Source organism: Pongo pygmaeus, chromosome 10 (assembly GCF_028885625.2).
Source record: "Pongo pygmaeus isolate AG05252 chromosome 10, NHGRI_mPonPyg2-v2.0_pri, whole genome shotgun sequence".
NCBI lineage: Eukaryota > Metazoa > Chordata > Mammalia > Primates > Hominidae > Pongo > Pongo pygmaeus.
Genome location: NC_072383.2, coordinates 32,565,110 through 32,709,288, shown reverse-complemented (window position 1 = coordinate 32,709,288; position 144,179 = coordinate 32,565,110). Strand labels below are relative to the sequence as shown.

The 144,179-nt window shown below is 42.6% G+C and overlaps 3 protein-coding genes and 2 pseudogenes across 11 annotated transcripts; 3 read left to right on the top strand and 2 right to left on the bottom strand.

Annotated features, from left to right (window-relative positions):
- The first annotated feature begins 544 nt into the window (after window positions 1-544).
- Window positions 545-1,659, top strand: LOC129009512 (histone H3.3A). Its single transcript, XM_054442532.2, has one exon. The coding sequence runs from the start codon at window positions 676-678 to the stop codon at window positions 1,084-1,086; it is 411 nt and encodes a 136-aa protein (XP_054298507.1). The 5' UTR covers window positions 545-675; the 3' UTR covers window positions 1,087-1,659.
- A 36,123-nt stretch (window positions 1,660-37,782) lies between these two features.
- LOC129009511 (putative dispanin subfamily A member 2d) lies at window positions 37,783-38,266 on the bottom strand (annotated as a pseudogene).
- A 26,378-nt stretch (window positions 38,267-64,644) lies between these two features.
- Window positions 64,645-125,792, top strand: AMN1 (antagonist of mitotic exit network 1 homolog). Of its 6 annotated transcripts, none has more exons than XM_054442523.1 (7): window positions 64,645-67,464; window positions 87,269-87,401; window positions 94,723-94,867; window positions 98,764-98,981; window positions 99,300-99,356; window positions 107,652-107,763; window positions 124,553-125,792. In XM_054442523.1, exons 1-7 carry the CDS (start codon window positions 67,427-67,429, stop codon window positions 124,624-124,626), a joined length of 777 nt encoding a protein of 258 aa, XP_054298498.1. In that variant the 5' UTR covers window positions 64,645-67,426; the 3' UTR covers window positions 124,627-125,792. The 6 variants fall into 6 exon arrangements, with proteins under 6 accessions (XP_054298498.1, XP_063528668.1, XP_054298500.1 ...); XM_063672598.1 differs by lacking the exon at window positions 124,553-125,792 and adding an exon at window positions 104,048-104,134; XM_054442525.2 differs by having other exon boundaries at window positions 67,334-67,444.
- Window positions 72,575-139,416, bottom strand: ETFBKMT (electron transfer flavoprotein subunit beta lysine methyltransferase). Of its 4 annotated transcripts, none has more exons than XM_054442530.2 (4): window positions 136,354-137,128; window positions 130,717-130,847; window positions 128,923-129,285; window positions 72,575-72,604 (listed from the first exon to the last, which is right to left on the bottom strand). In XM_054442530.2, the coding sequence occupies exons 1-3, from the start codon at window positions 136,665-136,667 to the stop codon at window positions 128,942-128,944; spliced, it is 789 nt and encodes a 262-aa protein (XP_054298505.1). In that variant the 5' UTR covers window positions 136,668-137,128; the 3' UTR covers window positions 72,575-72,604; window positions 128,923-128,941. The 4 variants fall into 4 exon arrangements, with proteins under 4 accessions (XP_054298505.1, XP_054298503.1, XP_054298502.1 ...); XM_054442528.2 differs by lacking the exon at window positions 72,575-72,604 and adding an exon at window positions 139,244-139,416 and having other exon boundaries at window positions 127,846-129,285; window positions 136,354-136,780; XM_054442527.2 differs by lacking the exon at window positions 72,575-72,604 and adding an exon at window positions 138,818-139,059 and having other exon boundaries at window positions 127,846-129,285; window positions 136,354-136,780.
- On the top strand, window positions 79,032-81,598 carry LOC129009510 (stathmin-like; annotated as a pseudogene).
- Window positions 139,417-144,179: the final 4,763 nt, after the last annotated feature.

The following is a 144,179-nucleotide window of genomic DNA, read 5'->3' as shown; positions in this document are numbered from 1 at the left end:
AAAAAAGGTAATTACTAAAAATAAATGAGAAATACATATACATGTAGAATTTGCATACTGTCAAGTAAATGATAAGGGTAGAAAGAGTGCAGAGAAAAAAAGGATGAAAACGAAGGTGGCTAAAGTATGCTTTGTGAAGGAGGTGGGATTGAAATGAGCCTTGAAAGGCTGGGCGCAGTGGCTCACACCTGTAATCCCAGCAATTTGGGAGGCTGCGGCGGGCGGATCACCTGAGGTCACGGGTTCGAGACCAGCCTGGCCAACAGGGTGAAACCCCGTCTCTACTAAAAATACAAAAATTAACCAGGTGTAGTGGCAGGCGCCTGTAATCCCAGCTACTCTGGAGGCTGAGGCAGGAGAATCGCTTAAACCTGGGAGGCGGAGGTTGTAGTGAACCGAGATCACGCCACTGCTCTCCAGCCTGGGCAACAGAGCGAGACTCCGTCTCAAAAAACAAAACAAAACAAAACAAAAACAAACAAAAAACAAAACACCGAAATGGGCTTTGAAGAATGGAAGGGATGAAGATATAAGACAGAGGAGAGCGCAGAGCGGTTTGGTCGTTCGTTGGACCAGTGTCGGTTTTTCGCTCGCGACTGAGGCTCTTCCTCGGGCAGCGGAAGCGGCGCGGAGGTCGGAGAAGTGGCCTGAAACTTCGGCGTTGGGTGAAAGAAAATGGCCCGAACCAAGCAGACCGCTCGTAAATCCACCGGTGGGAAAGCCCCCCGCAAACAGCTGGCCACGAAAGCCGCCAGGAAAAGCACCCCCTCTACCGGCGGGGTGAAGAAACCTCATCGCCACGGGCCCGGGACCGTGGCGCTTCGAGAGATTCGTCGTTATCAGAAGTCGACCGCGCTGCTCCTCCGGAAGCTGCCCTTCCAGAGGTTGGTGAGGGAGATCGCGCAGGATTTCAACACCGACCTGAGGTTTCAGAGCGCAGCCATCGGTGCGCTGCAGGAGGCTAGCGAAGCGTACCTGGTGGGTCTGTTCGAAGATACTAACCTGTGTGCCATCCACGCTAAGAGAGTCACCATCATGCCCAAAGACATCCAGTTGGCTCGCCGGATACGGGGAGAGAGAGCTTAAGTGAAGGCAGTTTTTATGGCGTTTTGTAGTAAATTCTGTAAAATACTTTGGTTTGTGACTTTTTTGTAAAAAATTGTTTATAATATGTTGCATTTGTACTTAAGTCAGTCCATTTTTCACTCAGGATGAATGCGAAAAGTGACTGTTCACAGACCTCAGTGATGTGAGCACTGTTGCTCAGGAATGACAAGTTGCTAATACGCAGAAGGGATGGGTGATATTTCTTGCTTCTCATGATGCATGTTTCTGTATGTTAATGACTTGTTGGGTAGCTATTAAGGTACTAGAATTGATAAATGTGTACAGGGTCCTTTTGCAATAAAACTGGTTATGACTTGATCCAAGTGTTTAACAATTGGAGCTGTTAAGTCTGACCATACATCACTGTGATAGAATGTAGGCTTTTTCAAGGGTGAAGATACAAACCTTAACCACAGTGTAACTTACAGTTTCCTTTAAAAAAAAAAAAAAAAAGTAAACCTGGCAGCTATGGAATACACTATGTGCATTTATAATAGCTATTTTATATATTGTAGTGTCAACATTTTCAAATTAAATGTTTTACATTCACAAGTGGTGGGGGAGTCTTGTCATTAAGGTGTGTGTAATTTAGAGTCCAGTTGGTTTTCTTCTGACTGCACTTGTTCTCATAGTAGTAAAATGCTATGCGCATTTATACCTTGCTTAAGTCCTCATTCTACCGCATGTTAACTAACCCTTTAGCTGATAATGCAAACACTAACTGGGGGATTTTATTTATAAGGGCTCTAGAAAAAAATATGAGTTATTCACACCAGCATCATCTGTTAACTAATATTCTGAACTAGTTAGTGCAGCTTTTCATTGTGTTGTGTGGTTGGTCTCATAACTAGGTTGAGTCTTTCTCCTCTGCTAAGAGGAAACAGTACCGAAGTTCTTTTTCTTGTGGCATTTGTATTATAAAAACTTGGTGTTGGGGAGGAACACAAAGCTCCAGCCCACTGAACCTCTGCCAGTTAAGATGGTGTTGGGTTAGGCTACATCTGGTTACTGTTTTGGGAAAATCATTTTTATAGAGATGGCCTTCCAAGTGGTTTTAAAATTTATCTTATTGAAGTTTTTAGGTTAATTATGTATGTTGACTAAATTTACAAATAAACTTGTTTATCCAAAAAAAAAAAAAAAAAAGAGAGGAAAAGAATCAGAAATATTGGAGAGTAGAAATGCAACAGAAGAGAATTGTAAAGTTTACGTTGGGGGAAAACAATTAGTTTGTCTCAAGTGTAGTATTTATGCAAAGGAGAAAACTTTAGGGATGTAGGGCCCACGTTGTAAAGAGCCTGGAATTAGGATTTAAGGAATTTTATACTCTATCCTGCAAAATTCAGAGACAAATTTGAGAACTGACTAGCATTTTAACTTGCAAAAAAAGACAAGTTAGTACAGAACTAGCACATCTAATTTTTTAAAAAGTATTGGAACTATAACATGGTGAAATCCCGTCTCTACTAAAAATACAAAAATTAGCTGGATGTGGTGGTGGGCGCCTGTAATCCCAGCTACTCTCAGGCTGAGGCAGGAGAATTGCTTGAACCCAGGAAGTGGAGGTTGCAGTGAGCCGAAATCGCACCATTGCACTCCAGCCTGGGTGTCAAGAGCAAGACTCTGTCTAAAAAAAAAAATCACAAAGTCAGGAGACAGCTCAGATTGTTATATATTAATCAACAATTCTGAGTGGATAACTTTGGGGTCAGTCTTGATAAAAAGAAAAACAATATGTTTCTGTCTTTTGCGTAAAAAATAACTTTATGGCTTATCTTGGAATTCAAGGCTTTCCAAATATTTCTGGTTTTCGTGGCTTATCTTAGAGTGCAAAGCTTTTAGGAATGTCAGCCTTTTCCAGACTATGGTACAGGATGGGCTTGATTAGTCGATACAGTGCGCAGGGCTAGACATGGTATTAGTTTTACAGACTAGAGTTCACACTAAACGTCCATAGGCTCCCATAGGGCCACCAGGTAGAGTTGTGCAGATTGTATAGGCTGTGCACTGCACAACTTTTTATGTTATGTGCACAGTGCCCTCTGGAGTTATAAAATGCAAAGTCGGCTGGACGCGGTGGCTCACGCCTGCAATCCCAGCACTTTGGGAGGCCGAGGCAGGCGGATCACAAGGTCAGGAGTTTGAGACCAGCCTGGCCAACATGGTGAAAACCCGTCTCTACTAAAAATACAAAAATTAGCTGGGCGTGGTGGCATGCACCTGTCATCCCAGCTACTCAGGAGGCTGAAGCAGGAGAATCATTTGAACCCAGAAGGTGGAGGTTGCAGTGAGCTGAGATCACGCCATTGCACTCCAGCCTGGGAGACAGAGCGAGACTCTGTCTCAGAAAAAAAAAAAAAAAAGCAAAGTCTACTTAGCCATACCTGGAAGCCTAGAGGCCAGGCAGGTAACGCAAATCAGTGAAACCTAGGGCCCATTGAAAGGATTCCAACAAATTTAAAAATAATGGTCAGAGCACTGTGGAGTTGTAGTAAAACAAATTTGTAGACTATGTTCAGCCTTGGAGCTCAAGTTTGGGACCTCTGCCATACAAGGTAGAGGCAGTCAATATTTTTGTCAGGGTGATGATGCAGAGATATGTAAAATAGATTACCATAGAGAAAAGAGGCTACAAAGAAATAAAGTCAGAAAAGTACTTCAAAAATCTGGGCTGAGGAAACAGGGGCGTGGCCGGGCCAGAGCTATGTGGATAGACATAGAAAGAAAAGAATTAATAGAATTTAGTGATCAGATTCAGGTTTGATTCTGAACCAAATCAATTCAGACTTGATTTCTCATAAGACAAAAAAAAGAAAGGGCGACCAGAGTAATGCAAGGTTTTGAACTTGGGTCCTTAGGACAATACCTGGAAGAAAAATATTTACCTTGGAAATAATTTCAGATTAAAAAATAATCTTTTGACCCGGCGTGGTGGCTCACGCCTGTAATCCCGACACTTTGGGAGGCTGAGGCAGGCAGATCACGAGGTCAGGAGATGGAGACCATCCTGGCTAACATGGTGAAACCCCGTCTCTACCAAAAATACAAAAAATTAGCCAGGCGTGGTGGTGGGCGCCTGTAGTCCCAGCTACTCGGGAGGCTGAGGCAGTAGAATGGCGTGAATTCGCGAGGCGGAGCTTGCAGTGAGCCGAGATCGCACCACTGCACTCCAGCCTGGTAGACAGAGTGAGACTCAGTCTCAAAAAAAAAAAAAAATCTTTTAGAATATGATAGTAAAAAATCATGTTTTGAAAGCTTATGTAATGCTGGCCGGGCACGGTGGCTCACGCATGTTGGGAGGCTGAGGCAGGCGGATCACTTAAGGTCAGGAGTTCGAGACCAGCCTGGCCAACATGGCGAAACCTCATCTCTACTAAAAATACAAAAATTAGCCAGGCTCGGTAGTGGGCGCCTGTAATCCTAGCTACTGGGGAGGCTGAGGCAGGAGAATCACTTGAACCCGGGAGGCAGAGGCTGCAGTGAGCAGAGATCGAGCCACTACACTCCAGCCTGGGCAATAAAGTGAGATGCCATCTTAAAAAAAAAAGAAAAAAGCGCCGGGAGCAGTAGCTCACCTCTGTAATTCCAGCACTTTGGGAGGCCAAGGTGGGCGGATCATGAGGTCAGGAGATCGATACCATCCTGGCTAACACAGTGAAACCCTGTCTCTACTAAAAATACAAAAAATTAGCCGGGTGTGGTGGCAGGCGCCTGCAGTCCCAGCTACTTGGGAGGCTGAGGCGGGAGAATGGTGTGAACCCGGGCAGCGGAGCTTGCAGTGAGCTGAGATTGTGCCACTACACTCCAGCCTGGGCGACAGAGTGAGACTCCGTTTCAAAAAAAAAAAGAAAAAAGAAAAGAGAAAAGCTTATGTATGCTATGGCACTGCTCATAATAAAAAATATGTGAGAAAAAAGCAGACAAGAGGAAGACAAAAGTTGGAAAAAAAACTATGCAAAAACATTAACAAAATGTTATCTCTGAGCAATGTGATTATAAGTTATAAAAATTTTCTTCCTTGTACTATGTTTCCAAAATTTCTACAATGAATGTGTTATATTTAAAAATAGAAAAAAATACTTTTAAAGATCCTAGAGGCTTCCCTTTTACGTAAGCCATAAATTCAACCTTCATTATTTTGTTTTTGTGGTAACCATTTGTGATAGTAAGTGCTAACAGGCTTGGCTTTTTGGTTTTGGAAAAATTGGTTCTTTTCTTGTGTACTAAATAGAAAGTCCTTGGAATCTCGAGGAGATAAAGATTTCATGTTACCTAGTGATATAGATTTGTTTTAGGCATTATTTTCTTATTCAAAAACTAACTTCAATTGTTTTAATGATTTTTAGAAAAGATGGTTTTCCTTTTTTTTTTTTTTTTTGAGATGGAGTCTCACTCTGTCACCCAGGCTGGAGTGCAGTGGCGTGATCTTGGCTCACTGCAACCTCCAGCCCCCGGGTTCAAGCAATTCTCTGCCTCAGCCTCCCAAGTAGCTGGGATTACAGGCACCTGCCACCATGCCCAGCTAATTTTTGTATTTTTAGTAGAGATGGAGTTTCACCATCTCTGCCAGGCTGGTCTTGAACTTCTGACCTCATGATCTACCCTCCTCGGCCTCCCAAAGTGCTGGGATTACAGGTGTGAGCCACTGCACCCGGCCTCTTTTTTTTGGAATTAGATATTAGCCCTTCTGAAGTTGTATTCATAGCTTAAAGCCTATCTGAGCTTTTGCCAATAACATAAAGATTTAAGCAAAAAGGAATGATAACAGTATTATTCTGTTTAAGGCCGGGCATGGTGGCTCACATCTGTAATCCCAGCACTTTGGGAGGCTGAGGTGGGTGGATCATCTGAGGTCAGGAGTTCGAGATCAGCCTGGCCAACATGGTGAAACCCCATCTCTACTAAAATATAAAAATTAGCTGGGTGTGGTGGTGCATGCCTGTAATCCCAGCTACTTGGGAGGCTGAGACATGAGAATCACTTGAACCCAGGAGGCAGAGGTTGCAGTGAGCCAAGATCGCGCCACTGCACTCCAGCTTGGGTAAGAGTGAGACTCCGTCTCAAAAAAAAAAAAAAAAAAGAAAAGAAAAAAGAAAAAATTCTGCTTATAGTAGTGTAAAGTTTTAAAAGGTGGCTTCACATAGGCCTGGCACAGTGGCTCATGCCTATAATCCCAGCACTTTGGGAGGCCAAGGCGAGTGGATCACCTGAGGTCAGGAGTTCGAGACCACGCTGACCAACATGGTGAAACCCTGCCTCTACTAAAAATACAAAATTAGCTGGGCATGATGGTGCATGCCTGTAATCCCAGATATTCGGGAGGCTGAGACAGAAGAATTGCTTGAACCGGGGAGATGGAGGTTGCAGTAAGCCAAGATCGTGCCATTGCACTCCAGCCTGGACAACAAGAGTGAAACTCCATCTAAAAAAAAAAAAATGGCTTCACATATATTTGATGCCAGGCTCATTTGACCTTTAAGAAGAAAAACAGGATGTAATTACAGCAGATTTTTTTTCAGCTCTATTTTGTGGAGAAGACATTAAAGCTCACAGAGGTAAAGTCTCTTGCTCAGTATCACAGTTATCAAATGGTAAAGCAAGAATTTAAATCAAGGTCTTTCAAGCAGTACAATTTTTCTTACAGATAATGAACTGAAAACCATGAGGACTGTCCTTGGCCCACAGGATTGGACCTCCTTGCTGTGCTGACAGCTAGATCTGTTCATCAACTCACCACCTTTGCCCAGCCCCACGACCTGGTCAAACCTCAGGCTATCACTGTGGTACAGCGGCTCCAGCACCCAGTAAAACCCAAAATACAACAAAGGAGAACAGAAGGTAGCTAACAACTCTAATTTCTTTAACACGCATTTGGTATTTTAAACTTTGCACCATGGTTTCCATACAAGTCCTTCTTCAAAAGAATACAAGAGTCAAAGTCTGAGATAAATAATGAAAATTATAGAAAATTTTACAAGTTTGATGTAATAGTTCACATTCCACCAGCACAATAATTTTTTCTGTGTGAAAATCTTACACTTATCATAAATGGTTAAATTACGGGAGCACAATTCCTGATAACCTGAAGCAGAACTTGAAGAATTACCTTCAGTTCCACATGGTTACAGCCTCAAAATTAGTTTTCCCTTCATACTTCTTTTATATTATCCCATTTGGCAGTTATGCTCACTTGCTGCAGGAATTTCTCATTGTTCTGTGATCAGGGTATTCATTTGTTTTAACTCATGCTATACAGTTCGTCATGCACACATGATTTTTACTCTGAATATAATTTTGGCTGGATACATTCTCACACTGTTCTTCACACATGCTTGGGTTTTTTGTATGTATCATTTTCTTCTGACAAGATGATTAACTTCTCATGTATACTGTTTGGGTATTTGTTTATACTTTTATGCTATTACCCATACTTCTTTGTTCAGTAAACCCTTCTTACTAGATAACTTGGATATACTAGCAAACAGCTCATTTATCACCCTACTAATCACTTTAAAAGCAACATTGCTTTCTATAAAGTTAATACTAATGTCACGTACAATAAATATTTATCAAATTAATGATTAAATGGATATCAGCTAAGAAAATAGGTATTATAGCCAACTTTGAGCAGGATGTTACAAAAAGTAGGAAATTCTTATTTTATATATGTATTTATATATAAATATATACATTAATGTAAACATATATTTATTTAAAGATATATATTTAAATATATATATTTTGGAGAGAGGGAATTTTGCTATGTTGCCCAGGCTGGTCTTGAACTCCTGGCCTCAAGCAATTCTTCCACCTCAGCCTCCCTAAGTGCTGGGATTTTAGGCGTGAGCCACTACATCCAGCCTAAAATATTTCTTGATGAGCAATACAAATGGCTTAAGTCTAGTTGTAACTTAGAATTTGAAATATTTTAAGATACCAAGCCTAAGTAATAAAGGGTAAACTTGAAGAACGAGATTTTACAAAAATGACCCTACATGGTAACTTCTCAGAGGAAGCAGTCTACCCTCCTGTTCAAAGCCAATCCCTCCTGTATTATCTATTTCTATATAACAAATTACCCAGACTTCACAGCTTAAAACAACAAACGTCTATTACCTCACACCATTTTGGATATGAGGAATCTGGGAGCAACATGGTGGAGTGGTTCTGGCTCAGAATGTCTCATGAGAGTTACAGCCAGATGTCAACCAGGGCTGCCATTGTCTGAAGGCTTAACTGAACTGGAGGATTCCCTTCCAAGCTCCCTCACACGGTTGTTGGCAAGAAGCCTTAGCTCCTCGCCATTATGTGCTTCTCCACAGATGGCAGCTGGCTTCCCCCAGAGCAAATGATCAGGGAACAGAGAGAAAGCAAGCGAAAGTCACCAAGACAGAAGCCACAGTATATTTTATAACCTAATCTCAGAAATGACATAATGCCATTTCTGCCATATTCAGTTAGTCACTCAGACCATTGTGGGAGGGGCTGACAAAAGGGCATGACTACCAGGAGGAAGGATCATTGGGGGCATCTTGGAGGCTGACTACCAAACTTCCCTTGTTTTCTTTATGATCTTCTCCCATCTCTTCAGGAACTTTGCTGCATCCATTACCCTCTTGCTCTTACAGTTTGACTAATTCCTCTTTACTAGTTCCCCTATCTTGGTTCTAGATACTCTGAAACTATATTCTGAGGTTTCACTCTATGCCTTCTTGTTTTCCTTGACTCTCTTTTGCCTTGACTAGTGTGACACCATTGTTCCCTGGCTTTTATCCACTGCTGACCTTCTTCCTTTAGCTCTCTATAAATGCTGGTATTTTTCACAATTTAGTCCTCATCTCTTTTTTCTTATTCTAAACACTCTCCCTTTCTTTTTCTATGTCATTGCCCCTAGCTGCCATTGGTATGCTGATGACTTCAAAATGCGAATTTGTTCTCTTTTTTTAGTTCCATTATTATATCCAACTCCTTGCTCAAGAGTCTGAAAGTCCCACAGGTTTCCCAACTGATAGCTGTGTTGGCTCTGTTTGAGGGGATTGATTACTTCTAGGGGCTTTTGATTAGGAATAGAAACATTTTTTAGTAACAGTATTCCAGGCCGGATGTGGTGGCTCATCCCTATAATCTTAACACTTTTGGAGGCTGAGGTGGGAGGATCACTTCGGGCCAGGAGTTCCAGACCAGTCTGGGCAACAGAGGGTGACTCCATCTCTACAAATAAATAAACGAACAAATATTTTAAAAAGTATTTAACTCCAAAATGAGTTGCGTCTGTTTGGTACAATCCCTAGGGCAAAGGCAAGATGGAATGTGGGAACAGCAAAAGTTTCCCTTTTTTTTCAGAGGACGCCACTGATATGTGCACCAAACCATTATTTATAGTTTTAGCTCATCATAAAAGCAGAAGGCTCACCCTAATTACCAGTTTATGCAGAAAACATAAAAGAGCTGCGCCCAGCCTCATAATCCACTTCTGTCTGCCAGCACCTTTTTCAGGTACTTCATGGTACCTATCCCAAGACTCAGAACGTTACCAAATCCACTCCTATTCAAATTGTTCAAGACCAACTCCTCCCTGGAATGCTCTAGATTTCAGACCTAAATTTCTCCTAAATCAATGTTATGAAACCAAGTTCTAAGAGCTGTGTCCCCCAGGGTGTCTCTAGCATAGACAGTCTACATCCTGCAGCTATTGTCCCCACATTTCTATGATGTAACTGTCCTGTGAGCAAGAGTTCATAATGCAGTACAACATTTGCATATAATGCAATAATTATGCACTAAATATTATAATTATGGAATAACATCATAAGGCCTAATCACAAGCTACATGCAGCAGTAGCCTGCTCATACACATACAATATCAGCAACCGTTTTCACTTGCAAGTCGATATTGAAACGGTAAAGTTTCCCTGTCCCCCTCGCAGAGCAAGCAATGGGGGTGTGGCTCACTTCTTCAGTGCCTCGCTGCTCAAACCTCTAGGGGAGCATACAGACAGGCAGGCTGCGGGGCTCCGACCCCACGGCAGTGTCTAGCGGTGAATGTTTATGGCTCCTGAAGCCCCAGTAGGCATGTTACAGGATGCTTTTAGTTTACCGCCTTGTGTTAACCAGCTGAATTAGACCCTCTACCTTGTTGCAAGGACAGAGAGTTTTCTGTATCCCGGGTTCTTGCCTTGGTGTACTAGAAGACTCGGATCACACGTGGACTTCGAAAATGAGTGCAAAGTTTTACTAAGCGAAAGCAGCTCTCAGCCGATGGGGGAGCCAGAAGGGAGATAGTCTTCCCCTGGAATTGGGCCACTGGGCAGCCCTGGCTCTCCTCCGACTGTCCTGGCCAAACTCCATCTCCTCCCGCCTGCCGGTGGCGTCCCACCAGTCGATGGCCTGCCAACATGCTGGTGCCTGCTGGTATGCTCTTCTCCTGGTGTGCTCCTTTCAACGACCAACCACTTGCATCTTCTTCCACCAACGTATTCCTCACAATGTCCAGCCACTGTGTCTGCCTGCTAGGGTCTCCGGTTTTTACAGGCCCAGGATGGGGGCGTGGCAGGCCAGGTGGTCTTGGGAAATGCAACATTTGGGCCGGAAATTCCTGTCCTCACCTAGGTCCGTGAGGGTGGAGCCCTAGGCAGGGACCACACCTTTCTCCACCCAGCACTTCCCTTCCTCCCTTTTGTATTGTTTAAAGGGACCACAATCTTCCCTTTCCAGCACTCCAGTATCAAAATGTACCCTTAATCAGGAACAAAACCTGATGTCAGGTGGATAGATGTTTCCTCTTATTCAAGCTATGAACCTTATTTTCACCAGTGAAATGATTGGCATTGAGATTGAGCACTCAGAACTTCTCCACTTGCTTGAATCTCTAGAGCCTCCATTCTCAGGCTGATGAAATCACTTCTGTACTTCAAACCCATCTAGTGGGAGAGGCTGCCTAGAAGCCAGTTAGTAGTGCCACAGTTCTAAAGTTTAAAACTGGTCAGGGACCACAAGAAGAAACACATTTCATCCAAGGAAACATCCCTCCCCTCCCCTGCCTTCCTCTCCCCTCCCCTCCTCTGCCCTACCCTGCCCTTCTTTTTTTCTTTCTTTCAACTATAGAGGTGAGGTCTCACTGTATTGCCCAGGTTGGTATCAAGCTCCTGGGCTCAAGCGATCCACCAGCCTCACCCAGTCAAAGTGCTGCGACTACAGATGTGTGCCACCACGCTCTGCTAGAAACGTGGGTTTCTAAGCGTTAAAATTTTTCGGCCTGGCACGGTGGCTCAGGCCTGTAATTCCAGCACTTTGGGAGGCCGAGGCAGGCGGATCACCTGAGGTCAGGAGTTTGAGACCAGCCTGGCCAACATGGTGAAACCCCGTCTCTACTAAAAATACAAAAATTAGCCGAGCGTGGTGGCAGGTGCCTGTAATCCCAGCTACTTGGGGAGGTTGAGACATGAGAATCGCTTGAACCCAGGAGGCGGAGATTGCAGTGAGCCGAGATCGCACCATTGCGCTCCAGCCTAGGGGACAAGAGCAAGACTTCGTCTCAAAAAAAAAAAAAAAAAATTCAGGGGACAGCCATGGTGGCTCACACCTGTAATCCCAGCACTTTGGGAAGCCAAGGCAGGCAGATCACTTGAGGTCAGGAGTTCAAGACCAGCTTGGCCAACATGGTGAGACCCCCCCCTGCCCATTTCTACTAAAAATACAAAATATTAGCCAGACATGGTGGCTTACACCTGTAATCCCAATTACTTGGGAGGCTGAGGCAGGAGAATAGCTTGAACCCAGGAGGTGGAGGTTGCAATGAGCTGAGATTGCATCACCGCAGTCCAGCCTGGGCAACAGAGCGAGACTCCATCTCAAATAAATAAATAAATAAATCTAAAAATAAATAAAATTAATTTTTAAACAGAAAGAAAAATTGAAATATTTGTACTGAGAAAAATGCCATGTCCAACAAACTTAATGCTAGTCCTAGATTGTTTAGGTAGCTTTATAAAGGCAGGGAGGAAGGAAGGGAAAGAAAGAGGGTAAAAAGAAAAAATACATAAAGGAGGCCTCCTTATCCAGAAATCAATGAGAAAGGTTGGAGGCTTTGGTTCTGGATACCCCAAAACTATCTTTTCAAGTTGATCAACATTCCTTCATCTCATAGTGCTACTTTATATATATTGAGATTGCAGAAATTTATGGCTGATATGTTTGTAGTTTGGTATGTTGAGAATGCTTTCATAATTAAGACATACATACATTTTTTGTAGCTGCATGTAATCTCGATGTTTGAATATTTGAATGATCGACTGAAAAGAAGACACAAACAATTTCAGATAATGTCTCTGGTACCAGGACAAACCAGGAACATTCTGATCCTAGAGTTGTTTAAACAAAGACTGGAGAGTACTGCCTTCTTTGGCGTACCAGAACCCACAGTAAGATGGTAAATTCCTGTGTAACCAGATGTGACCTTCAAGTCCAACACTATCAAATTATAAAGAAGAATTTCAGTAGCAGCTCGGATTACAACCTCACTCACTCCACTGAGCCACTCTGAGTATTGCATAACACTTATAGGATGCAGGTATTGGTAAGGCGATTCTAATCAATGTCCTAATGTGTTTTTTCAAAAGTATATTCTTGCAAACCTAATTTTAAGACACCATGACCCTGGCATGAATCGCAAGATCAAAAAAGCCTTCTGAGATTCTGCAAACATGGTATCTCTATCTCCTTGACGTTCTCCTGTAACATTCCAGACAGGCTGTTGAGATTGAGGCAGAGATAGAGTGGGCAGCCTGAAGAAAATTGTAAATGTTTGTAAAACCCTCTGAGGGGATTTGGTGAAGCAGATGGCCCAGACCAAATAAAAAGACTGCCAAGCTGTGTTGGAGGTTCACCTGAGTTTAGAGGGCATGGATTTATTGTGGCTATTGCATACTAGACCTCTTGAGTTTGTTTTCACATTTGCGCCTCATGACATCTAAATATGTAAATATGATATTCCTGATTATGCAGGATTTAAGTCACTAATACAAGCTGCCACCGCTAGTTAGGGTTTTGTGGTTGCAAACAACAGCAAATCACTTTTATCACAAGATAAAAGGGATTTCATTGGAAAAATATGTGGAAACAAGAGGGGCAAAACAAAGGGGGAGGTTAATGAACCAATATGTAAAAAACAAAACCAAAGCGTTTCACAGGCCTCAGTAGTAGAAATGAATAGATTGATTATTTAGGACATAGCTGCCTGTATATTGCTTAATATCTTTGGATCACTCCACACCAGAGTCCAATTCCAGAGAGAGGGGATGGTGGGGAGACACTGTCTGGGTTAGCTAGAGTCATGTTCTTAGTTGGGGAGCTGCCTCTAAGACTGGAATACAGCATGGTGCAGATTAAGATCGTTTTGCCAAAGAAAGGAGGCTGGATAATGGTGAGCAAAAATGAGCATATGTCCACTACAGATCAAATAGCAGAATCTATATTTGTCAGATGTGAAACCTAATGTTATATGTTCTTTAGCTAGGTCTGTTGTCGTCTGGATGATTATAGCACAAGTAAAACAGAAGAGTGAGAGATTTGAAGTCGTTAATGCCGGAAATAGTGGTGGATAATCACTATACTTCTGAGCTAGGGAAGAAAATGAGGCCAGAAGATAATTTGGAAACCAGGAGAACTGAGACAAGGTGGGTTTAAATCAAGTTTAGCCTAAAGCTACCTTCTCACATATTTAAGTTTGGCCTAAAGGTTTTTCTGTACATCATGAACTGTAAAAAGTGGAGGTGTAAAGCCCACACCCGTGCCAATCACTGAGTTTTGGCCAATCAAATGTAGCCAAATGTTCAAACTGTGTTCAAGTAAGGCAAATGCCAAGCTGTAACCAATCCAGTTGTTTCTGTACTTCACTTCTGTTTTCTGTTCGTCACTTTCATTTTGCTGTCCATAAATCTTCTTCCACCACGTAGCTACGCTGGATTCGCTATGAATCTGCTGTGATTCTGGGGATTGCCCTGTTCACAAATTGTTCATTGTTCAGCTAAACTCCTTTACATTTAACTCAGCTGAAGTTTTTTTCTTTTAACAGTGGTAAGAAATTTCTAGGAATCTTCTGAGATTTTTTTTTTTTGAGACAGAGTCTCCCTCTTTTTAAGACATTGTTTCACCATGTTGGCCAGGCTGGACTCGAACTCCTGACCTCAAGTGATTCGCCTGCCTCGACCTCCCAAAGTGCTGGGATTACAGGAGTGAGCCATTATGCCTGGCCGAATTTTCTGAGATTATGCCAGAAATTATTATTATATTTTTTGAGACGGAGTTTTGCCCTTTTGCCCAGGCTGGAGTGAAGTGGTGCGATCTCGGCTCACTGCAACCTCTGTGCCCAGGTTCAAGCAATTCTCCTGCCTCAGCTTCCCAAGTAGCTGGGACTACAGGTGCCCACCACCACACCTGGCTAATTTTTGTATTTTTAGTAGAGTTGGGGTTTCACTATGTTGGCCAGGCTGGTCTCAAACTCCTGACCTCAGGTGACCCACCCGCCTCGGCCTCCCAACGTGCTAGGATTACAGGCATGAGCCACCATGCCCGGCCTATTATGCCAGAAATTCTATGATGTAAACCAAGCAAGAGGCATGCCATGAGAAATTGAGGTGCTATGAAGGGTCATCAAAGAGCAAATAAAGTTCCAATTGTGTTTTAGTTTCATTTATTTATTTATTTAAAATAGAGCCAGGGCCGGGCGCGGTGGCTCATGCCTGTAATCCCAGCACTTTGGGAGGCTGAGGCAGGAGGATCACGAAGTCGGGAGATCAAGACCAGCCAGACCAACATGGTGAAACCCCGTCTCTACTAAAAATACAAAAAATTAGCTGGGTGTGGTAGCGGGCGCCTGTAGTCCCAGCTACTTGGGAGGTTGAGGCAGGAGAATGGCGTGAACCTGCGAGGCGGAGCTTGTAGTGAGCTGAGATCGCACCACTGCACTCCAGCCTGGACAACAGAGACAGACTCCGTCTCAAAAAAATAAATAAATAAATAAATAAAATAAAATAAAATAGAGCCAGGTACAGTGGCTCACCCCTATAATCCCAGCACTTTGGGAGGCTGAGGCTTGAGCCCAGGAGTTTGAGACCAGCCTGGGAAATATAGCGAGACCCTGTTTCTATAAAAAAATTTTTAAATTAAATTAGCCAGGCATGAGACATGCCTATAGTTCCAGCTACTCTAGAGGCTGAGATAGGATCACTTCTACCCAGGAGATTAAGGCTGCAGTGAGCTATGTTCATGCCACTGTACTCCAGTCTGGGCAACAGAGCAAGACCCTGTCTCAAATGAGTAGAATAGAATAGAATAAGCATACTGTCATTTATTTTTATTTTTTTGAAAATACAGATGGGAGCCGGGCATGGTGGCTCATGCCTGTAATCCCAACACTTTGGGAGGCCAAGGCAGGAAGGTCCCCTGAGGTCAGTAGTTCAAGACCAGCCTGGCCAACATGGTGACACACCATCTTTACTAAAAATACAAAAATTAGCTAGGAGTGGTGGTATACACCTGTAGTCCCAGCCCCTCAGGAGGCTGAGGCAAGAGAATCACTTGAGCTCAGGAGGCAAAGGTTGCAGTGAGCCAAGATCCCACCGCTGTACTCCAGCCTGGGTGACAGGGCAAGACTCTGTCTCCAAAAAAAAAAAAAAAACAGACAGGGTCTCACTAAGTTAGCCAGTTAGCCACGCAGGTCTCTAACTACTGGCCTTAAGCAATCCTCCTGCCTTAGTCTCTTAAAGTGCTAGGATTACAGGCATGAGCCACTATGCCCAGCCATTTTTATGAGATGGGGTCTGGCCTTGTTGCCCTGGCTGGAGTGCAGTGACGCAATCTAAGCTCATTGCAATGTCTGCTTCTTGGGCTCAAACCATCCTTCCATCTCAGCCTCCTGAATAGCTGGGACTACAGCTGTGCGCCACCATGCCCAGCTAATTTTTTTTGTATTTTTGGTAGAGATGGGGTTTTCCCATGTTGCCCAGGCTGGTCTCAAACTCCTGGCCTTAAGTGATCCTCTCGCTTTGGCCTCCCAAAGGCCAAGGATTACAGGCACACCTGGGATTACACTGTTCAACCACTGGCTCAAGAGAAGCAGAAAGTCTTCTCAATGGTTCAATATTCATTTTATGTTCAATGACAGGCCTTCTGCAAATTGAGACTCTGAGCTCTTTAGGGTAGTGACTGTAATTCTTCCTAGACACAGAAGGCCAACAAGGTGATTGTCATAACAGCACTGAGCAAAAGCCATTACATATTAGTAGCCAATGAGAAATAAGATTCAGGACCCTGTAGAGGAGAGCACTCTCAAATGCCAGCAAGCAGAGTGGTGGAAGGGGAGCTTGGGTGCATGCTCATCCATTACAGCCAGTGGGTGGCTCTGAAGTCTAAGTAAGATGAACACGCACTGCTGTACTGGTTGGCACCTAGGCAGTAAGTAACAATTCACTAGATAAAATTTTAGGTGGAACTACAGATTTGAAAAGTTCCGGGATGCAATATAATATCTATGGGAGCATTGCTATTAACATGAGAAGTCAGTATCTTGGAAACAAGTAGGGTCCCCTCCCCTGGAATATTGAAGAGATATGAAGACCGTATCTTCAAGTACCTGTGGGGAGACCTAATAAAATGAGTTCTGTGGCTTTCTGCCAGACCTGGTGCAGGGAATCCATGAACTGGTCAGGCCTCCTGCTCCACTTGGGGACCCATAGCTAGAAAATGTGCTTTAGGTTCTAATACAGTCAGAAGTACATTAATTATTTGGTTTACTGAAAACTCAGGCCAGGTGCAGTGGTTTATATCTGTAATCCCAACGCTTTGGGAAGCTGAGGCTGGAGGATTGCTTGAGCCCAGGAGTTGAAGACTAGCCTGGGCAACATAGAGACCCCCATCTCTATAAAAAATAAAAAATTAGCTGGGCATGGTGGTGTGCACCTGTAGTTCCAGCTCCTCGGGAAGCTGAGGTGGGAGGATCCCTTGATCCTAGGAGGTTGAGGCTGCAGTGAGCTATAATCACACCACTGCACTCCAACCTGGGTTGGAGACTCTGAAAAATAAAAATATAAAAAGAGAGAGAAAGAAAGAAAGAGGAAAGAAAGAAAGATAGGTTAAAAAAGAAAGAAAGAAAAAAAGAAAACTTAAGCAAGAGGGAGACAGGTCATTACCATAGCCTTTTTTTTTTTTTTTTAAATCTGGGACAGAGTCTCCCTCCGACTTCCAGGCTGGAGTGCAGTGGCGTGATCTCAGCTCACTGCAACCTTCGCCTCCTGGGTTCAAGCAATTCTCCTACCACAGACTCCCAAGTAGCTGGGATGTCTCACTCTGTCGCCCAGGCTGGAGTGCAATGGCACGATCTCGGCTCATTGCAACCTCCGCCTCCCGGGTTCAAGCAGTTCTCCTGCCTTAGCCTCCCAAGTAGCTGGGATGACAGGCATGCAACACCAAAGCTGGCTAATTTTTGTATTTTTAGTAGAGACAGGGTTTCTCCATGTTGGCCAGGCTGGTCTCGAACTCTTGACCTCAGGCGATCTGCCCACCTCAGCCTCCCAAAGTGCTGGGATTACAGGGTTGAGCCACCGTGCTGGCCCCTGCCATAACTATTTTAAAAAAAAACCCAAAAACAGCTACTCAAGATACTTGATAGCTTTTCGTTGAGCAAAGAAAAAATGAAAACTCTACTGATGATGGCCTTTATAAATAAGAATGTCTGACGATTATTTTATGAACTGACATTATTTTTTCTTCCCATCCCTTCTTCCCAAAGAACTGCCCTTTGTGACTCCAGGGAATGCCCTCCAACAAGAGTGCTAGCAGAAACCTAGAAGCAAACTGTCTTAGGTTCCGAAAGACAGCCTGACTGGTAAAAGAAATTGAAAACAGGTGTTTTCATTTGCTTTGTATTAAAAGAATTGAAAGGCCGGGCGCAATGGCTCATGCCTGTAATCCCAGCACTTTGGGAGGCTGAGGCGGGCAGATCACAAGGTCAGGAGATGGAGACCATCCTGGCTAACATGGTGATACCCTCTCTCTACTAAAAATACAAAAAATTAGCCAGGCGTGGTGGCGGGCACCTGTAATCACAGCTACTTGGGAGGCTGAGGCAGGAGAACTGCTTGAACCCGGGAGGCAGAGGTTGCAATGAGCTGAGATCGTGCCATTGCACTCCATCCTGGGCGACAAAGCGAGACTCCATCTCAAAAAATAAAAAAAAAAAAAAGAAACTATCTCAGAGGAAGTTTGCCATTTATGAGAAAAGTAGAGCATAGTTAAAATGAATCTTCTGAGTTATAGGGAAGAACGGTATCTCCATCCCTTATGTTTCCAGATACAGCAACTTCAGGTAGGTGAGTGGCTTTCTACCTCACTGCACATTGGTTTCCTGGGTGGCTTTGAACTGTGAGATTGGCTGAGAATCACTGAGTATCTCCCTGTTCCTCATTCACCCCTCCCCAGGGAAATAGGAGTCAGCAGTCAGACATGTGAGTTGGGAAGAACAGACTGAGCTCAGCCCTTCACCTTTCTAGACCTGTGTGTTACAGGGAGTGGATCTGCTTCCTATGACCCTGCCTTTGCTGAGAAGCCTGTGTTGTTCAGCTGTGCCAGCAACCAGGCGGGGATGTCTGGGGAAAGTGCGAGCCTGCCCACTTGGCCACATCTTCCAGTTGACTTTATTAAGGTGATATTTTGAGGCTCACCTATCTGACTCCTGTATTTCTCTCAATTGATTCTGAATTCAAGAGGAAGATACTCTGAATTCAAGAGGAAGAAAGAAAGATAAATATATTAGCCCACCAAGGAAGGAATTTTTGGCTGGTCTAAACTCTTGCCCAGACCCAGGGACCCTGGGGATATGACCTTAGATTTACCTTCTTGCCACTCTGCTCCCCAGAATGTATTGATACAAGATAAACTTGGAATGTTAGCAGGTCAGATTGCCCCTGGCTTAAAGAAGCATTCATTGTGAAACCCCTGATTGATGAGTTGCAGCTGCCCTGTTAGGCATGTGATTTAGCACTTTCTCCCAGAGGCTTTGCAACAAGCATGGACTACACATAGGTAGAGAATGGAAAGGGTGGCTGCCCAGAGGTCAAGTCTTCTGCACGTGCTTCAGCCTCACCTCTCGCAGCTGAGCATGCTGTGTGGTGGAGGGGCATGGAAGCTGCACCCAGCATTGCCAGACATCAGAAGGTTTCTGCTGTTTAGCCGTGTGCATTGTTTACCGTGTACCTTTTAAGGCTAAGTAAACTGTGACTTGTGAGTCTTTTTTTTAAAAATCAATTTTGATCTTAGGACCAACAGATATTGAGTAACACATGTAGCAAATAGTCCACTAAATTCCTACACCTGAGTCTTGCCCTTCAATAATTGGATTATTAAAGTTGTTTTCTCAATCACTTACTTGTAGTCAAGTCTGTAGGTTAGCTCGCCTGTCACTCATTCCAACTCTTATTTCAATTTTCCTTCCTTCTTTAGAGAAGGAGGAAAGCTAAAAACTTCCCTTCTCAGATTTCCTTGTAGCTAGGGGTGCTCCCATGACTCAATTCTGGCTAACAAAATGTAAGCTGAATTTTGCTGGTACTGCCTCTTCCATTTCTTTTTTCCTGCTTGGAACCCGTGAGGATGCCCGAGGCTCAGCAGTCATTGCTAAGCATGGTAGTGATCGGGACACTAGGGGTCAGTTTCCTTGCTGGCATTGTTGAGGCCATCACAATCAGCCTTGGGCTTCCCGTTCCCAGATTTCCTGCTATAGGAGACAGAGAGATCCCTTACTTGTTTAAGCAGTCAAGTGCAATTCTAACGGATATATTTATAAATTCAATTTCCACGTGTGGTAGGAAGAATAAAGGTCCCCTAAACATGTTTGTGTCCTATTCCTTGTGACCTGCAAATATGTTACCTTACATGGCAAGAGGGACTTTGCAGGTGTGACTAAATTAAGTCCTCAAGGTAGGAAGAGTATCCTTGATCCTCCAGGCAGTCTCAAGGTAATTGTAAAGGTCCTTACAACTGAAAGAGGGAGGACAAAGGGGTTGTCAGAGAAAGAGATATGACAACAGAAGTAGGGTCAGAGAAACGTATGTTGCTCGCTTTGAAGAAGGAGAAAAGGGGCTGTGAGCCAAGGAATGTGGGTAACCTGTAGAAGCTGGAAAAAGAAAGGAAACAGATTCTTCCCTAGAGCCTCGAGAAGGAATTCAGCTCTTCCAGTATCTTGGTTTTTAGCCTAGTGAGACCTGTGTCAGATTTCTAATCTACTGAACCATAAGATGATAAATTTGTATTGTGTTAAGTGACTAAATTTGTGGTAATTTGGTTACAGTAGGAAGAGAAAATTAATACATTATATTATGACCTTTTAATATAAAATTATGATAGGTCAAAAGAAATTAAAATTTTCAGTGCAAGATTCCTCTAGTTTTTAAAATCAAGACCAAGCAAAAAAAGATGTAACTCTTTTTTTTTTTTTTTTTGAGATGGAGTCTCACTCTGTTGCCCAGGCTGGAGTGCAGTGGTGCTATCTCAGCTCACTGCAAGCTCCACCTCCTGGGTTCACGCCATTCTCCTGCCTCAGCCTCCCGAGTAGCTGGGACTACAGGCGCCTACCACCATACCTGGCTAATTTTTTTTGTGTTTTTAGTAGAGACAGGGTTTCACTGTGTTAGCCAGGATGGTCTCAATCTCCTGACCTCATGATCCGCCCACTTTGGCCTCCCAAAGTGCTGGGATTATAGGCGTGAGCCACCGTGACCGGCCTTCCTTTTTAGAATTAAAAAAAATCCCCACAAACCTAGAAAAAGACTGATTTTTTTTTTTTTTTTTTTTTTTTTTTTTAGACAGAGTCTCACTCTGTCACCTAGGCTGGAGTACAGTGGTGTGATCTGGGCTCACTGCAACCTCCGCCTCCTGGGTTCAAGTGATTCTCCTGCTTCAGCCTCCCGAGTTGCTGGGACTACAGGCATGTACCACCATGCCCAGGTAATTTTAGTATTTTTGGTAGAGACGGGGTTTCACCATGTTGGCCAGGCTGGTTTTGAACTCCTGACCTCAGGTGATCCACCCGCCACAGCCTCCCAAAGTACTGGGATTACAGGCGTGAGCCACTGTGCCCAGCCGAGACTGAAATTTTTATAGCATGGTAACAACTAAACACCAATGCTGGTTTTAAACCTGTTATAATTGATCAGTGATAGCTCATTCAGCAAACACATCTAGGTAACAGAAAATGAACTTCTGTAACCTATGCTTTTATGACTGATTTTCCAAACTACTCCTGCCTCAGTAACCAATACTCCCCATAACAAACCCTTCCCATAAAGCCTGTATTTTTTTTTTTTTTTTTTTTTGAGACGGAGTCTCACTCTGTTGCCCAGGCTGGAGTGCAGTGGCGTGATCTCGGCTCACTGCATGCTCCACCTCCCGGGTCCACGCCATTCTCCTGCCTCAGCCTCCTGAGTAGCTGGGACTACAGGCGCCCGCCACCACACCCAGTTAATTTTTTTGTATTTTTAGTAGAGACGGGGTTTCACCGTGTTAGCCAGGATGGTATCGATCTCCTGACCTCGTGATCCTCCTGCCTCAACCTCCCAAAGTGCTGGGATTACATGCATGAGCCACCACACCCAGCCAAAGCCTGTATTTTCTTTGTTCAACAAGACTGATCAGCATAGCTTTGGGGTGGTGATCTCATCCTTTGATATACTGTATATTTTTCCTAAACAAAGGGAGACTTCATTTAACAAGGGTCAAGGCAAATACAGAATATCTGGTAGATAAAAGCAGAGTACCAAGTTTTGTACTATTCAATGAAGGGAGGTAGGAAAGTGGTATATGATAATTTGTTTTAATTATGTGAAGAAATAACGTTATGTATTGGTTTGAAACTCTTGATTTTTTCCTATGTTTTTATTTGAAAAACAAAAATGCTAAAAATGAATAAAATCCTTCATGATCTCACCATCTTCATATTTGAAATATTTTAAAAAGTAAAAGTCTTCCCCTTGTCTCCTTTCTAGCAATCCCATCCAACAGATGTAATTGCTATTAATAATTCTAGCCAGGCGTGGTGGCGCACACCTGTAGTCCCAGCTACTTAGGAGGCTGAGGCAGGAGAATTGCTTAAACCGAGAAGGCGGAGGCTGCAGGGAGCCGAGATTGCGCCACCGCACTCCAGCCTGGTCGACAGAGTGAGACCCTGTCTCAATAAAATAAAATAAAAAAGTGGTGTGTATCCTTTCAGATGTACACTTAGGCAAGGGGTGTTATAATAAATCTATTTTAACCAACTGCCATAGTTGCTGGGGCCTTTAGAACCTATTTTATGTAATTAGATATAGTTTAGTAACTTCAGCATGCTTGTGAGCTTCTTGAGAACAGCAGCCAGGATACATTAATCTCTGTATAACAGATAATATTAAATAATAGGTTTCCAGCAAATACTAACTAACTGAATTAAGAATTAGGAGTTTCTCTAATAAGATCCCACTTAATCTCTGGTATAAGAATATAATTTGTGGCCCTAATGAGATGTGGATTCAGATACTGGATCTAACTGTAGTAGCCTTTCTGGCATCTGAATGTTTAAAGTTCTGGGGACAGCCTTGCTCAGAGAATAGTCAGCTGGTGGTCTATCAAGTAGTCAAGAGAGTTTGGCCATTTCAGAGGAAAAAAATAAAGAAGTATAATAATTTTGTTCAAATACATTTTATCAATGTGAAATTAAGATTAAGAATTATTTTTGGCTGGGCACGGTGGCTCACGCCTGTAATCCCAGCACTTTGGGAGGCTGAGGCAGGTGGATCACGAGGTCAGGAGACTCAGATGATCCTGGCTAACACGGTGAAACCCCATCTCTACTAAAAATGCAAAAAATTAGCCGGGTGAGGTGGCGGGTGCCTGTAGTCCCAGCTACTCGGGAGGCTGAGGCAGGAGAACGGGGTGAACCTAGGAGGCAGAGCTTGCAGTGAGCTGAGATCACACCACTGCACTCCAGACTTGGCAACAGAGAGACTCCGTCTCAAAAAAAAAAAAATATTTTTACAGAAATTCTGCTATATTGTCAGTGTATTATTTGTTTTTATTTTTTTGAGACAGGGTCTCACTCTTGCCCAGGCTGGAGTGCAGTGGTGAGATCATGGTTCACTGCAGCCTTGACCTCCCAGGTTCACTCAATCCTCTCACCTCAGCCTCCTGAGTACCTGGAATCTCAAGTGTGCCACCATGCCCCGCTAATTTTAAAGTTTTTTGTAGAGATAGGATCTCGCCATGTTGTCCAGGGTTGTCTTGAACTCCTGGGCTAGAGCAATCCTCCCCTCTTGGCCTCCCAAAGTGTGGGATTACAAGCGTGAGCCACTGTACCCGGTCCATTATTTATTTTTAAATTAGATGTGACTTTCATAAGACTCAAAATTGAAAAAGATTAAAGATAAACCGTATAAGGTCTCCCTGTAACCACATCCCTTAAACCAGTATTGATCAGCATGTGTATCCACTTACAGAGATATTTTACAATATACAAGAAAACACACACACATACACAAATACACACACATTTTGCCCCCCCTCCTTTTTTTTTCAGATGGAGTCTCACTCTGTCGCCCAGGCTGGAGTGCAATGGTACGATCTCAGCTCACTGCAACCTCCGCCTCTCAGGTTCATGCCATTCTCCTGCCTCAGCCTCCCGAGTAGCTGGAACCACAGGCGCCCGCAACCATGCCTGACTAATTTTTTGTATTTTTAGTAGAGACGGGGTTTCACCGTGTCAGCCAGGATGGTCTCAATCTCCTGACTTCGTGATCCGTCCGTCTCGGCCTCCGAAAGTGCTGGGATTACAGGCGTGAGCCACTGCGCCCGGCCCATTTTGCCCCTTTTTACACAAGCAACATAAGCTATACACTTTTCTGCACCTTACTTGTTTCATGAAACAGTATATCTAGGACAATGGTCTCCTACCTTTTTGACACTATGGACTGGTTTTGTGGAAGACAACTTTTCCATGGATCAGGGCGGGGAGGGATGGTTTCAGGATGATTCAAGCACGTTACATTTATTGTGCACTTTATTTCTATCATTATTATATTGTAATATATAATGAAACAATTATACAACTCACCATAATGTGGAATCAGTGGGAGCCCTGAGCTTATTTTCTTGCAACAAGATGGTCCCATCTGGGGGTGATGGGAGACAGTGACAGATCATCAGGCATTAGATTCTCATAAGGACACTCAACCTAGATCCCTGAATGCTCAGGTCATGATAGGGTTCATGCTCCTATGAGAATCTAGTGCCACCGCTGATCTGACAGAAGGTGGAGCTCAGGCAGTAATGTGAGTGATGGGGAGCAGCTGTAAATACAGATGAAGCTCTGCTTGCTTGCTCACTGCTCACCACCTGCCATGGGGCCCACTTCCTGACAAGCCACAGACCAGTAGGATTGGGGACCCCTGGTCTAGGACTCTCCTTCCTCCCTCCCTTCCTTCTCTCTTTCTCTCTCTCTCACCTAGGACTGACTGACTTTTCTTTTCTTTTCTTTTCCTTTCTTTTCTTTTCTTTCTTGCTTGCTTGCTTGCTTGCTTGATTTTGCTGTCTCTCATCTAGGACTCTCATCTAGGACTCTTTCTTTTCTGTCTTTTTTTTTTTCTTCCTTCCTTCCTTCTCTCTCTCTCTTTCTTTCTTTTTCTCTCTTTCTCTCTCTTGTCTGGGACCCTCTCTCTCTCTCTATTTCTCTCCTTTTTTTTTTTTTTGGTTGAGATGGATTCTTGCTGTTGCTCAGCCTGGAGTGCAATGGTGTGATCTCGGCTCACTGCAACCTCCGCCTCCTGGGTTCAAGTGATTCTCCAGCCTCAGCCTCCCAAGTAGCCGGGATTACAGGCATACACCACCATGCCTGGCTAATTTTTTTTGTATTTTTAATAGAGACGGGGTTTCACCGTGTTGGCCAGGCTGGTCTCAAATTCCTGACCTCAAGTGATCTGCCCGCCTTGGACTCCCAAAGTGCTGGGATTACAGGTGTGAGCCACCACACCTGGCCTCTTTCTCTCCCTCCCCTCCCCTTTCTTTCAATTTTTAGCAGAGGTTGGGTTTTACCATGTTGGCCAGGCTGGTCTTAAATTTCTAGTCTCAGGTATTCTGCCTGACTCGGCCTCCCAAAGTGTTGCGATTACAGGCATGAACCACCACGCCTACTGGCCTAGGACACTTTCCATATCAGTAGACAAAGAACAGCTTCATTCTTTTTCATAGCTGCAGAGAATTCTTTTTTTTTTTTTGAGACGGAGTCTCCCTGTCCCCCAGGCTGGAGTGCAGTGGCGCAATCTCGGCTCACTGCAAGCTCCACCTCCCGGGTTCACGCCATTCTCCTGCCTCAGTCTCCTGAGTAGCTGGGACTACAGGCGCCCGCCACCCCGCCTGGCTAATTTTTTGTATTTTTAGTAGAGACGGGTTTTCACCGTGTTAGCCAGGATGGTCTCAATCTCCTGACCTCATGATCCGCCCGCCTCGGCCTCCCAAAGTGCTGGGATTACAGGCGTGGGCCACCGCACCCCTGGCTAGCTGCAGAGAATTCTTGAATGGATACAAAGATTGTTTTCTTAATTACAAAGAAGGTTTTAATAAATAACTTTGTACAAATGTCAATTTAGGCTTTCCTCTTCGTTTTGACTACTTTTCTATCATTTCCCTTCTTCATCAAACGTATGTTGACTTTTTATTTCTTTCTGTTTGAACTTTAAAATCAGCCTCTTTTTTAAAAAATCCTTAGGATTTGGGAGAGAAGTTATTATAAATTAATTTAGAAAGAATTGAAGTTTTATCATGTTGAGGCATCCTATATTATCAAGTTATGCCTTTTCATTTGTTCAAACCTTCTTTTTTTTTGAGACAGTCTGGCTCTTTTGCACAGACTGGAGTGCAGTGGCACAGTCTTGGCTTACTGCAACGTCTGCTTTCTGGTCTTAAGCCATCCTTCCACCTTAGCTTCTTGAGTAGCTGGGACTAAAGGCTCAAGCCACCTTAGCTTCTTGAGTAGCTGGGACTAAAGGCTCAAGCCAGTAACGCCCGGCTAATTTTTGTATTTTTTGTAGAGACAGGGTTTTACCATGTTGGCCAGGCTGGTCCCAAACTTCTGAGCTCAAGTGATTCACCCACGTTGGCCTCCCAAAGTGTTGAGATTACAGGTGTGAGCCACCACGCCTGGCTGCAAACCATCTTTTATTTCCTTTGGTAGCGAGTTTAAAGTTTTCTTCGTGTAGATTTTGCACATTTATTGTTAGATTATTCCCAGAAATTATTTTTCTGTTGCTATTGTAAATAGATGTTTTTAAACTGCTTATTGTTTGTATATATGAAAATGATTGATTTTGACTGTTAATGTCATGCTAGTCCACCTGAATTCTCTTATGATCTATAACATTTTGTGTTTTTCTCTCAGGTTTTTCCATGTATATAATCATATCATCTAGAAATAATTTATAAAATTACCACATCATTTCCCTGTAAAACCATTTTTTTCCTTTTCTGAAAAGTTTAATTCTGTTATAATAAACTTAAAACTTAACCATATTTTTGAGATATAATTCAAGCACAATAAATTTCACCATTTTAAAGTGTGTAGGTCAGTGATTTTTAGTATAGTCACAAGGTTGTACAACCATCACCACTAGTTTCAAAACATTTTTATCATCCCAAAGTGAAACTCATAGCCATTATTAGTCACTTCCCATCCTTCCTTCCCCCTAAGCTCTGGCAGCCACTAGTCTATTATTTTTGTCTCTGTGGATTTACGTGTTTTGGACATTTCCTATAAAAAGGGAAGCTTTTTGTATATAGCTTCTTTCAGTGAGCACAATGTTTTTGAGGTTCATCTATGTTTTAGCATCCTTCATACTTCATTCCTTTTTATGACTTAATAATACTCGATTTTATGGATATACCACATTTTGTTTATCCATTCATCAGTTGATGAACATTTCAGTTGTTTCCTTTTTTTGCTATCTTATATGAACATGTTTTCAATTCCCTAAGGTACGTACCAAGGAGTGAAATTGCTCATCATATTAGCAACTCTAGGTTTAACTTTTTTTTTTTTTTTTTTTTTTTGAGACAGAGTCTCCCTCTGTCACCCAGGCTGGAATGCAGTGGCGCGATCTCGGCTCACTGCAAGCTCCGCCTCCCAGGTTCTCGCCATTCGACTACAGGTGCCTGCCACCATGCCCGGCTAATTTGGTTTCTGTATTTTTAGTAGAGATGGGATTTCACCATGTGGCCTCGTGATCCACCTGCCTCAGCCTCCCGAGGTGCTGGGATTACAGGCGTGAGCCACAGTGCCCGGTCTCTAGGTTTACCTTTTAAAGGAACTCCCAAACTGTTTTTTACTACCATTTCATATTTCTACCAGCAATTTCCGTGGGTTCCTATTTCTCCTCAACCTCATCAACACCTGTAATTGTTTTAAAAAATTATTATACGGCTGGGCCCAGTGGCTCACACTTGTAATCCCAGCACTTTGGGAGGCTAAGGCGGGTAGATCACTTGAGGTTGGGAGTTTGAGACCAGATCTGCCAACATGGTGAAATCCTGTCTCTATTAAAAATTTAAAAAATAGCTGGGCGTCATAGCACATGCCTGTAGTTCCAGCTATTCAGGAGGCTGAGGCATAAGAATTGCTTGAACCCGGGAGGCGGAGGTTGCAGTGAGCTGAGATGGGATCACACCACTGCACTCCAGCCTGGGCGACAGAGTGAGACTCCATCTCAAAAAAAAAAAAAAAAAAAAAATTAAAAGTTAAAAAAAATTATAGTAGCCATCATAGTGGGTATGACTTACTATCTCCTAGTTTTGATTTGTAAGTCCCTAATGATTAGCGGCATTGAGCATCTTTTCATATGCTTATTGGTCATTTGTTTGTCTTCTTTGAAGAAATGCCTATTCAAATCCTTTGTCTTGGCCTGTGGGTGGCTCATGCCTGTGATCCTTGCACTTTAGGAGGCCAAGGCAGGCAGATCACTTGAGGTCAGGAGTTCAGACCAGCCTGGCCAATGTAGGTGGCATGATCTCAGTTCACTGCAACCTGCACCTCCTGGGTTCAAGCAATTCTCTTGCCTCAGCCTCCCGAGTAGCTGGGATTACAGGTGCCTGCCCCCACACCCAGCTAATTTTTTTTGTATTTTTAGTAGAGATGGGGTTTCACTATGTTGGCCAGGCTGGTCTCGAACTCCTGACCTCATGATCTGCCTGCCTCGGCCTCCCAAAGTGCTGGGATTACAGGGTGTTTAGTAGAAACCCTGTCTCTACTAAAAATAAAAAATAAAAACAAAAAATAAATTAGCTGGGCGTGGTGGCGGGCGCCTGTAATCCCAGCTACTCTGGAGGCTGAGACAGGAGAATCGCTTGAACCTAGGAGAGGGAGGTTGCAGTGAGTGGAGATTGCGCCACTGCACTCCAGCTTGGGGGACAGAGCAAGACTTCATCTCAAAAAAAAAAAAAATTTCTTCGTCAAATTTTTAGTTGGGTTGTCTTTTATTGTTGAGTTGTTAGAGTTCTTTATATATTCTAGATACAAGTTCTTTTTTTTTGAGACAGAGTCTCGCTCTGTCCCCCAGGCTGAAGTGCAGTGGCACGATCACGGCTCACTGCAAGCTCCGCCTCCCAGGTTCACACCATTCTCCTGCCTCAGCCTCCCGAGTAGCTGGGACTACAGGCATGCGCCACCACGCCCGGCTACTTTTTGTATTTTTAGTAGAGACGGGATTTCACGGTGTTAGCCAGGCTTGTCTCTATCTCCTGACCTCTTGATCCACCTGCCTCGGCCTCCCAAAGTGCTGGGATTACAGGTGTGAGTCACCGTGCCCGGCCAATGCAAGTTCTTTACCAGATATATGACTTGCAAATATTTTGTCCCTTTCTATAGGTTGTCTTTTCAGTTTCTGGATAATGTCCTTTGTAGCACTAAAGTGTTTAATTTTGGAGTAGATCAATTTTTCTATTTTTTTTCTTTTATAGTTTGTGTTTTTGGTGCCGTAACTAAAAAACCATTACCTAATCCAAGGTCACAGGGATTTACGTCTATGTTTTAGCTCTTATGTTTAGGTCCTGATCTATTTTGAGTTAATTTTTGTATATAGTGTATGGTACTCAGGTGCCAAATTCATTCTTTTGTATGTAGATATGTAGTTGTTCAGAACCATTTGTTGAAAGATTATTCTTTCCTCCATTGAACTGTCTTGGCAACCTTGCTGAAAATCAATTGATGCAAGAGCCTGGGTTTATTTCTGGACTCTCAATTCATTGTCCTCAACTACATGTCTATTCTTATGCCCATACTACAGTCTTGAATATTATAGCTTTAAACAAAGTTTTGAAATGGGGAGGTGTGAGTCTTTCCATTTTTAACTTTTTCAAGATTGTTTTGGTTATTCAGGGCCCCTTGCAATTCTATATGTATTTGGGGATCAGCTTTTACATTTCTGAAAAGATTAAAAAGGCAGTTGGAATTTTGATAGGGATTGTGTTGAATCTGCAGATTAAGAAGTACTGATATCTTAACAATATTAGATATTCCAATCCATGAAAATAGATGTTGTTTCAATTAGTCTTCTTTCTTTTTCTCTTTTTCTTGCTTCTCTTTTTCGTTTTGAGTAGGATCTTGCTCTGTCACCCAGGCTGGAGTACAGTGGTGCGATCATAGCTAACTACAAACTCAAACTCCTGATCCTCTTGCCTCAGCCTCCTGAGTCATTTCTTTCAATGATCTCTTTTTCAGTATGAGTCATCCATTTCTTTTTTTTGTTTCTTTTTTGTTTGTTTGTTTTGTTTTTTTGAGATGGAGTCTCACACTGTTGCCCGGGCTGGAGGGCAATGGCATGATCTCAGTTCACTGCAACCTGCACCTCCCGGGTTCAAGCAATTCTCTTGCCTCAGCCTCCCGAGTAGCTGGGATTACAGGTGCCTGCCCCCACACCCAGCTAATTTTTTTTGTATTTTTAGTAGAGATGGGGTTTCACTATGTTGGCCAGGCTGGTCTCGAACTCCTGACCTCATGATCTGCCTGCCTCGGCCTCCCAAAGTGCTGGGATTACAGGCGTGAGCCACCTTGCCTGGCTGTGTCATCCACTTCTTTTGTTTAATTTATTGCAAAGTATTTTATTATATTTGATGGTATTATAAATGGAATTATTTTCTTAATTTTATTTTTGGATTGTTCATTGTTACTTTATAGAAATACAACTGATTTTTGTATATTGATCTTGCATCCTTGCACCATTCTGAGCTTGTTTATTAGCCCTAATGGATTTTTTGTGGATTGTTTAGGGATTTTTATCTCATCTGCAAAAAAAGATAGTGGTCCTTCCTCTTTTCCAATCTAGATGCCTTTTATTTTATTTTTTTGCCTAATTGCCTTGGCTAGAACTTCCAGTTCAATTTTGAATGCAAGTGGTGACAGCAGGCATTGTTGTCTTGTTTCCAATAACTTTTAACTTCTAATTTTCCCCCAAATATAAAGATAACTATATTAGATAGAAAAATATTACTGATAATAGTAGTCATCATTATTTAAAATCTTTTGTTAATGGGAGTACTTCTAATATTTTCCTTTGAACATAAGCTGTCTTGAGGTTAAAATAGATTCATATTAAGGAAATGTCTTCTATTCTTATTCTTATTTTTTTATTTTTCAAATTTAATTTAAAAATTTTTTTTATTTCCTCATTCTTGCTGTCATCTTATATTCTTATTCTTTTATGATCATTTTTGATTGAAAAGTAGATGGGCCAGCGTGGTGACTCACATTTATAATCCCAGCATTTTGGGAGGCCGAGGCAGATGGATCACTTGAGGTCAGGAATTCGAGACCAGCCTGGCCAACATGGTGAAATCCCATCTCCATTAAAAATACAAAAATTAGCAAGGCATGGTGATGCACGCCTGTAATCCCAACTACTTGGGAGGCTGAGGCAGGAGAATCACTTGAACGCAAGAGGCGGAGGTTGCAGTGAGCTGAGCTGAGATCGCACCACTGCACTCTAGCCTGGGTGACAAAGTAAGACTCTGTCTAAAAAAATAAATAAATAAATGTTAAAAGGTTTTTTTTTTTTTTTTTGAGACAGAATCTCACTCTGTCGCTCAGGCTGGAGTGCAGTGGCGTGATCTCAGCTCACTGCAACCTCCACCTTCTGGGTTCACTTCATTCTCCTGCCTCAGCCTCCTGAGTAGCTGGGACTACAGGTGCCCACCACCACACCTGGCTAATTTTTCGTATTTTTAGTAGAGACAGGGTTTCACCGTGTTAGCCAGGATGGTCTCAATCTCCTGACCTCGTGATCGTGCCCACCTCGGGCTCCCAAAAGCTTTTAATCAAATTATTTTTCAGTCTGTTGAGTTGATTGTCCTTGGGTCTATTTATAAAATAGATTTCCTAGTAATTTATTATCCTTGTATTTCTGAAATAATCCCCATTTTTGTCCTTTCATTCTTTTAAGGTATTACAGGATTCTTTTTCCTAGTACCTAGTATTATTTCATCAATACGTATAAATGAGATTAGTGCTCAGGTTTTTTTCTATACACCTTGTTAGAGTTAGTGTCAAACTATTCTTGCTTCATAGAAGTATTTTAGATGGTTTCTTTCTTTTTTTATGTGTTAGAAAAGCTCACATAGCTTTGGAATTGTTTCCCTAAAGGTGGAATATAACCACCTATGAAAATATCTAGACCTGGTACTCCTTTTGTGGAATAGCTCTTTATACTTCTTTTATGGTAATTATTTGTTTATTTAGATTTTATGTTTTTTTTTTTAAGATCAGTTTTGGCAAATCATACTTTCTTTAAAAATAATCCATTTTATCTAGAATTTCCAAATTATTGCATCAAGTATATTTTAGCTGTTTTTCCTAGTTAACTTAGCTAAAAGCCTATCTTTTTTATTTTTCAAGTAACCAGCTCTTGGATTATATATTTAATTCTACTTTTTTTCTAATTAAGTAGTTTCTATTTTTATTTTTTCAATTTCTTTGCTTTCTTAGCTTTGTTTTGCTGATCTTTAACTTCATTCATTTTGATGCTTGCTTGCTTGCTTGCTTGCTTGCTTTCTTCCTTCCTTCCTTCCTTCCTTTCTGTCTTTCTCTTCTTTCTTTCTTTCTCTTCTTTCTTTCTTGATGGAGTCTCGCTCTGGAGTGCAGTGGCACTATCTTGGCTCACTGCAATCTCCATCTCCTGGATTCAAGTGATTTTCCTGCCTCAGACTTGTGAGTAACTGGGATTACAGGTGCCCGCCACCATGCCCAGCTGTTTTTTGTTTGTTTGTTTTTTGTTTTTTGTTTTTTGTTTTGAGACAGAGTCTCCTCTGTCGCCCAGGCTGGAGTGCAGTGGCACGATCTCGGCTCACTGCAAGCTCTGCCTCCCGCGTTCAAGCGATTCTCCTGCCTCAGCCTCCTGAGTAGCTGGGATTAGAGGCATGTGCCACCACGCCTGGCTAATTTTTGTATTTTTAGTAGAGGCGGGGTTTCACCGTGTTAGCCAGGATGGTCTCCATCTCCTTACTGCGTGATCCACCCACCTCAGCCTCCCAAAATGCCGGGATTACAGGCATGAGCCACCATGCCCGGCCCTCACCTATTTTTTTAGTAGAGACAAGATTTCACCATGTTGGCCAGGCTGATCTTGAGCTCCTGACCTCAAGTGATCCACCCACCTTGGCCTCCCAAAGTGCTGGGATTATAGGAGTGAGCCACTGCACCTGGCCTATTCTCTTATTAACTAATACAGTGAAGTTTTCCAGCTGCCTTATGATTTGTTCACCTGTGGATGTGACCTACTTTGAATATTTGTAGAGCCAGATTCTAAGATATGTTTGTGTCAACATGACTTGGAATATATGCAATTTATATCTGCTTAAAAGCCAAAATCATTTAAGTGTGCACTGGTAGCCAGTAACAGGGATGGTTAAACTTAGTGCTTCATGTAACTTCAGTCTGCTTTGACAAGGACAGCTAGGCCCTGAGCTTTATGCAAACTTTCTGCATTGTAACTTGTTTGCTGTCTCTCAGACACAAACCCCACTCCATATACCTTATCCACCAACTAAACTGTGCTGCCTTGTCCTTCCTTTTTTTTTTTTTTTGGACACAGTTCATTAAGTTCAAGACTTCCCCTAGCAAATTGAATACGACCCTTTTTCTTTTCTCTTTCCACAGCTGCCTTTGCCACAGTTTCTGCTCACACACCCCTTCCCTGAGATGTTTCTAGCTTAGGCTTTGAGTGTCTTCCTATTGTCATAGCCTCCTTTGATAAAGTCTTGCCTTGCTAAGGTCTAGACTTGCATTTTTGCTTTGGCACCACAAGAGATACTTTGATTCCTACAACTCCACTGATTTTTGGATAATTTTGCTGCTAGTGACTTTTGCTTATTAAATAGTATAAATATTTTACATATGCAGCAGGTTTTTGGACTCCCACAGTACAATCCCTAGCTACTTTAAACAAATCCGGATCAGTATACATGTCATTATGGCATATTATTAAAGTATTTATTTTTACATTTTTTGTTTTGTTTCTTCCTTTTTTTTTTTTTTTTTTGAGACAGAGTCTTGCTCTGTCACCTAAGCTGGAGTGTAGTGGTGCAATCATGGCTCACTGCAGCCTCAACTTCCCGGGCTCACGTGATTCTCCCACCTTAGCCTTCCCAGCAGCTGGTTCTACCTGCGCTCGCCACCACGCCAGGCTAATTTTTTTGTAGAGACAGGGTTTCGCCATGTTGCCCAGGTTGCTCTCAAACTCCTGGGTTCAAGCAATTTACCCGCCTCGGCTTCCCAAAATGCTGGAATTACAGGCATGCGCCACCATGCCCAGCCAAATTTTTTGCTTTGTTTCTTTTTTTTTTTTTTTCAGATGGAGTCTTGCTCTGTTGGCCAGGCTGGAGTGCAGTGGCACGATCTCGGCTCACTGCAAGCTCCTCCTCCCGGGTTCACGCCATTCTCCTGCCTCAGCTCCCGAGTAGCTGGGACTACAGGTGCCCATCACGACGCCCGGCTAATTTTTTTGTATTTTTTTAGTAGAGACGGAGTTTCAACATGTTAGCCAGGATGGTCTCAATCTCCTGACCTCGTGATCCACCCACCTCCGCCTCCCAAAGTGCTGGGATTACAGGTGTGAGCCACTGCGCCCGGCCTTGCTTTGTTTATTAATATTGTTATATATAAAGTTTCAGTGCCGCAAAAGAAATAGCACTCGAATATAAAATTTTCTTTTTAATTCTCAGCAAGGCAAGATACTTCTATAGAAGGGTGCGCCCTTACAGATGGAGCAATGGTGAGCACACACTTGGACAAGGGAGGGGAAGGGGTTCTTATCTCTGACGCACGTGGCCCCTGCTGCTGTGTCATTCCCCTATTGGCTAGGGTTAGACCGCCCAGGCTAAACTAATTCCGATTGGCTAATTTAAAGAGAGTGAAGAGTGTGATGGGGTGAGTGGTTTGGTGGGAAAAATGGTTATGACAGAGCAGGTAATGGGAATGAGTCAGGGTGGAGCAGGTAATGGGAATGAGTCAGGGTGGAGCAGGTAATGGGAATGAGTCAGGGTGGAGCAGGTAATCGGAATGAGTCAGGATGGAGCAAGGTGATTGAAATGAGTCAGGGTGGAGCAGGTGATTGAAATGAGTCAGGGTGGAGCAGGTGATTGAAATGAGTCAGGTTGGAGCAGGTGATCAAAATGAGTCAGGGTGGAGCAGGTAATCGAAAAAGGTTGCTTTATGAGGAAGTTTGAAAGTAGAAGGTAAATAATTGAACATACTGACATATTGATTCTTTGAAAAGAAATTTAGAATTCATATCTAACAGTATGACTTTTATTACTAAGTTCTGCATTTGTAATGAAGCTGCCCCTGCAAAATTATGACAGTAAAAGAAATTTGATGTAATTGACTCCATCCTGCTTCTTACTTCCCAGCTGTTCTTGGTCATACCTGGGCACAGACCAAGCTAATTTAGGGAGGAATGTAGTTGTCAATAGTCTAACTTTGGGCCATGTGTGGTGGCTCATGCCTGTAATCCCAGCACGTTGGGAGGCCGAGGCAGGCAGATCACTTGAGGTCAGGAGTTCAAGACCAGCCTGGCCAACATGGTGAAACCCCATCTCTACAAAAAATACAAAAAATGAGCCGGGTACAGTGGCACACGCCTATAGTCCCAGCGACTTGGGAGGCTGAGGCAGGAGAATCGCTTTAACTCAGGAGGCAGAGGTTGCAGTGAGCCAAGATTGCACCACTGCACTCCAGCTCAGGGGCAACAGAGTGAGACTCTGTCTCAAAAAATATATATATATAGTTTAGCTTTGAAGCAAAGATGATAATAATCCTTCCCTAAAATGAATTCAGTCCCTGTTCAGGGTCTGAAACTGCCTTTGTAAAACTAATGAAAGGCCATAAGATTAGGGTTATGGGAGGGGCCTGAGTTCTGCTAAAATGTAGGCATAGTTTCTACAATCCCTTATTGCTCAGGAGTCCTGTGGCCAGAGGTCACAAGATTTGTGACTTCTCCAATTGCTCCTATAGATAACACCACTACTGTAAAACCCGAGATTTTTTTTTTTTTTTTTTTGAGATTTTCGCAGACTGACTCCACCTGGACTCGTGACTCATGACTCAACTGGTCCTGTGGCTCCACCAGAAGTGGACTAAGTGCACAAGGACTGTTTTCCACTCCCCTGTGATTTCATCCCTGACCACTCAGCAGTACCCATTCCCTAGCTCCCTGCCCACCAAATTGTCCATTAAAAACCCTAACCTCTGAGCCTTCAAGGAAACTGACTTGAGGAGTAACACCATCTTCTGTGTGCCTGGCCTTGTGTCAAATTTTTCTCTACTGCAATGCTGAGGTCTCAGTAAATTGATTTGTGTCTGTGCAATGGGCTGGAAGAAGTCAACAGGTGATTACAGTAATTCTATATAATATTCTTTAAGATAAGTGTCGAAAAGAATTTCAGAAATTCATTGTTCATAACTTGTAATAAAGATATTTAAAATATGTTTGAACACTGCTTCAGCAGTATCATATGGAGTCTGATATGCAATATTTTTATTATCATTACTTTTCAGATAGTCTGCAATTTCATTTGGATTTTTCTCTTGGGCCCGAGAGCTATTTAAAACCAAGATATTTTATTTCCAAATATGTAGGGGCTTTGGTTTCCTCCTTATATTATTGTCTTCTAGTTTTATTGCCTTGGTACTAGATAAGGTTGTCTGTACTGTTTTATCCTTTTTTTCTCTCTCTCTCTCTTTTTTGAGACAGAGTCTCTCTCTGTCACCCAGACTGGAGTGCAGTGGCGCTATCTCGTCTCCCTGCAACCTCCACCTCCCAGGTTCAAACAATTCTCCTGCCTTAGCCTCCGGAGTAGCTGGGATCACAGGTGCCTTCTACTTTGCCCGGCTAATTTTTGTATTCTTAGTAAAGACGGGGTTTCACCATGTTGGCCAGGCTAGTCTCAAACTCCTGACCTCAGGCGATCCACCTGCCTCGGACTCCCAAAGTGCTGGGATTACAGGCTTGAGCTACTGTGCCCAGCTGTACTGTTTTATCTTTTTGAAATTTATTGAAGTTTCTTTTTTTATTTGAAATATAAAAATGTGTATTTTCTGTTTTCAGAAGCACAGAATTTGACATATATCTACCTTACTAATTTTAAGTTCACTATACCCTTGTTTGGCTTTTTGCATACTTTTGAGAAGAGTTAAAGTATCCCACCATTAATGTATTTCCCTCTACTTTTCTGTTGTAGACCTTGAAGGAAATTAAAATATTTTACCCCCAAATATATTTCTTTGACATATTTTGAAATGGCTGCCCCTTGGTCAGAAAACGGAAGTGGCCTAGCAAAGCTGTCCTTTGTGGGGAAAATTTGCATCTGTAGAGAATCTCCACTAATGCAGCCATGCCTCCCTTTTCTATTCCTTTCCCGATCCAGGAGAGATTGACAGTCTGGCACCTTTAAAAGCGTGGAAATAAACATTTAACATGTATTCCCTCTGAGGGAGGCTTCTCTATACAACAAGGCCACCCTTGCTAGCAAAGCCTCTTCCTTTCTTCCTCTCATAACCTGCCTTGCCACTAAAACCTGTTTTTGGACATACTCCGCATTGTTTTTGCAATTTCAAGGTGGCATATAAGCTTCTGTTACTTACTGGGAAATTGGGTCTGCATTGTTTCTGCAATTTCAAGGTGGTATATAAGTTTCTGTTACTTACTGGGAAATTGGGTCTGCATTCTGAAGGCTCCTGTGTATGCATGTTAAATAAATTTGCATGCTTTTTCTTCTATTCATCAATCTGCTTCATGTCAGTGATTTTTTAGCAAACCTTTAGGGGGTCAACAGCCCATGGCCTCCACCACCTTAACTTTTGCTTTAAGGGCTATGCTTATATCAATGCCATGTTATTTGTAAATAGATAGTCATAAGGGTTATTTTTGTGAATTTCAACCTTTAGCATATAAAGTGTCCGTGTCTCATTTAGCGCTTTTTCCCCCAAACTCAGTCATATTTGAATTTATTTATTTATTTTACCAGAAACATGTACACTTTATTGAATGCCATTGTAAAAAAGTGTGTGAGGATAAAGGGTTGATACAGGACTTGGCTCCGGAGGCAGGGTGAGGAATGGAAGGTGGAGTACGCGGGATACTGGTCACGGGCAGGTCTCCTGGCCTCAGTGATGTCTCCTGATCTATCGATGGGCTTGGAAGATCAATACTGGGATGACGATGAGCAGAATGGTCATGAGGATGCCCAAAATCAGGGCCCAGATGTTCAGGCACTTGGCGGTGGAGGCATAGGCCTGGGCCCCAGTCAGGTCGCCAACCATCTTCCTGTCCCTAGACTTCACGGAGTAGGCGAATGCTATGAAGCCCAGGCAGCAGGGGTTCCTGAAGAGGGTGTTGAACAGGGACCAGACGACATGGTGGGGCACGGAGGTCTCGCTGCGGTGGACGTCGGGGGAGCAGGGTTGTGGGGCACCCTCAGCACAGCCACCTTGTGCTCCTCCTTGAGTATCTCATACTTGGGGGTGCTGGCTGCTGTTGACAGGAGAGAAGAAGGTTTGGACAGTGTGGTTCATGGTGTCCAGCGAAGACCAGCCGTGGTCAGGTTACTGGGATGGTTCCCAGTGGACCCTCCCTTTCCCCAGTAGTTTCGTTTTCTCCGTATTTGAAATTAAGATAACAATTACTTTTGTTTGCATTAGCCTAGTACAGGTTTGCCCATTTATCTTTTTTCTTTTCATTTTCTGTCCTTCTGAATCCATTAGTTTTAGGTTTGTCTTTGTTTTTACGGTATTGAATTATTTTTGATTTGTGGTTCTATCTGACTTTTCCCCCTTTTACTAGATGAATTAAGCTCATTTACAATTATTACAATTGTTTAAAATTTTTGATATGAAAGACATGTTTGGTCACGACTATATCATGTTATTTCATGTTATAATTCATGGTTTCAAAGTTAAAAATATTTTCGTATGTGAGATGTTTTTGTTGTATGTCCATTTCTTCTGATAATTATGAATGTTTGTATTTTGTCAAATGTCTGATCTTCTTTTTTTTTTTTTCCTTTGAGATGGAGTCTCGCTCTGTCACCCAGGCTGGAGCGCAGTGTCACGATCTTGGCTCACTGCAACCTCCTCCTCCCAGGTTCAAGCGATTCTCCTGCCTCATGCTCCTGAGTAGCTGGGATTACAGGTGTGCACCACCATGCCCAGCTAATTTTTGTATTTGGTAGAGACGGGGTTTTACCGTGTTGGCCGGGATGGTCTCCATCTCCTGACCTTGTGATCTACCTGCTTCAGCCTCCCAAAGTGCTGGGATTATAGGCATGAGCCACTGCGCCCGGCCCTGATATTCTTTCTTTAACCACTATTATCAATGCCCTATTCTGATAATTGCTAATAATTAAATTAGTAGCTTTCTTCTTCCTTCCACCTCCTTTTTCTACTACTTCTCAATTTTTGTTAATTATATTATGTTTCTTAATGTTTATATTTGTTCTGTTTAATAACAACAATCCCACATTTGTTTTAGTTTTAAGCCAATTTACCAGCAGTGCTTATGCTATCTACCCAGTGCTTTCTAGTCATCTCTGGTTTGACAACATTTGTCCATTGGTGGATTCTTCATGTGAGTTAACAGAAACAATACCCTTAAGATGTTGTGTTTTCAAAACTGTTTGGCTTGTATGTATATAAACAAATATGTGTGTGTGTGTGTTTGTTTTGTCTTGTTTTGAGACAGGGTCTCACTGTGTCACCCAGGCCGGAGTGCAGTGGTGCAACCACGGCTCACCACAGCCTCAATCTCCTGCACTCAAGTGATCCTCCCACCTCAGCCTCCCAGGTAGCTGGAACTATAGGCATGCATCATCATGCCTGGCTAAATTTTTTTTAATTTTATTTTTAGTAGGGGCAAGGTGTCACCATGTTGCCCAGGCTGGTTTTGAACTCCTGGGATCAAGGAATCCTCCTGCCTCAGCCTCCCGAAGTGCTAGAATTAGAGATGTGAGTCACCACACCACCTACCTTTATATTTAAGCAACAGTTTGACTGCATACAAAATTCCTGGGTCACATCTCTTTGCTGGAGGATTTTATTGGTATGTATATATAATGTCTTCTAAGAACAAATGCTGTGGAGAAATCTGAAATTAACCTGTTTTTCTCATTATAAGTGATTTATTCTCTGGCTTTTAAATAATTATTTTTGAAATCTAATAATTTTATCAGGACATAGATTGCTCTTGACTACTTGGAATCTTTTTTAGTAATAATGCCATTTTACATTTTTAGACTCAAGTTTCCTTTTTCTCTGCAATTTTTTAAAAATTATATTTTAAATTTGTTTCCCTGTTTCCTTATTTTTTTTTTTCTTCTTTGCTTTCAAGATCTGTGGGTATATGCTTCTCACCAGTTCTGGGAAATTCACAGCCATTATCTGTTTACACATTGCCTCTACTCTTTTCTCACTATCTTTCTAATTGAAACTAAGTGTATGTTAAATCTTCTTGATGCAGAACTGCTGGGCTCCAGGCTAAACTTCACCCTCAAGCCTGGAACCTCAGTCCTAAGTGAAAGCAGCTGACCCCATTTTTCCACCCAAATGATTGCTTTTTTGGCCCACCCCACCCCCTGTCCTATGCCTATAAATACCAGACCAGCTAGCAGAACAAAAGGAGGAAAAAGAGCAACCCCAGCAGCTGATGCAAGTGGTAGGGGATACAAGCTGCTGAGCATCAGGAACACATGCAGCTGAGCATCGGAAACTACAGATAGACATGGCTTCAGAGAAAGAGCACTTTCTTCCCATACCATCCCCTTTCCAATTCCCCATCCTGCTGAGAGCCACTTTTATCACCCAATAAAATCTTCCATATACACTACCCTTCAAAAAGTTTATGTGACCTGATTCTTCCTGGACTCTGAACAAGAATTCAAGAATTCGGGTGTCAAGAAGGGCAGGTGCAGAAGGCCGTCAGCCTGGGCTGTTAACACTTAGCCATCCACAGACTGCAGGCTGAGTGAAACGAGCCACTCCAGTTCCTGCCCACAAAGGGGGTCAAGGTCAAGGGAACTATCCTGTCTCATTCTCATCCTATCTTACATATCTTTTAACCTTTTTTTCATATTTTCCATTTCCTTGTTTCTCCCTGTGCATTCTGGATCAGTTATTTAAATATATTTTCTGGTGCACAAATTCTCACTTGAGTTATCTAATCTGCTAGTTCATCCCTCCACTGAGTTCTTACCACCACCTCCCCATCCCCCCGACCTCATTTTTTTTTTTTTTTTTTTTTTGAGACAAAGTCTTGCTCTGTGGCGAGGCTGGAGTGCAGTGGTGCAATCTCGGCTCACTGCAACCTCCTGCCTCAGCCTCCTGAGCAGCTGGGATTATAAGGTGCACACTGCCACACCTGACTAATTTTTGTTTTTTTAGTAGAGATGGGGTTTCACCATGTTGGCCAGGCTGGTCTTGAACTACAGACCTCAAATGATCCACCCTTTGGCCTCATGTGCCATCATGCCTGGCTAATTTTTGTATTTTTAGTAGAGATGGGGTTTTGCCATGTTGACTGGGCTGGTCTCAAACTCCTGACCTCAAAGGATCCACACGCCTTAGCCTCCCAAAGTGCTGGGATTACAGGTGTGAGTCACCCCATTATATTTTTAATTCCTGGTTCTTTTTGGATTGTTTCCAAAATGTTTCTGTTCATTCCTGTTTCTAGTTGAAGGCTCACTTTTTAAATTATACACTTTATTTCTTTAAACACTTCATACACAGCTGTTTTATGTCATATATATGTAATTATAATTCTAATACTAGAAATATTTGAGAAATCTAAATCAGTTGTTTCTGCTGACTCTCACAGTGATTGCCTTCTTGTGTGTTTGGTAATCCTGTTTGTGAGTTGATGGCTTCGTCATAGTCTGTGGGAGTCCTCTGTACCAAACTTGGAAAGTTCTCCTCCAGACAAGGTTGGTTTTCATTCCTGTCTGTAATGTTGAGGCTCAGAAACCAATTCCCCAAAATATGGCAGTTTTACATCCTGAACTAAGAAGACTCAAGGTCTCTCTGATCTACCCACCCCTCACCAGCTCTTCCAAAGAGGCTCAAGTTCCTTTACCTGCCTAAGATCCAGACTCACCAAGGAGAACAATAGTTTTCTTCCCTTCCCTTCCCTGGGAAACCTGCCCAATTGTCCTATAGAAGTGATGTTTATGGTTCCTTTTAATAAACATAGAAATTTATCCTCCTGGTCTTAAAACTTGAGAAAATTACATCTGTCTTATCTGAGTTGCTTTCTCAGAAAAGAAACCATCAGTCCTCCCAGACAGTATCAAGGAGCTGAAACTTACCAGATCATCACATCTGGACAAGGGGAGCCAGACCCCTCACCAATCATGATTGCCTGCTTCCTGTTGACCACTTTCTCTTCCTTACCCCTCCCTGAAATTCCCGTTTTTCCACACATAGTTACATTTCTTCCTTGCTATACAAATCCCAAATTTTAGACAGTCAGGGAGTTGGATTTGGGACTGATCTCCCATCTCCTCTGCTGCAGCACTGGATTACAGCCTTCTTCCCTGGCAATACTCATTGTCTTAATGATTGGCTTTCTGTGAGGGGAGCAACAGGACCTAGACTGAATCTCGGGTGTTTTGGTAACATCTATAAGACCGAAAATGTAACCACACCTGAACAGACCCTTTTTCAAGATAATGACTGACTCTCTCCAAGGATCATTTAAATTCCAAAGAGAACTACCTACAAGTTAATTTCTGTTCCCTGATCCAGTCATTCTCCTTAGTAATCATTTATTACCCCTCATCTAATCTAATCCCAAACCCTAAATCTAATAAAATATTTCTAAAATCTGCACCCCTAATGCCCTCCCACACTCAACCATTCCACTTACTTTGTAATTTAGAGAGACCTAAATTTTGTTAAAATAGAGGCAAAGCTAATAGATGTTTGTTACACTTACTTTCTTTCCCTTTGACATTTTCATCTACCAGGCATGATTACTTACACATAGTCCTTTTTTTTTTTTTTTTTTGATGAAGTCTTGCTCTGTCGCCCAGGCTGGAGTACAGTGGTGCGATCTCGGCTCACTGCAACCTCTGCCTCCCAGGTTCAAGCAATTCTCCTGCCTCAGCCTCCCGAGTAGCTGGGATTGCAGGCGTGTGCCACCATGCCCGGCTAATTTTTTGTATTTTTAGTAGAGGCGGGGTTTCACCACGTTGGCCAGGCTGGTCTCGAACTCCTGACCTCAGGTGATCTGCCAGCCTCTGCCTCCCAAAGTGCTGGGATTACAGGCATGAGCCACCGCCTGGCCAACACGGTGAAACCCCGCCTCTACTAAAAATACAAAAATTAGCCAGGCGTGGTTTCACATGCCTGTGATCCCAGCTACTCGGGAGGCTGAAGCAGGAGAATCGCTTGAACCCGGGAGGCGGAAGTTGCAGTGAGCCGAGGTCGTGCCATTGCACTCCAGCCTCGGCAACAGACCGAGACTCCGTCTCAAAAAAAAAAGAAAAAGAAACAATGATCATTAAGTCATGCAGACTGCCTTTGTATTTTCCAGAAGTTGGATCAACTGAGGAGTGCAAGCAGTTTCAATCACCGGGGAGCTCACCTCTTAAGCTGTAGGCATAGTTGAATGATAGCCCATCATTGTTCTCTTGTTTGCTTTTCTATAATTGCTTGTTGTTCAGGAGTTATGTAACAGGCAGTCACAAGCACTATTGTGAAACATGAGACTGATCTCTGAGATATTTTTCAGACTTTGCCTTCAGGTGAATCAACTGACATCAGCTTGAACAGTGACCTGTGACTGCAACAAAGGAACTGACTCAACAGGTCCTCTGACCACTCCCCTGCAGGAAATGACTCAGCACACGAAGACAGTTTCAACAGTCCTATGATTTCATCCCCCAACCAATCCACAACATCTGTTTCCTAATGCCCTACCTGCCAAATCATCCTTAAAAACCTTAGCCTCTGAATTCTTGGTGAGGTGGATCTGGGAAATGTATCCCGTCCTCCTCACTCTATTGCCTTGCAATAATCGAACTCTTTCTCTGCTGCAACTCCTGCTGGCTCAGTGTTTTGGTTTTATCTGTGCAGTGGGCAAGAACCAGTCAGGTGGTAACAATTCTGATTGTTACTTTTGGGTGATTTCCCCTACAAAGAGGAAAAATACTAACTTTGAACTACCATATTCAATTCTTAAGGCCTTCTATATTCTTAGTGATGATGTCATTTTTGAAGATAACATATTTCAAAGTACAGTAGCTTTGAAGTATATTTGTATTTTGAAGATACATGTACTTGAAAAATTGAGTTTGGCAATGTGTTTCCACTAACATTAATTTACCAGGTAAGGCCGGGCGCGGTGGTTCACGCCTGTAATCCCAGCACTTTGGGAGGCCGAGATGGGCGGATCATGAGGTCTAGGAGTTCAAGACCAGCCTGGCCAATATGGTGACACCCTGTCTCTACTAAAAATACAAAAATTAGCTGAGCGTGGTAGCTCGCGCCTGTAGTCTCAGCTACTCGGGAGGCTGAGGCAGAAGAATCTCTTGAGCCTGGGAAGCGGAGGTTGCAGTGAGCCGAGATGGTGCTACTGCACTCCAGCTCAGGTGACAGAGCGAGACTCGGTCTCAAAAAAAAAAAATTTACCAGGTAAAAGTCATCTTGGTTTAAAATATTTTCACAACACTTTAATTTTTCATGTGGTCACCAGTGTGGCCTTATATCTCCAATGTTTAAAAAAATGTTATCGACTCCTGCCTCAGCCTCCCAAATGGCTGGGTCTACAGGTGCCTGCCACCATGCCTGGCTAATTTTTTGTATTTTAAGTAGAGACGGGGTTTCACTGTGTTAGCCAGGATGGTCTCAATCTCCTGACCTCATGATCCGCCCACCTCAGCCTCCCAAAGTGCTGGGATTACAGGCATGGGCCACCGCGCCCGGCCAGAGGATAGTAGAAAATGAGAAGATTAATGCAGAAAAGTCATCAAAGCAGAAGGTAGATCTCCAGTCTTTGCCAACTCGTGCCTACCTGGATCAGACAGTTGTGCCTATCTTATTACAGGGACTTGCTGTGCTTGCAAAGGAAAGATGAGGAAACAGACTTGGAGAGGTTAAGTGACATGCTCAAGACAACACTGCTGGGTCTTGCTACGTACGTTGCCCAGGTTGGAATGCAGTGGTGTGATCATGGCTCACTGTAGCCTCGACCTCCTGGGCTCAAGTGATCCTCCCGCCTCTGCCTACCAAGTAGCTAGGACCACAGGCAAAGCCGCCATGCCCAGATAATTAAAAAATAAAAAATTTATAGAAAAAAATGTTATCAAGGACTTTGAAAGTGTTTCACTAAACCAAAACATAGTGATGAAAATAGTAATGTGAATATTAAAGTAGAGAATGTCACAAATATAAAAAATTAACAAGAGCCCCATTTTCATTGAGGAAATAGGTGAATATGATAATTTTGTAGAAACAAGTAAAGAAAAATGTGAATAGAAGTATGAAAGTGGATATCTGAAAATGAGCAATCCAGCTACTCTTTTTTTTCACACCATGTTTATCTTTTAAGTAAGTCTGTCAAGTTTTGACATGAAGTTAATGATGCTTTCATTTTGATTTCTTTTTTTCTTTTCTTTTTTTTTTTTTTTGAGATGGAGTCTTGCTCTGTTGCCCAGGCTGGAGTGCAGTGGCACAATCTCGGCTCACTGCAACCTCCACCTCCCGGGTTCACGCCATTCTCCTGCCTCAGAGTAGCTGGGACTACAGGCGCCCACCTCCATGCCCGGCTAATTTTTTGTATTTTTAGTAGAGACAGGGTTTCACCATGTTAGCCAGGATGGTCTCGATCTCCTTACCTTGTGATCCACCCACCTCGTTCTCTCAAAGTGCTGGGATTACAGGCGTGAGCCACGGCGCCCGGCCTTCATTTTGATTTCTAACAAAACACTGAGCTCTGGTAAACCAATTAAATTTTTCATTTCTAAAACAAAACAGCATAGTAAAAAATTAAATAATTCTTTTGCTAAAGTCAGAAAGAGGCCAAAACTACAGATATCCATTCAGATTTGCACTTCTTATATCCTAAAACAGACAGTTCTCACTGCTGTCAAAAGGTTTGTAAAAACCTGATGTGAAATTATTCAAAGTATGCTCAGAGAGAAAGCAAAACACACTGCTACTGGAAAATTACATTGTCAAGTGACTCATCTGACATGGTGTAACATTAGTAGCATTCATTATGAAAGAGGAATTACGGTCTTGTGTGCATGCTAGCAAATATCCTGTTCAGAATTGGATGAAGCCACCGACACTTGCCATCTGCCATTAAACATCCCCTATCAAGCTTGCCAACCATCTTTATCTTGCCAAATCTAATGATTGGTTCTCTATCCAAATCACAGTTAATTTCTCAGTAGTAGCTGACCATTACTTTCTTTTTGAAACACTTAGTTCTTGAAGTTTTCCTGAAGCCACACTGTTTCCCCTCTTTATCACTGGCTGCACCTTCTCAATCTCCTTGCTAGTACCCGCCTCTTTTTTCTCCTTATCTTCTAAATATTAGGACTCTCTAGAGCTGGGTCCTTGATGCTGTTCTGTTTTTTGTGTACATTCTTTCCCTGTTTAGTCTCAGTCAGTCCCATAGCTTTATGACAAGCATGTTACGGATTCCCAAATGAATACCTAGAGCCCTGTTTTCTTCCCTGAACTCTGAATTCATATATCATTTGCTGCTTTATTATTATTATTATTATTATAGAGGGGGTCTCACTATGTTGTCCAGGTTGGAGTGCAGTGGCTATTCACAGGTGTAATTGTAGCACACTGCAGCCTTGAACTCCTGGACTCGAGTGATCCTCCTGCCTCAGCCTCCTAAGAATAGCTGTGACTACAGGTGCATGCCACCCATAGCTGGCTAATTTTTAAATTTTTGTGGAGATGGGGGTCTCACTATTTTGTCCAGGCTGGTCTTGAACTCCTGAGCTCAAGCAATCCTCCTACCTCAGCCTCAGTAACTGGGACTACATCCATGTTCCACCACACCAGGCTCCAATTACATTTTGACTTCTCCACTTGGATGTTTAAAATGCTTCTCAAATTTAACATATCCTAAAGATAATTTTGTGTCTCCCCACAAAACTTGCTCTTTTTGCATTCATTGCTGTCTTAGCTAATGGCACCACCATCCATACTGTTACTTAGCCAGAAACCTTTGAAACATCCCAGTTGGTCTTTCTGATTTTCTCTTTGTTTCACAACTTATTCTCCACAGACAGGATACTCCAAACAGTACCCAAAGCCATTGTCTCTTATACTTTTCAATCTATAAAATATACATACATAAGAGTATATAAAATATATTATAAAGTAAATATCCATGTATCCAAACACACAGGTTTAGAACTGGAACACAATATGCAAAAGAATAATGTTGGACCCCCTACCTCATGCCATATACAAAAACTAACTCAAAATATACCAAAGATCTAAATGTAAGAGCTGAAATTATAAAACTCTTCAAAGAAATCATAGGTGTAAATCTTTGTGTCCATGAATTTAGCAAGGATTTCTTAAACATGACCTCCAAAGCACAAGCAATCGAAGGAAAAAAAATAGATAGGTTGGACTTCAACAAAATTAAAAATTTTCATGCTTCATAGAAACGGAACACTTTCAGGACATCATAAGACCTCTTCCTGCTCACATTTCCTCCCTTTCTGCAAAGATAAATGCAGTTCTTTGTGTGCATGTATTTGTGTGTGTGTGTGTGTGTGTGTGTGTGATGAACATTCTCTTGCTTTAGTTTTATCTCATACTTAAATCCATAAGCAATATCACCAATATTACAACCTAAACAATATAGTTTAGGTTTTACCCATCTTCAATTTATATAAATGGAATCTCACTGTATTTTTTTTTCTGTGACTTGCTGCTTTTTGGCTCAATATAATGTTTGTGAGCTTCATCTGTCCTTATGCATATAGCTGTAGCTCTGTATAGAATTTCATATATCATAATTAATATCATAATTTATTATACTCTTTAATGGACTTTTGGATGTTTTCAGTTATTATTAGTGCTACAATAAACACTTTGATACATGCTTCCTGGCACTTACATGCAAGAGTTTCTCTAAGATATATAACTAGGAGAATGTAGATATCAGACTGTCTAATAAACCTGAAGATGCACAGCCTTTCTTTTCCAAAATGGTTATAACCAGTTTAACACTCTACCAAAGGGTGAGTTTCCATTGGTACTGTCAAAGTTCCTTGAGAGTGTCAGATTGTTTTTCCTACTTTCACCATCCTAGTGGCTTCTACAGTTTTTTGGGGGGAGTTTTTTGGAGATGGAGTCTTGCTATGTTCTCCAAGCTGCAGTGCAGTGGCTATTCACAGGCATAATCATATTGCACCATAGCCTTGTTAGATATGAGTTCTAAATTTCTTTTCAAAGAATTAATGTCAGTATGTTCAATTATTTGCCTTCTACTTTTAAACGTAACTTCCTCGTAAAGCCACCTTTTTCGATTACCTACTGCACCCTGACTCATTCTGATCACCTGCTCCACCCTAACTCATTCTGATTACCTGTTACCTGCCCTGCCCTGACTCCTGCCAAAGCACTCACCCTGTCATTCTCTTTAAATTAGTCAATCAGAATTAGTTTAGCCTGTGAGGTCTAACCCTAGCCAATAGGGGAACCACACAGCAGCAGGGGCCATGTGTGTCAGTGATAAGAACCCCTCCCCCTCCCTTATCCAAGTGTGCGCTCACCATTGCTCCATCTGTAAGGGCACACCCTTCTATTGAAGTACCTTGCCTTGCTGAGAATTAAAAAGAAAATTTTATATTCCAGTGCTATTTCTTTTGTGGCACCGAACCTTTATATATAACAGCCTCAAACTCCTGGGCTTCAGTGATCCTCCTGCCTCAGCCTCTAGAGTAGTTGGGACTACAGGTGCCTGTTACTGCCCCTGGCTTTTGTACAAGTTTTTTTTGTTGTTGTTTGTTTTGTTGTTGTTGTTGTTTTTAGACAGAGCCTTGCTCTGTCGCCAGGCTGGAGTACAGTGGTGCTATCTTGGCTCACTGCAACCTCTGCCTCCTGAGTTCAAGCGATTCTCCTGCCTCAGCCTCCTGAGTAGCTGGGACTACATGTGCGTGCCACCATGCCCAGCTAATATTTTGTATTTTAGTAGAGATGGACTTTCACCATGTCAGCCAGGATGGTCTCAATCTCCTGACCTCGTAATCTGCCAGCCTCGGCCTTCCAAAGTGCTGGGATTACTGGCATGAGCCACCATGCCCGGCCTTGTACAAGTTTTAACATGTGGAAGTTCGTTTTTTTGTTTTGTTTTTTTTGAGGCAGAGTCTCACTCTGTGGCCAGGCTGGAGTGCAGTGGCGCGATCTCGGCTCACTGCAACCTCCACCTCCCAAGTTAAAGCGATTCTCTTGCCTCAGCCTCCCAAGTAGCTGGGACTACAGGCGTGTGCCACCACACCCGGCTAATTTTTGTATTTTTAGTAGAGACAGGGTTTCACCATGTTGGCCAAGATGGTCTCAATCTCTTGAACTCGTGATCCGCCCACCTCTGCCTCCCAAAGTGCTGGGATTACAGGTGTGAGCCACTGTGCCCGGCCAACATGTGGAAGTTCGAACATGTATTTCCCTGGTTGATTAACAAGACAGAACATTTTTCATATGCTTTTGACCGTTTAGATTTCCTCTGTGGGGAAGTGCCTGCTTAAGTATTTTGCTGATTTTCCAATTGTGTGTGTGTGTGTGTGTGTTTATCATATTGATTTGCAGTACCTTTTAAAATCTAGATACACATCCTCTTCAGTTACTTGTGTTACATATATTTTCCCCAAAATTAATCTATTAAAAATGCATATCAGATCCTGTCATGTCCTTGTTCAGAGCAACCCTCCAACATTCTCCCAATTGCATTTAGCTGTAACCAAATCTCTATGATTCTCAAGGCCCTTTATCTGTCTTTATCTCCTTCCCTAAGCTTCAGCAACACTGGCCTTCTTTTCCTTCCTCAATTATGCATGTGAGACAGACTTGCACTCCCTCTTTTGCACAGTTTGGACAAGTGCCAGTTCTTAGCGAATGCTCAGTTGCACCTCTGCACTTCTGCAGGAAGTTGAAAGGCCCACCTGCAATGTGCATAACCTAGCTCTGATAAAATGTTTTCTTGCAGTTGTGCAAAACCAGGAAAAAAAAAAGAAATCACAACGAAAATAACCCCACCCATAAACAGGTAAGAGAAAATAAGGTAATATCTATTGCTAGGGCTTATATCCAATGGAAAATCACCAGTTTAAGTAGTAGACCAGATGTCACACATTAGGAGAATTACTAAGTATAGAAGAAGCCCTATAAGCCGGGTGCAGTGGCTCACACCTGTAATCCCAACACTTTGGGAGGCTGAGGCGGGAGAATCACTTGAGGCCAGGATTTCAAGACCAGCCTGGGCAATATATTAAGATCCTATCTCTACAAAAAATTACAATAAATAAAATAAGAAGAAGCCCTTCAGATGAGGCAAAGTCCCACCTAATCCTGGCTGCAGGTCTATTGAAGGCCACATATTCTGAGCAGCTTGAAGCCTAGGAAAACTGCATTCCTGGGAAAGAAACACCAATAGGAAATATCCCACCTGAAAATATAGGGTATTTCTCTATCTTCCATTAGAAGTTCGGTACTTAAGTTCCATTCCGTTTTTTAATAGATTAACAATAATTAAAGGTCTATTATGAAAAATTTTCACTGAATCTGACCCAGTCAAACCATTCTTATAATTCATATCAAGCTTGTCTTGTCTCAAGGTATTGCATTACTATTCTTTTTTTAAATAGCAGCTTTATTAACATATGATTCATATACCATACAATTCACCCATTTAAAGTGTATATTTTTAGTATATTCACAGAATTGTGCAATTATCACTACGATCAATTTTAGAACATTTTCAACACCCCAAAAAGAAACTTTGTACCCCTAAGCAGTACATTTGCTCTTCTTTACCCACCCCACGGATTGCTAATCCATAGATTTCACAAGTCTGACAATTTCTTGGCAAATCTCAAGTAAAACACTGCCTCTCTAGAGAGACCACCTTACTACCCCTTTTAGTTCTTCCCTGAATCTGTGGAGGATGGTGCTTGTTGTTTATAGTCATTCCTTCTCCCTTCCTCTTCCTTTTTAACAGAATCCTGATTTTGTTCAGGTATCAGATGGCCATGTGCTATAGGGGTATTCAGACTCATGCCCATCCTGAGGGATGAATTATGATTAATCTAAGTCATATCTCATCTCCCTTGGTAATGATTGGTTTAATCATAGCAAGTGCCATAGTACTGAGGATGCTGCTGTGAGTTCTTCTAGGCAAAGATTTTGTGTTCTTAACAAGAGAGATGTGAAAAAAATACAAGTACATGTTACCTGCCTCCAGAAACTTTAGTGTTCTCCTACCCTCCCCTACAGTGTTATATTTCATTCAACAAACAACTGAGTGCTTAGTATGTGACAATGCATTATTTCTTAAACAGTGGCAACAACAAATGCTTGAGAATCAGAAATATACTCAATTTTACTTTCTGTCTAACATGTCTAATGCCAATTCCAGCTATCACATGCATATTTCACAAGTAAAATGGAATAAATCAAATAAGAGGCTCAAAGTGAAGCAATGAACTAGAATTTTCCTAATTTGCATCCTCAGTGCAAGGATGTATTGCTTGGACCTGCAGAGCCAGCTTGAAAGCATGAGAGGAAAACTCAAGGGAATCACAGAGGTTCTGAGTGGGAATTATAATGTCATTAAGCCACTGAACAACCAACCCTGGAACTATCCTATTCTGACCTCCCTGCTCTTATTCTGACCTCCCTCCCTCCCTCCCTCCCTCTCTTCCTCCCTTCCTTCTCCCTCCTTCCTTCTCTCTCTCTCTCTTTTTTTTTTTTTTTTTGAGACAGTGTCTCACTCTGTTGTCCACTGGAGTGTAGTGGCACAGCCTTGGCTCACTGCAGCTTTGACCCCCCAGGCTCAAGCGATCCGCTCACCTCAGCCTCCTAAGTAGCTGGGACCACAGGCATGTGCCACCACAGCTGGATATATGTGTGTATATATATATATATATATATTTTTTTTTTTTTTTGGAAGAGATGAGGTTTTCCCATATTGCCCAGGCTGGCATTCTGACTTTTCATGTGAGAGAAAAGCCTTATTTTTTTCTAGGACATAACCAAACACAATAATATTTGCAGTGGAAGGCTTTGTGGTTTGTGGTGGAAAGACTCTTAGTTGGCCCCACGATCCTTGCCTCCCCTTATATGATCCTTTCCCCTTAGTGTGGGCAGGATCTGTAACTTGCTTCTAACTGAAAGAAACAGTAAAGATGATGGGATGTATGTGACTGTGTGTACATGATTGGGGTCATGTTACATAAGATGGTAGCACCCATCTTTCTCCTCCTCCCCCAGTTTAGCTTTGAGGGTGCAGATGGCCATGCTAGAGGACTCTGCATGGCAAGAAATATGGGCAGCCTCTCAGAGCTGAGGGCAGCCTCCAGCCAACAGCCAACAAAAAACCTGAAGCTCTCAGTCCTACGACCTCAAGGAACTGAATTCTGCCATTAACATGAGTGAACTTGGAAGTGAATCCTTCCCCATCTGAACCCAGGTGAGACTGCAGTCCTTGATGACAGCTTGATTGTAGCCTTGTGAGACCGTAAGCAGAGGACCCAGTCAAGCCATGCTCAGACTCCTGCTCCATGGTAAATGTGTATTGTTACAAAACAATGAAACGCTAATAAAGTTATGGCTATTCACACCTTTTCCCCCTAATTTTTAAAATTTATCCATAAAAATTATTATTAAAAAATATAAATAGGCTGGGCGCGGTGGCTCACGCCTGTAATCCCAGCACTTTGGGAGGCCGGGCAGGTGGATCACCTGAGGTCAGGAGTTCGAGACCAGCCTGGCCAACATGGTGAAACCCTGTCTCTACTACAAATACAAAAATTAGCTGGGCATGGTGGTGGGCACCTGTAATCCCAGCTACTCGGGAGGCTGAGGCAGGAGAATCACTTGAACCCGGGAGGCGGAGGTTGCAGTGAGCCGAGATCGCGCCACTGCACTCCAGCCTGGGTGACAGAGCGAGACTCCATCTCAACAAACAATCAAACAAACAAACAAACCAAAAAAATATAATTTAAATAGCTTCACTCTCCTGTTCACCTGTTCAACTCCTCACTCCTCTTCCCATTCATTAATTGATTCCACATTTATCCACTCTTCACACAGAAGAGTCTGGGCAGCAAATATAGGAAAGTATTTTGGCTTCAGAGTTTTTTGGGCTTCCAAATTGCAGATAAGGGACTGTGGGCTTTTAGTATATAGCCATAGAATCACTGGGGGATGGAACAAGACACTATCTGTAAAGGCTTGGAACACGATTCAGCACACAGGAAGGGCTCAATAAATAATAGCTGTTATGGTGATTAGAATTAGAACTCCTGGGGCAGGTCTCTCTGACTGCTCTGTTATTCCCTGCAAGTCACTGCCTTTCTCTGGGCCTCAGTTTCCCCATTTTTAATAGGAGGGCCCCTCAGAGAAGCTCTCAAAAAGAGGGTTGAGCTCCTGTTCTGGAGGCGGCTCTGGACTGGGTGCTCAGGAGCTGCAATATGAATTGCTCCCGAGCGAATGGTGCACAGTCTGTTTGCGGCCTTAGTTTGTGGCAAGCCTGGGGAAATAGCTTCTCCTTGCCTAATCTCAGGTTCTTTACTGTCAAATGGGGCCAGAAGGTCACTCCCACCTAAACACATGAGAAAAGAGGCAGGACAAGGTGTACTCACTCTGGACTGGGCTTGTTTTTTAAAATATCATTTGAGGGGAAGAACAGATGCAAGGGTTTGCCTGGCTTCTCCTCATATACAAAAGAACCCCCCGCCACCCTAATCCTAACCCCCATCTCTACCACAGCACAGAGCAGAGAGGATTGACTCTTTGTCTCTGGCCTAGTCTTCTGTGCAATTGGAGTGAGGGCTGCAGGTCTTCACCTGTCCAGACCACCACACCCACTTCTGCATTCCCCATTTCTTTTTTTCCTTATTTATTTATTTATTTATTTATTTATTTATTTAGAGACAGAGTCTCATTCTATCGCCCAGGCTAGAGTGCAATGGCAGGATCTCGGCTCACTGCAACCTCTACCTCCAGGGTTCCAGCAATTCTCCTGCCTCAGCCTCCCAAGTAGCTGGGATTACAGGCGCGTACCACCACACACGGCTAATTTTTGTATTTTTAGTAGAGACGGGGTTTCTCCATGTTGGCCAGGCTGGTCTGGAACTTCTGACCTCAAATGATTCTCCCCCCTCGGCCTCCCAAAGTGCTGGGATTACAGGCGTGAGCCACTGCTTCCCCATTTCTTATGCACTAATGATCTCTATCAGTGTTCTTCTCCCACCTCCCCCACCAGACTGTGAGTTCACGCCTAGCACCCTGCGTGTACCTCGATAAATGTGGAATCAATGAACAAATGGGAAGAGGAGTGAGGAGTTTACCAGGTGAACAGGAGAGTCAGACAGCACTTTCAGCCTGGGCATGCACTCAGTTGACAGCCCCAGAGATGTTCAGCAGTGGTCAAATTTGAGTACATTTCGAAGACTGAGCCCAGAAACTCATTGAAAGATGAGGCAAGGAGGTAGAGATTGGAAAGAGACAAATCAAAGCTTTGTTCATTCATTCATTTTCAATTAGTAATTATTGGTTATTGACTAGGTATCACGTACTGTTTAAAGTGTTTCAGGCACAGAGGCAAACAAAAGAAAGGTCCCTGATTTCAAGGAACTTACATTCTAATTGATGGAGACAAGAAACAAACAAACAAACAAGATATTACGGAATGTGACACACGTGCCTGTAATAGAAAAAACTCCCTCTCCCCTCTCCCCTCTCCCCTCTCCCCTCCTCTCCCCTCTCCCCTCCTCTCCCCTCTCCCCTCTCCCCTCTCCCCTCTCCCCTCTCCCCTCTCCCCTCTCCCCTCTCCCCTCTCCCCTCTTTTTTCGGTCTCCCTCTCCTTCTTTTTTCGGTCTCCCTCTGTTGCCGAAGCTGGACTGTACTGCCGGGATCTCGGCTTGCTGCAACCTCCCTGCCTCGGGCTCCTGTGACTCTCCTGCCTTGGCCTGCCGAGTGCCTGGGATTGCAGGCGCGCGCCGCCACGCCTGAATGGTTTTTGTATTTTTGGTGGAGACGGGGTTTCGCCGTGTTGACCGGGCTGGTCTCCAGCTCCTGGCCTCGAGTGATCTGCCTGCCTCGGCCTCCCAAGGTGCTGGGATTGCAGACGGAGTCTCGCTAACTCAATGCTCAATGGTGCTCAGGCTGGAGTGCAGTGGTGTGATCTCGGCTCTCTGCAACCTCCACCTACCAGCCTCCTGCCTTGGCCTCTTAAAGTGCTAAGATTACAGCCTCTGCCCCGCCGCCACCCCGTCTAGGAAGTGAGGAGCGTCTCTGCCTGGCCGCCCATCGTCTGGGATGTGAGGAGCCCCTCTGCCCGGCCGCCCTATCTGGGAAGTGAGGAGCGCCTCTGCCCGGCCGCCCATCATCTGGGATGTGAGGAGCGCCTCTGCCCGGCTGCCACCCCGTCTGGGAGGAAGTGAGGAGCCCCTCTGCCCGGCCGCCCTATCTGGGAAGTGAGGAGCGCCTCTGCCCGGCCGCCCATCATCTGGGAAGTGAGGAGCGCCTCTGCCCGGCTGCCACCCCGTCTGGGAGGAAGTGAGGAGCGCCTCTGCCCGGCTGCCCCGTCTGGGAGATGAGGAGCACCTCTGCCCGGCCGCCCCGTCTGGGAGGAAGTGAGGAGCGCCTCTGCCCTGTTGCCCTATCTGGGAAGTGAGGAGCGCCTCTGCCTGGCCGCCACTCCGTCTGGGAAGTGAGGAGCGCCTCTGCCCGGCTGCCACCCCATATGGGAAGTGAGGAGCGCCTCTGCCCAGCCGCCCCTTCTGGGAGGTGAGGAGCGCCTCTGCCCAGCCGCCCCGTCTGGGAGGTGAGGAGTGCCTCTGCCCGGCCACCCCGTCTGGGAGGTGAGGAGCGCCTCTGCCTGGCCGCCACCCCGTCTGGGAGGAAGTGAGGAGCACCTCTGCCCAGCTGCCCCATCTGGGAAGTGAGGAGCGCCTCTGCCCGGCCGCCACCCCATATGGGAAGTGAGGAGCGCCTCTGCCCGGCCGCCCACTCTGGGAAGTGAGGAGCGCCTCTGCCCGGCCGCCCACTCTGGGAAGTGAGGAGCGCCTCTGCCCGGCCGCCCACTCTGGGAGGTGAGGAGCACCTCTGCCCGGCCGCCCACTCTGGGAGGTGAGGAGTGCCTCTGCCCGGCCGCCCCGTCTGGGAGGTGAGGAGCGCCTCTGCCTGGCCGCCACCCCGTCTGGGAGGAAGTGAGGAGCACCTCTGCCCGGCCGCCCACTCTGGGAGGTGAGGAGCGCCTCTGCCCGGCCGCCCACTCTGGGAAGTGAGGAGCGCCTCTGCCCGGCCGCCCACTCTGGGAGGTGAGGAGTGCCTCTGCCCGGCCGCCCACTCTGGGAGGTGAGGAGCGCCTCTGCCTGGCCGCCACCCCGTCTGGGAGGAAGTGAGGAGCACCTCTGCCCGGCCGCCCACTCTGGGAGGTGAGGAGCGCCTCTGCCTGGCCACTCCGTCTGGGAAGGGAGGAGCGCCTCTGCCCGGCCACCCCGTCTGGGAGGTGAGGAGCGCCTCTGCCCGGCTGCCACCCCGTCTGGGAGGAAGTGAGGAGCACCTCTGCCCGGCTGCCCCATCTGGGAAGTGAGGAGCGCCTCTGCCCGGCCGCCACCCCATATGGGAAGTGAGGAGCGCCTCTGCCTGACCACTCCGTCTGGGAGGTGAGGAGCGCCTCTGCCCGGCCGCCCCGTCTGGGAGGTGAGGAGTGCCTCTGCCCGGCCGTCACCCCGTCTGGGAGGAAGTGAGGAGCACCTCTGCCCGGCTGCCCCGTCTGGGAGATGAGGAGCACCTCTGCCCGGCCGCCCCGTCTGGGAGATGAGGAGCACCTCTGCCCGGCCGCCCCGTCTGGGAGGTGAGGAGTGCCTCTGCCTGGCCGCCACCCCGTCTGGGAGGAAGTGAGGAGCGCCTCTGCCTGGCTGCCCCATCTGGGAAGGGAGGAGCACCTCTGCCCGGCCGCCACACCGTCTGGGAAGTGAGGAGCGCCTCTGCCTGGCTGCCCCATCTGGGAAGGGAGGAGCACCTCTGCCCGGCCGCCACACCGTCTGGGAAGTGAGGAGCGCCTCTGCCTGGCTGCCCCATCTGGGAAGGGAGGAGCACCTCTGCCCAGCCGCCACACCGTCTGGGAAGTGAGGAGCGCCTCTGCCTGGTCGCCCCGTCTAGGAGGTGAGGAGCGCCTCTGCCCGGCCGCCCAGTCTGGGAAGTGAGGAGCGCCTCTGCCCGGCCGCCCTGTCTGGGAGGTGAGGAGCGCCTCTGCCTGGCCGCCACCCCATCTGGGAGGAAGTGAGGAGCGTCTCTGCCCAGCCGCCCCGTCTGGGAAGTGAGGAGCGCCTCTGCCCGGCCGCCCCCTCTGGGAAGTGAGGAGCGCCTCTGCTCGGCCGCCCCCTCTGGGAAGTGAGGAGCGCCTCTGCTCGGCCGCCCCGTCGGGGAAGTGAGGAGCGCCTCTGCCCGGCCGCCCCGTCTGGGAGGTGAGGAGCGCCTCTGCCCGGCTGCCACCCGGTCTGGGAGGAACTGAGGAGCGCCTCTGCCCGGGCGGCCCCGTCGGGGAAGTGAGGAGCGCCTCTGCCCGGCCGCCCCGTCTGGGAGAAGAGGAGCGCCTCTGCCCGGGCGGCCCCGTCTGGGAAGCGAGGGGCGCCTCTGCCCAGCCGCCCTGTCTGGGAGGTGAGGAGCGCCTCTGCCCGGCTGCCCTGTCTGGGAGGTGTACCCAACAGCTCCGAAGAGACAGCGACCATCGGGAGCGGGCCATGAGGACGATGGCGGTTTTGTTGAAGAGAAGGGGAGGAAGTGTGGGGAAAGGAAGGAGAGATCAGATTGTTGCTGTGTCTGTGTAGAAAGGGGTGGGCATAGGAGACTCCATTTTGTTCTGACTAGGAGAAATTCTTCTGCCTTGGGATGCTGTTGATCTATGGCCTTTCCCCCAGCCCCCTGCTCTCTGAAACATGTGCTGTGTCAACTCAGGGTTAAATGGATTAAGGGTGGTGCAAGATGTGCTTTGTTAAACAGATGCTTGAAGGCAGCATGCTCTTTAAGAGTCATCACCACTCCCTAATCTCAAGTACTCAGGGGCACAAACACTGCAGAAGGCCGCAGGGTCCTCTGCCTAGGAAAACCAGAGACCTTTGTTCATGTGTTTATCTCCTGACCTTCTCTCCACTATTATCCTATGACCCTGCCATATCCCCCTCTCCGAGAAACACCCAAGAATGATCAATAAATACTTCAGAAATTAAAAAAAAAAAAAAGATATTACGGAATGTTAACTGCTAAGAGAAAGGTAAAAGAGGGTGATGTAACAGATTTTTAGGAAGAATACATGTGGCTGAAAACCCAACCCAAAATGGGGTGTCTCATAATATCCGGTCATATGTACCATAATAGCTTTCTAAAATCTTGAAAATTTTGAATTCTGAGAATTGCCTGTCCTCATGCACTTTGAATAAGGCATTATATTACTATCCCCATATTACAGGTGAAAAAATAGAATTACTAAGGAGGCAAGTGACTCATTTTAGGCCAAAATAAGGATTCAGAAGCTGTAGTCAGAGACCAAGCTCTTAGTGACACAGGCTCCGTGGTTCTGAGATTCAGGAGCCTGTGATACTAAGATATCAAGTGCTATCACTGTCATCACAGCAATGCAAGATTGAAGGCAACAGAGCCAGGCCCAAAGGTCCTGCAGATGCAATGCTGCTTGCCACCACCATCACCTCCTTCTCGGTCCCTGAAGGGCTTCCCACCTTGTGAGGAAGCTAAAGATTCTAGAGGGGGTTAAGGAGAGGCACAGCCTTCGGGGAAGCCACCACCAGGCTCTAACCTGTTCAAAACATGCTGCGATTCACTCCCCAAAGCCCCCTCCATTCTTCACACTGCCGCCCAAATGGTATTGAGGTAGGAGGCGGGACTCAACTCCGGACCAGATTGAAGACTGGCTGAAACAGCGAAGCATGGAAAGCACTTCTTCATAAGACACTCCTACCAGTGACACGACAGTTTATCATTGCTGTGGCAATACCTAGAAGTTAGCACCACTTTCTATGGCAATGACCTGGAAATTACCACCCCTTTTCTAGAAATTTCTGAATTACCTGCCCCTTGATTTGCATGTAATTAGAAGTGGGTATAAACATGATTACAGAACTGCCTCTGAGCTGCTGCTTTCAATGCACTGCCTATGGGGTAGCTCCGCTCTGCAGGAGCAGTCACGGAGCTGTCACACTGCCACATCAGAAAAGCTGTTTTCTGCCTGGGCATGGTGGCTCACACCTGTAATCCCAGCACTTTGGGAGGCCAAGGTGGGCGAATCACCTGAGGTCAGGAGTTCGAGACCAGCCTGGACAACATGGTGAAATCCCATCTCTACTAAAAATACAAAAAATAGCCAGGCGTGGTGGGGGGCGCCTATAATCCCAGCTACTTGGGAGGCTGAGGCACGAGAATTTCTTGAACCCAGGAGGTAGAGGCTGCAGTGAGCTGAGATCACGCCACTGTACTCCAGCCTGTGTGACAGAGCGAGACCATGTCTCAAAAACAAACAAACAAACAAACAAACCTGTTTTCTACTATCAGCTCACCCTTGAATTATTTCCTGGGCAAATCCAAGGACTTCCCCAGGCTAAGCCCCAATTTTGGGGCTCACCTGTCTTGCACAGGTATCATTCCCCTTCTTTAAAACTTCAATACTGTCATTTCGTTTTGAATAAGATTCAAAGTCAGGTGTGCAGGTGAGTGTGTGTGTGTTGCTTCTTCACAGCCCTGATGCATCAAAGTCAGTTTGGTTTTTTTTGGTTGCTATTTTTTTTTAGAGATAAGGTCTTTCTCTGCTCTGTCAAAGACTTCAGGAAGAAAAAAAGAAAAAGAGGGCCTCACTCACTCTGTTGTCTAGGCTACAGTGCAGTGGCATGATCATAACTCACAGCAACCTCAAACTCCTGGGCTCCAGGGATCCTCCCACCTCAGCTATGACTACAAGCATGAGCCACCATGCCTGAATCCAAGACAGTGTGGGGGTTTTTTTGTCTTTTTTGTCTTTTTTTAAGATGGAGTCTGGCTCTGTTGCCTGGGCTGGAGTGCAGTGGCACGATCTTGGCTCACTGCAACATCCACCTCCCAGGTTCATGCCATTCTCCTGCCGCAGCCTCCCAAGTAGCTGGGACTACAAGCACCCGCCACCACACCTGGCTAATTTTTTGTATTTTTAGTAGAGACGGGGTTTCACCGTGTTAGCCAGGATGGTCTCCATTTCCTGACCTCGTAATCCGCCCACCTCGGCCTCCCAAAGTGCTGGGATTACAGGCGTGAGCCACCGCGCCTGGCTTCTTTTTTTTCTTTTTTTTTTTTTTTTTTTTGAGACAGAGTCTCACTCTGTCACCCAGGCTGGAGTGCAGTGGCACGATCTTGGCTCACTGTAACCTCCACCTCCCGGGTTCAAGCAATTCCCCTGCCTCAGCCTCCCAAGTAGCTGGGACTTCAGGTGCGTGCCACCACACCCGGCTAATTTTTGTATTTTTAGTAGAGACGGGGTTTCACTATGTTGGTCAGCCTGGTCTCGAACTCCTGACCTCAAGTGATCTGCCTGCCTCAGCCTCCCAAAGTGCTGGGATTACAGGTATGAGTCACTGCGCCCAGCTGTTTTTTTGTTTTTTTTTGAGACAGAGTCTGGCTCTGTCACCCCGGCTGGAGTGCAGTGGTGCCATCTCGGCTTACTACAACCTCTGCCTCTGAGGTTGAAGAGATTCTTGTGTCTCAGCCTTCCGAGTGGCTGGGATTACAGGCACCTGCCACCACAAGCCAGGCTAAATTCTGTATTTTTAGTAGAGATGGGGTTTCGCCATGTTGGCCAGGCTGGTCTCAAATTCCTGACTTCAAGTGATCCACCTGCCTCAGCCTCCCAAAGTGCTGGGATTACAGGCATGAGCCACCAGGCCTGGCCCAAAGACAGTTTTTTGATTGTCAAGGTTTTACCTGATTTGGGCCCAGGCTCAGCCAATCCCATTTCCTCCTACTCCCTGCTCCATTCAGCCACACTGACCTCCTTCTGTCCTTCAAATGATATCAAGCACATTTTTACTTCAGTGTCTTTCTTTTCCCTCTGTCTCTAAATCTCTGCATAGCTGCCTCCTTTTTAATCCTCAGATCTCAGCAAAAGTGTCACAGCATCAGAGAAGCCTTCCCTGACCACCTGAGCAAAAGTAAATCTCTCTTTCTCTCAATCTATCCTTCCCATCTTGTTCTTTATAGTTCATATCTCCATATGCTGTTTTGTTTGTGTGCTTTCCTATCTCTCACACTAGAATGTAAGCTCCTGGAGGACATAGTCATGTACTGATACATCCCACCTGGTACATAACAGGTATTAAATATTTGTTTGAATGAATGTAAGTAATGGGGTTTGAAAGTCTGATTATCTGACAGAAATACCAGGCATTTGATTCCATTGCAATGACCAGTAATTGTGAGTTAGGAATTATATAACTTTCTAAAAACAAAAATAACAAGTGAAGCTAATCAAAAAAAGACAGTGGTTTAAGCTGTCATTGCACTGGCTCCCAGCATCTTAGTGAAAGACCACAATTGTCATCCCTCTCACTGTTATTAAACTATAATAGGCTGGGCACAGTGGCTTGTGCCTGTAATCCCAGCACTTTGGGAGGCTGAGACGGGAGGATCACCTGAGGTCAGGAGTTGGAGACCAGCCTGGCCAACATGGTGAAACCCCATCTCTACTAAAAATACAAAAAAAAATTAGCTGGGCTTGGTGGTGGGCTCCTATAATCCCAGCTACTTGGGAGGCTGAGGCAGGAGAATCGCTTGAACCCAGGAGGCGGAGATTGCAGTGAGCCAAGATCGTGCCACTGCACTCTAGCCTGGGCGAGAGTGTGAGACTGTCTCAAAAAAAAAAAAAAAAAAGGAAACTATAATAATTATTATTTTGGCTCAGATGAAGCTATTCTTATTAATTTTCAAAAATGTTTTTGATATTTAATTGCTTTACCAAAAAAATCAGTAATCTGTTGATGAGTTACATATTTTCCAATTTCTCTCCTTCTCTACTCTGGGCTCTGAGAAGCTCTTATCGACCGCATAAACGGGGACGCTTTGAGCTCTAACTTCTGGTTGGCTGAAGCAATGACAGCCGACAGCAGGACATCAAAAAGGGGATGAAGAATGGAGCTTGAAGGATATTCCTGTAGCCCCTTCCTGGCTGGATCACAACAGGCTGGCTAGGTTGCCTTATTAAACTGAAACCGCCTTTGCAAAATTATCACTGAGACAGTGAAAGAGATCTAACTTAACCGACTCCATCTTGCTTCTAACCTCCTTGTTCATTCCTGGGCATAGGCTGAACTAACTTTGAGAGAAACTTATAGTTTAAAACAAAGATGATAACAGCCCTTTCCCAAAGTAGACCTCCTTCTTGCCTGGGGACTAGATTCCCTTTGTAGGACTAACATTAGCTACAAGATTAGAAATTATGGTTTAAGAATCATGCAACTGGAGGCTTCAAGATTTTCTTCAAATATCTCAGTGCTTGAGATATTTTGCAGACCCTGCAATTGCTGGATCAGCTGGCACCACCCAGATGGATAAACTGGCTAATCTGATCTTGTGGCTCCCACCCAGGAAGTGACTCAGCACAAGAAGACAGCTTCAACTCCCTATGATTTCATTTCCGACCTGACCAATCAGCACTCCCGGGTCACTGGCTTCCCCCAACCCACTAATTTATCCTTAAAGATTCTGCTCCTGGCCGGGCGCGGTGGCTCACACCTATAATCCCAGCACTTTTGGAGGCTGAGGTGGGTGGATCACCCAAGGTCAGGAGTTCGAGACCAGCCTGACCAACACAGTGACACCCCATCTCTATTAAAAACACAAAATTAGCCGGGCATGGTGACACATGCCTGTAATCTCAGCTACTTGGGAGGCTGAGGCAGGAGAATCACTTGAATCCAGGAGGCAGAGGTTGCAGTGAGCCAAGACAGCACGACTGCACTTCAGCCTGGGTGACAGAGAAAGACTCTGAAAAAAAACACAAACAAAAAAAACTCTGCTCCCCAAATGCTTGCGGAGACTGATTTGAGTAATAATAAAACTGTCTCCCGCACAGCTGGCTCAGTGTGAATTACTCTTTCTCTATTGCAATTCCCCCGTCTTGATGAATCAGTTCTTTCTAGGCAGGGGACAAGGTGAACCAACCCCTTAGGCGGTTACAAATTCAAAGGCCACAGTTCCTTTCAGGTGGCTTCACCTGTGGTCACTCTGGCAAGGTTTTGGTTTTGCCCTCCAGGACTAGAAGAGGTAAGGCCTTCCTGCTATTGTAGTGCTACAGTATTGAACTACCCTTACCCTTGCTCTGCCCTAACTCTGTCCACACCTTTGGGAACACCTCCTTTATTAACATCTCCTTGCTTCTCCTGTTTGAACTTGCCCAACTCTTAACCTGCTTGGATCCTGAGTCATCCATTGTATGACTCAGACTCCTGAGAATTGGAAAGTCACAGATCTCTAACCTAGAAACAAAGCAAGTGTTTCTAGCCAATGGGAAATTTTAACAATGTATAACAATCCATGAGCATGGGCACTGTTATTTCCAATTTGGAGTGTGATATTATAAAACAAGCTATGAAAAGAAACGAAATAAAAAGAGCATGTGTTATTTTCTCAAAGGACACTTTGAGAGTTAAGAGCAATCCTATTTGAAAATAACCTACACATGGTAGGATAATAAAGTAGGGGCTCACTTGGCTTAGCTCCATTCTGTTCCTGCGAAAGCACACATTCATATAAATAAGATATACTTGTTTTATATATATTTATTATATTTTAAAACATGGGTCCACATACAGCCATATATTACATTATGAATTAACGGCATGATTTAAGAAAAGTAATTTTGTTAATTATTTTTATAAAACAAACCCAGAGGCCAGGTACAGTGGCTCACGCCTGTAATCCCAGCACTTTGGGAGGTCGAGGTGGGTGGATCACAAGGTCAGGGGTTCGAGACCAGCCTAGCCAATATGGTGAAACCTCATCTCTACTAAAAATACAAAAAAATTAGCCGGGCGTGGTGGCACATGCCTGTAACCCCAGCTACTTGGGAGGCTGAGGCAGGAGAATTGCTTGAATCCGGGAGGCAGAGGTTGCAGTGAGCCGAGATCGCGCCACTGCACTCCAGCCTGGGTGACAGAGCGAGTTTCCGTCTCAAAAATAAAATAAAATAAAATAAAACAAACCCAGAGCAACAATCTATGATAACGTTTACTTTGTATGGTAGCTATGGTAGGAAGTGGAGGAGATTCTGAGCTAGAGGAAACTATATTAAAGTGGGCACAGCAAACAGAGAGGAGAAAAGGAAAATATCTTGCCCTTAGCGTAGCCCTGCCTACAAATCACTTACCATACACTAGAAAAGACTTTCATTCCCAGAAACTGCATTCAAAGATAAACCATGAATAGCGGGAACCTCCTAAAAGCCTTGACTAACGGGAAATCCTAAAAGCTTTGCCTCCAGAGATAAGCCACAAAAACAAGAACATCCTGTTTTCCTTACCAAAAAACAGGAACATCTTGTTCTTATCCAATTGGAATGAACTGCCATATCTGAGCTATAAATATCTGCCATTTCATCTGAGCTATAAATTCCTCTATTCTATTTAGCGAGCCACTCTCTGAAAGTCTGATTTTCTTGAACTGCAAGTAAAAATGTCTCTCTGTGCTCATATTTGTCTTTGAATTTTATTTTGACAAAGGGTTCCTGAACTGATTTTTGGGGGGGAAGTCCTGGAGTTGGACGCACCCAGGGCTGGCTTCATGGGTGGGCAAAATGTGCAGTCACATGGGCCCCACTCTGGGTTTAGTGCTCTGCTATCACCATCTTAAAATTCGTAATTTCTTTGTTTTTTGTGAGGCAGAGTCTCACTCTTGTCGCCCAGGCTGGAGTACAGTGGTGTGATCTCGGCTCAGTGCAAACTCCGCCTCCTGGGTTCAAGCAATTCTCCTGCCTCAGCCTCCTGAGTAGCTGGGGTTACAGGCACCTGCCACCATACCCAGCTAATTTTTTTTGTACTTTTAGTAGAGACGGAGTTTCGCCATATTGCCCAGGCTGGTCTCGAACTCCTAACCTCAGCTGATCCGCCCATCTCGGCCTCCCAAAGTGTTGGGATTACAGGCGTGAGGCATGTGCATTTTAGCTTTCTAGATCAGGTGAGGGCACATGGACAAATGGCTCAAGGGTCAAATCCAGTCCACTGCCTGTTTTTGTATAGCTTGCAACTTAAGGATGGCTTTTACATTTTTCAGTGGCTGAAAAAGATCAAAAGATGAGTATCTCATGACAGTTGAAAATTACATAAAATTCAAACTTCAGTGTTTAGGATAAGGTTTTATTGGAACACAGACCCACCCATTCATACTGTCTATGGCTAATTTTAAGATACAAGTTGAATAGCTGTGACCAAGCCAGCATGACCCACAAAACCTAAAATATTTCTTGTTTGGCTCTGGGAAGCTAAAAGACAACAAAGAAAGAATTCTCCAAAGATACTGAGTTTCTTTGGGAGTGAACAAAAAGAATTATAATCCAAGATGTACAGCTATGGCAAGCCACAGGTCGGCAGAAGGGAAGAATAGGGGGAAGATTTTACTGGTAAAGGAGGGAAGTTGACATAAACGTCTTGGAAACAAAGTTGATTGGTTCCCAAGGCTCAAATCAAGAATTGGAGTCCGTTCATTGGTGGAGGTGCTGCTGCTGGGCCAAACGTCCTTTCGACAGTATCTTATCTGAAATGTGCACATATTTGCAAAACGAGCAAGTTGTGCAAAACATTAAATGCACGAAAGATGTGAAGAAATTGCGGGTTTTTTGGTTTATTTTTTAAAGTCCTTGAAGCAGTTCTTTCTTTTCTTTTTTTTTTTTGAGACGGAGTCTTGCTCTGTCGCCCAGGCTGGAGTGCAGTGGCACGATCTCGGCTCACTACAACCTCCTCCGGGTTCAAGCGATTCTCCTGCCTCAGCCTCCTCAGTAGCTGGGATTACAGGCGCCCGCCACCACATCCGGCTTTTTTTTTTTTCTTTTGTATTTTTAGTAGAGACGGGGATTTCACCACGTTGGCCAGGTTGGTCTCAAACTCCTGACCTCGTGATCCGCCCGCCTCGGCCTCCCAAAGTACCAGGATTACAGGTGTGAGCCACCGCGTCCGGCCTTGAGACAGTTCTTAGACAAACGAGCATGAGTTCCCTTCCTTTCTGGTCTCTGGGCTCCAGTTTGTCTGGGTCTGACAATAGTTACTTCTCCTGGAATCTGCAACTTTCAGAGCACTTTATGGAAAAAGTCGGCCAACTCCTGCCCTACACTCACTCTTGATCACTCTCCAGTGTAGCCATCCCAAACTATTTGCAGACCATCCTTTTCTCTCTGATCTGTATCCCACCCCGCCCCCCAACCATGGGTGCTTCCATAGAACTAACCCCATCTAAGCATTTAACAGTTATTCTAATTGCCCTTTTACTTGTCTGACCCAAGTGTTCGCCACTCAATCCTCAGCACCCAGCACGATCCCTAGCCCTCGTTCAGCGCTTAATAAATGCATGTTGATTGAATGTGCAGCATCCTGAACAGACGAACAGCAGTGGGTTCCAACTTTCAAGGAGCTTAAAAAAGGAACTCAGCATATAAACAACAGATTAATCTACAAGGAAGAATGAGGGTGGTGGAGGGAGCACTAAAAAGCAGCAAGTACTCTGCAGCAGAACCAAAGATAAAATTCCACCTAAAGGTGCCCTTTCTTCAGGATCCTTCCTAATTTGAATACAGGTTCCCTTCTGCTCCATGACGAAACTCTTAGTGAGGTTACTTGTTGGTACGCAGTGTCCTCATCTGTAAAATAAGGCTAAATAATTACGACTTCACCGGATTATAAGGAATATGGTTAAGTATTGAACTAAGGCCTAGAAAGCACGTAGCTCAGTGCACGCTTCCTAGAAAGTGCTCAGTAAACTCGGATCCTCTAACACGCTCCGTTTGATGTTAATGGAGTCCGTATCCGAGCGGGTCTCCAGTGTGCATCGCCAAGGGTAGGGCCCAGCATCCAACGCATCCTTTTAGTAAGAGCAGCGACTTCTCAGCGCTCCCTTCGTCCCAGGAGAGTTCTCGGCTCGCGGCGTCGCGGCGGGGCTGCGCGCTGGGCTGAACTCCCGAGAAACCTCCTGCAGCTGAACCGCAGCAGACGCCAGCCAGGTTAAAAAACTACAACTCCCGTCACGTTGCATCCGAGTTTAGGGCCTCTTTGTATTTTATGACACCCAGCCTCTTCCGCGCAGCCCTCAGTGGCTCCGCCCCAAGGGGAGCTCTCTTCTTTCCTTGTGGAGTCCGAAGCGTGGCCACGCCCCGGTCACCGGAAAAACCCGTGTGACGTCACAAAAACCTACGCGTCGCGCGGTGGGCGGGAGTTGGCGGACGGTCCCTGGCTGGGTTCTGGAGGCCCTGGGACCGCGGAAGAGGCTTCAGACGCTGCAGCGATGCCTCGCCCACGGCGGGTCAGTCAGCTCCTGGATCTGTGAGTCTACCCTGTGCCGCCTCCCTTCGCGCCGCCCCAGCACCTCCTCCAAACGGCCAGGCCCTGCGCTGCTCTTCCTCCCCGCCCCTTTCCCACCCCCCCCACCCGACCTCTGAAGAGGCCCCGCCTGTGTTTCTGTCCCTGGGTTCCTGATCTGTCGTTTCCTGGCTGAGGACAGTTGTGCAAAGTGGGTCTCTTGGCGGGCTTGCCCCTCCAACACTCCGCTGCGCGATGAGCGTCCATTCCTCAGCCTTGACAGCTCGGCGCCCCGGCTGTTACTGGCAGTGGCCTCTCTCTTAGCAGCTAAAAGCCTTGGTAGAAAAAAACACAACACTAGATGAGGTTCTCAAAAGCTTCTAGCAGAATTCCACCCCTGTAACTGGAATAAACATTGACAGACCCTGGGATAAAGGTAGCAAAGTGGTTAAGACCACGGATCCCTGGCTGAGATTGCTGGGTTCAGCCCCCGGCTCTGCCATTCACCAGCCACGTGACCATGGACGGGTAACGTAACCTCTCCCTGTGCCTAGGTTCTTTATCTATAAAATTTTTGTGATAATAGCACCCATCACATGGAGTTGTTCTGAGGGATAAATTTAAAACATGTAAAACCCTTATAAGGATGCTTAGCAAATAATAAACACCACTAAGTGTTATTGTTATTATTATTTCCTACCAGAAATTGTACGGAAATGGAAGTTACAAGGACAATTGCGCCTCTCCAGGAGCTTTCGGTCCGTTAATATTGCCATGTAAAAAATAGACATCTTAAGGATAAGGAGAACAATCTCCTTAATCTACTGAAGGCTTTCTGAAACAATGGCATCTGATATTTTACATTAAACTTGGGAGGCCGAGGTGGGAGAACTGCTTGAGCTCAGGAGTTCGAGACCAGCCTGGGCAACGTGGCGAAACCCCGCCTCTGCTAAAGATACAAAAATTAGCTGGGCACGGTGGTTCACGCCTGTAATCCCAACACTTTGGGAGGCCGAGGCACTTGAGATCAGGAGAGTTGGAGACCAGCCTAGCCAGCATGGCAAAACTGCGGCATGTACTAAAAATACAAAAATTAGCCAGCAGTAGTAGTGGCGCTGGTAGTCCCAGCTACTCCGGAGGCTGAGGCAGGAGAATCGCCTCAACCCAGGAGGCAGAGGTTGCACTGAGCTGAGATCGCGCCACTGCACTCCAGCCTAGGCGACAGAGCGAGACTGTCTCAAAAAAATTAAATAAATAAATAACTATAATATATGTAGAATAATATCACAAGCGGGAGAGTAACAAACTTTTGAAATTTCTAATAAGGAAAAGAATAGGAGAAAGCTTTGTCAAGGGGGTTATTTTTGAACATTGGTAGTATCTGACAGTTGCAAATGGGAGGAAATGCATCGGAGAGAGTGAAATAAAGAGTAAAGGTTTGACAGGCAGGAAAGGTAGAAATATGAGAGAAGACCAGAAAGTAGCGCTCCAATGTGAATGGAAGATACAATATGAATAGCACAGTAGTGAGACATAAAGCCAAGTCATTGGGAATAGAATCTTAGGGACCAGGATGAAGTAAGAGCATTTCCTCTTTTAGTCATGGGGAGCTATCAAAGGTTTTAGAACTGTACTGTGAGCAGAGACAGATTTGAATTAGGCAGAGGTTGGAAATAGGGAGACACTTAGAAGACTGTTACAAAATCTTAAGAGGTGAAGAGCCCAAACCAGGAGACACGTGAAGATGTTCTTTGCAGAACTCAATGGGAGAGTTACCATGGAATATTATGCAGCTGTTAGAAAAGCAAAGGGTAGGCCAGGCATGGTGGCTCACACCTGTAATCCCAACATTTTGGGACCCTGAGGAGGGTGGATTGCTTGAGGCCAGGAGTTGGAGACCAGCCTAGGCAACATGGCAAAACCATGTCTCTACCAAAAATAAAAAGTTAGCCAATCTCATAACCTGGTCTCAAAATAAATAAATAAATAAATAGATAAATAAATGAAAGAAGAGCAAAGGGTAGATTCACTTGGATAGAATTTTAAAACACAGTGCTTAGTGAAAAAAAGAGGAAACAGACTAACAATGTTAAGAAAAAGTCTTCAGAACTTGGGGCTAAGACAAAGGGATGACTACATGATCTTCATTGTCATGCTAGAGTGTGGTCCCTAGGTAAAGGTCCATATTTGTCCTTAGAACCTAATTTTGTTCCCTTCTGGGACAAGGTACAGTCTGAGACTGGCAATTGGTCAGCAAGCTATTTCTGGTTTGTAACAAAGTAAGAAGCTTGAGCCAGACTAGTAATTAACTGTGTCACTAAGCACATTATTTAGTCCAGCTGATAAGGCTTTCTCCATGAAGGAAACAGGGCTTGGTTTATGTTCTTGCATAAACTCCTTATCTCCTCACTGACCAGCACTTTAACACTGCCTTAGAGAATCCTTTGGATCTGGGACATGAATAGTTTTGAATAGAGGGACCAAGGAAAGAGAAGAATTAGAAATTACTCTTTTAGCTGGGCGCCGTGGCTCACGCCTGTAACCCCAGCACTTTGGAAGGCCGAGGCAGGTGGATCACCTGAGGTTGGGAGTTCGAGACTAGCCTGACCAACATGGAGAAACCCTGTCTCTACTAAAAATACAAAATTAGCCAGCCGTGGTGGTGCATGCCTGTAATCCCAGCTCCTTGGGAGGCTGAGGTGGGAGAATCACTTGAACCTGGGAGGCAGAGGTTGCGGTGAGCCGAGATTGCACCATTGCACTCCAGTTTGGGCAACAAGAGCGAAACTCCGTCTCAAAAAAAAAAAAAAAAAATTACTCTTTTAGTTTTTAGCTTCGTTGACAGGTAGAATGGTGATTAGACTATTATGGAGGAAGAAGTGTCTTATGGGGAAAATGAATCAGAATATCCAGTAGAAATATCAAGCAGGCAGTTAGAATATAATTTTGAATCTGAAAGAAAGATCAACAATTAGGCTGGGCGCAGTGGCCCACGCCTGTAATCCCAACACTTTGGGAGGCCGAGGCAGGCAAATCACTGGAGGTCAGGAGTTCGAGACCAGCCTAGCCAACATGGTGAAACCCTGTCTCTACCAAAAATACAAAAAAAATTAACTGGGCATGGTGGTGCACACCTGTATTCCCAGCTACTTGGGAGGCTGAGGCAGGAGAGTTGCTTGAACCCGGGAGGCGGAGCTTGGAGTGAGCCAAGATGGTGCTACTGCACTTCAGCCTGGGCAACAGAGTGAGACTCCGTCCTAAATAAATAAATACATAAATACATAAATAAAATGAAGAGAGATCAAGGATTGAAACTAAGATTGGGGGTATAACTTTGTAGATGATAGGAAGCCATGGTTAAGTTTAAAAGAGGGCTATAGAGAGAAAAAAAGAAAGTCAAGGACAAAATTTTATGTAACACTTACATTAGAAGCAGTCCATGTTGCCAAAACTCTTTTATTTGTTAGATCAATTCACCATATGATGATTTGGCCAAATAGTAATAGGTTGTTTCTTTTAAGTATAAAACGTAGAGCAACTAATATTGGTTGGGATATCCACCCGTCTCCCCAGTTGTTTTACAGCTTTTAAAGACTGTAAGTTTTAGCTGACTTCTTTTCATTTTGTCTTGAGAAATGAGACTGCCTGTGCCAACTGTGGGGTCTGAGAATCAACACCACTTATGTCAACCTAACTTTTTGCTCTAGGAAATTTTTGCAAATCAGTTTATCTAAATAAACAGCTATCAGGACAAACATTTTGATTTTTAGGACAAACATTATGTTTATCTGGACAGATTGCTCATCAAGGCTGGCTTTTTGTGTCCATCCGTTTTAAACTACTAAGGCACCAACTTTGCCTAATCCTTACCCATTCGCCACTATGGGGGGAGAAGCACCCACTTAAACTGGTGGTGTTTATATCCCAGAAACTTATGTATACTCTTGCCTAACATTCCTCTTTTGAAATGCTACCAAAACCCTGTCAAGATGATCTCCCTTGCTGTAGTAAATGTAATACATGATTTGACAAATTTAATCAATTTGTTTGACCAGCAGGGTTTCTGGATGGGCTTTGTGGCCATTTAATAGTCCTCCCGGAATTTTAAGAACTATTTGATTTGTTTCTGTCCCAACTCCCTGCTATTGCAGCTGGAGGGAACTGGAGCAGAAAGAGGAAACCATTTACTTTGGGAAACACATGGTACAGCCTCTGCACTGCTGAGCTCAGAGAAGAGCATACTAAAGGGCTAAGATGAAAGAGACTGAGAGAAAAAGGTGGCGGTGGGGGGGGGCAGAGAGCCATGTTGTAGGAAAAAGGTAACATATTGAAATATACCTGAAATCTTGCATAAAGCAAAATACAGTAGTCTCTCCTTATCTGCTGTTTTGTTTCGGCAGTTTCAGGTACCTGCAGTCAACCATGGTAGAAAAAAATATATGTTAAATGGAAAATTCTAGGAAGAAACAATTCATAAATTTTAAATTGTGCACCATTTTGAGTAGCATGATAAAATCTCATACCACCCTGCCCTGTCTGCCCAGGATGTGAATTCTGCCTTCGTTCAGCATATCCATGCTGTCCATTTAGTAGCCTTCTTGGTTATCAGAGCTATTGTCGCAGGGCTACTGCATTCACATAACCCTGATATTACTTAACAATTGCACCAGAGCACAAGAGTACTGATGCTGGCATATTGTTACATGTATTTTTTATTTTTCCACCCAATCCCTGTAGATGTTGTTATAACTGTTCTATTTTACTGTTGTCGTTGTTCATCTCTTATTGTGCCTAATTTATATATTAAACTTTGCCACAGTTATGTATGCATAGTAAATGCAGGGTATATATAGGATTTAGGATTCAGTGCTATCCATGATTTCAGGTGTCCACTGGGAGTCTTAGAATGTATTTCCCATGGATAAGGGGGATCTGCTATATAACAGGAGTGATTGTCAGTCACTTCAAATGCTTTATTTTTCTCTAATCCCCTACTCACAGAGGTCATGTGCAAGAGGAACAAGAGCATTTTTATAAAGTTTACACAGACTTACCTTGTTTCCTTGCTTGACTGGTGTGGGTCACTGTAGGGGTACTTGGTGAGCAGTGTCCTCAATCAAGTGGTAGTTATCTTCGTTACCTAGGGCAGGAGTTGGTAAACTTTCTGTGAAGGACCAGATAGTAATATTTTCAGCTTTGTAGGCTACACACCCTCTGACACAGTTACTTAGCTCTGCCATTGTAGAACACAAGCAGCCACAGACAACACATAAAGAAATGGCAGCAGCCTGAGGATGATAAGGGGTGTGAAATATCTGTTGAATACCTTGACTATCGGCTCATCGTTGAGCAACCTTTGCAGTAAAAGACATATCACTGTCAGAGTGAAAGTGGTCTGCTTTGGGAGGCCGAGGCGGGTGGATCATGAGGTCAGGAGATCGAGACCATCCTGGCTAACATGGTGAAACCCTGTCTCTACTAAAAATACAAAAAATTAGCCGGGCATAGTGGCGGGCGCCTGTAGTCCCAGCTACTCGGGAGGCTGAGGCAGGAGAATGGCGTGAACCCAGGAAGCGGAGCTTGCAGTGAGCCGAGATCGCAGTGGTCTGGAAAACCAAAAACATAACACACTTTGATCAGTGTGGCTGGAGATGGTTGATCAGACTGAAACCATGAAACCATAACCTGAAAAAATGTCAACAACTGTAACACATTAACAATAGCCCCAGGGGTGGTGTGTGTGTGCATTGTGTGTGTGTGTGTATGTGTGTGTGTGTCAGTCAAAGGCTGTGTTCCAATAAAATTTGATTTCTTTTTTGTTTTTTGAGATGAAGTCTCACTCTGTTGCCCAGGCTGGAGTGCAGTGGCCCGATCTCAGCTCACTGCAACCTCCGCCTCCCAGGTTCAAGTGATTCTCCTGCCTCAGCCTCCCAAGTAGCTGGGACTACAGGCATGCACTACCATGCCTGGCTAATTTTTTGTATTTTTAGTAGAGACAGGGTCTCACCAGCTTGGCCAGCCTGGTCTTGAGCTCCTGACTTCAGGTGATCTGCTCGCCTCAGCCTCCCAAAGTGCTGGGATTACAGGTGTGAGCCACCGTGCCAGGCGTAAAACTTGATTTCTGAAAACTAGCAGCTGGCCACGTTTGTCCCACAGGTCATAGTTTGCTGACCCCTGATCCAGGTTTCAGTACAACAAGAGAATCCAGGTGGCAGAACCAGAATTAAGTTTGAATTTCCTAAGTTCCCTTTTGCCAGACTGCCACCCAGAGTATACCAACCAGGCTGGCTTGGAGTCATTGTTTGGAGAAAGAAAGCTGCATATCATGCCCAGATATGCAGATTCCACTGGAATCCAGAATTTCAGAGTGGAATCCAGAATTTCAGACTAAGTCTAGCAAACCCTCCCCTTTTCATCCTGATCATTATATAGGAGGCGGATAGGAGACTATGAACCCTTTCAGGGTGCCTTTTTTGTGACCAAACTACCTTACTAAGATGCATGGACCAGGAGAGTGTGAAGGAGGTAGAGTCAGAAATTTCTTTTAGTGGATTTTTAAAAAGTCCGTTTTACTTGTTGTTGGAGCCAACACCCTAAGGATGATAAGGGGTGTGAAATATCCGTTGAATACCTTGACTATTGGCTCATTGTTGAGCAACCTCTGCGCAGTGAAAGACATATCATTGTCAGAGTGAAAGTGGTCTGGAAAACCAAAAACATAACACATTTTCATCAGTGTGACTGGAGTTGGTTGAACAGACTGGAACAATGAAACTATAACCCAAAAAAATGTCAACAACTGTAACACATTAACAGTAGCCCCAGGTGTGTGTGTGTGTGTGTGTGTGTGTGTGTGTGTGTCAAAGGCCTGATATAGTCAACTTGTCAGAAGTAAGAGGGACCACACCCCATGCAATACGGTCTATTTCACTGAGACAAAACAGGCTGACTTTTGAAAGGAAGCACAAGACCAGCATGCAGTGGTAGCGTCAGATACATGTAATCTTTACTCTGTTCCTAGGCCATGATGGCAGATGATGTTGCTATGTGCAGTGTGTTGTTGCAGTGTGCAGACTGCTGATCCTGGCAGCAGTGGCAGCAGTCTGGATGGTGTATACTTGATTAGCAGCATCATTGCAGTCTATTCCATTAGAGGATGAGCCATTACCATGGACATCTGTCTGATTCTCTGCTGTGATTTGTTTTCACAGTTCACAGTCCTAAAGAGGAGTGTCTGTAATCTGCTAGTTTGTTTTCTTCCAAGTGGCAGACCAGGTAACATTGTCAACAGCCCAAAAGTCAGTAAAAATATAATATGCCTTGACCAAGGAGGTGTTGTTTGTTGACTAAGACAGATATTGGCAAACTTTGTAGGCTCCACCTACAGAGTCACTTTAGCCTCTCTTCCCCACTGAGGACTTTACCCAGACCCCATCAGTTGTATTTGGTTGCCTTTTTCCCCTAAGGGATCAGAGACCAAGGAGCTTAATGTGTGCCCAAGTTATGAATTATAGCAACAGCCAACAGGAGACTGCTGTTCACCAGCTGAAAGTGTGGGGAATGCAGAGTGGCAGGGAGGCTGGCTCAGAGGGAATGCTGAGGGTGGTGAGGATGATATTTCCCTCTTGCTGTCCGCTCCTGTATTGATGCCACCCCAGTATTGATGCCTGAGCATCAGATACCCAGCTTCCTCCCCTGGGTACCTCCCACTGAGCAACCAAGCCCAGAAGTCCTTCTTTTTCTGCCCCAGTGGAAACCGCTACATTTTACTCCACAGTCCTTGATAATTTTCGCCACCCGTATGCCCAGCACCCCATCATCCTCACCAATCAAATCAGACTGTCGCAGGAGCCAGATATATAAGCAACTGGCTTTGCACTGTTAGGCAAGGCTCTGCATTCACTTTTGTTTTGAGAGACTGCTCACCTGTGGCTCAACCAAATAAACGAGGCTGGTCTCAAACTCCTGGACTCAACAGATATTCCCACATTGGCTTCCAAAGTGCTGGGATTATAGATACGAGCCACTACACTTGGCCTACAATTCTGCCACAATTTGACTTCCAAGTATATACTCAATTGAATCAAAACTGGATACTCAAATACTTGTACATGAATGTTCATAGCAGCATTATTCATATTAGCCAAAGGTGGGAAAACCCAGACAGATGTCCATCAATTGATGAATCAATAAACAAAATGTGGTATATTTGTATAGTTGAATGTTATTCAGCTGTAAAAAGGAATGAAAAACTGATACATACTACAATGTGGATGAACCTTGAAGACATGATGTTAATTGAAGGAAGCCAGACACAGAGGCCACATATTGTATAAATCCAGATAAATCAATAGTGACAGGAAGCAAATTGGTAGTTCTGAGGTATTAAAAACCCATAATTGGTATTTGTGAGAAAAAGGAGGAATGGGGATTGACTTTTTTTTTTTTTTTTTTTTTTGAGACAGAGTTTCACTCTTGTTGTCCAGGCTGGAGTGCAGTGGCACGATCTCAGCTCACCGAAACCTCCTCCTCCATGGTTCAAGCAATTTTCCTGCCTCAGCCTCCCAAGTAGCTGGGATTACAGGTGCCTGCCACCACACCTGGCTAATTTTGTATTTTTAGTAGAGATGGGGTTACACCATGTTGGTCAGGCTGGTCTCGAACTCCTGACCTCAGATGATCTACCTGCCTCAGCCTCCCAAAGTACTGGGATTACAGGCGGGAGCCACCACACCCGGCAGGGACTGACTTCTTAATAGAGATAAGTTTTCTTTTGGGCTGGTGAAAATGTTGTAGAACTAGATACAGGTGGTAGTTACACAACATTGTAAATGTACAAAATGCCACTGAAGTGCACACTGTAAAATGATTAATTTCATATTATTTTTAATCTCAACTTTTTTAAAGAAAAAAGAAGTAAATCAATGTATGTTGGCAATGTCAAATGACAACAGAATGGAAAAATTAAATGTAGTATATTCACACAATGAAATATATGTATACACACATACAGGTATCATCTATATATTATAACACATATTGAGAACGAAATGAACTGTGGCCACTTGCAACCACTTGAATAAATTGCACAAACATACGGTTCCATCGTATAACTATATTGTAATTCATTCTATTTACTGTGGATGGTAATTTGAGTTGTTTTTAGTTTTCTCTGTTACCAACAGTGCTGCTGTGAGTTTTGTTGTCTACATCTTCTGACTCAAAAGTACAAGGTTTTCCAGGGTTGATACCTACAACTGGAATTGCTAGATCTTAGGATCTATACATCTTTAGCTTTACTAGATAAGGCCAAACAGTTTTTCAAGATGCTTGTACCAAATTACATGCCTGCTCTCAGTGTTTGAGAGTCCCTGTTGACTACTATCTTCACCAACATTTGATGTTCTCCATACCTTTCTGAAGTCTTTGAAGTCTCTAAAGAGATATGGCGGCTTGATAAAATGCTACATAAGTTCTTACAACCACTAGATCTACAGTGAGCAATACAAATAACATATTGTATATTCCAGAACAAATATAATTTTATATGTATATAATTGTATATATTTTTACTTCCCTAACAAAATGTCTAACCTTTTCTCTACATTTTTGAAATTTCTGAAAAATTTGCATTTCTGATCCTAGTGATGCTTAGGAAAGATTTTATATCATTAAAAATAAATTGGGAGGTCACTTCGAAGATGGCTAAATTGGAACAGCTCCAGTCTACAGCTCCCAGCAAGATTGACGCAGAAGATGGGTGCTTTCTGCATTTCCAACTGAGGTACCTGGCTCATCTCATTGGGACTGGTTGAACAGTGACTGCAGCCCAGCTGAAGCAGGGCAGGGCGTCCCCTCACCTGGGTGCAAGGGGTCGGGGGATTTCCCTTTCCTATCCAAGGGAAGCTCTGAGTGACTGTACCTGGAGGAACGGTACACTTCTGCCCAAATACTGCGCTTTTCCCACGGTCTTCCCAATCGGCAGACCAGGAGACTGCCTCCTGTGCCTGGCTCAGCAGGTCGCATATCCACGGAGCCTTGCTCGCTGCTAGCGCAGCAGTCTGAGATCGACCTGGGATGTGAGAGCTTGGTGGGGGGAGGGGCGTCTGCCATTGCTGAAGCTTGAGTAGGCGATTCTATGCTTACAGTGTAAACAAAGTGGCAAGGAAGCTCACACTGGGCGGAGCCCACCACAGCTCCGCAAGGCCTACTGCCTCTCTAGATTCCACCTCTGGGGCAGGGCATATCTGAACAAAAGGCAGCAGACAGCTTCTATAAACTGAAATGTCCCTGCCTGACAGCTCTAAAGAGAGCAGTGGTTCTCCCAGCACAGCGTTTGAGCTCCGATAACGGACAGACTGCCTCCTCAAGTGGGTCCCTGACCCCTGTGTAGCCTGACTGGGCGACACCTCCAGTAGGGGCCAACAGACAGCTCATACAGGTGGGTGCCCCTCTGGAACAAAGCTTCCAGAGGAACAACCCAGCAGCAATATTTGCTGTTCTGCAGCCTCCGCTGGTGATACCCAGGCAAACAGGGTCTGGAGTGGACCTCCAGTAAACTCCAACAGACCTGCAGCTGAGGGGCCTGTCTGTTAGAAGAAAAACTAACAAACAGAAAGCAATAGCATAAACATCAACAAAAAGGACATCCACACCAAAACGCCATCCATAGGTTACTAACATCAAAGACCAAAGGTAGATAAAACCACAAAGATGGGGAGAAACCAGAGCAGAAAGCCTAAAAATTCCAAAAACCAGAACACCTCTTCTCCAAAGGAACACAACTCCTCGCCAGCAAGGGAACAAAACTGGACAGAGAATGAGTTTGACGAGTTGACAGAAGTAGGCTTCAGAAGGTTGGTAATAACAAACTTCTCCGAGCTAAAGAAGCATGTTCTAACCCAACACAAGGAAGCTAAGAACCTTGATAAAAGGTTACAGGAACTGCTAACTAGAATAACCAGTTTAGAGAAGAACATAAATGACCTGATGGAGCTGAAAAACACAGCATGAGAACTTCATGAAGCATATACAATATCAATAGCCAAACTGATCAAGCAGAAGAAAGGATAGCAGAGATTGAAGATCAACTTACTGAAATAAGGTGCGAAGACAAGATTAGAGAAAAAAGAATGAAAATGAACAAAACCTCCAAGAAATATGGGACTATGTGAAAAGACCAAACCTATGATTGATTGGTGTACCTGAAAGTGATGGAGAGAATGGAACCACGTTGGAAAACACACTTCAGGATATTATGCAGGAGAACTTCCCCAACCTAGCAAGACAGGCCAACATTCAAATTCAGGTTGAACAATGAGGACACATGGACACAGGGAGGGGAACATCACACACCGGGGCCTGTCAGGGGGTTGGGGGCAAGGGGAGGGAAAGCATTAGGACAAATACCTAATGCATGCAGGGCTTAAAACCTAGATGACAGGTTGATGGGGGCAGCAAACCACCATGGCACATGTATACCTATGTAACAAACCTGAACATTCTGCACATGTATCTCAGAACTTAAAGTAAAATTAAAAAAAAAAGTTAACTATAAATCTTAGTTACCAAGAAATCCCAGTTTCTGATACTGCCTCTTGTGAATTAAATTAGACTGAATTAAATTAGACTGTTTGTAGACAGATTAGAAGGTACCACGAAAGAGTCTTGAATTAAAACAAGTTTAAAGTAGCTTGACACTAGAGAAGAATTTATTTAATCTTTCTTCATAACGAATGTGTTTATCCAGGAATACCATTTGACCCAGCAATCCCATTACTGGGTATATACCCAAAGGAATATAAATGATTCTATTACAATGAATGTTTGTTTATTGCACACGTTTATTGCAGCACTATTCACAATAGCAAAGACATGGAACCAACTCAAATGCTCATCAATGATAGACTGGATAAAGAAAATGTGGTACATATAAACCATGGAATACTATGCAGCCATAAAAAGAAATGAAATCATGTCCTTTGCAGGGACATGGATAAAGCTGGAAGACATCATCCTCAGCAAACTAACACAGGAACAGTAAACCAAACACCGCATGTCATAAGTGGAGCTGAATGATGAGAACACATGGACACAGGGAGGGGAACAACACACACTGGGGCCTGTGGTTGGGGGGAGCAAGGGGAGGGATAGCATCAGGACAAATAGACAATGCATATGGGGCTTAATACCTAGGTGAATATCCCAGAACTTAAATAAAAATGTAAAAAAAAAAATCAGTTCCTGGTGGTTTGTAAGTCAAAAAGTAAAAGTGAAACAATAAGCTTAGTGAATTCTTGTAGAACAAAACATAGGAGAATATCTTCATGAACTTAGGACAGGGAAAGTTTATAAACAGGACAAAAAATCACCTGCTGTAATGGAAAACACTGATAAATTGGACTATATTAGAATGTACTTCTCTTCAGCAAAAGACATGATTAAGAAAGTGGAAAGGCAATCCACAGAATGGGGGAATATATTTGCAACATATATAACAAACAGAAGGTTCATATCCAGCATATAACAGGAATTCCTATATATCAGTAAGAAACATAATTAATCCAAAATGAAAGAGGGCAAAATACTTGAGTAGATACTCCACAAAAGAGGATATCCAACCAGACAATAAAAAGATGAATGTGTGCCCATATTAATCAGAGATTGCAATTTAATGCCACATTGCATTGCTATTATATACCCACTAAAATGACTAAAATTTAAAAGATTAACAATGCCAAGTGTTGACAAGGATATGGACCACAAGAATGCTCATTCACCAATGGTAGGATTGTGATTGGGTACAACCACTTTGAAAAACTGGCATTAAGCTAAACATATGCCTACCCTATGAGCCAGCAGTTCCACTACTAGATATATATACTCAGTTGATACGTGTGTACCAAAAGACATGTCTAAGAATATTCATATTGATATTCATAATAAGAGTTACAAACAACCCAACTGTATATTCACTGTAGAATAAATTGGTCAAACAACAGAATATTATACATTAGTGAAAATGGACATGAACAACGTGAAAATGGAAATGAATAATCTATAGCTACATGCAACGATGCAGATAAATTTCACAAACATGATGTTGAGCAAAAGAAACCATGGAAAAATGATGGAGCAATACTGGAATCAAACAGAATAGTCTCTAAAGTGAAAAACATGAATACGGATAGAGACATTACTTAATGATAAAAGGAATATTCCACAAGAAAATATCATGAATTTGCAACTATCACCAGTCTTACAAAAAGGAAACCTGTCATGTAGTTTAGTCAATTTTAGTCACGTTAGGAAACTTAATAAACTACTCTTACATTTTATAAATACAGAAAACAGCTCAGAGTGTGGTCAGGTTGCTCAGACCTAGCAGAGTTTTCCTTATCCCAGTGGATTTTGTAGAATACACTGCCAGTCTCTTGTCTTTCATTCATCATGGCTTCTTCTGATATCCAGGTGAAAGCACTGGAGAAGTGTGCCTCAGGCTAGGCTTTTGAGCTGATTCTCAGACACCATCAAAAGAATCCATCCCAGAGTTCCTTATTTCCCCTCCAAAGAAGAAAGATCTTTCCCTGGAGGAAATTCAGAATAAATCAGAAGCTTCAGAAGAAAGACACAAGCCCTGCGAAGCTGAGGTCTTGAAGCAGCTTGCTGAAAAATGAGAGCAGGAGAAAGAAGTGCTTCAGAAATCAATAAAAGAACAGCTTCAGTGAAACAGCAGAAGAGAAACTGACCCACAAAATGGAAGCTAACAAAGAGAACAGGAAGGCGCAAATGACTACCACACTAGAGTGTTTGCAGAGAAAGATAAGCACATTGAAGAAATGCGGAAGCGCAAAGAATCCAAAAATCCTGGTGATGAGGCTGAAGCGACTAATTTGTTCTAAGAACTGACTTTCTCCCCGCTCTTCTTCCTAGATATCCAGACTATGCTGGCCAGTGTCATTTTATTTTTTGCTCCTGACAAATATTCTAGAAGCTGATGTAGGACTAGATAGGTAAATCCAGACTGTACGATGTTGTTTTAGGAGCTAAAGGGAAGAAACTGAAAGAGCTTTACTCTTTTTCTAAAATGTTGGTCTTTCTAACATAGCTATTTTTCTTGTTGCATCTTTACTACTTCAGTACACTTGGGTTAATGGCTAGTACTGTACTGGCTTTGTGAAACATATTTGTGAAAAGAGTATGTAGTGGCTTCTTTTGAACTGTTTGGTACTGAATATTTGTTCATTTTTTAATCCCAATTCTGTCCTAATTTTACCAGATGCTACTGGACTTGAATGGTTAATAAAATTGCACAGTGTTGTTGGTAGCAGTGACTTATTTCTATTCAGGTAATAAGTTAAAAAGATCCTCCTAGTTTATATTTGTTTCAGGTAGAGCTTTTAGGTCAATGGAAATAACCAGCACACACATTACTGCAAAGTCTCTGCTTTTGAGTTTCTTGCTCCAGAGTTGCTTGTATTGTCTTCTTCTACAATCATTGCTTTGTTTCAATGCCTGGACCCTGATCAGCTGTTGCTATATTATTTCAAATGTTTATTTGCAAACAATCTTTTTTGTTCTGTGTTCCTGTTTAAAAAGCAGATTAAGGCCAAGCGCAGGGCTCATGCCTGTAATCCCAGCAGTTTGGGAGGCCAAGGCAGGAGGCTTACTTCAGCCCAGGAGTTCAAGACCAGCCTGGGTAACATATAGAGACCCCATCTCTACAAGAAATACAGAAAATTAGCTGATTGTGGTGGTGCATGTCTGTAGTCCCAACTACTTGGGAGGCTGAGGTAAGAGGATCACTTACTTGAGCCTTGGAGGTTGAGGCTGCAGTGAGCTGTGATTGTGCCACTGCACTCCAGCCTGGGCAACAGAGTGAGACCTTGTCTCAAGATAAATAAATAAAAATTTTAAAGGCAGATTAAAGGCACAAATGGTGTTTCTAGAGAACAATTTAGAGGGAATCTTAAGATCCTAGTTGGAGATATCTGGTTGTTTGCTTGCTTTATGTTACAGGTGGAGGTGTATTCTAATACTTTCCTACCATAGAAGCTATAATTTGAGAATTGGAAATTTTTTTGGCCTTTTTTCTTTACCCCTGACTCATAGTACAGCTTTGAGAATATCATAATATTAAAAAAGCTTTCTGTGCTGCTGTAGCAACTCCTGTGAAATGATTTAAGGGAACTTTATTTATATTTTAAAAATCAATAATTTATTTATAGATATATATATTAGTATTAAAAGTATAATTAAATAATGGACAGGAACTATTTTTAAAACTTTATGGTAGTAATTGTCTCTACAAAGAGAGATACATAGAGTAAACCAGGCAAGTATATAAAAGGGGCTTTAATTTTATCAGAAATTTTTTTTTTTCTTTTTTTGAGACAAGGTCTAGCTCTCTTACCCAGGCTGGAGTGCAGTGGCACCATCACAGCTTACTGCAGCCTCACCTCCTGGACTCAAACAATCCTCCCACTTCAGCACCCCTGCACCCCAGGTAGCTGGGACTACAAGTGAATGCCACTACACCCAGCTAATTTTTGTATTATTTGTAGAGACAGGGTTTTGCCATGTTGTCCAGGCTGGTCTTGAACTCCTGGGCTCAAGTGAGCCTCCTGTCTCAGTCTCCCAAAGTGCTGGGATTATAGACATAAGCCACCATGCTCAGCCTTAATCAGAAATGTTTTATGTCTTGAGATATCTGACACAAATATGATAAAAGTAACAAAATTCTAGGTTTGAGGTACATAGATGTATATCATCCTGTTTTATATTTCTGTATTTTTGAAATTTTTTATTATAAAACAACAAGCAAAAACTTGCAGAAATGAAAAGAAAACTTGATTTTAAATTACAAATATCATAAACTAGAAATTCCACATATTTAGTAGAAAAATAAGAATATAGTAGAATTAGATAATACTGTAAATAAACATATATACATTAAACATATTTATGTGCAAACACATATACATACATGGAGAGAGATACTTATATACACATATATATATAACACACAGAGAGAACATTACATCTCTCATGTAGATAATATACATTCTCTGAATATATAGAGCATGTATTTGGCCACATCAAAGAGCTCTTACAAATTTGTCAACAAATAACAAAATGGTCCTCAAAAAACTAAAAATGGAACTACCCTATGATTCAGCAATTTCACCACTGGGTAAATATCCAAAAGAAAATAAATAAATATATAAAGGAGATATCTGCACTCTCATGTTTATTGCAGCACTATTTGTAATAACCAAAATATGGGCCGGGCATGGTGGCTCACACCTGTAATCCCAACACTTTGGGAGGCCGAGGCGGGTGGATCACGAGGTCAGGAGTTTGAGACCACCCTGGCTAACATGGTGAAACCCCGTCTCTACTAAAATAGAAAAAATTAGCTGGGTGTGGTGGCATGCACCTGTAGTCCCAGCTACTCGGGAGGCTGAGGCAGGGGAATCACTTGAACCCGGGAGGCAGAGGTTGCAGTGAGCCGAGATTGTGCCACTGCACTCCAGCCTGGCAACAGAGCAAGACTCTGTCTCAAAAAAATAAAAATAACCAAAATATGGAATCAACCTAAGTCCCCATCAATGGATGAATGAATAAAGAAAATGTGGTATAATACATATACACGATGGAATATTATTCAGCCATTAAAAAATAATGAAATCTGCTGGGTACGGTGGCTCACGCCTGTATTCCCAACACTTTGGGAAGCCAAGGCAGGCAGATCACGAGGTCAAGAGTTCAAGACCAGTCTGGCCAACATGGTAAAACCCCATCTCTACTAAGAATACAAAAATTAGCTGGATGTGGTGGCACGCGCCTGTAATCCCAGCTATTTGGGAGGCCAAGGCAGGAGAATTGCTTGAACCCCGTGGCAGAGGTTGCAGTGAGCCGAGATCGCACCACTGCACTCTAGCCTGGGCAACAGAGCAAGACTCCATCTTGAAAAAAAATGATAGTAAAATAAAATAATAATGAAATCTTAGTCAAGTGTGGTAAGCATGCCTCTAGAAGCTGAGGCAGGAGGATCTCTTGAGCCTAGGTGGTTAAGGCTGCAGTGAGCTGTGATTGCACCATTGCACCCCAACCTAGGCAACAGAGCAAGACCCCATCTCGGGAGAGAAGGAGGTAGGGAAGGAGGGAGGGAGGGAGGGAGGAAGGGAGGGAGGGAAGGAATGAATGAATTCTGTCATATGCAGCAACATGGATGGAACTGGAGGTCATTTTGTTAAGTAAGCCAGACACAGAAAGACAAATGTCACATGTTCTCATTCATATGTGGGAGCTAAAAAAAAAGTGGATATCATGAAGATAGAGAGTAGATGGGTGGCTAACAGAGGCTGGGAAGGATAGGGGATGGTGGCATAGAGAGAGGTTGATTAATGGGTATAAATACACAAAAAATAGTGTTCAATAGATGGGTAGGGTGACTATAGTTAACAATAATCTATTATACACTTCAAAATGGTTAGAAGAGAATAATTTGAATGTTCCTAGCATAAACAAAAGATAAATATTTGAGGTGATGGATAACCCAGTTACCCTGATTTGATCTTTACACATTATATGAATGTATCAAATTATCACATGTACCCTGAAAATATGTACATCTATTATGTATCAATTTTTAAAAATAACAAAACAGGCAAAGGATATGTATAGAGTGTTTATAGAAAAGCATATCCAGATAGCCAGCAAGCTCATGCAAGGATGTTAAGTTTACTGGTAATTAGAGAAATACAAGTTAAAGTAATAGTGAGACATCATTTTCACCTGTTAGGCCTTCCAACATTTAAGAGTAGGTGATCTTGAAAACATAGTGCTGAGTGAAAAACTAAACAAATCTATGACAAGTCCCATGTTTATAAATTAGACATGCATGCATACAACAAACATGTTAAAAGGAAATACACAATGAAAGGATACACATTAAACATGAGAATGGTTTCCTAGAGGGGTGGGGAATGGGAGTGGGAAATGGAGATAACAAAGAAATGGAAAGAATAAATAAAATTAACATTAAATATAAAATAAATAAACAGGGCCAGGTGCGGTGGCTCATGCCTGTAATCCCAAGTCAGGAGTTCGGACCATCCTGGCCAATATGGTGAAACCCCATCTCTATTAACAATACAAAAATTAGCCAGGTGTGGTGGTGCACGCCTATAGTCCCAGCTACTTGGGAGGCTGAGGCAGAAGAATTGCTTGAACCCGGGAGGCAGAGGTTGCAGTGAGCCGAGATCATGCCACTGCACTCCAGCCTGGGCGACAGAGCGAGACTCTGTCTCAAAAAATAAATAAACTAGCCATGATATCTATTGCTGGAAGGATGTAGAGGGAAAGGAGCTTTCTGACACTACTAATAGAAATATGAAGTGTTTTCCAGACTTTCTGAAAAATAATCTGACAACATATCCTAGAAATAGTGGTAATGCTTGTCAGCATACAAGTCACTAAATAGATCATCCGTACCGTGAAATATGATGTGGCCGTTAAAGGAGAATCAGTACTGTGTTGGATGCCTTGAAGGGCTTTCATAAGATACTGAAAGAAAGACGGTGTATAAAAGTAAGTGTACTGTGGTGCCATTTTAGGAAACAATGACCCCTCCCCCACACAAGCCTTTAAATGTGTGTGTGTGTGTGTGTGTGTGTGTGTGTGTGTGTGTACAAGAACAGAGAAAAATAAGAAAGAATATATGCTACATTGGTGTGGAGAGCTAAACTAATGGAGGGGGAAGGACAAGAGAGGAAACCGTGTAGGAAACCAAAAGAGGAAAAAGAAAAAAATTAAAATTGCACTAAAAAATTAATCACAGGTATATGATCACATTCACTCATGAATGTAAAATTTTGTATATGTGGGGATATTTGTAGACAGAAATTAATAAGATTCGTATTTGTTTCTTTAAAGTATGAGTTTTTCAGATGCTTGGAATTTCAGGCCACAGATACGATATATTGGTCATAAGATTCTTGGTTGTTGCCTGATAACTCTACTTTCTGCCTATACAACCCTGGCACTGAGTTTGATATCTCTGTGATTTGTAATATTTGCTGAATCATTGTGGTTATGGTTCTTTCTCTAGTGATTTCATTATCCACATAGTTTTCAAGAAAAATAGTGAAACAAGTTTGCTGGATTAACAGATAAAACTTTTCAATTAGTGGGTCCCAATATGATGCTTATTTAAGAGTATGTGTCTTAGAAATTAGACACTTAGGAAAAACACCCTTGTTGGTCATTTAAAATGCATTTTGATAAATGAGGTATGCATAGAAAAAAATTGTAGAGGAAGAGCATCTTGTCCGTAATTTAACACAAACTAGGTTTTTGAAGCTTACAGAGCTAAAGTTGTAAATATAGTATTAATATAAAATGTATATACTTTTTTTGAGACAGGATCTTGCTCTGTTGCCCAGGCTGGAGGGCAGTGGCACAATCACAGCTCACTGCAGTCTCGACCTTCTGGGCCCAAGCGATCCTCCCACCTCAGCCTCCCAAGTAGCTGGGACTACAGGCCCACATCACCATGCTCAGCTAATTTTTGTATTTTTTTTTTTTTTTTTTTTGTAGAGACAGGATTTCACTATGTTGCTCAGGCTGGTCTCGAACTCCTGAGCTCAAGCCATCCTCCTGCCTGGGCTTCCCAAAGTATTGGGATTACAGATGTGAGCCACCACACCCAGCCAAAATGTACACACTTTTATGAAAGGGCTAAGTGCTAACAAATAGCATTAAGACAAGTGTTAGGAATCAGTACAGGCCCAGTGTGATTTACTATATTGTATTTGTATTTCAGATGCCTTTGGTGCTTCATGAAGAATATTTCCAGATATCTCACAGACATTAAGCCTTTGCCTCCCAACATAAAAGATAGACTGATTAAAATAATGAGCATGCAGGGACGGATAACAGATTCAAATATAAGTGAGGTAAGAGTATGAATAACTGTAAAGCATGCATATTATATTTGCTGTTTAGATATGGTTTTAGATTTTTGGAACAATGGTATATGGTAAGACTGGTAATCATTTTTAATTTTTTTTTTTTATACAGGGTCACGCTCTGTTGCCCAGGCTGGAGTACAGTGGTGCAATCTCAGCTCACTGCAACCTCCGCTGCCTGGACTTCGGTGATCCCTCTTCAGCCTCCTGAGTAGTTGGGACTATAGGTGTACACCACCATGCCTGGCTAATTTTTGCATTTTTTGTAGAGACAGGGTTTCACCATGTTGCCCAGGCTGGTCTCGAACTCCTGAGCTCAAGTGATCCATCCGCCTCAGCCTCTCAAAGTGCTGGGATTACAGGTGTGAACCACCATGTCTGGCCCACATTTTAGAATATTATAAAGTATGAGGGTTTGTTTTTTTCCCTCCAGATAAGATAACCAAAATGTCCATATGTAATTATCAGGGGAACCTGCCCCCAATATTTCAATGTAGGTTCTTTCTATTTTCCCTAAGTGTCGGCTGGTCTGAGAAATAAAGAGAAAGAGTACAAAGAGAGGAATTTTACAGCTGGGCCACCAGGGGTGACATCACATATCAGTAGGACTGTGATGCCCACCTGAGCCGCAAAACCAGCAAGTTTTTATTAAGGATTTCAAAAGGGAAGGGGTGTACGAACAGGGAGTAGGTCACATGCTTTAAGGGGCAAAAAGCAGAGCAAAGATCACATGCTTCTGAGGAAACAGGGCAAGGACAAAATCAGAACTCCTGATAAGGGTCTATGTTCAGCAGTGCACGTATTGTCTTGATAAACATCTTAACAGAAAACAGGGTTCGAGAGCAGAGAACCGGTCTGACCTCAAATTTACCAGGGCTGGGGTTTCCCAATCCTAGTAAGCCTGAGGGTACTGCAGGAGACCAGGGCATATCTCAGTCCTTATCTCAACTGCATAGGACAGACACTCCCAGAGTGGCCATTTATAGACCTCCCCCCAGGAATGCAATTCTTTTCCTAGGGTCTTAATATTAATATTCCTTGCTAGGAAAAGAATTTAGCAATATCTCTCCTACTTGCACGTCTGTTTATAGGCTCTCTGCAAGAAGAAAAATATGGCTCTTTTTGCCCGACCCTGCAGGCAGTCAGACCTTATGGTTGTCTTCTCTTGTTCCCTAAAATTGCTGTTATTCTGTTCTTTTTCAAGGTGCACTGATTTCATATTATTCAAACACATGTTTTACAATCAATTTGTACAGTTAGTGCAATCATCACAGTGGTCCTAAGGTGATGTACAACCTCAGCTTACGAAGATAACAGGATTAAGAGATTAAAATAAAGACAGGCATAAGAAATTATGAAAGCATTATTTGGGAAGTGATAAATGTCCATGAAATCTTCACAATTTATGTTCCTCTGCCGTGGCTCCAGCTGGTCCCTCCATTCAAGGTCCCTGACTTCCCGCAACATGTAATAGATCCTAAAAAATCTTCTACCATTGTCTCAGTTACTTCTCTTGTGTCGTGGAGACACAGAGACACAGAGTCGTGGAGACTGAAAATCCAAGCAAAAATGTTTATTGGTGGTTTTAGAATTGAAGTCAAGGAACACAGATTCCAGAGGCATCTGAAATCATGTCCTAACTATTTAATTCATATGTCCTAAGAGATATATGAGGTCTTTTAAAGAGAAAGGTGGGAGAGGGTTATCAAACAATTCATTAGTTAGAATAAGGGTTTCTAGGCAGAAGTCCTTGATTCAGGGGTTTGGAAAAAGTTCAGTCATCAGCATAGCATAGTCTTTTCACAAGTGGCAGCAATTTCATCTGCAGCATCAGCAAGTACATTCTACAGTCAGGCAGTTGCAGAATGAGATTCAGGAACAAAATGGTGTTGTTCTGGTCAGCTCCCATTAGCCTTCCATATACACTTGTCTTCATGGTACCTGTACCCTTGACCTCCATGTTTTCAAAAAGTTTAAAACTTTTTGGTCAAGACTCACAATAAGAAATATACGTTACATTGTGACTGTAGTACACAAAACACACTTAGGTGTAACAGTATAATGTATAGTACATTTTGGTCTTTTCTATTTAATTTTATTCTATTTAGTCTTATTTTACTGAAAAAATATTGATCACAGTCTGCTAAACTGATTTTGTAATCCATTCATGGATAATGACCAGTAGTTAAAAAATCACTCTTCTCATCTATACTGTTCTTTTTTCAACTGCTATATTTTTCATATTTAATATTTCCAATTCACCTTTTTTATGGTTTCTTGTTTTATCTTATTAATCTTTTCTTATTTCTTTTAGCATATTATTATGCTTATTAATATATTTGGCCTCTCTGTTCTAATTCCTCTGCTCCTGATGAAATCAGTAATCTTTGTTTTTCTTTTGAAATAGTGGTGTTCTCTAGGCGTCTTGTTTTGGCCTGTGATCATATCTCTGTATACTCTCTGGTAGTGGTAAGAGTAAAGGAGGCCAGACCCAAGTCTGTTTCAGCCCTACTGAGCTGACATAGGGGGTGGAGGCCTGGAGAGGGGCTGGAGTGATGAGCTCCAAGGCAGAGAGCCCCAAGCACTAGAAAAAGATAGTTAATCACTCTTCCTTCAGCTAAACAGTCCCTCAGATTAGGGCTTAACCTTCAGACCGATTTTTAAAGGTTATTAAACAGCAGAGTAGATAATTTCCTTCGATACTACTCCTGTGTTATCTTTTGTATTTTTGCTATTTGTGTTTCAAAAAGTGAAAATGCTAGTTGGTAGTTTCTACACTACTTATATTTAAATATTGTCTTTGGGTTTGCAGCTACCACCACTCTGCAGCCATCACCATCTACTCTGCAGAGACTAGAACTGCCAATTGCTGTTGGGGGTGAGCGGCATCTATCCAGGCTGGTGGGATGGTGGTAAAAGAATTTACCAAGACAGTTGTAGGTAAAGAAAGGCAGACTTTTTTTTTTTTTTTTTTTTTTTTGAGACGGAGTCTTGCTCTTTCACCCTGGCTGGAGCGCAGTGGCGCAGTCTCAGCTCTGCAACCTCTGCCTCCCAGGTTCACGCCATTCTCCTGCCTCAGCCTCCTGAGTAGCTGGGACTACAGGCACCCGCCACCACACCCAGCTAATTTTTTGTATTTTTAGTAGAGATGGGGTTTCACCGTGTTAGCCAGGATGGTCTCGATCTCCTGACCTTGTGATCCGCCCGCCTTGGCCTCCCAAAGTGCTGGGATTACAGGTGTGAACCACCGCGCCTGGCCAAGAAAGGCAGATTTATTAGAGAAAATATGAAAATACATTGCAAGGGAGCAACGGGCAGAACCAGCAAGAGAGGACTCAACTGCCAGGAGACAAAGGCTTGCTGGGGATTTTATAGAATAGAACTTGGGCTGATTGACAGCACCAAGCTAGGAGGGAACTAACTTGCATCCTTCTGTCAGCCGAGGTGTTTGATGATAGATCAAAGTGTTTGGTGATAAGCAGGAGGTTTGTGAGTTTTGTATGTTGTCTGCACAGGAGGGCTATATGTTCTGGGCCATAAAGAAAGGCAGACCTATGGCTTACCTGCTTCTTCTTTTTGTTTATATGTTCTGGACCATGAAGAAAGGCAGACCTGTAGCTTATTTGCTTTCCCCTTGTCCTGCCAGCCTGACTCCTTTTCCCTAATTAGGACTCCACAATTGCTCTGACTTCACTTCACCTTCTGCCTAAAGCCTGTAATCAAAAGGAAGCAAGCTCTGATGATAGCACTCCAGCATATGTTTTTCTGTAGTTTTTGTTTGTTTGTTTTTTGTTTTTTGTTTTTTTTTTTTTGAGACAGGGTCTCACTCTGTCACCCAGGGTAGAGTGCAGTGGCATAATCATGGCTCACTGCAGCCTCAACCTCCTGGGCTCAGGTGATCCTCCCACCTCAGCCTCCTGAGTAGCTAGGACTACAGGCACCCACTACCATACCCAGCTAATTTTTGTATTTTTTTTAGAGACAGGGTTTCACCATGTTGCCCAGGCTGGTCTTGAACCTCTGGGTTCAAGCAATCTGCCCACCTTGGCCTCCCAAAGATCTAGGATTATAAGCGTGAGCCACAGTGCCCAGCCTACATGCTAGAGCATGTGACTAACCCTGTGACTTTACATTGGAATTGCACTTCAACCTGTCTTTAACGTTTCTTCTGCATTAACCTGATATATCTTTATTATAATGTTTTATTTTCTTCATGTTAGCTTGCATTTGAACATAGGTATCTTAGTGGTGTAGTTTGCTTGGCTCTGTGGAAGTAGAATAATATCTCCGAGTTCTTATTGTTGATGGTTCTGTTGAAGTATGTAATGTTATATGTGACTCATAGATGAACCATAATGACGCTGTAGAAAAATGGTGGTTTTCTTCACTTTTCCACCATCCACATTTCTTTCTATCCCTTTAGCTTATCCTTCAGTGACTTAGGTTTTTGTTTGATGGCAATCCTTACCATTTTTTAAACCTAATTTTAGCTGAATTAAAAAGGAGGGGTGAAGAGGGTGAATGAGAGAAAAACAAGACATGATTTTTCTAGGTACTCTCCCTCTAGTCTCCATCCTTAACAAGAGTCCTGCTTATGACATTATTCAAAAAGCCAGATACAACATCTGTTGCAAAGTGACACACATCTTTGGATGGCTGTTTTTGAAGTATTTCATAAATCTTTTTATACTCTCTGGATGGAGAAGGCCTTTTAAAACATGATACTAAAGTTGGAAACCAAGAAAAAAAAGATGGATGGATTTGATTACACATAAAAATACAGACTTCCTTATGGCAAGAAGAAAAAAAAAAGAAACAGAGTCAAAAACTTGGAAAAATATTTACAATATGTATGAAAATCTAGGGGCTTTTTTATCTTGACAATATAAAGAATCCCTCCAAACCAATAAGAAAAAACAAAACAACCAAATAAAAAACCAGAAGAATCAGGAAATACTCAGAGGAAAAAATACAAATCTCCAATAACATGTCAAAGGATATTTAACCTTACTAGTCATCAAAGTGACAGTTTGCCTTTCAGTTTGGCAGAGACTTTTAAAAAATCCCAAAACCCAATGTTAGCAATAGTGTGGAGAAACTGTCACTTTTATCTCCTGCCAGTGAGAGTGTAAATTGATTTAAAAAACCTTTTAGAAGGACAGTTTGGCATTATTAAAAATTCTAAAGATTTGCTTATTATTAATTCAACAATTTACTTCCTGTAGAAATCTCAGGAAGATAATAGAAAAGTACGCACATATATTCATTATAATATCATTTATGATAGTAAGCATACTTATGTATAGCATATGTTATAAGCAAGACACCTTTATTTCTCACAACATATCCCCTTTCAGTAATAACGCTAGTAAAGCACAGAGAGAAAACTGAGCTTGATGGCAATCATAGGGTTCCAGGTTGGGCAGTCTGCTTGCAAAGCACATGTTCTTAATCACGGCACAACACTGCCTACCTAAAGCAACCTAAATGTTCAACTCAAGTGTTTGCCAGTGTAGGATGCATTTAATAAGTTATGGTACTTGCAGAAAATGGAATAATATATAACCACAATCTACTGATTTTATAAAAAGTGCTCATCTTATATGTGATCTGATCCTGTTGTTCTTCAAAGTGTTTTTTAAACTCAAAAAACATCGAAATGAATATATACAGCCATAAAATCATGTCCTTTACAGCAACATAGATGCAGCTGGAGGCCATTATTCTAATGAATAAATGCAGATACAGAAAACCAAATACTGCATGTTCTCACTTATAAGTGGGAGCTAATCATTGGGTGCACTCAGACATAAAGATGGGAAAAATACACACTGGGGACTTCAAAAGGGAGGAAAGAGGAAGGGAAGCAAGGGTTGAAAAACTACCTGTTCAAGTACTGTGTTCACTGTTTGGGTGATGGGTTCAATTGAAGCCTAAACTTCAACATCATGCAGTATATCCCTGTAACTAACCTGCACAGGTAACCCCTGAATCTAACATTTTTAAAAAGCTAATATAATTTTATCTCTGGGTATTGGTATTATGGGTAATTTTAGTTATAGAGGTTAAAAGTTTAGGCTTTGGAATTAAAAGGACCTGGGTTCCAATCCCAGCTCTGCTCCTTTTGGCTATGTTCTTTACGTTGGCTACTTAAGCTCGCAGGGTCTTAATTCCCAATTTGTAAAATGGCAATGACCAATCCCTTGGGGGTGGCGGGGTGGGGTGGTGGTGGGCAGTGGAGAGTGAGAGAGAGAATATTAAATAACATAATATAGGCCAGGCACGGTGGCTCACGCCTGTAATCCCAGCACTTTGGGAGGCCGAGGCGGGCAGATCACCTGAAGCCGGGAGTTCGAGACCAGCCTGACCAACATGGAGAAACCACATCTCTACTAAAAAATACAAAATTAGCTAGGCATGGTGGTGCATGCCTGTAATCCCAGCTACTGGGAGGCCGAGGCAGGAGAATCACTTGAACCCGGGAGGCTGAGGTTGCAGTGAGCCGAGATCATGCCATTGCACTCCAGCCTGGGCAACAAGAGTGAAATTCCATCTCAAAAATAAAATAAAATAAAAAATAATATAATGTATATAACAGTACCTTTCCTGGTAAGCATCTAATAAATAGAAATCATTATTCTTATAACTTATTATAATTTTTCTAAATTGTCTGAGTGTTTTACAATAATAGTACCTTATTTTATTTTCAGAAAGGTAAAGCCATTTCTATTTTGGAAAAAAAAAATAAAGAACAGAAAAATACTCACAGGAAAGAGCTCAGAATTCTTAGGAATTAATCTATTATTTGTCAACCTCAAGAAAACACCCAATAATACTGGGGTATTGTATTAGCTCCCAAAAATAATGATATAGAAGGTAAATGTTCTAGATAAGCAGTACTAGTGCTCTGTAAGCCCTTGGTACACAAGTGATTAAAGGCTCGTACTTCCTAAGCACAGAGGCCCATAGGGAGAGTCTCTAATGCTAGCAGCTACCAGAAGATTATTACTCACTGCCACATTGGTTAAGCTTCTCAGGTCTACAGATCCTTCCCCTGAATTAGCCATCTCAACAGTGCTTTGTGTCCCAAGAAGGACTTTGCCAGCACTGAAAGCTGCACCTCCCGCTGGAAGTAGATGTGGTTTTTTCCTGCTTTGTGTGTCTGTCTCCACATGGATATGCTTCTGTATTCTTTGCTGTATTTTACATCAGCCACTTGTCTGTTACGACTACCAAAACACTGAATATGGAATAAATATTTGTATTTATAGAAAGAAATAATTTTTTCAAAATCACTTATTTGTTACAGATTTTACATCCTGAAATCCAAACTCTAGATCTACGGAGCTGTGATATATCAGATGCTGCTCTCCTGCACCTGTCTAACTGTAGAAAACTGAAGAAATTAAATTTAAATGCTTCAAAAGGGAACCGAGTTTCTGTAACTTCAGAAGGTATGTTTATTAACACTGAATACATTGGTAGATTACTATTCACTATTTGGTAAAATTGTGGAGTAAGGGAGAAAATACATCAAAAGAGAGTATGAAGAAGTCAAAGAAATATGAATTATATTTATCAGTAAAAACATTCAGGCTAAGAAAATAATCCAAGTTAGAATTCTTGCTTATAATCAGTGCTCAAAGTTAAGAAAGACACTGGGTAAGTCACTACCTTGTATTTTAAACATATGTAAAATAAACATGGGCCAGGCTAGGTGGCTTATGCCAGTCATTCCAGCACTTTTTTAGCTGGGAGGCCGGCAGACTGCTTGAGCCGAGAAGTTCGATACCAGCCTGGCCAGCATGATGAACTGCCCCCGACCCCTACCTCATCTCTACAAAAAATACAAAAGTTAGCCAGGCATGGTGGTGCACCCTGTAGTCCCAGCTACTTAGGAGGTGGAGGCAGGAGAATCCCTTGAGCCTGCGAGGTAGCAGTTGCAATGAGCTGAGATTGCACCACTACTCCAGCCTGGGTGACATAGGGAGACTCTGTCACAAAGAAATAAAAAATAGGTCCAGGTGCAGTGGCTCACACCTGTAATCCCAGCACTCTGGGAGGCCGAGGCAGGTGGATCACCTGAGGTCAGGAGTTCGAGACCAGCCTGACCAACATGGAGAAACCCTGTCTCTACTAAAAATACAAAATTGGCCAGGCGTAGTGGTGCATGCCTGTAATCCCAGCTACTTGGGAGGCTGAGGCAGGAGAATCGCTTGAACCTAGGAGGTGGAGGTTGCATTGAGCCGAGATTGTGCCATTGCACTCCAGCCTGGGCAATGAGAGCAAAACTGTCTCTCAAAAAAAAAAAAAAAAAAATTGGCCAAGCGTGTTGGCTCACTCCTGTAATCCCAGCACTTTGGGAGGCCTAGGCGGGTGGATCACGAGGTCAGGAGATCGAGACCATTCTGGCTAACATGGTGAAACCCCGTCTCTACTAAAACTACAAAAAATTAGCCGGGCATGGTGACACGTGCCTGTAGTCCCAGCTACTTGGGAGGCTGAGGTAGGAGAATCACTTGAACTGGGGAGGCAGAGGTTGCAGTGAGCCGTGATTGCGCCACTGCACTCCAGCCTGAGCAACAGAGCAAGACTCCATCTCAAAAAAATAAATAAAATTAAAACTAAAAAAAAAACAAAAACATGGATACATACGTCTGTATTTTAAATATTTTGCCTGGTATAGTGGAACAAGAAATGACCAGTTCATATTTTGTTAAGGCTTTTTTGATGCCATATTACAAAAGAATTAATCATCAGATTAAATTTACTAGGTACTCTCCTATCAGTTTGTGTAATGCATAGCTTTTTATAGCTAGACAAACTGCATTGTTCAGTGTCACTATTACATGAGTTAGTGAATCTTTACCTTTTTTCCCCTCTATAGACCTCTTTTTTTCAATACTTGGTTTGCATTAATACTTATTTTTATTTATTTATTTAAGACAGTGTCTTGATCTGTCACCCAAGCTGGAATGCAGTGGCACAATCTTGGCTCACTGTAGCCTCAACCTCCGAGGCTCAAGCGATCCTCCCACCTCAGCCTCCCAAGTAGCTGGGACCGCAGGTGTGCACCACCACCCCCTGCGAATTTTTTATTTTTAGTAGACACGAGGTCTCACTATGTTGCCCAGGCTTTTTTTTTTTTTTTTCTTAATATAAGAAAGAGGGACTTTTTGGCCTACTTAGGATTCCAGAAAACTGTGTGGGTAGTTGAGTATATTTTGCAGTCATCTTGGTTAGCGAGTTAGGATATTCATAATATTGCAAACACGCATAAGTTTTAAAATGTTTACATAAATAATAACTCACAAAAAGGAACTTCTCCAATAAAACCACATTTCTCTACACTCACACCACACTTCTGACAGCAAATGTGTGGGGTTTTTTCACACCAAACAATTCTCCAACTCTCTGGACACCAGCTGGGTGCGCTATAATTTAATTCAATTCTGACACTATCTACCTGGAGTTAGCATCAGATCCCACAAGTTAAGGGCTCAGTCCCACAAGACTATCCCCACTTCAGATGCCAATTGCAAGGCCAGGCCTCTGGTACGTATGACTGACCAACTATAAATGGAGAGTTTCCATGACCTCCTCCTCCATTCAATAATTTGTCAGAATGGCTCACAAAACTCAGGGAATCACTTTTGTTACATTTACCAGTTTATTCTAAAAGATTATAAAGGATACAGATGAACAGCAAGATGAAGAGTACATAGGGTGAGGTCTGGAAGCGCAGGAGCTCCTGTCCCTGTGGAGTTGGGATACACCGCCCTCCCAGCATGTGGATGCAGTCACCAACCCAGAAGCTCATCAAGTCTCCTTGTTCAAGAGGTTTTTTGTTTTTTCTTCTTCCTTTTTCTTTTCTTTTTTTTTTTTTTTTGAGACAGAGTCTCACCATATTGCCCAGGCTTGAGTGTAGTGGTGCCATCTCGGCTCACTGCATCCTCCACCTCTGGGTTCAAGTGATTCTGATTCTCCTGCCTCAGCCTCCGGAGTAGCTGGGATTACAGGTGTGTAACACCATGCCCAGCTAATTTTTGTATTTTTAGTAGAGACGCGGTTTCACCATGTTGGCCAGGCTGCCCTCAAACTCCTGAGCTCAAGTAATCTGCCCGCCTCGGCCTCCCAAAATGCTGAGATTACAGGTGTGAACCACCACGCCCAGCCCAAGAGTTTTTATAGAGCTTAATCCCCATCCCCTATTCCCTGCCATCCCTGACCCCCACCTCGCCAAAGGTCTGTGGACTGAGCTGAATGTTCTAACCCTCTACTCACTTGATTTTTCTGGAGACAGGCCCCAACCCTAGGCTATCTAGGAGTTACATGCTGTCACCTCATTAGCTTAAACTCAGGTATGATCAAAAGGGGCTTATTATGACTAACAAAAGGCACTCCTGTCACTCAGGAAATTCCAAGGCTTTTCGGAGCTCTGTGTCAGGGACTGGGAACAAAGATCAAATGCAGTTCTTATTGTATCACAACTTCCATGCTGGACACTGATAAAATAACTGGTCTTAAGAAAAAAAAAAAAAGTTCTTTCTTAAGATATGGAAAACAGTAAAAATGACCTACCCATGAATTTACCATCTTCCCTTCTGTGTATTTTGCCCATAAAGGTATCTTTTAACAGTGCTACCATGTTTGTTTATGACCAAAGGGCCTAGGATCCCCGAAGTACTCTTTTATTTATGTGTACCCATCTCCAATGTGCACTTATATCAGCTTAATTGGATTTAAAGACTTCTCTTTTTTGACCCTCAGGAAAATGTAAGATTGGTCCAGGCTAACAGAAGGAGCATGGTGGTAGAAAAGAAATCACTTTTGAGAACAGAGTCAAAGTCCCAGCTACTCAGGGAGGCTGAGGCAGGAGCGAGAGAAAACACATAGGCATAGCTATAAATTTCTAACCATAAGCATGAAGACCATGACCGAAACCATTTGGGCAGTTTAACTTTTGGTTTCCCTCCAAAGTCCACTAGAAAAGTAATTTGATTACTTGAAAATTTTTGTTTTAACCAAAAGGAGAATTGCCTGCTATTTCACTATCTAATTGGGTTCTGAATGACTTTTGCCTATTTCCTAAAAGCAATTCAACCTGTGGACAATAAAGCCTTGCCATTAATTGCAGATACTACAGACTGTGTAGAGAATTCCTGAAACATTCCAAAAGAGTTCTCAATAATGACAGCATCACTGGAAAATCAGTATTTCCTCACAGGTGGACTACTTTGAAAAGGGCTAACATTGAATTGGTGATTGCTAAAATGAAAATCAGTCACATTTCTCATGTATACATATACACACATATAGCTCATTGATATATAATTATATTTTCCCCCAGGAATAAAAGCTGTGGCTTCATCTTGTTCATACCTACACGAAGCTTCTTTGAAAAGATGCTGCAATCTCACTGACGAAGGAGTCGTTGCTCTTGCACTCAATTGCCAGCTGCTAAAGATCATCGATTTAGGTGGCTGCTTAAGTATTACTGATGTGTCCTTACATGCATTAGGAAAAAACTGCCCATTTTTGCAGTGTGTTGACTTTTCAGCTACTCAGGTAAATGACATATAGGCTTCAAACATATAGACTATGTGTTTACCAAATGTATTTTCATGACTAATGAGAACATATCATAATGAGTTCATTTTGTTTTTGTTGAAACTATTGACCACTTCATGCTTTTAGTGGTTAAGTCATTGCGATATATTTTGGCATATTCCTCTCAATTAAGTAACAAGGGTGAAAGGTATGTATGGCTAAAACACGTTTGATGAATGGGAGGCATTAAGACTATATCTAAATAATGAATACATTTTGGAAAATTCTACTTCCGTTGTCTGGATTCATGGACTGTTTCTTTTTCCCTTTGCTTAGGTATCTGACAGTGGTGTGATTGCACTTGTTAGTGGACCTTGTGCGAAGAAATTAGAGGTAATTTAAAAATAATTATAAAGATGGTGGTGATTAAATTTTTATATTCTCAGAAATTATGTTTAAAACCTAGCAGATAACCAATGCTTTATCAATTACATATTTTAGGGACTTTGTTGGTGGGTGTTCTATCTCTTTATTGCCAGAGTAAATAAAAATTGTTAAGTTAGGATATAAAATAAAGATGCTTTAAAATGAAAACTCATTTTACTTCCAATAAAAGGCCTTATTTCCCAGAAGTTTTAGCTTCTAACAGATTTAAGAATCATCTTATTAAGGATGAAGATTATGAATGTTTATCAGTGTAAAGTGATATTATTTATAATAGGATTTCAGGTCTTCATGATATTTCTACCAGGAGTATTAATTCTCTTGACATCTTGTCGTCCTATTTTTCTTGATAGCCACATTGTACGATCATTTAAAAAAATTTATTTTTTTTTGAGACGGAGTCTCGCACTGTTGCCCAGGCTGGAGTGCAGTGGCATAATCTCGGCTCACTGCAACCTCCACCTCCCAGGTTCAAGCACTTCTTGTGCCTCAGCCTCCCAAGCAGCTGGGATTACAGACGTGTGCCACTGGCTAATTTTTGTATTTTTAGTAGAGACGGGGTTTCACCATGTTGGCCAGGCTGGTCTCGAACTCTCGACCTCAGGTGATCCGACCACCTCGGCCTCCCATAGTACTGGGATTACAGGAGTGAGCCATTGCACCCAGCCTAAAAAAGATCTTAAATTTCTGTTCATCCTTTGAATTGAATCACTAATGCACTTGTAACCTATTTCTAAATATATTAAGAAGCCTTTTATCCCAGGATTTTGGTTTCTGTCTTCCCCAGTTGACAAGTGGGTTTAATATAACTGTGCTATTTAACAGTAAGCTACATCAAATCCTTTTTGGAAGTAGGCAGGCTGTAAATGAATTATAAAAATGTTAGTAAAAATAACTATTTTAATAGGGCACAGTGGTGCACGCCTGTAGTCCCAGCTACTCAGGGAGGCTGAGACAGGAGGATCCCTTGAACCCAAGAGTTGGAGTCCAGCCTGGCAACACAGTGAGAGCTTATATCTTAAATAAATAAATAAATAAATACTTTTTTATTTTAATTTTTATTTATTTATTTATTTTGAGATGGAGTCTTGCTCTGTCGCCCAGGCTGGAGTGCAGTGGTATGATCTCAGCTCATTGCAACCTCCGTGTCCCAAGTTCAAGCGATTCTCCAGCCTCAGTCTCCTGAGTAGCTGGGACTGCAGGCATGTGCTACCACATCCAGCTAATTTTTATATTAGAGACAGGGTTTTGCCATGTTGGCCAGGCTGGTCTCAGACTTCTGACCTCAGGTGATCTGCCCCCCTCGGCCTCCCAAACTGCTGGGATTACAGGTGTGAGCCACCATGCCCTGCCATAAATACATTTTTTAAAAAGCCAACTATTGTAATGGAATGACAATGCCATGTTTTTGCCAAAATATTTATCCTTGAGTTATTGCCCAAAGAGATTCTTTTTTGTGATTTTATATATCTGGGTCTTGGTAGCATATATATATTTTAAATATTTTATTACGAAATTACCATATTAGGCTGGGCATGGTGGCTCACGCCTATAATCCCAGCACTTTCGGAGGCCGAGACCGGTGGATCACCTGAGGCCAGGAGTTCAAGACCAGCCTGGCCAACATGGAGAAACCCCATCTCTACTAAAAATACAAAAATTAGCTGGGCATGGTGGCAGGTACCTGTAATCCCAGCTACTTGGGAGCCTGAGGCAGGTGAATCGCTTGAACCTGGGAGGTGGGAGGTTGCAGTGAGCCGAGATTGCGCTATTGCATTCCAGCCTGGGCAACAAGAGCGAAACTCCATCTCAAAAAAAAAAAAGAAAGAAAGAAAGAAAGAAATTACAATATTTATTATTATACCAAGTTTTGAATTCCAAATTGCATCCTAAATGCAGGAGAAGTAATTTTTGGTATTTTAAATGCAAACATTTGTCAAGCACTTACTGTTATGCCAGGCTGTATACTAACTGCCGTATATTCACTAGGTTATGTAATGCTTACAACATTATCCTGTAATTACTATAATTTTAAATAAAGTTCTCAGTTAAATTAGTTTATCACCTTCAAATAAAACCACCAAGAAATTAGTTGTTATGCATGATAGTAAATATACTGACCTATTTACCTCAACATTATAAAATTAAGAGCACCAACCTAAGTAGAATGAGAAGAAAATGCAATAACCAGCGTGTTGGTGATTATACTGCCATATCATTACATTTTTTATTTTTTCAGTTTTCCAAAGATTATTCCAAAGTGCCAAAACATTTTAATGGAAATGTCTCTAAAATTTATTAGAACTTAATGCCCTCTTTAAACAAAGTAGAGTGAATATACTTTTTAAAAAAATTGTTTTGTTTTGTTTTGTTTTGTTTTGTTTTGTAGAGACAGGGTCTTTTTATGTTGCCCAGGCTGGTCTCAAACTCCTGGCCTCAGTGATCCTCCTGTCTTGACCTCCTAAAGTGCTGGAACTATAGGTGTGAGCCACATGCTTGGCCTGAGCGAATATACTTTAACCTTTGGTTTATAGCATCCTCTGACTCAAACTGAAGGACAAACTTAAATTTTGTTTTCTGAGACAGGGTCTTGTTCTGTCACCCAGGGTGGAGTACAGTGGCACGATCATGGCTTACAGCAGCCTTGACTGCCCTGGCTCAAGCAATCCTCCCACCTCAGCTTCCTGAATAGCTGGGGCTACAGGTATGTGCCCCCACTCTTGGCTACTTTTTTATTTTTTGTATAGACGGGTCTTGCCATGTTGGCCAGGATGATCTCGAACTCCTGGACTCAAGCAGTTCTCCTGCCTTGGCTTCCCAAAGTGCTGGAATTACAGGTATAAGTCACCATGTCTGGCCTTAATTTTTTTTTTTTTTTTTTTGGGACGGAGTTTTGCTCTTGTGGCCCAGGCTGGAGTGCAATGGTGTGATCTCAGCTCACTGCAACCTCCGTCTCCCGGGTTCAAGCAATTCTTCTGCCTCAGCCTCCCAGGTAGCTGGGATTATAGGCAGCTGCCACCATGCCCAGCTAATTTTTGTATTTTTAGTAGAGCCAGGGTTTCACCATGTTGGCCAGGCTGGTCTCAAACACCTGATTTCAGGTGATCCACCCTCCTTGGCCCCCCAAAGTGCTGGGATTACAGGTGTGAGCCACCACACCCAGCCCTAACTTTTTTTTTTTTTTTTTTACTAACTACTCTCATAGGTAATGCGGAGGCCTACCTTTCATCACATTTTAATCTGTTGCTTTTAATTTGTTCTATTCTGGGAAATTAAATTATTAATGTTGCTAAACTATTTATAATTTGGAAATCAATTTGATTAAAGGTCTAAGGACCTTTCCTAAAGATTGACAAGAAGCTGAATGCGGTGGCTCACTTCTGTAATTTCACCACTTTGGGAGGCCAAGCAAGTGGATCCCTTGAGCTCAGGATTTCAAGAACATCCTGGGCAACATAGTGAAACCTTGTCTCTATGAAAAATACAGGCTGGGCGCGGTGGCTCACATCTGTAATCCCAGCACTTTGGGAGGCTGAGGTGGGTGGATCACCTGAGGTTGGGAGTTTGAGACCAGCCTGAACAACATGGAGAAACCCCGTCTCTACTAAAAATACAAAATTAGCCGGGTGTGGTGGCGCATGCCTGTAATCCCAACTACTCAGGAGGCTGAGGCAGGAGAATCGCTTGAACCCAAGAGGCAGAGGTTGTGGTGAGCTGAGATCGCACCATTGCACTCCACCCTGGGCAAGAAGAGCAAAACTCCATCTAAAAAAAAAAAAAAAAGAAAAAAGAAAAATACAAACATTGGCTGGACATGGTGGCTTACGCCTGTAATCCCAGCACTTTGAGAGGCCGAGGCAGGTGGATCAACATGAGGTTGGGAGTTCAGAGACGAGCCTGACCAACATGGAGAAACCTTGTCTCTACTAAAAATACAAAATTAGCTGGGCATGGTGGTGCATGCCTGTAATCCCAGCTACTCAGGAGGCTGAGGCTTGAACCTGGGAGGTGGAGGATGCAGTGAGCTAAGATCACGCAATTGCACTCCAGCCTAGGCAACAAGAGCGAAACTCCATCTCAAAAAAAAAAAATTAGCCAGAGATGGTGGTGCATGCCTGTACTCCCAGCTGCAGGGAGTCTGGGGTGGGGAGATCAACTGAACTTGGGAGGTTGAGGCTACGGTGAACTGTGTTTGCACTACTGCACTCCAGCTTGGGGAACAGAGTGAGACTGTCTCAAAAAAATTATAAAATTAAAGAAAAAAAAGATCAACAAGCACTTAGTACAAACTTATGTTACAGCATTTAGCAAATATCATGATCATTTCTGAAATCTCTGTTGATCATTGTGTTCATCATTTTGTTCATTTTATCCTTAGCTTTTAATACAATTCCAGATGTGTGGTAGTACCTCAATAAATGTTATCACATTCTTAGCCTTATATTACAGTCATTTCATAAGTTTCTTTAATCCTTATAATTAAAATTTAATTTGCTGTATAAAATTTCATTTATTAATAAATATTTATTAAGCATTTACTGTTCTAGATCCTGGCATATCAGAGAACAGACTGTCCATATAATGTAACATACTTTACTTGTTTTTTATTGTTGGTAATTCAGATTGTTTCTGGTTTTTAGCTATTAGAAATAATTATATATTGGGACAGTCACTTTTCCTTCCGTTGCTATAATGAATTCCCAAAAATGGAACAAATGGATTAATAGGTATGAATATTTTTTTAACAGTCCTAAATTGTTTTCCATAAAAGTTATGCTATGAGTATGCAATTTCAGTAAGACCCTAATCTGCCAGAAATATTTTCTTTTTTTTAATGCCTTAATTTAATGTGTTGTTGTTTGTTTGTTTGTTTGTTTTTTAAGACAGAGTCTCACTTGGTCACTCAGGCTGGTATGCAGTGATCTCGGCTCACTGCAACCTCCACCTCCCAGGTTCAAGCGATTCTTCTGCCTCAGCTTCCCAAGTAGCTGAGACTACAGGTGCACACCACCATGCCCAGCTAATTTTTGTATTTTTAGTGGAGACGGGGTTTCACTATGTTGGCCAGGTTGGTCTCGAACTCCTGACGTCAGGTGATCTGCCCGCCTTGGCCTCCCAAAGTGCTAGATTTGTTCTTTTTCTAAAATAATGTTAAAGCTGGGTGCAGTGGCTCACACCTGTAATCCCAACACTTTGAGAGGCTGAGGCGGGTGGCTCACTTGAGGTCAGACTTTGAGGCCAGCCTGACCAACATGGTGAAACCCTGTCTCTACTAAAAATACAAAAATTAGCCAGGCATGGTCGCACACGCCTGTAATCCCACATACTCAGGAGGCTGAGGCAGAAGAATCACTTGAGCCCTGGAAGCAGAGGTTGCAATGAGCCGAGACTGCTCCATTGCACTCCAGCCTAGGCAACAAGAATGAAACTCTGTCTCAAAAAAATAAATAAAGTAAAATAAAATAAAATAATGTTACATCTAAAGCCCCGCTCAATTATTCTCCCTTTCTGCCTTCGGAGGTAACCACTATCCTAAATATGATTATGTATCTCTCCTTGCATGTTTGGATACCTTTTCTTTTTTTTTTTCTTCCTGTGGACCCTGCTTAGACAGAAATGGATACTTTTTCTATTATGTATAAATCCATAAATAAGATATAGCCTTGTTTTATATGTTTTCAAATTTTACATAATAGCTTCATAATATATATCCCTTTACATTTGTGTTATTCAAAATTATGTTTTCTGAAATTTTTCAGGTGTAATTGAGGTATAATTTACATATAAGAAAATTCACTCATATTATGTGCATAGTTGGATAAATTTTGATAATTGTTATACAGCCATATAACCACCACCACAATTGATGTATAGAACATTTTCATCACCCTAAAAAGTTGTCTGTTTTCTCTGTTGTTTTATTTTGTTTTTTTGCCTCTGGTCCTTTGTAGTTGATCCCCTTCTGTGACCCTCTCTTAGGCAACCACTGATTTACTTTGTCATTGTTTTGGCTTTTCTATAATTGTATATAAATTCAATTTTATATAAATATAATTTTATATAATGGAATTCTGCAGAATATAATATACTATTTTGGTTTTTATTTATTTTACTTCCTTCACTTAGCATAGTGTTTGAGATTGATCCATGTTGTTGCATATGTTAATATTTCATTCCTTATTTTTTTGAGACGGAGTCTCGCTCTATCGCCCAGGCTTGGAGTGCAGTGGCATGATCTCGGCTCACTGCAACCTCCGTCTCCCAGGTTCAAGTGATTCTCCTGCCTCAGCCTCCCAAGTAGCAAGGACTACAGGCACGTGCCACCATGCCCAGCTAATTTTTTTGTATTTTTAGTAGAGACGGGGGGTTTCACCATGTTAACCAGGATGGTCTCGGTCTCCTGACCTCGTGATCCACCCACCTTGGCCTCCCAAAGTGCTGGGATTACAGGCGTGAGCCACCACACTCAGCCCCTTTTTATTGCTAAGTAGTGTTCCATAGTATGGATATGCCATAATTTATTTATAATTTTACCACTTGATGCAAAGATAAATAGCTGGGACTTAATTAAATGTAAAGAGCTTTTGCACAGCAAAAGGAATAGTCAGCAGAGTAAGCAGATAACCCACAGAGTGGGAGAAAATCTTCACAATCTATACATCTGACAAAGGACTAATATCCAGAATCTAGAACAAACTCAAACAAATTAGCAAGAAAAAAGCAAACAGTCCCATCAAACAGCGGGCTAAGGACATGAATAGACAATTCTCAAAAGAAGATATACAAATGGCCAACAAACATGAAAAAATGCTCAACATCACTAATGATTAGGAAAATGCAAATCAAAACCACAATGCAATACCACCTTACTCCTGCAAGAATGGCCATAATAAAAAAAAAATTAAAAAATAATAGATGTTGTTGTGGATGTGGTGAACAGGGAACACTTCTACACTGTTGGTGGGAATGTAAACTAGTACAAACACTATTGAAAACAGTGTGGAAATTCCCTAAATAACTAAAAGTAGAAGTACCATTTGATCCAGCAATCCCACTACTGGGTGCCTACCCAGAGAAAAAAGTCATTATACGAAAAAGATACTTGTACACACATGTTTATAGTAGCACAATTTGCAATTGCAAAAATGTGGAACCAACCCAAATGCCCATCAATCAACGAGTGGATACAGAAACTGTGGTATATGTATACAATGGAATTCTACTCAGCCATAAAAAGGAATGAATTAATGGCATTCACAGCAACCTGAATGGGATTGGAGACTATTCTTCTAAGTGAAATAACTCAGGAATGGAAAAGCAAACATCATATGTTCTCACTCGTAAGTAGGAGCTAAACAATGAGGATGCAAAGGCATAAGAATGACACAATGGACTTTGGGGACTCAGGGGGAAAGGGTGGGAAGGAGGTGAGGGGTAAAAGACTAAAAATCGAGTTCAGTGTATACTGCTTGGTTGATGGGTGCACCAAGATCTCACAAATGACCACTAAAGAACTTATGTTCTTTATGTAACCAAATATGTAACCAAATACAACCTGTTCCCCAAAAACCTATGGAAATTAAAAAAAAATTTTAAAAATAATTTTATCATTTGATGGGCATTTGGGTTCCAATTTTGGACTGCGACAGACATTTGCATACAAACCTCTGTGTAGATGTTATGTTTTCATTTTTCTTGGGTAAATGCCTACGAGTGAAATTGCTGGGTCATATAGCAAGTACATGTTTAGCTTTATAAGATACTACCATACTGTTTGCCAAAGGGTCTGAACTAACATGTTTGAGATTTATGTCTATTAATACAAGTAGATATTTTTCATTTTAGCTGTTTTCTCTTATTCTATTCTATTTATAAAGCATTGATTTTCCCATTCTCCACTTTTTTTACTATTACAAGTAATACTGCAAAGGGCATATTTATAAATTGTTTCCTTGTGCACATGTAGAAGAGATTCTCTGTAGATCAACAATTGGAATTGCTGGGTTCTGGGGCATACTCATCTTTAGCTTTAATAGCTATTACACATTACTTTATAAAATGGGCATTTAACTTTTTAAGCTGCTCCTTACAAATTACTTCAGACTTATATTGGTCTTTTCTATATACTTTTTTTTGCAAGTAGATGTCTGGTTCTTTTTGTATCAGAATGTTTCTCAAAATTGTTCATACTGTTATTATAGATCTTTGTTTTCATTTGACTTTATTTTCTCTATTTTTGCATAGGAGATTCATATGGGACATTGTGTAAATCTGACTGATGGGGCTGTTGAAGCTGTCCTTACTTACTGTCCTCAAATACGTATATTACTCTTCCATGGATGCCCCTTGATAACAGGTTAGTGCGATAGATTGCTTGGGTTCAAATTCTGGCTTCATCTTTTACTCTTTGACTTTGAGTACATTACTTAACCCATGTCATTGTTCGGTTTCCTCATGTGTAAAACAGGCATAATGAGAGTACCCACCTCATAGACTTAGTCATGATTATCTGACAATTCTTTATTTTATTTTATTTTTTTTTATTTTTATTTTTTTGGCAGACGGAGTCTCACTCTGTCACCCAAGCTGGAGTGCAGTGGTGCAATCTCAGCTCACTGCAACCTCCACCTCCTGGGTTCAAGCAATTCTCCTGCCTCAGCCTCCTGAGTAGCTGGGACTACAGGAGCATGCCACCACGCCAGGCTAATTTTTTTTTTGTATTTTTAGCAGAGATGGGATTTCCCCGTGTTGCCCAGACTGGTCTCGAACTTCTGAGCTCAGGCAATCTGCCTGCCTCAGCCTCCCAAAGTGCTAGGATTACAGATGTGAGCCGCCGCGCCCGGCCTCTGACAATTCTTTATATGGTGGCCTTGCACATAGTAAGAGCTCAATAAATGTTAGTCATGATAACGATAAATGAAGGTGGTGGTGGTGGCCAGTGCTCAATAAATGTTAGCTATGAAGAGGATTATGATGGCAGCAGTGGTTGTGTTCATGATATTGAACATGATGCTTTAAGTAAACGATAAGAAAATTTCAAGTTTATAATATTACATCTATTGAATACACTAAATGACTTGTTAACTATTATCAAACTGCAGACATTAGGATCAGAATAGCCGGGCGTGGTGGCTCATGCCTATAATCCCATTACTTTGGGAGGCCAAGGCGGGTGGATCACCTGAGGTTGGGAGTTTGAGACCAGCCTGACCAACATGAAGATACCCCATCTCTACTAAAATTACAAAATTAGCCAGGCGTGGTGGTGCGCACCTGTAATCCCAGCTACTCGGGAGATTGAAGAAGGAGAATCGCTTGAACTCGGGAGGTGGAGGTTGCAGTGAGCTGAGATTGCACCATTGCACTCCAGCCTGGGCAACAAGAGCGAAACTCCATCTCAAACAAACAAACAAACAAAAAGAATAATTTGGACTCTTAGGCTAATGTGGCTCTTCACTGGAGGAGAACAAAATAGCAATAGCCCATTTTGCTTGTATAAGAGCCATGGTGTATATTCTCCTACCCTAGAAACCACGGCACCCTTTCATATTACCCCATAATAGGTCCACACTGTAATAGAAACTGGATCTAACTTGTAAATCAGTAGTTATGCCCGGTCCTTCCAGCTCATTTTTCTTATTACAGTCTAAACAATTATTCTTTTTTTTGAGACAGAGTCTTGCTCTGTCGCCCGCCCAGGCTGGAGTGCAGTGGTGCAATCTTGGCTCACTGCAACCTCTGCCTTCCAGGTTCAAGTGATTCTCCTGCCTCAGTCTCCCAAGTAGCTGGGATTACAGGTATGTGCCACCACATCCAGCTAATTTTTGTATTTTTAGTAGAGACGGGGTTTCACCATATTGGCCAGGCCAGGCTCCTGACCTCATGATCCACCCACCCCAGCCTCCCGAAGTGCTGGGATCACAGGCGTGAGCCACCATGCCCAGCCAGTCTAAACAATTATTCTGTAGGTTAAGTTATTATCCTGGAAGTTCCTTTGACAACTTCTCTTTTATTTTTAGGAAGTCCCTTTGACAACTTCTCTTTTATTTTTAGGAAGTCCCTTTGACAACTTCTCTCTTTTATTTTTAGGTTGCCAGCCTTAACCAAGGCTGTAACCATAGGTTGTATCTGGGTATCAGTGACATCTGTAGTGAAGATTAGATTTTTATGCAAGACATTTCTTAAGAAACTAGAGCCAGCAAGGACACTGGTGGCCAGGTGCAGTGGTTTACGCCCGTAATCCCAGCACTGTGGGAGGCTAAGGTGGGTGGATCACTTAAGCCTGGGAGGTCGAAGCTGCAGTGAGCCATGATCACCCCACTGCACCCCAGTCTGGGTAACAGAGTGAGACCCTGTGTCAAAAAAAAAAGAAAGAAGAAAGCAAAAAAGAAACTGTTAACTGGGGTTAGCTCCACAGAAAGTTGTAAAGGAACAAGAGTAGGAAAAAAATGTCATTGTATATACCCTTTTGTATCTTTTGAATTTTATATCGTGTGGATTATTTTTAAACTATTAAAAATTAATTGGTTGGATGTGGTAGCTGTCAGCACACAGATGATCCCTGACTTAAAATGATCAATTTACAGTTTTTCGACTTTACAATGGTGCAAAAGCCATATGCATTCAGTAGAAGCCATATTTCAAGAACCTGTGCAACCATTATTTTCACTTTCAGTATACTATTCAATAGATTACATGAGATAGTCAACACTATATTAAAAAATAGGCTTTGTGTCAGAAAATTTTGCCCACCTGTAGGCTAATATAAGTGTTCTAGCATGTAGGCTAGGCTAAGCTATGTTGTTCAGTAAGTTAGGTATATTGAACACATTTTCGACTTTGTGTATTTTCGACTTATAAAGAGTTTATCAGGGTGTAACCCTATCATAAATTGAGAAGCATCTGTAGACAGAAGCAACAAATACCAATTTTCTTTTTTCTTTTTTTGAGGCAGAATCTCACTCTGTCACCCAGGCTGGAGTGCAGCGGCATGATCTTGGCTCACTGCAACCTCCACCTCCTGGGTTCAAGTGCTTCTCCTGCCTCAGCCTCCCAAGTAGCTGGGATTACAGGCTTGCACCACCCTACCCAGCTAATTTTTGTATTTTAGTAGAGACAGGGTTTCACCATGTTGGCCAGGCTGGTCTGGAACTCCTGACCTCAGGTGATCCACCTGCCTCAGTCTCCCAAAGTGCTGGGATTGCAGGCATGAATCACCATGCCTGGCCTAAATACCAGTTTTCAAGTCTGGAAAATATACTGGAGTGGTTAATCAGATTTTCAAACCAAGGAGTCTTTTAAGATAAATTATGTCATTAAGGAGATCACTAGCAACCAAAGATATGTTAACAGATCATGGATTTAAGATAAATGCCTAGTTGGTTTGATTCCAGACACCAGGAAAGCTTAATGACACTAAATGATTAATGAGTACAATGAGCTTAATCACACTAAATGATTGCAGTGAGCTGAGATCACGTCATTGCACTCCAGCTTGGGCAACAAGAGTGAAACTCCGTTTCCAAAAAAAAAAAACAGTAACAAATGCGGTTGAACATTCTTTTTTTCTTTCCTTTTTTTTTTTTTTTTTTTTTTTTGATACTGAGTCTCGCTCTGTCGCCCAGGCTGGAGTGCAGTGGTGCAATCTTGACTCACTGCAACCTGCAATCTCCGCCTCCCAGGTTCAAGTGATTCTCCTGCCTCAGCCTCCCAAGTAGCTGGGATTACAGATGCCCGCCACCACGCCCGGCTAATTTTTGTATTTTTAGTAGAAATCGTGTTTCACCATGTTGGCCAGGCTGTTCTCAAACTCCTGACCTCAGGTGATCCGCCCGTCTTGGCCTCCCAAAGTTCTGGGATTACAAGCGTGAGCCACCGTGCCCAGCTGTTTGAGCGTTCTATAGTGGAAAAAATTTGAAAGACATGGTATTAACTAAATTTTCATTTAAGAGTGTGGGAAGAATGATCCTTCAATGGACAGCTTTGGAGGGACCAAGAGAGACAAAAGTAGAGTTGCTGTTAATGTTGAACCTTAAGAGCCATCCTTGTTCAACATACAAATTAAAATACCATTATAGCCCAGGCAAAGTGGCTCACACCTGTAATCCCAACACTTTGGGATGCTGAGGTGGGCAGATCACTTGAGGTCAGGAGTTCAAGACCAACCTGGTCAACATGGTGAAACCCCGTGTCTACTAAAAATACAAAAATTAGTTGGGCGTGGTGCTGGGCGCCTGTAATCCCAGCTACTTGGGAGGCTGAGGCAGGAGAATAGCTTGAACCTGGAAGGCAGAGGTTACAGTGAGCCAAGATCGCCTCACTGCACTCCAGCCTGGGCAACAGAGTGGGCAGGACTCCATCTCAAAAAAAAAAAAAAAAAATTATGGAAAACAAAATTTATAAAAATCTAAAAGATACGTGATATAAATGTAACTCACTTAAGAAGCATCTTAGATTTTGTATTCCCCTTATGTTTCAGAGCAATTCTATTGGTTTTACCGTCGTATTTTTATGTTGGTGATGAGAAAACACTTAACCATTTGTAGGTTTCAGTAATTGAAATAATACTTTTTGGTAGTATTTTTCAAATAGACCCCAGGACCCATTTACATTCTTAAAAATTATTGAGGATTCCAGGCCGGGCGTGGTGGCTCACGCCTGTAATCCCAGCACTTTGGGAGGCCAAGGCGGGTGGATCATGACGTCAGGAGATCGAGATCATCCTGGCTAACACAGTGAAACCCTGTCTCTACTAAAAATACAAAAAAATTAGCCAGGCATGGTGGCGGGAGCCTGTAGTCCCAGCTATTCGGGAGGCTGAGGCAGGAGAATGGCATGAACTTGGGAGGCCGAGCTTGCAGTGAGCCGAGATTGCGCCACTGCACTCCAGCCTGAGCAATAGAGTGGGACTCCATCTCAAAAAAAAAAAAAAAAATCATTGAGGATCCCAAAAAGTTTTTGTTTATGTTTATTTGTTAAATTAAAATTTCTATTAAAACAGATAAATTTTTAATAGACATTCATTTTTTAAAAATCATAAATCTATTACCTAGAAAAGAGATATATTTTCATTCAGATCATCACTTTTCAGATCATTGTGGATACTCTTCTTTGATACCCCAAAACTCAGCAAGTGGTAATTTCTTATGGGTTGTTGCAATGTGGAACTTGAAAACATATCAATGAACTTTTCATACATTTGTGTTATGATGCACTAGTCTGTCTTGAATTTTGAGTTGATCTTTACCAATGCATGATTTTGTAACATCATGCATTGGCAGTTTAGAAAATATTGGTTCTCTGAGTTATATAGATCTTTTAAATATTGACACATTTTATTATCCAAAAGAAAAATCAGTTGTTAATATAATGACTGATGTCATTAGAAAGGTCCTGGATAGCTTTCAAGATCACAGTGGCAGCTACGAGGCTTCCAAAATTCACTTGAAAGCTAAAGCTTTATCACTGACAACAAATTCTGTCATTTGTTTTCTTTGAAATGACAGCCTCATTCCTTCTATTTTCATGAAATAGTCTGCCAAGTACTCAAATAAGAATAACCGTACACTGTAGTCATTGTATTAGTCCGTTTTCACACTGCTGATACAGATGTACCCAAGACTGGGTAACTTATAAAGAAAAAGAGGTTTAATGGACTCACAGTTCCATGTGGCTGGGGAAGCCTCACAATCATGGCTGACGGCGAAAGGCACGTCTTACATGGTGGCAGGCAAGAGAGAATGAGAGCCAAGAGAAAGGAGTTTCCCCTTTTAAAACCATCAGATCTCATGAGACTTATTTACTATCATAAGAACAGCACAGGAAAGACTTGCCCCCATGATTCAATTACCTCCCGCCGGGTCCCTCTCACGACACATGGGAATTGTGGGAGCTACAATTCAAGATGAGATTTGGGTGGTGACACAGCCAAACCATATCAATCATTCTTTTAAGAAGTAAAAATGGTGTTCCATGAAAAAAGTAACTAGTTCAGTTCACAACCCTGAAAGGGTCTCAGACTACAGAATATGCAGACTACACTGTGGGAACCACTGCTTTATGGTAAAGAAAAATTATCAGTCAACTTCAACATTTGTAGCAAGAATAGCATATCATTTTCTGGCCAGGTGCGGTAGCTCACGCCTATAGTCTTGCACTTTTGGAGGCCAAGGCAGGCAGATCACTTGAGATTAGGAGTTTGAGACCAGCCTGGCCAATATGGTGAAACCCCCTCTCTACTAAAAATACAAAAATTAGCTGGGCATGGTGGCGCACACCTATTAATTCCAGCTACCCTGGTGGCTGAGGCACGAGGATCACTTGAGCCTGGGGGGCAGAGGTTGCAATTAGCCAAGATTGTGCCACTGCACTCCAGCCTGAGTGACAGGGTGAGACACTGTCTCAAAAAAAAAAAAAAAAAAAAAAAAGAATAGCATACCACTTTCAAATCACTTCTTATATTTTTCTGTGGCTGCCAGAAGTGGTGGAAGTAGACATTGAAATGGCAGCAGTTCAAAATATTTGGAATAGAATAAAAATATTTTTGATCTGGAAGATCACAGTTGGTAAATGCTGGACTAGGTGTTACTGTTACATAAATGATCTAAAAATGACCTTTGGGGCCCTGTGTTGTTTACTTCTTCACAGCAACCAGAACTGTTAGCTCAAAAGCCCATCATTACCAAATCAAATTTTTATACATCCAATTGTTTAAGTATAGCCTAAATAACCAAATTATTAGCTATCTATCTAGAGCACACCTGCTTTACATACCCTGCAAACTACACTCAACGTCTACTATCCATAGATAAGAACCCCGGGCTATAAAAGACCCCAACCCACTGCTGCCCTTTGGAGCTCTCTAACCCAGAGACCTCCCCCCCGATCTTGCTGCTAAACAACGTCATGACACATACACCCTCTCTCTAGTCCTCCAGGAATTCTCTTACCCTCCCCCTTCTGAGTAGTGGCCGCCTTACACTGTCATTGCCTTTGGAAGGTCTCATGCTGTGAGGGACTTCCCGGCATACAAACCTGTCAAAGTGCTGTCCAAAAAGAGCTTGTTGTGTCCCACTGCCACCTTGTGGTCACATTTTTTCTTTGTTCTGCCCTGAAATCCTTCAGATTCACTACAGTTACATGGTATGCCATAACATAAAACAAAAAGTGTTTGTATGTCCAAAAAGTTTGGGAAGTGCAACATGCCACTATTATGAATGTTAATTTGTCAAAGGCTCTGAGAAATACTATAGCTAAGAAACTGTTTAACTTCGTTTGTCCAAGCATTTCCAACTTTGTAGCACAGAACACTTTTTTGATTAACCTAGCCAACTCCATCACATTTTATTATGTTATTTTTTTGATCCCTGATTTCACAGAATAGGAAAGTGAGATATTGAAATGTTATTTGTGTCAGGGTGCAGTGGCTCATGCCTGTAATCCCAGCACTTCGGGAAGCCAAGGTGGGCGGATCGCTTGAATGCAGGAGTTTGACACCAGCCTGGGCAACATAGCGAAACCCTGCTTCTATAAAAAATTGTTTTAATTAGCTGGGCATGGTGGTGCACACCTATAGTCCCAGCTACTCAGGAGGCTGAGATGGGAGGATCGCTTGAAACCAGCCTGCACAACATTAACTGAGACTCTCTGTCTAATAAAATAATAATAGTGCTAAGACTAAAACTAAAATCTTAAGACATAGTAAAACGAGCACTGATCCCATCCCCACCGTCTCTCCAGAACATCGAATAAATCACTTAACTCTTATGGATCTCGACTTTGCCTTGTGCATAATGGCCAATTATCACAACATTGAGAGATCTAATATTAATAATAATGCAAGAGGCCGGGCATGGTGGCTCACATCTGTAATCCCAGAACTTTGGGAGGCCGAGGCAGGTGGATCACCTGAGGTCAGGACAATGAGACCAGCCTGACCAACATGGTGAAACCCTGTCTCTACTAAAAATACAAAAATTAGCCAGGCGTGATGATGTATGCCTGTAATTCCAGTTACTTGGGAGGCTGAGGCAGGAGAATTGCTTGAACGCAGGAGGCAGAGGTTGCAGTGAGCCAAGGTCACGCCACTATTATACTCCAGCCTGAGCAACAAGAGCGAAACTTCATCTCAAAAAAAATAAATAAATAAAAATAATAATGCAAGAGTTCATACAATATATTCTACCTTGAGTCATCACATGAAAAAAAATAAATTTTTTAAAATAGTTCATATAAAATGGCTTTTATTAATAAACTAAAGAGAAAAAAGCTGAAGAAATTTTAACTACCCAGATCATTTCTACTCTTCCCACTTAACCATCAGTACCCCTAAATCTTCTATAATGATATATTTTTGCTAACATCATTGAATGGAAGTAAAGTGGGCTAACATGTTCACCTTATATTTGATTTTTAATTTCTTCTTTTCCCAAGGAAGATAAATGCTGGTTGTGTTTGTGGGGGTTTTTTGTTTGATACATGGAAGCCCTTTCTTCTTTCATGACACCTTATATAACATGATTCCTCTTAGATATTCATATGGTTGCTCACATATGAGTATTTAAGACCATAAAATTTATATTATATAGAAAGTATTTACTATAATTGCATATGCATGTGCAATTATAATATTGTTACCCTCAAAGCAACCTGCCTCCCAGATTAGCGCTGCTCACTGTAATTTCCCATCAGATCTCCTGAATTAACCTGTTTTCTCGACTATGTTTCTAAGTATTTATAAAATTTCTTAACCCTAGTCAGACTAAAACATAACTTCACATTATGAATTAGGACTTGAAACTGTTAGAAGTACTCTGAGTTGGTTTCTGCAGAAGAGATAAAAACTAAGCTGCTATTAGAAATATGAAAATTATGGTTTTGGCTGGGTATGGTGGCTCACGCCTGTAATCCCAGCACTGTGGGGGGCTGAGGCAGGCGGATCACCTGAGGTCAGGAGTTTGAGACCAGCCTGGCCAACATGGTGAAACCCCATCTCTACTAAAAATACAGAAATTAGTCAGGCGTGGTGACGGGCGCCTGTAATTCCAGCTACTTGGGAGGCTGAGACAGGAGAATTGCTTGAACCCGGGAGGCAGAGGTTGCAGTGAGCCAAGATCACACCACTATACTCTAGCCTGGGCAACAAAGAGCAAAACTCCATCTCAAAAAAAAAAAAAAAGAAAAGAAAATTATAGTTTTATAGATGTTATAACAACATGAAAACAATTTTTAAACTTACTAAATCTTTTTTTTTTTTGAGACGGAGTTTCACTCTTTGTTGCCCAGGCTGGAGTGTAGTGGCGTGATCTTGGCTCAATGCAACCTGGATTCTCCTGTCTCAGCCTCCTAAGTTGGGATCACAAGCGGGTGCCACCACGCCTGGCTAATTTTTTGTATTTTTAGTAGAGACAGAGTTTCACCATTTGGCCAGCCTAGTCTTGAACTCCTGACCTCAGGTGATCTGCCCACCTCGGCCTCCCAAAATACTGAGATTACAGGCGTGAGCCACCGAGCCTGTCCTAAAACTTACTAAAGCATTTTAATTAGGTCTTCAATGATTATCAGTAAGTTCAACTTACATACCTTTGCTAATTTCCTACAACAGACATGCATTGCCATTTCTCATAATTATCTAAGCATGTTTCACAGTATTCAAATACATGGAGGATTTTAGAAGGGCAATAAAGCAGTTAGAGAGTCCTTATGTTTTACCCTGAGAGGCAGGAGAATCCAACAGGAAATCTGCCGCTTTCAATTTAGTCGACTTGAATTTTAATCTTATCTGAGGATTTGTTTCAACCTGATTTAAAGGCAAGTTCTTTTTTTTGAGATGGAGTCTCACTCTGTCGCCCAGGCTGGAGTGCAGTGGCACCATCTCAGTTTACTGCAACCTCCGCCTCCCAGGTTCAAGCAATTCTCCTACCTCAGCCTCCTGAATAGCTGGGATTAAAGGTGTGTGCCACCATGCCTGGCTAATTTTTTTTGTTTTTTTTAGTAGAGATAGGGTTTCACCATGTTGGCCAGGCTGGTCTTGAACTCCTGACCTCAGGTGATCCACCTGCCTTGGCCTCCCAAAGTGCTGGGATTACAGGTGTGAGCCACCGCACCCAGCCAGCAAGTTCTTTACTTAGATTCTGGATAATATAGATGTCAAGATTTACCACAAAGAGCCAAAACAGTATTTTAAATTTTTATTTATTTATTTATTTATTTATTTATTTATTTATTTATTTATAAAAAGAGCCATGTTGGTCAGACTGGTCTCGAACTCTTGGGCACAAGAGATCCACCCACCTTGGCTTCCCACAGTGCTGGGATGACAGGCGTGAGCTGCCATGCCCAGCCAAAACAGTATTTTAAGACTCAAGTGGTTTGCTTCAGGGTTTCCCTTTAATTAAAGCTGATTCCTTGCTTAAAGGATAACTCATTTTTTTATTTCATATTTTTCTTAATTCTATATTATTGTTTCCTCATTATCCATTCATTCATTCATTCATTACTCATCCTGCATGACATGTTTATTTTTGCCAGATCACTGTACTGAAACATTAGGACTTTGATCATTATTTGTAGAAATGTGTTCAGCCATACTTTTTTCACTGTGTGTTCTATAAAAATGTCTAAATTACATTTTCCTTGAACATTTGAAAAAAATACTTTGTTAAAAGTTTGTATTTTTCAGTCGGGCGCAGTGGCTCACGCCTGTAATCCCAGCACTTTGGGAGGCCAAGGCAGGTGGATCACCTGAGGTCAGGAGTTCAAGACCAGCCTGGCCAACATGGTGAAACCCTATCTCTACTAAAAAAATACAAAAAAAATTAGCCAGGCATGGTGGCACACACCTTTAATCCCAGCTATTCAGGAGGCTGAGGTAGGAGAATTGCTTGAACCTGGGAGGCGGAGGGAGGCGGAGGTGGGCAGATCACAAGGTCAGGAGTTCGAGACCAGCCTGGCCAATATGGTGAAACCCCGTCTCTACTAAAAATACAAAAATTAGCCGGGTGTGGTGGTGGGCACCTGTAGTCCCAGCTACTCAGGAGACTGAGGCAGGAGAATCACTTGAACCCAGGAGACGGAGGTTGCAGTGAGCTGAGATGACACCATTGCACTCCAGCCTAGGCAACAGAGTGAGACTCCGTCTCAACATAAAAAAAAAAAAAAAGTTTGTGTTTCCCATAGTTTCTTCTTATTCTTGGTGTTCCAAGTGCTCTTGCCATGAATCTTTCAAAAAATGCTCTCCATCTATATTGTCATAGATTTTTACAGAGGTGGTCAACAGTTCCTTAGAGGTTGGGAGGCAGAAAGGTATACCTTTCCTCACCCATCATAAGGATCAAGGCTGACAGTCCTATAGGAAAAGGGAGGTTAATAAGAGAAAGGCGTAACAGGTTATTTGGTCAGAGATTATAGAGATTTATAGGAGACTTCAAAAATGAAGAGCCAAACACCCAGGGAAAACTGCTTATGAAGCATGGACAGCCATGTAGAGATGTGACTGGAAAAGAGAATGAACTAACAGTAAGATTGGAGAAACCCAGCAAGGCCTGTTTGTTCAGATTCTTCTTGGCCTTTCTGTGTGACATTCCTTTTTCCAGGGTATAGGGCGGGGCCACTTTGGAATGAGGGCCTTATAATCTCCTATCTGACAAGGGTACATCAGAGAATTTCTTTATGGCCAGCTCCTAGGCAGAAAGGCTGGGGAAGTTTAGAGTAATATTTGTAGGTTTTATGTCTTCCTTTGGGGAAAAGGTCTAGTTTCTGTGACCCACTTTGGGGAAGAGGAATCCTGGTTTCTGTGACTCACTTGCGGAGAATGAAGGGTAAGAGATAGGAGGGCAGCAGAAGGTCAGAGACCTTGGTTCTGAGGTGGATTCTGAGGCCTTCCTATGTCCTTTAGTTCAAAGTACTCAGCATTCCAAAGTGCCATACTTTGGGGAATCCTTTTCTGATCCCCAACAAGGTCATCTATACAACTCCCTCATTTTAAAGATAAAGGAACAGAGATACAATTGATTTAAGTGGCTTGCCCTACATCTTAGAAATAGTTGATAGAACTGGAAGTAAAACCTAAGTCATCTGAACCACAATCTATAATTCCTTCCTGAGCCTTTAGTGTAAAGTGGCTTAACTGTTACTAGGATAGGGAAACAAATAGGAAGGTGACATCAAGCATCAGTCGGGTGATTAGCATAAATGACCCGTTAGCCCTTTTTCAGTCTGGAGAGTCTGTGTTTCTTTTTTTTTTTTTTTTTTTTTTTTTTTGAGATGGAGTCTCGCTCAGTCACCCAGGCTGGAGTGCAGCCTGGGTGCAAGCTCTGCCTCCCAGGTTCACGCCATTCTCCTGCCTCAGCCTCCCAAGTAGCTGGGACTACAGGTGCACGCCACTACGCCCAGCTAATTTTTTTGTATTTTTAGTGGAGACGGGGTTTCACCATGTTAGCCAGGATGGTCTCGATCTCCTGACCTCGTGATCCGCCCGTCTCGTCCTTCCAAAGTGCTGGGATTACAGGTGTGAGCCACCGCGCCTGGCCAAGAGAGTATGTGTTTCTATAAAATGTTCTGCCAAGAGATTATGAAATACTTAGCGACCCCATAGTTTTTCCTGTAGCATAATAAAGGCATTGAATATTCTTATTTAAACCCACAGTCCTAAATACTCTATCTTCATGGGAAGAAGCTGCCTAAGGAGACTGTAATATAATATTGCCATCTGGCATCAAAAATTTTTAATTACATAAAAATGTTACATGCTTACTATTGGAGGGAAAAGCATCTTCCTATAATGTGCAATAGTGAATTCAAAACAGAAGAGTGACAAATGTAGACAGAAGACAAATATTTATATATGTTTGATAACATATTCACAACTTGGAAAAATGCCAAAATGATTGTAGACACACCAGCTAAAATGAAATTGGGAAGTGTTGGCCAGGCGTGGTGGCTCACAGCTGTAATCCCAGCACTTTGGAAGGCCAAGGCGGGCAGATCACGAGGTCGGGAGATCGAGACCATCCTGGCTAACACGGTGAAACCCCATCTCTACTAAAAATACAAAAAAATTAGCTGGGGGGGGCCAAATTCTGGCTAATTTTTGTATTTTTAGTAGAGACGGGGTTTCACCATGTTGCCCAGGCTGGTCTGAAACTCCTGAACTCAAGCGATCAACCTGCCTTGGCCTCCCAAAGTGCTGAGATTACAGGTGTTAGCCACCTTACCAGGCCCCATCTTATTGATTTCTGCAAAAAATAAAAAGCCAGCTTGTATTTTGATATGAATTTCATTGAATCTGTAGGTAATTTGGGAAATATTGCTATCTTAATAATATTAAGTCTTCTGGTTTGAATTTCTTTGTTTATTTAGGTCTTTAATTTCTTTCAATAATGTCTTAATAGTTTTCAGAGTATAAGTTTTTCACTTTCATTTGATTTATTCCTAAGTATTCTATTCTTTTTGATGGTAACATAAACGGAGTTATTTTCTAGTTCATTTTTGGATTATTCATTGTTGATGTACAGAAATACATTTGATTTTTATATATTGTTCTTGTACCTTGCTGAACTCATTTATTCTATTTTTTTAGTGAATTCCTTGGGATATTGTATACACAATATAACATCTACAAATAGATAGTTTTACTTCTTCCTTCTAACCTGAATGCCTTTTCTTTTTCTTGCCTAATTTCCGTGGCTAGAACCTCTGGTACAATGTTGGATAGAAATGGCAAGAGTAGACATCCTGGCGGGTAACGGTGGCTCACGCCTGTAATCCCAGCACTTTGGGAGGCCAGGGCGGGTGGATCAGGTCTCAAACTGCTGAGGTCAGGAGTTCGAGACCAGCCTGGCCAGCATGGTTAAACCCCGTCTCCACTAAAAATACAAAAAATTAGCTGGGCGTGGTTGCGGGCGCCTGTAATCCCAGCTGCTCGGGAGGCTGAGACAGGAGAATCACTTGAACCCGGAAGCCAGGGTTGCAGTGAGCCGAGATCACATCATTGAACTCCAGCCTGGGCAAAGAGTGAGACTCTGTCTCAAAAAAAAAAAGTGTGGATATCCTTGTCTTGATCCTAGAGAGAAAACATTTAATTTTTCACTATTAGCTATAGGTTTTTCTTGTTTGTTTTTGAGACAGGGTCTTGCTCTGTTGCTCAGGCTGGAGTGCAGTGGTGTGAACACACTCACTGCAACCTCTGCCTCCCAGACTCAAGTGGATCCTCCTACCTCAGCCTCCCAAGTAATTGGGACTACAGGCATGTGCCACCACACTCAGCTAATTTTTAAATTTCTTTTGCAGAGACAGGGTCTCACTGTATTTCCCAGGCTGGTCTTGAACTCCTGGGCTCAAGTGATCCTCCCGCCTTGGCCTCCCAAAATGCTGGGATTACAGGCATGAGCCACTGCATCCTGCCAGCTATGGGTTTTTCATAGATGCCCTTTATCAGGTTGAGGAAGTTATCTTCTATTCCTAGTTGGTTGAATGAGCATTGGTTCTTGTCAACTGGTGTTTCTTTTTTTTTTTTTTTGACACTGAGTCTTGCTGTGTTGCCCAGGCTGAAGTGCAGTGGCACCATCTCAGCTCACTGCAATCTCTGCCTCCTGGATTCAAGCGATTCCCCTGCCTCGGTCTCCTGAGTAGCTGGGATTACAAGCACCCACCACCATGCGTGGCTAATTTTTGTTTTGTATTTTTAGTAGAGACAGGGTTTTCCCATCTTAGCCAAGCTGGTCTTGAACTCTTGACCTCAGGTGATCCGCCCTCCTCGGCCTCCCAAAGTGCTGGGATTACAGGCATGAGCCACCACACCCAGCCAAATGGTGTTTCTTTGTCTATTAAGATGATCATGTGGTTTTAGTTCTTTGTTCTATTAGAATGGTGTAGGTGGTAAGCTGAATAATGCTCTCACCCACCCCATGATATCCATGTTCTAATGCCCAAAATGTGAGTATGTTATGTTACATAAGGTTGCCAATGGAATTAAAGTTGCTAATCAGTTGATTTTTAAGTAGGGAGATCATCCTGGATTATCTATGTAGGCCCAAAATAATCATAAGGGTCCTTGAAAGTAGAAGGAGAGAGGACCATAGAGATGGCAGCTTGAGAAGGACTGTGCCCAATGATGCCCACTTTTTTTTTTTTTTTTTTTGAGACGGAGTCTCACTCTGTCACCCAGGCAAGAGTACAATGGCATGGTCTCGGCTCACTGCAACCTCCACCTCCCTGGTTCAAGCAATTCTCCTACCTCAGTCTCCCAAGTAGCTGGGACTACAGGCGCATGCCACAATGCTCAGCTAATTTTTGTATTTTTAGTAGAGATGGGGGTTTCACTATGTTGGCCAGCCTGGTCTCAAACTCCTGACCTCACGATCTGCCCGCCTCAGCCTCCCAAAGTGGTGGGATTGCAGGCATGAGCCACCGCACCCAGCCCAATGTTGTTCACTTTAAATAAGCAGGAAGGTGTGGTAGTTTCTAGAAGCTAGAAAAGTAAAGGAAGTAGATTCTCCTGTAGAGCCTCCAAAAAAAGATAAGACTTTCCTCTAAAAAGTAATGCAGACCTGCCCACACCTGATTTTAGCCCAATGAGACCCATTTTGGAATTCTGACCTTCAAAACTGTACAATAACAAATTTGTTGCTTTAAGCCACTAAATTTGTGGTAATTTGTTACAGCAGCAATAGGACATTAACACAGTATATTATACTAATTGATTTTCAGATGTTAAACTAACCTTGCATTCCTATGATAAATCTCAGTTGGTCATGGTATGTAATCCTTTCTTCTAGTGGCTGGATTTGGTGTGCTGGTGTTTTGTTGAGCATCTTTTAGTCTACATTAATAAAAGATCCTTGTCTGCAGTTTTCTTTTTATGTGATGTCTTTGTCTGGCTTTGGTATCAGGGTAACACTGGCCTCACAGAAAGAGTTGGAAAGTGTTTCCCCCTTCTTCTATAGCCACCCAGCTTTGTCATGGTTGCCATTTAAATCGTATGTCTTTGTCCATTCTTTTACTTTCAACATAATTTGAACCTATCTTTGATTGAGATTTCCTCTACAATAACCAATAATATTTTTATGACCATGAATAAAACTGCATTTATCTTACTAGCTGCTTTTTTTTAAAAATCGTAAACCTTTGTTTTCCCAATGATAATAACTTTTCATTTCTATACACTCTCTGGTTCTCTTGCTGGCAATAAACCTTGGTATTTTTGCTTAATTTTGTCTAACTTAAAATAAAATTTTGTCACTGTATATGTTGGGCCCATCTTTTTTTTTTTTTTTTCTACTGGTCTGTGAAATCTGTCTAGGAACCACCAAATTACAGGATTTCCAAGACTGGGTTAGAGATAGGTTGTACATAAAACATAGGTTGTATCTATGGAAACAAGTTTATTAAACTTATGAGTAATATTTAAACTAACAAAATTTTATCAGTATTTTTGCTTTAATTCAGATTTTTCAAAGACATCCTAAAACTAGGATGGAAACCATATCAAAATCACGACTGTACATTGTGAAAAACTGAAAACATCTAAATGTCCAATAATATAGATTGGTTAAATTACAGTGTATTTATATAATGGTTATCTATTTAAAATCATGCTTTATAATAGTATTATACAGACATGGAAAAATGTTCAACTACAGGTCAACTTGTCAAGTTCTGGTGACTACTACCTCCTCTAACCCTTTGGGTGTGTTGCAGCTTCCCAAGGTGGTTTACCGTACCTATTGGCTTTCTTTAATCCTACTTTTTTGGTAAATATTCCCTTCATTAAATGCTGTTCAGTCACCCCACTTTAGTGAATCATCTATTTCCGGCTAAGATCCTGAAAAAAGTTATTAACCATTAACACAGGTTAATGGTGAAATTAGACCATTACTCTGGTTGGTGGAATTATGATGAAATTACAGAGAAAACAACAAATGCCTGTTTTTTTTTTAAACAAGTAATACCATGATAGGTGCACTACACCTAATAATAGTGAGGGCTACCATTAATTAATTATTAGTTAGTTGTATATTGTGCTTTATAGATCACTTCCTTTAATCCTTTAAATAACTGTATAATAATTAACATCACCTCCAGTTAGACATGAGGAAACATTAAACATTTTTTGTCAAGTAATATATTGTCATTGTTTTCTTTTATAGATCATTCCCGAGAAGTGTTGGAGCAATTAGTAGGCCCAAACAAACTAAAGCAAGTGACATGGACTGTTTATTGATGCTTTTTTGAAGATGATCAATGCTAGGAAAGCTTATCAAAACTACTTCCCCAGGAAACCATCTATAGAGATTTGCATTCTACTTAATGTTAACACTATTTTTAATTATTTTATTGTCTTAAGTTATAACTCTCAGAGAATGAGCTAAGTCTTGGTATATACATGGTTTGTGCTTTACTCTTAAAACATCTTAATAGTGCTATTATTCTATATCTGTTGGATGAGTCATTATTTTTGAAATGATAATCCTAGCATGAACTCTGATCATGGTGTTGGATTCTGTTTCTTAAATAACTTTAAAATTAACTGTTTTCCCTTGAGATTTCCTTCTCCCATGTAGGTATTTGAGCTATTGTTCTAAGTTTACCTGTAAGTATAAACCTTGGGAGAATCTAAGTAAACATATTTCTAAAAGCATAGTTACCTTCCTATTTTCTGGCTCTTGCCTTCTTGGAGTATTTAAATGCCCATTTGCCAAAAGCAGACCTGAACATCAAGCCTGTTAATTCTTCAAAGAATTTAGGTATTTGTTTCACCGAAATGAAGTGACTTATTAGCCATTCAGCGTATTAGTATTACAGAGGGTTTTGCCCAGCCACTTATTTCATTGATTTTTATGGCTACTCTTCCCAATTACATTTTATTCATCTGTAAGCTTTCCTTCCTTATCAAAATTGCATTCAAAAATGTGTAAAAATGAGTAAATACAGAATATCACTACAGAGACTTGTATCCTCAGGTTTATTGATTTCACATTGTGAAATAAACAGCAAAGGTCTTAGTTTTCAAGTGAAAACTTTTTGGTAATCACAAAATTACCTGACACATACCATGCTTCAACCAACCCCCAAATTTAGTGTATTCATTTTGCCATGAGCCTGTCTTGAGATTTTCTTAAAAGATTTCTTATTTTGCCTCTGATGTAGTGAAAAATGGGGTAAGTATGCTAACTTTCTTGTATATGTTGGGGGGTACTTATTCAACTCCATTTCTTGTCCTTACAAGATTTATAAATGTGGTATGTTTATAGTGTGGATATATATGTTGCCACTGCAAAGGTGGTGCATATGTATATATGTGCAAAATGGGTAAGGCCTGTTCTATCTATGAAATTTTTCTAAAGACAAATTCAATAAAATTTAATACTGAATATTTAACCAAGTCAATCACATTTTCCCCTTTTTGCAGAAACTAGTTTCAACATCTAAATTGTGAGCTTCTTTGGGTCTATGAAGGATTTATCTTCCTAAAACAGTTTGCAGTTTGATCTTTCTCCTTTTTATGTTGCTAGTTGTATCAACTATTTCTCACCACTCTGTTTAAAATATCTGTACCCCATCCAGTACCCAGTATTCCCTATCACCCTTACTTCTTTTTCTCCTTACTACCTATCACCATCTGATGCCTGTTCTCATTTGTTTGTTATGTCTCCCTACTCTAGAATACAAATTTCATAAGGACAAAATATTTATCTTTTTTTTTCATTGCTGTATCCCCATATCCCCAGTGCCTAGAACAGTGCCTGATATATAATAAGCACTCAAATATTCATTGAATAAGTAAATATGGAAAGAAATAAAGGAAGAAAGAAAGAAATACCCAGTAATACCCAGCCTGGCCAATGTAGCAAGACTCCATGTCTACAAAAAATACAAAATAAAAAAACTAGCCAGGCATCATGGTGGTGCATGCCTACAGTCCTAGCTACTAAGGAGGCTGAAGTGGGAGGATTACCTGAGCCTAGAAAGTCAAGGCTGCAGTGAGCACGGTCGCATCGCTGAACTCCAGCCTGGATGAGAGAGCGAGACCTGTCTAAAAACAAAACAAAACAAAAAACCCAACAACAACAACAAAAATTTCCAGTCTCTAGTCTGATTTATATTTTCTAATATAAAGAGATTGGAAGTCATCATTCCCATTCTCACAATAAGAAAAAAGCTCAATAAACTGAAAAATCAACAACACTTAGATCCATTAGAGAATTAAGGTTAAAGAGAAAATGCCTTACAAATTAGAAACTTAAATACAAAGAACCATAGCTTACAGGGAGCAGAAGCCTGTTGCTGGAGCCAGTACCAGTAGGAACATTTATGCTGTAATTCCTGAGTTGCTGGAGGCTCCATGTGGATGGACTTAAGAATCAAAAGCTCCAGCCTGGCACGGTGGCTCACACCTGTAATCCCAGCACTTTGAGAGGCTGAGGTGGGTGGATCACCTGAGGTCAGGAGTTCGAGACCAGCCTGGCCAACATGGCGAAGCCCTGTCTTTACTAAAAATACAAAAATTAGCTGGGCATGGTGGTGCATGCCTGTAATCCCAGCTGGGTGTGGTGGTGCATGCCTGTAATCCCAGCTACTCGGGAGGCTGAGGCAGGAGAATCACTTTAACCCAGGAGGCGGAGGTTGCAGTGAGCCAAGATCGCGCTATTGCACTCCAGCCTGGGCAATAAGAGTTAAACTGTCTCAAAAAAAAAAAAAAAAAGAATCAAAAGCTCCAGGAATCTGTCCATAAACGTTATCTAACCAGATGTGGCAACCCTGTAGTCACTCTGAACCTATTCTGCTTTTAGGAGCTGCCCAATTCACAGATTGTTCTTTGCTCAATTAAACTTTGTTAAATTAAAACAAACAAACTCTAGGGGACCCACTCCTAGGGGAGACACCACACTTTCATAGTTTTACCTCCAGGATACCTACCAGGTTCTCAGGGTGAGGATCAGAGAAAAATCCCCTCTTCTGGTATGAGGATGGGGAAAATAACCATTTTGAAATATGCCTAAGCATTCAATTATCCTTAACAAAAGCCAGTTCTCAAGGGAAACTATTTTACCAGAGCCTCATTGACCTGGGGGAAAGGAAGCACCCAACTCCAGCCGCCTCTAGCCTTCCTGTCTCACCAAAGGGACAAAAGAAAAGCTGAAAGCACTTGTGAAGGTCACAGCAGGGGCACAGGCTGACTTAACTGACTGAGACTTAATCACAGGGCTATAGAACATACCTTCTCCCATACCTTATCACATCAATTAGGCTACTGTATAATAACAGGGAATTACAGGTGAAAAAAACTGCAAGTTTCAGACTCTATATAAGAAGGAATCTCTAGGGAAACTCAAAGATAACAGAGGAGATAATAGCAAGGACACTAGAGGAAAATTTAGCCTGTAATATCTACACTACAGCAAACAGTAGCCCTACCCAGATTTTAAAACCTCATGCTACCTTAGTTTACTTGTTTATTTATCCAATACATCATGTCTACCTATCAACAAAAAATTACAAGGCATGGTAAAAGACAAAAAAACAGTCTGAAAAGACAAAACAAGCATCAGAACCAGACTCAGATATGGCAGACATTTTAGAATTACCAGATCATAAATTTAAAATAACTGATCAACATGCAAAGGGCTCTAATGCGAAAAGCATACAACACGCAAGAATGATGGGTGACGTAAGCAGAGATAGAAGCTATGAGAAAAAATCAAAAGGAAGTGATAGAAGTAAAAAACATTGTCAGGCTGGTGTGGTGGCTCACACCTGTAATCCTAGCACTTTGGGAGGCCAAGGCAGGTGGATCACCTGAGGTCAGGAGTTTGAGACCAGCCTGGCCAACATGGCAAAACCCCGTCTCTACTAAAAACACAAAAATTAGCCAGGCATGGTGGTGCACACCTAAAATCCCAGCTACTCCGGAGGCTGAGACAGGACAATCGCTTGAACGGGGGAGGTGGAGGCTACAGTGAGCTGAGATATGAGCCACTGCACTCCAGCCTGGACGACAGAGCTGAGACTCCATCTCAAAAAAAAAAAAAAAAGCCCAGAGTTCGAGGCTGCAGTGCCCAATGATTAAGCCTCTGAATAGCCACTGCATTCCAGCCTGGGAGCAAAGTGAGACTGTCTCTAAAAAAAGAAAAAATATATATAGTCTTCTTCTATGTTTTGTTTTGTTTGTTTAATTCAAAGTTACATCACAATTGTCCTCAACTACAGAAACAGATCCAGCTATAATGTTTAATTCTTCTCCACTACTTAAATTAAATGCTGCCACCATTGAGTATGGCATTGTATAATCATATTCCTTCAGCGGTTAAAATAGAAAAAAAAATGCAGATAGAGATGTGTATAATTGGCATGCAGAGAAATACAGAACCAGTTACATGACAAAAGTAAACAAAATTCTAAACCTTCATATTTTAAAAACAAGATTTTCCATTTAACAAGAATTACATTCATTAAACTGGAGAGTATCTCCTATACAGAAAACTTTTAGAGTCAGATCCAAATATTACTATATTCATACTTGGAAGCACTTTGACAACTCAAGGCTGAAAATCCCACACTGTGCTTGTTGTCAGTCCACTGTTTTCCTGCCTAGTAGGCTCCAAAAGTGAATATTCTACCACTTTGTGCAGGTGATGCTGAATGCTGTGTCCACTGAACTGGGGCCGCCCAGGGTCACCAATCAGTACTCGAGTTCTATAGGTCCAGAAGCACTTCTTCAGCCACTGATGAAGACTATCTGCAAGGTCTTCATCATAAAACATATCGCCAAGAACAACAAGGTCCCACTTATCTTGTTCCAAATTCAAAATGTTTTGGATTAAAATAGGAAAAGGATTCAGTCTGTTCAATTCACAATTTAGTGTAATAGCCATTCCTGCAACTTAAAAAAAAAAAAAAGCACAAAATGAATTGGTATATGCTAGGCTGTTATAATTCCATGTTGATTAAATAATTTAGAAGATCTGCTAACAATATATTTTTCTTCCTTTTTGATGAAAGTTGTTTTTTAAAGTAAAGAAGTGTAAAGGTTATCCCAATATAAGTTATACCACAATTTCCAAATACATGACTGGATATCTCGAAAACAAACAATTCAAAACACCTAGAAATGCTGGGACTTTTACGAATATTTGCTGATTTCATTAACCAAAAGATTTTGGTTTTTTACTGTGGACAGGGAAACAAGACTTGGGCTTGATTCAGCATGGCAATAAATTAGAACTGAGACCCCTTGGCTGGGCGCAGTGGCTCACACCTGTAATCCCAGCACTTTGGGAGGCCGAGGCGGGTGGATCACCTGAGGTCAGGAGTTCAAGACCAGCCTGGCCAATATGGTAAAACCCTGTCTCTAATAAAAATACAAAAATTAGCTGGGCGTGGTAGTGCATGCCTGTAATCCAAGCTACTCGGGAGGCTGAGGCAGGAGAATCACTTGAACCCAGGAGGTGGAAGTTGCAGTGAGCCTAGACCGTGCCACTGCACTCCAGCCTGGGCAACAGAGTGAGACTCCGTATCCAAAAAAAAAAAAAAAAAAAGAACTGAGGCTCCTTTATAAAATAAAGGTTTTCAGCCAGGCGTGGTGGCTCATGCCTGTAATCCTAGCACTTTGGGAGGCCAAGACGGGCAGATCACAAGGTCAGGAGATTGAGACCATCCTGACTAACACAGTGAAACCCCATCTCTACTAAAAATACAAAAAAAAAAAAATTAGCCAGGCATGGTGGCAGGCACCTATAGTCCCAGCTACTCGGGAGGCTGAGGCAGGAGAATGGTGTGAACCCGGGAGGCAGAGCTTGCAGTGAGCTGACATTGTGCCACTGCACTCCAGCCTGGATGACGGAGGGAGACTCTGTCTCAAAATAAATAAATAAATAAAATAAAATAAAGGTTTTCAAGGACTATATTCTCAGTGAAAGGGTAGACCAGAAGAAAATCAGATCAAATAAAAACTTACCTGTCTCAGCCTGGGTTCTAATGGAATAAAAATAACCCTCAAAGACAGGCCAATACTCACTTGGGTTTGGGGTCAAATAAACACTATTTACATATTTCAAGAAATTCCTAGCCCATAAATTAACATAAGTGCTCCCTCTGGGATGTCTGGCAGACACAGATCCTCTTGGGAAAAATGCACCATCTACTCAGACCTCAGGGGATTCCTACAGATAATGTCCCAGTGCACAGAGATTCACAATGTCCGATCACAAAATACATATAATGATAAGCTACCACACTGAGCACATGTACATATTTATCCCGGAGAAAAAAAAAAAAAGATGAGCCTTAAATATTTTAAAATATGAATCCTTACTAGGGTCTACGTCATTGGCCAAGATCCTTGATGCCCCACTCATCTTAGCAGCAATAGCTGTAGCTCCGCATCCACTCCCAAGATCTAATACAGATTTTCCTCTGACAACATCAGGATTATCCAAAAGATACCTAAATTAAAAAGAAAGGAGAAACATGTCTCAGAGAGATGAGGAAAAATAAATATTAGGAACAGACCCCCCAAAATCTGGCCATAAACTGGCCCCAAAACTGGCCATAAACAAAATCTCTGCAGCACTGTGACATGTTCACGATGGCCATGACGCCCACGCTGGAAGGTGGTGGGTTTACCGGAATGAAGGCAAGGAACACCTGGCCCGCCCAGGGCGGAAAACCGCTTAAAGGCGTTCTTAAACCACAAACAATAGCATGAGCGATCTGTGCCTTAAGGACATGCTCCTGCTGCAGATAACTAACCCAACCCATCCCTTTATTTCAGCCCATCCCTTCATTTCCCATAAGGGATACTTTTAGTTAATCTAATATCTATAGAAACAATGCTAATGACTAGCTTGCTGTTAATAAATACGTGGGTAAATCTCTGTTCGGGGCTCTCAGGTCTGAAGGCTGTGAGACCCCTGATTTCCCACTTCACACCTCTACATTTCTGTGTGTGTGTCTTTAATTCCTCTAACGCCACTGGGTTAGGGTCTCCCCAACCGAGCTGGTCTCAGCAAATAAGAGGTATCCAAAAAAAGAAAAAAGAAAAGAAAAGGAAAAGAAAGAAAAGAGATGTCTTTAGGTTGACTGGACAAAAGAAATAGTGAAACGTAGCAGAAGAACTTGGTCCAACCTTGGCAAGTTTGGTCCGACTAGAGTGACACAAAAAGTCCATCTCCAGAGCTGGGCAGAGGTGGCAGAAGAAAGGACCTAGTCATTTGGTCTTTCTCTTCAGCAGGTGTGAAGCACAGTACCACACAACTGACTGATTATGCTATTCAAGTCAATTTTTTTCAAAAAAAAGTTGTAGGCTGGGCACGGTGGCTCATGCCTATAATCCCAGCACTTTGGGAGACCAAGGTAGGCGGATCACTTGAGGCCAGGAATTCAAGACCAGCCTGGCCAATCTGGCAAAACCCCATCTCTACTAAAAATCCAAAAGTTAGCTGGGCATGGTGGCGTGTGCGTACAGTCCCAGCTACTCAGGAGGCTGAGGCAGGAGAATCACTTGAACCCAGGAGGCGGAGGTTGCAGTGAGCTGAGATTATGCCACTGTGCTCCAGCCTGGGCAACAGAGCAAGACTCCATCTCAAAAAATTAAAAAATAAAAATAAAAAATACAAAAATTAGCCAGGGATGGTGGTGGGTGCCTGTAATCTCAGCTACTTAGGAGGCTGAGGCAGGAGAATTGCTTGAACCCGGGAAGCAGAGGTTGCAGTGAGCCAAGATTGCACCACCGCACTCCAGCCTGGGTGACACAGCAAGACTGTTTGAAAAAAAAAAAAAAGCGGTAAAGGAAAATAAAAAGTCTCAGGCCGGGCGCGATGACTCATGCCTGTAATCCCAGCACTTTGGAAGGCCGAGACGGGTGGATCACGAGGTCAGGAGATCGAGACCATCCTGGCTAACACGGTGAAACACCATCTCTACTAAAAGTACGAAAAAATTAGCTGGGCGTGGTGGCGGGCACCTATAGTCCCAGCTACTTGGGGGGCTGAGGCAGGAGAATGGTGTGAACCTGGGAGGCAGAGCTTGCAGTGAGCAGGACTGCGCCACTGCACTCCAGCCTGGGCGACAGAGCAAGACACCGTCTCAAAAAAAAAAAAAAAAAAGTCTCAAGACCCGCAAAACTCAATATGTCAAAAGGAAAGTTAAGCCTGGAGGCCGAGTTAGGGAACACTGTCCTTTTCTCGTGAATAGATAGCTGTTACTTCACAACCTTGTGTCAAAGCGCTATTCATTAGCCAGACCCCTACAAAAGGAAAAGGTTTCAGGGGCCTCCAGATGACTGGAGATCACAAATTGCTCATAAATTCTTTGCAGACCCCTAAACCTTTTGAGATGTATCTCCTCCCATAAACAAGAACATAGCAACTGTAACTTTAGGTCTGCTACCTAAGTCTAACTCCTTGTCCACAAAACTAAAGTGTTAAATTTCATACTAACAATGTCCATTACAAGCTTAGCTTACTGGGTACATGCCCTGTCTAAACAGGACGAGGCTAGGTGCAGTGGCTCACACCTGTAATCTCAACACTTTGGGAGGCTGAAGTGAGGAGGATCACTTGAGCCCAGGAGTTTGAGACCAGCCTGAGCAACACAGTGAGACCCTGTCTCTACAAAAAGTACAAAAATTAGTTGCTTATGGTGGTACATGCCTGTAGTCACAGCTACTTGGGAGGCTGAGGTGGGAAGATCACTTGCACCCAGGAGGTCAAGGCTGCAGTGAGCAATGATTGCGCCACTGCACTCCAGCCTGGGTGACAAAGTGGGACCCTGTCTCAAGAAAAAAAAAAAAAAACAGGATGACAGCAATCATTCCTTCACCCACCCTGAGACATCTACATAATTAACTCTTCTTTACTCCCTATTTTCGAATGTTCACCTTATGTAGAGCATAGATTTACTGGGCACTGACTAAAATCTCACAAGGATGTAATAATTTGCCTCACTGCCTATCCCACCATTTCCTACATGCCATTTCCTCTTTAAAGAAATTTATAGCCAGGCGCAGTGGCTCACGCCTGTAATCCCAGCACTTTGGGAGGCTGAGCAGGTGGATCACCTGAGGTCAGGAGTTCGAGACCAGCCTGGCCAACATGGTGAAATCCCATCTCTACTAAAAATACAAAAATTAGCCAGGTGTGGTGGTGGGCGCCTGTAATCCCAGCTACTCGGGAGGCTGAGGCAGAATTGCCTGAACCCAGGAGGCAGAGGCTGCAGTGAGTAGAGAGCAAGCCATTGCACTCCAGCCTGGGTGACAGAGTAAGACTCTGTCTCAAAAAACATAGAAAAGAAATGTATAAATGGCCAGGCATGGTGGCTCACGCCTGTAATCCCAGCACTTTAGGAGGCAAGGTGGGTGGATCACCTGAGGTCAGGAGTTCGAGACCAGCCTGGCCAACAGGGTGAAACCCCGTCTCTACTAAAAATATAAAATTAGCCAGGCATGGTGGTACATGCCTGTAATCCCAGCTACTCGGGAGGCTGAGGCAGAGAATCGTTTGAACCCGGGAGGGGAAGGCTGCAGTCTGCCGAGATTGTGCCATTGCACTCCAGCCTGGGCAACAAGAGCAAAACTCCATCTCAAAAAAAAAAAAGAAAAAGAAATGTATAAATACTGTGCCTCCTAAAAACCTCTTAGAGGAGCACAGGCCACAAACTTTTCTGTGACTTGTATTTTTCTTGGGCTTAACAAACCTCGACTGGTTGAGACTCATACCTCAGTCTCTCATTTGGGCTGACAAAGTATTGAATACTTAGTATGTTCCAGAAACTACCAAGCACCAGGAATTAAGACTGACAAAACACTGCTAAAACAAAGACTAAAATTAAGTAAACTCAATCCAAGAGTCACTGTCTCCTCTTGACTCCATCATAGAGTGATTTTCCTGCCACTTGAAATGTAGTATAATGACCTCTCTGGTAAAACTCAAAGTCCAGTTCAACCAAGGAATTTGGACTGGAGCTAAATAGTTACCAAGCAAGTGAAGATAGATGGGGAAATGCTGAAATAACAAATTTCAGCTGACTCTTGATCTTAGGATTGGAGTAATAAGGAACAGTGGGTACTACTGAGGCAGGAGAATGGCAGAGGAAGTCAGGGGTGAAGGGGACCCCGTTGGACATAGGCTAGCTGAAGCAATACCAAAAGCAAAACATACAAGATAGCAGAAACAGGACATATTAAATAAGACAGTAAGCAGTAAGAGATAAGGGAGTAAGCAATAAGTTGGAACATGCAAGATAAGGAAAATAAGTGGAAAGGGCTTGCAGTAGCAATTTGGTTACAAGAAATAAAAGTAAAGATGAGCAATTTTGTCAGAAAAGATAAAATAAGGTTAAGCAAGGATGCACAATTAGCTTATGAGAAATAAAGTGCGGTTTAGGCACAATGAGGGAAAGGCAAGGATGAGCAATTCAACTTATGAAAGATCAAGTAAGGTTAAGCAAATGAGGAAAAAACATATAAAAGGCCATGAACTGTAACAAACCGGGGCTGATACCACTCGCAGGTCAGCCTGATCCGTTGCTGATCACATTGTGCTTAACTGTTTGCTGCTTTGCTACTTGTATGTGTGTCATGTCCAATTCTTTGTTCATGGCACCAAGAACCTGGGACTTGACAACATCAACCAGTTAACACTATGGCAAAGTAGAGGTATACATGCCCTGTCTAAATAGCTGCTACTGCCAGGCACGGTGGCTCATGCCTGTAATCCCAGCACTTTGGGAGGCTGAGGCCAGTGGATCACTTGAGGTCAGGGGTTCGAGACCAGCCTGGCCAACACGGTGAAACCCTGTCTCTACTAAAAATACAAAATTAAGCTGGGTGCGGTGGCTCACGCCTGTAATCCCAGCACTTTGGGAGGCCGAGGAGAGTGGATCATGAGGTCAGGAGTTCGAGACCAGCCTGATCAACATGGTGAAACCCCGTCTCTACTAAAAATACAAAAATTAGCGGGGCATGGTGGCACGAGCCTGTAGTCCCAGCTACTCAGGAGGGTGAGGCAGGAGAATGGCGTGAACCCGGGAGGCGGAGCTTGCAGTGAGCCGAGATCACACCACTGCACTCCAGCCTGGGTGACAGAGTGAGACTCCATCTCAAAAAAAAAAAAAAAATTTTTTTTGTAGAGATAGGGGTATCACTATGTTGCCTAGGCTGGTCTTGAACTCTTGACTTCAAGCTGTCCTCCTGCACTGGCTTCCTAAAGCACTGGGATTACAGGCACTGCACCCAACAGAAGAGGGAAACTTTGAGCAGCCCACTCACTCACAGCTCCTGTTTTATGGGAAAAGAAGCAACTCTGGAAGGAATGTGAGGTTTATGGAGCGACATTTACTGAATTAAAGGAGAGCGGAAGGACTGGGTGTTTAGCTTCCATCTAGGAACTCTGCAATGGTCATGCGCTATGAACCATGAACCTCCTAATAGGTGAGATTTCTGGATCACTTATAGCTATCCAAGGTCTTGACAGCTGACTCTAGGATTTCTCTTGGGGAGACAGCTACTTGGGAAAATAGCTTGATAAGCTTGGGTTACAACGGGAAATTATGCAACAAGGCAAACAAAAAATATGTCTAACCTGAGGCTAGGCTCAGAGGCTTATGTCTGTAATACCAGCACTTGGGGAGGTTGAGGAGGCCAGGAGTTTAAGACCAGCCTGGACAACATAGCAAGATCCTGTCTCTACCAAAAAAAAAAAAAAAGAAAGAAAAAAAACAAGAAGACTGAGTTTTGCTGGTTTCTGTTTTGTTTTGTTTTGTTTTTGAGACAGGCCAGGCGAGAGTGCAGTGGCAGGATCACAGCTTACAGCCTCAGCCTCCCAAAGTACTGAGACTACAGGCATGAGCCACCACGCCCAGCATTGCTCTGGTTTTTCGTAGAGGTTGGAGTTGGAGGGAACTGAAAACAGCAAAGATCTGTAGTGCCTTAAAGGTTTCATTAGGGTAGTACCTAGACAGGGCTTGGCCTCCTGGCCAGTAGATTGCCCAGTAAGGATCACTGTGGGGCCACAGGTCAGCTCTCTCCCACCAGAATTTGCATCTGGGGGTCAAAAGCCGCAATTGGATTTCAGGGGTGAGGCTACCACTGCTGGTGACTTCAGTGTTCTCCTCCAGGAAAGCCTTTATCTCAGGGTCCAAAAAGCTTCCAGCTCCTCTCCAGGGACAATGGCCACAGGGAAACAAGAGAAGACCACTGCTTCGCAGAGCCTGCAAGAGGAGACCACAGTGGTTCCTGGGTGCTTTCCAACCTAGACTCAAAGCCATCAGTCCTTTCCCCAAACACAGGTTCTGTCAATGTTCTGTTGATAATGGCTGCTTCTCAAGGAGAATGAACAAGGGTGTGTCTCCCAACTTGATCTCAACCGGAACCTCTGACTCTGAAAAAAAAAAAAAGTAATACTGATAATTCCAAGGAAGAGCAACATTTCTAGATCCTATTACATAATAAGAAAATATTGGCCGGGCGTGGTGGCTCATGCCTGTAATCCCAGCACTTTGGGAGGCCAAGGCGGGTGGATCACGAGGTCAGGTGTTCAAGACCAGCGTGGCCATCATGGTGAAACCCTGTCTCTACTAAAAATACAAAAAATTAGCCAGGCGTGGTGGCAGGTACCTGTAATCCCACTACTTGAGAATCGCTTGAACCCAGGAGGCGGAGGTTGCAGTGTGCCGAGATCGCACCATTGCACTCCAGCCTGGGCAACAAGAGCAAAACTCTGTCTCATAAAAAAAATAAAATAAAATAAAATATTACAGTGTAAGCTCTGTATCTGATGATTCACATGTGCAAGTTCATTTCAGATGAAAGCTTTGGTGCATCAATTGGGAAAATCCAATCTTTTTAATGATACTTTTCACAACAGAATCCTTTTAGTAATTTAACACAACAAATATACAAGCATTTGATTTTGAAAGAATCCTCAAGAAAATGCCTCTTACAGGAAGTCAGCCATACAGTCATCCTTCAGTATCCTCAAGTGATTGGTTTTGGTATCCCCTGCTTCCAGGATACCACAATCAGAAGATACTCAAGTCCCTTATATAAAATGGCGTCATATTTGCATATAAACTAGGCATATGCTGTGGTATACTTTAAATCATCTCTGGATGACTCATAATACTTAATACAACATAAATGCTATATAAATAGTTGTTACACTGTATTTTTGTGTTATTTTTATTGTTGTAATTTTGTATTGCTATATTGTTCTACTGTGGGCCAACTGTACCTTTAAAGTTCTTTCATAAATTTAACAAAGTAGGCATGCTTGGTGACTGTGAACAAAATAACAGAAGTCTTCTGTCTTCAGGAAGCTTATATTCTAGTGGTGGGATAAAGTAGTTAACAGGGCAAACAGTTTTTGTCTTTATGAAGTCTAGCCAAGAGTTCTGGGGGTTAATGAATTTATAATTGTCTGTGGGCAGAGATATATTAATACAAATTATACTGACTACTCTCTTTCATTAAAGATTGTTGTATCATAAAACAATGCAATCAAGACTCGGGTTTTTTCCTTTAAAAATACTGTATGGATTTAATTGTAATAAAAGAACATCAACTCCTAAATCTCCTTCTGTAAAAGTATCTGATGGTTCCATTTTACCAAGCCTAAACTGAAAAGATTTGCTCCAACAGAAAAACACCTGTGCAATTGATCACTAAGATTTGTTTAAAATATATATATATAGAAAAACACCCGGATAAGAATAAATGAGAATGAGGAACAACTTAAACAAAACTTATACACCCAGTTGTTTGGGGACCTCGGATCTCTTCTGCATAAATGTTTTAAATGGTCTTAAATCCACTAAAGTATTTAGGGGTCAAAAATCCAAATCCCTACAAGGGGCTGGACACCATAAATGAGTGATGCAGGCTGGCTGTAAAATAACAGAAGGGCTGTGGCAAGCTGGAGACTGTTTTCAAACAGTTCAAAAGGGCTAGGCAGGACATGCTGCCAGATCCTCCGATTTCTCAAAATCATCAAAAAAATCTAGATATTGACACATTAGCTTCCACCTTTTTTTTTTTTTTTTTTTTTTTTTGAAACAGAGTCTCTGTCGCCCAGGCTGGAGTGCAGTGCCGTGATCTCGGCTCACTGCAACCTCCGACTCCCAGGTTCAAGCGATTCTCCTATCTCAGCCTCCTGAGTCCTGAGATTACAGGGGCGTGCCACCACGCCCGGCTAATTTTTGTATTTTATTTTTTTTTTTTTTAGTAGAGACGAGGTTTCGCCGTGTTGGCCAGACTGGTCTGGAACTCCTGACCTGAAGCGATCCTCCTGCCTCGGCCTCCCAAAGTGCTGGGATTACAGGCGCGAACCACCACGCCCGGCCAGCTTCGGCTTGTAAACATCAGCAACTCATTCAAATATCAAAACACGGGGCAGGCCAAAATGCATGTCAGGTCATACATAGCCTGTGAACTCAGCGTAGACTTTCAGTGGGTGTTAGTTACCCCCCATCAGTGTCCTGGGATCGTAGGGGTCTCTCAGGGCCTGGTATCCCACTAGACTAATTCTGTTAAGCAGTACTAGGCTGTCACTTCAATCACACAACGCAGCCTCAGTTTAAAGGTAACACAGAGCAAATAGAGATTATTTGGGATTTGGACCCCATGTCATTTAGATCGGCGCTTCCCTCTCCCTTCCCAGCACGGATGAGGCATGGGTTATGAAGTATGGGACTGTGGTGACCACTTGGTATTTCTCTTAATGAGGAGAGCTGACGGGATGAAAAGAGTTACGTTCCAGAACGGGTAGACAGCGGCGTCATTTTCCTCCAGAGGCGGGGTGGAGTCGATCTTAAAGGGGCAGGCACCGTCCTCCCTGTCTCCTTACCTAGCTTTGCTGACACCGCCCTCGGAAGTAAAGCACAGGGCTCGCCTGTCACTCGCCCTGGCGACTCTTCCCGCTCCTGCTTTACATTTCCGGGGTCCCGCTACCAAAACTGAGCCACGCTCCAGCAGAGGGCTGCGGCCCGGCAGGGGGCGGGACGGACGGCGGCCCCTCGCGGCCCCGCCCTTTTTCCCAGCACCGCTTTCTCCTCCACTTTCTTAAAGGGACGGAAGCGCGAAACCAAAGGGCGCCCTGACCTCACCTGGAAAATAAGGGAACGTTAAATCTGTGTGCAATGTTTGTAGAATTTTGATTTCTAAAAAGTTCATTCTGAAACTATGCAACACCTACTATGTGCCAGTCGCACTTCCAGGCACCGGGCATAGAGTGGTGAGCAAAATAGACACCGTATATTAAAAAAAAAAAAGACAGAGTATAAGCCCTTTGTGCTGCCTACATTCAACTGCGATTAAATCATAATGAATGTCCTTTCTTTTCTAATAATTCATAAATTCACTATCAATTTATTTGCAGCCTATATCACTCGAGTCTGGATCTACATATATCCACCTTTCAACTGGACCGACATCCCACTAGCCCCTCAACTCAACACTCAAAGTTAACTCACCATCTCACCTGACAACAATTAAAACCTGCTCTGGCGTGTTAGAGGGGGGAGAATGGTCCAAAACTAAGAAATAGGAAAATCGTGTTTCTGCATTTTAGTTTGCAGTTTGAAAAATGCACTGGCACCTGCCTGTTCAAAATTAGAATTTGTCGCTTGGGTTCTGCGCTCCTGCCATGGGTGTGACAGCTTTCTGTCTTTCCATGTAAACTGGAATCTTTAGGTACTACTACAAGGAAAGGAAACTTTGTGCTTCCAATCAACAGCCCCAGATGCAGCCTTATCATTTCCTTCTTAGTTGAATGGTGTATTTGCTATATTCTTGTTGATAAGCTATACACCTTGCATTTCACAGTATTCTGCCTTAGATTTCCTGTGTAATAACTGATATAATGTGTTTATGAACTGCATTCATCCACTTATGAGCTGCTTTTTTCTTAATTAGTTGCTGATGTAAACTCTTGTTTTCTCAACTATAATAACTTTTCATTACCACACACTCTCCGATTCTCCTGCTAGCAGTGAACCTTGATCCATGTTCAAGATCAATTTCTATAAGAAATATTGTTTTTAACCAGCTTCTGTGTTCTATCCCAATTAATAGTTTGAACATCACAGTCACTGCCCAAGAAACCAGAACGAACAGGCTAACCTAACATTTTTACAAAAGAGGGCTCCTGGTAAAAAGCTTGGTAGTCATCACTGAAGATGCATTTAATAATGTTTGGATAACTCATTCAAAACTTGCAACTTGGCTGAAGGGACTGCAACATGCCTTTCCTGTTCCATAATGGTTTTAAAACTGGTCCAGTTCTTTCTATCCCTCCTGCCATTGCCTTAGTTTGGCATTATAATGGCTTGCCTGGGTTCCTATAACTTGTCTATCTCTAATTCTGCCTTCCTTAAGACTATTCTTTTTTCTTTTTTGAGATGAAGTCTTGCTCTGTCGCCCAGGCTGGAGTGCAGTGGCACGATCTCGGCTCACTGCAACCTCTGCCTCCTGGGTTCAAGCCATTCTCCTGCCTCAGCTTCCCCAGTAGCTGGGATTATAGGTGCACAACACCACACCCAGCTAATTTTTGTATTTTTAGTAGAGATGGGGTTTCACCATGTTGGTCAGGCTGGTGTCGAACTTTTGACCTCGTGATCCGCCCACCTCAGCCTCCCAAAGTGCTGGGATTACAGGTGTCAGCCACTTTGACTGGCCAAGACTATTCTTTATATTGCAGTTTAAATGATTTTTTTCTGAAACTTAGATTCCGTAGTCTAGAAAAGGCCTACCCTTCCAGTAGTCCCAGATAAAGCATGAAAAACAGGGATATATGGATTTTCTTTTCTGTTGTTTGGTGTTGATGCATTGTAATTTCTTAATAGAAAGTACCGTCTAGATTTTAACAAAATTGACCCACATACATCCAAGCAGACTTGTGAACTGATAACAATTTGAGCTGTTGTCTATCCTTGTGATTTTTTTACTTTAAATACCTGCCCTACCTTTTTGTTTACAAAGCCAGTTCTCTAATAATTGGTTCCTCTTGCAGGTGCAAGTGAAAAATTCTATTCCCTACCCAACTTTGTCTTTAAGAGTTTTTTGGTTTTTCAACAAGTTATTCAATTACACTTATTAGCTGTATGATCTTGGACACATTACTAAACCTTCTTAATAATCAGTTTGTTCATCTGTAAAATAGTGATGATAATAATAATGTTTTAGGAAGATTTAATGAGATAAAAGCACATCTTGTTTAGCCCAGTTCCTGGCATGTAGTAAATGCTTGCTAAGTGTGCTGTTACAGTGATGATCATTATTAGAAACACAGAGATAGTGTTGATGAGCAGCAGATAGGGTTTTCAGTTAAAGGTGAGAGGATCAGACTTGAATTTTAGAAAAATGTTTTATGCTGCAGGTAGCAGAGTTAAAAGGGGGGCAAGACTGAAGACAAGAAAACTGCCATTGGAGGATATTATGGTAAATCCAAGCAAACAATAATGGAGACAGAACTAAGGTAACTGCAATAGGGATGGAAAGAATTGGAACATTTGAAAATGATTAAGGATGAGCTATTAGCAGGACTTGGAGACTAATTAAATACACTCATTTAACCGTAATGCTAGCCAATCTAAGGGCAAGATGGTTTCTCTTGCTCCACTTGATTGGCCTGTGCTGTTCATCAGCAGGCTATCTGTGTTCTCCCTTGCTTAAAACGTTCTCTAGCTCCCCAGACCTTCAATAGTACAGCCGGATTCCTGACCACAGCTTTCCTGGACCATGCTGATCCGTCCCGACTTAACCTATCCTGCCTCTTTTCAAAACACTCCTCTTCTCCCCTCTCTGCTGCAATTTGTTTTCCTCCCACAGCGCCTTGTTCTCTCATCCCTAGGCCTTGTTGAAGACAGAAAGCTGCCACTGCCTCCCACCCCTAACCGCTCCTCACTGTCCAAACCACCTACTCGTCCTTCAGAACTCAGCTCAACATTAAGGTCCTCTGAAAAGCCTTCCCCAACACGCCAGCCTACACACTAATCTTCCTATTTTCTTAGCTTCCTATGGGCATGTACAACAAGCATATCAAGCAGAACTGTCACTGCCTAGACTTAAAAGCAGACCATCTCATTCCTCTTTTAGCCTCTGGCACAGACACTCAATAAACTCTGTTAAATGAAAGAAAAGGCAAATACGTGAGTAAAATAACAAACATTACATATCAGTATCTCATTGTAAAAATTTACTTTTAACAGCTTTATTGTGGTATATTTGACTTCGCATTGGCAACTTTGCATGTTTACAGAGTACAATCTAATGTCCTGACATATGTATTGTCAACCCAAATGAGAGACTGAGGCAAGAATCTCAATCAATCCAGGTTTATTGAGCCAGAGCTTAAAGGTGTGCCCAGGAAAACCCTGAGTCACAGAAACATGAGTCTGTGGCCTGTGCTCCTTGGGAAAGGCTTCAGGAGACTCGGTATTTACACATTTCTTTAAGAGAAAAGACATGCAGGAAAAGGGAGATAGGCAGTGAGGCAAATGATGACATTCTTGTGAGATTTTAATTAGTGCCCAGTAAATCTATGCTATACATGAGATAAGGCAAACATTCGAAAATAGGGAGTAAAGGAAGAATTCATTATTCAGACTTCTCAGGATAGGTAGAAGAATAATGGATCTCATCTTTGTGTTTGCACTTGGGAAGATAAGGCTTATAATTGACACAGTCAGCGTGAAATTTACCAGACTTTAGGTTCCTGGACAAGGAGTTAGACATAAGTCGCAGACTTAAAGTGACAGTTGACATGTCCTTGTTTATGGGAGGATTTATTATACACCTTGAAAGGTTTAGGAGCCAGGAAAGAATTTTCTTATGAGCGATTTGTGAGGGCAGTCATCTGGAAATGCCTGAGACCTTTTCCTTTTGTAGGTTTGTAGGGATCTGGCTAATGTATAGAGCTTTGACACAAGGTTGAGAAGTAAGCAGGCTTAACTTTCCCTTTGGCATAATGAGTTTGGGGGTTTTGAGAGTTTTTATGTTCCTTTACAGTGTATACTCATGAAACCATCAACAAAATCAAGATAGTGAATATATCAGTGCTCCTGTGTAATTCCTCCCTCCAGTTCTTCCCCCAATTTTTTTAAATCTTTTTGTTCTGTTTTTTTGTTTGTTTGTTTGTTTCATGAGACAGAGTCTCACTCTGTCGCCCAAGCTGGAGTGCAGTGGCGCGATCTTGGCTCACTGCAACCTTCTCCTCCTGGGTTCAAGCAATTCTCATGCCTCAGCCTCCCGAGTAGCTGGGATTACAGGCGCGCACCACCACATCTGGCTAATTTTTGTATTCTTAGTAGAGACAGCGTTTCACCATGTTAGCCAGGCTGGTCTCTAACTCCTGACCTCAAGTGATCTGCCCGCCTCAGCCTCCTGAAGTGCTGGGTTTACAGGCATGAGCCATGGCACCCATCCAGTCCTTCTCCCTTCTACACAACCATTCTTGGCTTTCTGTCGCTACAGATTACTTTGTTTTTTCTAGATTTTCATATGCATGCAATTGTATAGAGTTTATACCATTTTTGTCTTATTTCTTTCACTAGTAATTATTTTTATTCATCCATGTTTCCTGCATCAATAATTCACTCCTTTATATTGCTAAGTAGTGTTTCATTGTATGTATAGATAAGCTCCCATGTTTATCCATTTACCTGTTGATGGACATTTGAGTTCTTTCTTTCTTTTACTATTGCAAATAAAGCTGTTTTGAACATTTGTGTACAAGCCTTTGTACAGACTTACGCTTTCTTTCCTTTGCATAAATAGCTAGGAGT

Coding starts and splice junctions, on each gene's coding strand:
- ETFBKMT (XM_054442528.2), bottom strand. CDS start 136,667: ATGGCTTTGAGTCTAGGTTGGAAAGCACCCAGGAACCACTGTGGTCTC. Junction 130,848..136,353: donor GGAGGCCAAGCCCTGTCTAG/GTACTACCCTAA, acceptor TTTTTAATTTAG/GTATCTTTTGGATAATCCTG. Junction 129,286..130,716: donor GGCCAATGACGTAGACCCTA/GTAAGGATTCAT, acceptor TTTTTTTTTAAG/TTGCAGGAATGGCTATTACA.
- LOC129009512 (XM_054442532.2), top strand. CDS start 676: ATGGCCCGAACCAAGCAGACCGCTCGTAAATCCACCGGTGGGAAAGCC.
- AMN1 (XM_054442523.1), top strand. CDS start 67,427: ATGCCTCGCCCACGGCGGGTCAGTCAGCTCCTGGATCT. Junction 98,982..99,299: donor TTGACTTTTCAGCTACTCAG/GTAAATGACATA, acceptor CCCTTTGCTTAG/GTATCTGACAGTGGTGTGAT. Junction 107,764..124,552: donor TGGATGCCCCTTGATAACAG/GTTAGTGCGATA, acceptor TTTCTTTTATAG/ATCATTCCCGAGAAGTGTTG.